Raw genomic sequence first — 103,044 nt, forward strand, 5'->3', positions numbered from 1 at the left:
AGTAATAAATATAAACTTTCTGGACCTCAGAGAGGTCTTCTTCTGCTCTACCAATCCAGTACCAATCATATACATTTCTTAGCAATAAATTGTAAAATCTCATAAAACAAAAACTGGAAAAAAACCCTGCCCTCCCCCAAAACGTGCCGTTAACCATAACCCTTAACCCTAAGTACCCCTGCAGCCTTTGGACATGTAAGTAAAAGACTTAGGGAGAGATTAATGTCGTAACAAAAAAAAATATTTATCAAAGAAAATCGCCCACCAACAATGATGAGAATTATAATAATTCTTCCAGAATAGAAAACATTTATATGATCGTACACAAAGGCTTCAGACACAAAGAACCAGAAAAACATAAAATGTCCATATTAAAAATGAAACAAAAATATAGAATCTTTTCACCTCCTCAGGTCACACTTTGTATTAAAACCAAATTACAAGCGAATGAAGGAGGACATTTTAACTGGGGGGGGGGTAGTGACGGCAATAAACAGAAACTGGAAATGAAGACGAAGAAGGAAAGGAAGAAAAAGAAAAGGCGGAATAGAAGCAGAACGGAAACGTCTAATTCGCCGGGTGAACCATCTCATCTTCTTCTCTGAGGACCGGCAAAGACCGGTGAGGTTTAGACTGGACTTGGCCAGAAAGAGTTTGAAGATTTTCAGAAGAGCCTGAGGAAAGAAAGCAAGAAGAGATAAGAAGAGACGGTTAAAAAAAGGCAGGAAAGAGGAGAAAGTAACAGAGCGATAGGGAGTTTTGCGTTGCAGTCGTAAAAAACATGGCGGAAGGAACAATTATCCTGGAGATATCTGCGGGGTCTACTGAGACGGACCACCTGCTGTAACGACTCGAACCTTAATCAGTCGTTGGTCTCGTCTTAGATTCAGGAGCCGGATGTCTATCCCATGCATGTTTAATCCCCTCACTGTATTACCCTCTACCACTTCTGCTGGGAGGCTGTTCCATTTATCTACAACCCTCTCGGTGGGGGACAGAGTTGGCTATCTTTCTGTCTTTCAGTTAGGGTGGTCTCATTAACCCCTTTTCCCCCAGAATTACTTACTGTGCAAGTGATTCCTCTCTGTAAAACAGGGGGCCCATTAACTCACAGACGGAATCTGTTGTACATCCCACATGCTGCAGGGGAAAATGGCTGATGTGGTCCCTTGAGGTGGGCCGGTCGACTCTGATTTAACTATACCTTATACAGGGCTGGCTGAGCCCTTCCTGCATTAGCAGCTCCCAGGGTCGGTCCTTCTTAATGCACAAACAAGTTCTCCTATCATATTTCTTAGTTTAATTATTTTTAAAGATTTAGTTAAAATATATATATATTTGTCCCTGCTTACATGTCTTACACTGGACAAGCAGCTATTAGCCCCCTACTACCTCAGCCTGAGAGCCGCTCCATGCACATACTGCCTTTTTGTGTACATTTTCATTTCCTAAATAATTACTGAGTGAAGCCAGATTTTCATTCAGTTATCTGATTGCGGGAGCGATGAGGTGCAGGAACTGATAAAAAAAAAAAAGTAATCTCGGTCACTAACCTTTGTAATTTTATGTCACATAGAGGCGATATAAAAATATGATGGGGGTTCAGTAAACCAGTGAGAGGTCTGTAGGGCGATCGCATTCAGCCATTTTCCAGGAAATACTCATATTACTGACTGACAGATTTTAAGTGCTGCCCCCTGCAGTATGTGGGGTGTATGAGCACAGAGAAGGGAATCAGTCTCTGTGTTATACCTCCTACACCCTGCGGGGGGCAGCACTTTACCGATGCCAGTCAGTAATGTGTGAAATCCACACGTGTCCTAGAGAAAATGGCTGAACGTGGTCATCCTAGGCCGCTATTGGCTCAAAGGGAAGGAAACAGGAAAGAGGGGTATATGCAGAGTAAAGAGGGAGCACAAGGTGGGAAAGAGGGACGTTGTCAAAGGAGAAAGGGGGGCAGGGGAGGAGAGAGGACCACGGAAATTCGGGGGCTAAGCTGAATAGGGCCACATGGGAGGTATGATAAGATATATTTTTTAGTCCATTATTATGTTATCCCTTCAGCTTGAACATGTAAAAAGGTTTATATTTTTTTCAACTTTTTTTCATCAAAATCCTTAAAAATGTTGCAGCAACCTCCCTCTATTTCCTCCCCAACATGCCCTTATCCTTATTAGTCTGCCTTTTACGAGATTCCATCTGTTTCTGACCATGCGACGTACGTAGGGCATGAACCTGTAATATAACTCATACAGGGACTTTGTGGTGATCTATGCATGCGCGGTAATTTTATTGAATACCAACAATTGAAATAACAAATGAGTAGAAAATCGTTCTTTTTTCTGAAAAACACTGAGATTTCTCTGTTAATTTGTCAGAATGAAACTGGCCCTGCGGTTAATCAGAAGCACACAAGGCCCTGAAGTATTAATGATAAAAAGTAAATTCTAGCAATTAAAATGAAATATTGACCTTGGAGCTTCTTGCCAGGAATATGACATCAAATTACGAATTAATTGAATATTGTCATAATTATTAATTTGTTGACATTCTATAAAGCTTTTTTTTTTCTATTTGATTACTTTTGGAATTTTTCGAGTGTATGCAAGCTTGTAGGCAACTCACAAAGTCATGAATCTATGAGTTATCTGCGGTATTCCAGAAAAAGGACCCAGTCAAGCCAATAAAGGCTGCAAAATACCCTTCTAACACTGGGGGGCGCTGCTGTGCAGGAGTATATTACCACGCGCCCATCCAGCCACGGGATATTTTGTATTATAGGGGCATGACGTTATGATGAAATACTTTAAATTTTTTGTTTATTTTTATTTTTGATGGCTCCTTGAGGGCCTTGAGGGCTTTGTGGATCATCATTGGATGGGCTCTTAAAAGGTAAGATATTCCCTACAGTTTGCACGCAAAGGGTGCTTGGATGGACCACATCTTGACTTAGAGGAAGAGGGAATGGTTTTTTCTTTACACTTAACCTCTCCCTTTCCACAGGGCACAAACTGGGGTCCATACCCCTCCAAATAGTTTTTTATGTATCTTACATGGTGTCACCACAATAAGCATGTGTGTAGGGGAGCACAATTGTCCCTCTTTTCTCATGAGTTTTTAAAATGTGTATTGTGAGGGGTGTTTTAATACTTTATGAGTTTCAGGAAAGGACATACAGTTTCCTATAAACCTTTCATGCCCTCTCCTGAAACAAGCAAAATTTAAAGTTGCAGGATCTCACAAAGATCTCACAAATGAGTTCATGTGTGAGTTGCTTTGCACATGGTGGTGTGTGGATGGAGTCCTGTCTAGTCAGTTGAGTTAACCCTTAACCCGACTGACCGCTCAAAGTCATAAAAGACTTCCCAAATAATAATCCTTTAATTACCCATCACACAGATTCTAATGTTCTAATAATGTGACTCTTCATTATGACAATACGTCAATATAATTACTTTAAATAAAAAAAATAAAAGCATTAATAGCGCCGGCAGGATTACCTCCGGGGATTTCCGTGAGCTCATTTAATGGTGGAACGCTCTCCAGTTTGTCGGCATACTGCTTCCCAGCCTGGCGCTGCGCGTAGCGAGCCTCGATTTCCTTCTTGGTTCTCGGAATCCGGCATTTGAAGATGCAGCAGAGAGTGATGACTTCATGAAAAAGTCAGAAAGCACAAGATCAGCTTTTACAATAAAGATATTCTATTACAAATGATTTTTATTTTAAGCTGCTACGTAAATTGTTGCCGCTATATAAATAAAAGATAATAATAAAAATGTAATATTTTTTTTATCTATTTGTCCCCCCTCCTAGTAAAGTAAAACATTCTTACGTTACATCTAAGCCTCCGACCCTCTAATTTTAGATTCTAAATTCAATTTAAATGAATTATGTTTTTCTGGATCCTGAATTAGGGAAATTATCAAGAAAAATGTCATTCAAGAATCAACCACCTTAGCCTATCATTAACCCTGCTGCAAGTATATTCCTTCCTCTAGACAAAAGCAATTTGTACAGTAAGGGGAGAAATAACTATGATATAGCCAGAGAACACATCAGCAGACCTCCAAAGTGTTCCTTTTTAAGCCAAAAAATCCCTGTGCCCCGGTAGATGACTGGTGATTTATGATAATAGAGGTGATGTACAAAATCTTTTCTACTTTTTTGATTGTCTTATTCAGCCTTAACTAATAAATACCCACATATATTAAGCTCGGCTCAGACGCTGTTCTACCTCCAGTACACCAGATGGCGCAGGTACCCGCAGTCCGGCAATGAGCAGGTTTGGCCCGAGTTATCTCCCGATACAGAATGAAACCCTAACTGTGTCCCGTCTGCTGTTATTTTATACGGACTGAAAACGGTTTAACTTAGTTATTATTAGTAAATAGATCGTACGCTGTTAGTGTGAGCTCAGTCACTGGAGAATAACTGAACAGAATAACCGCACGGAACACATTCCTTTTAAGCATCTTCTATTTCATTTGAAATGTTATTTCAATGGAGGAAAAATATTAAAGAGTCTGAAACTAGAGGGCCTGAGGTTTAGATGGAATGGAAGGAAGTTTTACTTTACAGAGAGGGTGGTAGATAAGTGGAGCATCCTCCCAGCAGAGGTGGTAGAGGGTAATACAGTGAGGGTATTAAACATGCGCGGGATAGACATACGGCTCCTGAATCTAAGACGAGACCAACGACTGATTAAGGTTTGAGTCGTTACAGCAGGAGAAACGGGCGACTAGACGGGGGCCGGATGGGGCCGATCTGCCGGCAGGTTCTGCTTTTTATCTAAAGTTTGCGGTTTACCAGTTGCCTTGGTAACGATTATATTAAATTAACAATTAAATAAATAATGTGTTTATCGCTAGCTAATGACTTCTCTATCTTAATAAACTTGAGTTCCAAGGAGATGGGTTTACCAGCCAGTCACAGCGTTACCCCCCCCCCCCCCGTCTCTGCCGTCGGGGGAATTCAACTAATGTATAAAGTAAATTTACGTCTTTAAATGCAGCAAAGTAATTCTTCCCGCTAACCATCCGCGGCCCGTTCTGTAAAATGAGCCGCATGTAACGTACGGCAACAGATTGCGAGCGGAGTAATAGATTTAGACGCCAATACGGTGATGGGGGAGAGGGACGTTGGAAACAGATGCCATTGTTTTTATTATCAATGTAAATGATTTCTAGATTGCATGCAGAGCGGCGCTTCTGAGAATGACCCCCCCTGCCCCCCCCGAAGAAACGGGCTCCTCGAGAGTAAAACTGGAAACATGACAACGCGAAGCGACTGGAAAGCGAAACGCGTCTGCACAATGAAATGCAGGGGAAGTAAATGCACTTAGAAATTCATTCATTCCAGTCTAGGCCATGGCACTGGGCTACGCTTTTCAAGGTCCTGTTCCACTTACTGCTGAATTTAACACTTTTATTAGTAAAAAGACGTTCACTTAAAAACTGCTGTTAAAGGGAAACGCCAGCCGTCATAGGATGTTTAATATATATGACAGCCGGGAGGTCCAATTAAATGCTTGTGTTGTCCCCCCAAGCAAAAGCATTTGGGGGGCATCTGTCCCTTTTCAGCCCTCCAGCTATTAATTACAAAGTACTTTAATATGCATTCTTTGTTCCGGAGGCTGTCTGTCCCTTTAATAATCATTATGCCCCCCCTTTACCAAAACTTGCATTTATTATGTTTTTATTGGAAATGATTTATTTGATCCAGAGTCTCGGGGCGAAGCTCTGCTTTCCTGGGTCTCCAGGTCGGTCTTCTCCTTCCCCCCTTTCAATGTTAACCCATTTAATGCTGTCTGGTGCTAGCCTCGCTCATCCGCGCTGCTTATACTACCGCTAACTATTCACCTTACGTGTAATGGCTATCCCTCCCCCACTCTTTGAAGCTGAAGATGTGGTTCCTGCCCCAAAGAGCTAGCAATCTAATTTGAGAATATAAAAAGAAGAAGTCAAACATAGGAAAGGCCTAAATTTGATAATAAAAAGTATCCAAATGTATAGCCCCCCCCTTTAGCAACTACTTTTGTGGGCTACAACTCCCATCTCTCCAATCAATGGGGGGGCACTCATGATGTCACAGTCAGGTATTTCTCCCAGCATGCTAGCCTGCGGGTCTCACATTAGATCCGCCAGCATCATACTGTTAGGTTACTAAAGTAGCAAGCCGCCGTATTGGCCGCCTCTGCGTCATGTGACACGCATCCCCCGTAAAAATATTAACAAGTCAAAATATGACATCATTCAAGAATTATTTCTGGGAGGCGTTTGGAAATTGTAACTGCTACAATCGGTTACGACGACATCATTAAATTCAGCAGAGTAAGTGGGACAGCAGCTTAAGTCAGATAATGAGATACATTTCTGCTTATCCTTCGTTTACATGAAACGAAATCATTTACTCCTGCGCCCCCTCCTTGTACTACGAAGGGTCAACTTTCTTAATTGCCTTATTTACTTCAGAAAAGAACCTGCGCAAGAGGCTATTAGCGGACTCTTGCAGAGCCGGTCCTGTCGCAATATTAATACAAAGCTCTGGATTAGACTAAACTGGGGAGAAAAAAAAAATCCCATTAAGAAAATGGCTTTGAGTCTCTGGGAATCGATCCGCTCTGTGTAAGTAAGACGGAAAAAAAAAAAACCCCGAGCGGATTCAGTCATTAGCGGGAAAGCTCGGCGTCCGCGGAATATATTTTATTTCACCGTCGTAATAATAATAACCCGAAAGGAAGCGTTCATTGATAAATTCTGTGGAGCGGGGCAGCAAGGAAACTGCATTAACGATCATTTTTGTTACACAAATATAAACAAATCCCAGTAATGCCCATGGACAGACGTATATTGGTCATGTGCATGCGCAGAAGCCCCTGCTTGTTAGAGGTGCTGTTCTCCATAGACGTTTTTTTTAAGATTTATTACGCACTAATACGGAATGCATGTTAAAAAGGCTTTTATCTTTTTTTTCAAAATAACATCATTTTCCTGACTTTAGGGCCTAGTGGTCCTATTATGATCTTAAGGCCCTAATGGGGCAGTCTTTAGGTTTGTAAAGAGCCGTAAGATTTCTGATGGGGTTCCTTCTGAAATCCAAGATTTTGGAGAGTTTCCGCGGGAATTTGTGGCCAATCAACCAGTGGAGTGTTTGTGAGGTCAGACGCTGATGTTGGACGAGACGCCAACATCAGGGTGAGGTCAGGGTTCTGTGCGGCCAATCAAGTTCTTCCCCCCCAAACTCATCCAACCATGTCTTCATTTCCTAACATCATGTGCTCTGTAGAACTTATGATGTAAGACTTCTCCACACCTGGAAACTTCCCAGGGTGCACTACCCGGAGCTCTCCCTCTTCTGGGGGAGTGGCTTCATAAGTGGGTGGCGCCCTTACAAAAAAAAATGCTGCCGTTTTTCTGAAGTAATACTGCAGTTTTTTGGACATGAAAAAACTGCAATACTGCACTTTTACTGCACTTTTACTGCATTTGTATTGCACTGTACTGCAGTTATTTTTGTAAGGAAGTACAAATGCAATAAAGCTACAGCACATTGAAGAGCAACTGTAGGTTTGCAATATAAAAAAAAGTGTGGTAAATGTGCAGTAACACTGCAGTACAGTGAAGTACAAATGCAGTAAAAGTGCAGTAAATGTGCAGTATTGCAGTTTTTTCATGTCCAAAAAATAGCAGTATTACTTCAGAAAAAACTGCAGTAATTTTTAGTAAGGGCGGGGCTAGACATTGGGCTCATGGGTTAGCCTTGGGTGAAGGCAGGGTGAAGTACTGGAATATCGTACCGTTGTGCTTCTCTTCACCATCCAAACTCCACCAAACAAGCCTTATACAAGTCTCAAGTTGAACGATCAAGAGCGAGACCTCTTAAAGAAAAGTGAGCGTGACTGTTGGTGTAGCTGTTTCTTAGCCACAGCTGTGCTATTGTATCCTGGCCAGAAATCCTCAGATTTTGATGCCGAAAATCCAAAAAGGCATTCGGAGACAAAAAAACAGATGATGTCCCAGGACACCAGGACTCTAAATCACAACTTTAGTTGACAGCTTGGTTTGCTCATTTGACCACAAGGCTCTTCAGTTGTCGTGTTGTTGTGAAGCTTTGTGTACTCAAATTATGTTGTGAAGGCACCTCATCCAAAGTCTGTGTTGTTATTTTGTTTTGGGGTCCAAAGAGCAGTTATAGGCATTCTTAAAAACTTTCTAAACGTGCTTAACTATTAAGCCAGTTGTAGAGATCGTATGTAGTGATTTGCGAAATGTGTTACCCAAGTGGCTCTAATACTGGCCCTCATGAATTGTCATTATTTAAAGATGTACTTAATTGAGTCACCTGCATTCAAGCAGGGATTTCAACCGTACCAGATTGGTACCAAAAACACCAGATGGTAATCTTATACTGTATATGATGACAGTTAGGTAAGTAGGAAGGAGTCAGTTCCAGACTGTGTGACACTTAGAATCTACCCCTTCACCCTGAGACTGGGGCAAAAACCCTGAGAGTTCCCTTGTATGGCTGTGGGGCTGAGTTTAGATGTCTTCATATAAGTAGCATCGTTCTACGTGAGAAGGATTCCCAAAACGTATGTGATGCGTACTTGAAAAATAAAACAGCCCAGTGGAATTTAAGATAAGATTGTCTTATTATGATTGAATTAGAAGATTCATACAAATGTTACCGTGTGAGCATGTTAATGACCTCATAATGCGGTAACATTTACAGAAGCCCATGATTGACTGAAGGCTGTGCCCCATATCATATGTAATCATCCCTGACAACAGTCAGAAATATACCAGGAGAGTCCTGACGGCCAGGCGTATAGGTGTTAGATGCTGACTGTTGATATCCAGTTTAGTGGGGCTGCCAGTAGGTTAGTATGCTGGGGGCCATACATGATGAAAAGGGGGAGGAGCTTCCTATGACTTCATAATGTCACCCATTGTGATCGAAAGTGCAACCGACATTGCGCAGCCTGACCAGCGGTGTCCAGACGTACGACCGCTTCCATGTCGCTGTCTCCTTTCTCGCAGCTCAGCTTCTTCTCCTGCCTTTTCTGTCTTCTTTCTTTACCCACTTCTCCCCGGTATCCGTGTCATTAACCTTGCCTCCCGGAGCACTTCCCCCAAAATGGCAGAGCCTCCGGCACACCCTCTCCCTCGACAGGAGGAACAGGGGAGAGGCTGTCCCCGTGGCTCTGCCCTTTTTGCAGAAGTACTCCGCGAGGCCAGAATAATGCAGTCAGCTTTGCGGGAAAAGATGGGTGCAACAACCAATAGGGGAGAAGAAGTGCCCAGTGGCTCCACCCACTTGAGGAAGTGCTCTGGGAGGCCTGGTTAATGGAGCAGATAGTGGGGAGAAGCAGCCGATGAAAGAAGAGGCAAGAGAAGAAGTGGAGGTGCGGGAAAGGAGAAAGGGACATGGAAGTGGTCAATGGAAAACGTAGGGAGACATTGACAGAGAGAATGAATGAGAATGTGAGAGAGCATGAACGAGAGTATGAAAGACTGTAAATGAGTGCGAGAGAGTGTGAGAGGATGAGAGAGCGTGAGGTGAGTGGCAATGAATTTCACATTCAAATAAAAAGGGACCTCTGAATTTCATTCCAACCGAAAGGGCCATTTTGGTCCATTAGCACAAGTCTACTAAGTATGTCTGTTATGAGTAAGTTTCTCAGGGCTTTTTTGTTGTCATAAAAAACTATTTTTTCGTTAAGATCTCTAGTTTGGAACCGTTTGGCTCCAGTAAGTACCCCCTGTGGCTCAACGATCTCATCTTTGGCGACTGGGGCAGCTTGATGCAAAAAAAACACTTCTGTGACATCATACCGCTGCTTGTACGCATACCAAGGAACTCTCTGGATCTCGCCAGAATGCTCCAGAAATGAGAGCCGATTACCAGCCCTCCCCGCCATCCTCAAATACTTTAGTGACCCAGCATTTTCATTCGAAAAATTACAAATAAAAGTTAAACACAAGGGCGATTTATTATTAGACATTTATTTTACATTTCTGTTATCTATAAAACTCTAACTAAAAACAAAGGAAGACATAAAACAATGATATCTCACAATATTTATATAAAAGAACAGCCAAAACATCCTGTTCTTCGGATTCGTAAAAGGTTTTAAAGGATGTGAATCCGGGCAAATGATGCAGCTTGTGAAACAATGAACTCTCTACATGCTTGTTCTAATTTAAACAAAAAGATGAAATAGGCATAGATTAAGCCCGGTCTTCAGAAAACATTTTTTTCTTTTAATTGAACCTATTCCATTGTTTTGCGCTAGCGAAATATTTTGTTACTGCGGGTATGATTTTACGATGTGTTTTTGTTGCCATCTACAGGCAAAGAGCTGTATTACACCAGCTGCTTTATGTGTTTTATCCTCATTGCTTTGGATTCTTTTTTATTTGTAATCTATGGCTCTCTTTTACATACCGATACATATGAATTTGCCTTTACATACCCCGCAAGGCAATACTTTTTGGGGGAAGTAACAGTCTTTATGTGTCACCGATCATTTTAAGTGGACCTTGCTTTGTGCGCCACTATATAGACAAAAGTATTGGGACGCACCTCTTAATTATTGGAATCAGGGTTTGGGTCCCTTACTTCCAGTGAAGGAAGATCTTAATGCTTCAGCATATAATAAACATCTTGGACAATGTCATGCTTCCAGCTTTGTGGGACCAGTTTGAGGAGGGCCCTTTTCTATTCCAGCATGACTGCGTTTCCCACAGAAACTCCCCAAAATCTTGTGGAAAGCCTTCCCAGGAGAGCGGAAGCCGTTATAGCTGAAAAAGGGGGACCAACTTCATATTAATGTCTGTGTATTTAGAATGTGATGTCATCAAAGTCCAAGTGTCCCAATACGTTTGCCCATATAGTGTATTTAGTGTCAGTGTATGTTGTTGGATAGTGTGATGATGTCAGCATGTGTGTGTCTGTTACTTTATGGAGTTTGAGTGTAGAGATGTTAGTGTATGGTGTAAGCATGAATGTGTGTCTGTTGGTATTTGGTTTTAGCATTTGTGTGAGTGTTAGTGTGTGGTGTTCGGTGAGTATGTAAACATGTACAGTATGTTATTATATGGTGTTAGTGAGAGTGTGTTAGTCTTTGGTGTTAGCGTGTGTGTGGATGTCAGTGTGTGGTGTTATCTTGGATGTGTGTGCATCAGTGTATTGTTTTACAGCATGTAAGTGTATGTTAGTGTATGGTGTTGGCATGAGTGTGTGTGTCTGTTAGTATTTGGTGCTCGCATGTCTTGCGCAGGTGTCAGCGCATGGTGTTATTATGGTTGTGTCACCTCATTGTGTTGGAGTGTCAGGGGTGAACTTAGTGTTATTGGTGCCAGGGAGGAGTAGGAGACACAATGTGTGTGTAAATGTATTGTGTAAGAGTGAGTGGGTGTCAGTATGTATGAATATTAGTTATGGAGGGTGTCCAAGAAATATCACTAACCTTAGGGTCACTCTTGCTCTCATATGTGTGCTGATTATAAGGTAGAGGTGGGGTGGGTAAATGGGGTGGGTAATGGGGTGGGTAAATGGGGTGGGTAATGGGGTGGGTAAATGGGGTGGGTAATGGGGTGGGCATCGGACGGGTTGATGTGAGGGACATCGGGCCCCAGACTTTAAGTCTGTAATGGGCCCCAAGAATTCTGATGGCAGCCCTGCTTCTCACATCCTTTTACACAAGCAATCACTTCCTATACTCCAATCAATCCTCCCTCTCCTCCCTCCCCAACTTCACTTCGGATTATGAATTTAACTATACATTATACAGGGCATCTCGCTGATTTATCTATACATTATACAGAGCATCCAGATGATTAAACTATGCATTATACAGGGGCCGGCTCACTGATTTATCTATACATTATACAGGGGCCGGTCACTGATTTATCTATACATTATACAGGGGCCGGTCACTGATGTATCTATACATTATACAGGGGCCGGTCACTGATTTATCTATACATTATACAGGGGGCCGGCTCGCTGATTTAACTATACATTATACAGGGCATCTCACTGATTTATCTATACATTATACAGAGCATCCAGATGATTAAACTATGCATTATACAGGGGCCGGCTCACTGATTTATCTATACATTATACAGGGGGCCGGTCACTGATTTATCTATACATTATACAGGGGCCGGTCACTGATGTATCTATACATTATACAGGGGGCCGGCTCGCTGATTTAACTATACATTATACAGAGCATCCAGATGATTTAACTATACATTATACAGGGGCCGGTCACTGATTTATCTATACATTATACAGGGGGCCGGCTCGCTGATTTAACTATACATTATACAGGGGGCCGGTCACTGATTTATCTATACATTATACAGGGGCCAGTCACTGATTTAACTATACATTATACAGGGGCCGGTCACTGATTTATCTATACATTATACAGGGGGCCGGTCACTGATTTATCTATACATTATACAGGGGCCGGTCGCTGATTTATCTATACATTATACAGGGGGCCGGTCGCTGATTTATCTATACATTATACAGGGGCCGGTCACTGATTTATCTATACATTATACAGGGGCCAGTCACTGATTTAACTATACATTATACAGGGGGCCGACTCACTGATTTATCTATACATTATACAGGGGGCCGGCTCGCTGATTTATCTATACATTATACAGGGGCCGGTCACTGATTTATCTATACATTATACAGGGCGGGCTCACTGATTTATCTATACATTATACAGGGGCCGGTCACTGATTTATCTGTACATTATACAGGGGGCTGGCTCACTGATTTATCTATACATTATACAGGGGGCGGTCACTGATTTATCTATACATTATACAGGGGGCCGGTCACTGATTTATCTATAAATTATACAGGGGGCCAGTCACTGATTTATCTATACATTATACAGGGGCCAGTCACTGATTTAACTATACATTATACAGGGCATCTCGCTGATTTAACCAGCGCTACATTTTCTGCAGCTTTGTGGGGTTGGCCCTTCATGGTTCGGATAAAATGTAAACATAGAACACAATATGCGCGCATGGCCAGGAAAAGGTCCTCAGGTTAAAGATAATCAGCAGGAGAGCAAAATATTACAACGATTATTACATTATTGCTATTTTATATGTTTTTTTCGCGAGTACAGATCCTCATTTCCGTGTTTTGTACATCCAGACTCCACGACCTGGCATTTCGCTATAAATCTGTGCAGCTGAAACATTGTATCTGGTTTTCTATGAAACCGGAATAATTAGAGTAACTGCAGGAAGTTCCGCGAGTATTCCCAGCAAATCGCAAATCAGGTCCACAAAATAATGACGTTAATATTCATAATCAGTATTCTTAATGAAATGTAACTTACTGACTCCCAGAACAAAGATGGCAAAGACTCCGATAACTTGCCAGAGACGAAGGCCCCAGAAAACCACCGTCTCGGACGTCACGGGATCCGGCTTCTTTTTGGGCGGCTCTGTGGGCGCCTGGAGCGAGAAGCAGATTTTTTAATTTAGAGCTTTTATTTTTAGCTGTTTTTCGACCCAACATTAGTATCCGCGTGAGAGCTGAACATGCGTGTACTCTGTATGGGCCAAAACCATGATGTCAGGTTCTCTGGCTTTACTTTAGAGGTTCTTTCAGCCCCTTCAAAAGTCCCGAGGTGGAGATCTGACCTCTCCTAATGCTTCCTCCTTTGAGTGCTGGGCCCACCAAGATTTAGCGAGTGCTGACTTATGATGTCATAGCCCAGCGCCCCGCAGTATATGACATGCGGAACACTAGGAAGTAACTGTTGGAGAGGGGCTACAACGACCTCCACTCGGATACACTCAGGGGAGGAAGGTTAAGAAACATGGGGGGCATCCTTATCCTTAATGGTCAAAACCCATAATAAAGAGAAAGATATACTTAATATTTCATTCTACAGAGCTGTGGAATATGATGGCGCTATATAAAAACAATAAATACATAATAATAATAATTCAAAGCCTGTGATGTAACTTGAGACCAGGTCTAAAATGAATACATGATGTAAGTGTGAATCGCTGTAATCTGAGTCTACATAAAATGATAATTGATGTATTATGAGAGGACATACAAGGTGAACCCAACGTTCCCTTAATGTTTCCTTAAGTATCAAAATTCAAATGAAAAAATACTCAAATAATTCATAACAAATAATACAATTAAAATAATGGCGGGGTTATGGTCTTATCCATTTATATTTTTTAAACCGGACTCGTGCGAAAGAATGCGATTGTACTTTGATAATTGGCCGTTCCAGACACTTCTTTAACCTCATTTTATGCTAAAAACCACTCTGTTAAATTGAAATAATTAAATATAATTAAAAATAATTAAATGGGTGAATTTGGGAAAGAAACCCAAATTTAGGGAACAATCTCAGGAACATACCCCTCCCCCCATCATTTGAAATGGTCAAAAGGGGGTAATTTTGTACTGGGGATGTGGTGAGAGGCAGGAAAGATTGCTACTCTTATGATATACACATAAGGTGAATTTTTAATATATATATATATAATTTTAATCTGTGAACATAATTTAGTTCAATTTGGCGTATTTAACTGTGAAATGTAATATTTTGGAATATTACTTATTTAATGGGAAAACTGGACACTTTTTTCCAGCAAATAAGACCAATATTGCAAAACAAAATGGTTACTATTGCCTCTCTGGAACTCAAATGTCTAACGTTATAGAAACATTTGCATTTGTATTTTATATTATTATTGTATAGCAATCAGCAGTCGTGTATAAACAGGTACAGAACGAGCTATAATTCCGCAAGCCGACCTTACGCATCGCAAACTGAAGAATCGGACATCGAACCTATAGATCCCGGTCTGTGCCGGAGACAATGTATAGATATACTTCAGTGACATGTGACTGCCATCTAGTGGCCAAACTAATTAATGCATCCATTGATGGCCATAAGGTGGCTACAGGTGGTTTTAAGGATATCATTATTATTATTATTATTTATTGATTTATATAGCGCCGTCATATTCCATGTCTCTGTACAGTAGTTAGACAGGATATCAAGTAGTGCATCACATAACAATTTACACAGAACTAAAAGGCGAGTAGGACCTGCTCGAAAGAGCCTACAATCTAGAATTAGCAGGAATGTTATAGAATCCTCGGGTGCCCCGGTCTGAATGTCATTAGTGTGCTATAAACACAGCTTTTGCAGTGTTACCATTTTTAGTGCAAAACGTCAAAACTTATCATATTACTACAGCAACTAATTAAAAACCTGGACTGTCTGTCAAAAAACAGGACTGTTGGGTGGTATGCAATCAGCAGGAACACTCTTTTGGCCCCTATGATTCAAAATAATTTTTTAAACTTTTAATATATATTTTCCCTATTTTAGGCAAACTAAATTAAAATTATTTTTCATTATTAATTATTATTTATTTTTTAATTAAATATATTCTTAATGGGAATTGCAAAGCTGATCTTCATGGGAAAATATTATCTTGACAATATAAGCCATTTCAGTAACATTTTTACAAATTATTGGGTTATTTTACAAATATTAAAATATTTCTTGTAGAAATATCGTGACGGGATGCAGATAATTATGAAATATAACATATAATATGATTTTTCCGTTCCAATTGGCCCGTTCCTCCGGGCTTTATCGTCATTTCTTAAATCCGGCCGCCAGTCGGGCTTCATGTTTTTAATCACAATTGTAAATTTGATATGAATAGGGCTTTTCTCTAGTGATTCCCTCGCACTCGGCCAAGTGGGTAACTCTGCGGAATGTCACATTTCACAATCTCGCTTTTTATACTTTCCCTCCCAACTAAACATTTCACAGAAGTTTGTAAACCCTGGAAACGCGACCTCTGCGCCGGAGCACAAAGATAAGTAGTGTTGTAACGAGAGATTTCACTTGGCTCCGAGTGCTGCCTGGCAAAGAAAATGTCTTCCAGGGAGACGAAACATAATGTAAATATTCAGAGAAACAGAAAACAAACAGAAAAAACCTGGCAGCCCCTCGTTTCATCGCGTTGTAAAAAATATATATATATAATCTTTGAAAATTCTCATTTTCTGTAATTTCATGCAATTATGGTGTCCTGGATTCTGTACGTCATTTTAAGCCTGTAAACAAAGTATTGAATCTGTCGGGAGCGATGTACAGACATAGTATTTGGCCAAAATCAATCAATTATTAGTTTTACAAACAGATTAGAAATAATTATCACCATAATAAAAGATGAAGGTAAACAGCTATTCAAAAAATAAGAAAAAAAAATAAAAAAATAAGCAAATTTTTAACACATTATTTGGAAATTTTAAATTTTTTTTTTAGATTTTACAATTCTAGACAATAACTACACCTAATATGGTATTTGTATCATATTATTTGTACACTATGTGGTTACCACGGGAACGGCCATCTTTACTTCCTGTTCTTAGGATCTACAGGGTTATCCCTCCGCATTAAGTTGTCTCAATCTCTGCTGATTGTTGCTGATTGGTTGAAGCGGCCTTTGTAAGGGAGAGAATTTAAGAACGTATTTCTAAATAAGGAGAGGTAGACTCCCTAATAAGTATTATAAGTAATATAAAGATAAGGCTTTTATATATATATATATATATATATATATGTGTCCTTTTAAGACAGTAACGTATCCTAGGCCTAGGGCAGTGGGTCCAGTGGGCTGCGTTTCCCCGCCACAAAACGGGGGACAGGCCTTCATAGACCCCGGCCGATGATAGCGATGGCGGAAATACGAGAAAACAGAACCTCCCCCTACCCTGCTTGAACCTTTCTGGTCACAACGGTCAGCCGGCTGAAAGTTCAAGTATCATGAGAACACGACGAGAAAAATGAGGAAGTTTTAGTTAGAATGCCAAAAATTGCCCCAAAAACAAAACCTGAACGCCCGAAAATGGATTTGTGTGGTGGACATGAGTGACGTTACTACTGAGCAGAAATGGTATTTCCATGAATGTTTTAGCGGGCAGAAAAAAAGGACATTTTCCACTCTGGCTTCCCGAATCAATAAATCACTGAAATACGAGGTAAAAGTGTGAGTTATACGCGGACTTGTCTTATATTAAAAAAAATAATAATAAGGCCGATCTCCTTTTTTTCATTTGGAAATTTCGATTTTCTTTGATATCCCTTCAACAAACAACAGGCTGCGCAGAACGGGGGGGGGAACATTTACCGAAAACAGAGAAAGACCCGGGTTTTCAAACCGTTTTGGAACGACGTTCTCTCCAAAAAGACGAGATACTTATAATGAATTAAAAAAAGAGAGCGTTCGTGGCGCCATCGGCGAAGCTCGATACCGAAGAACATGATTTTATTTACAGGAAAATCCGAATCTCTTACGGTTTGAAGAGCGTTGGGTTTTTTTTAAAGGTTTTTTAAGTTTTTTTTTTAGTCCTCCTCTAAGCAATTTTCCAATATAAAATTCATGAACTCTTTCGACAATATTGACTTTATTTCCCTTACAAATGTAAAGTTAATTTGGCTTGCGTTTGACCTTGACGTTTGGAAGCGGAAAGGTTTGCCCGTACCGGCGGCGGCGGCCGTTTTATGAGGACTCGACGGGCTGGAGTTGGTTCGTTATTTTTGTTGGCGGCCTGAAGTCGAAGTAAAGAGCCGGTGCTTTGTCCCGCATAGTCTTGGGCGTTGATACGACTCTTTGGCTTGGAATCCGAAGATAACTTCTGGAGAATTCTCCTCGCATGAAGTAACTGAGTTGTATCTGTTGTAGGTTTTCGGGAAATGTATTATTCCTGGTTTATTGGCCAGAACGACACACGTTTGCGATCAATTCTACATTTTTTTTTTTTTTTTTTTATAAATACCGGTATTTACTTAATATTATTAATAACCCCTTGCTCTGTATACAGTATTGTCAGTCGGGGACAAAACCTGGTTTTATCTCATTTTATCCCAATAAACTCCTTTATCTGCAGACCTGGAGCCGCCGGTGCTGTCGGTCATGTGATATTTTGGGTGCCTTTCTCAGCTCAAACACCACACTGAGCTGATGCTTTATGGCGAAGCTAATGAAGTCCATTCCTCCATAGGTTATTAGTCAGAGACTGTGGTTGGGTGATTAAGACTGAGCCGTTCTATTGTTTCCCACAGGCAGTATGATAAGGAGTCGGGGGGTTATTCTAGATTATATTTTTAGAAATATTAAATTTAATCAGATACTAGCATTTAAAAAAAAAAGAATTTCCCTTTTGCACAAAAGACGAGGTCTGAAATAAATAAACTGAACCGGGGCCCAAGATTCACGATGATAGCACTTCATGGACTGCAGTCTGCCCTTTTCTAGAGGATTGTAGCGGATTCACTCAGTAATAATCTCCCGGAACAGCCTGAAAAGATGATTCTTCTCCATGTCCGTTCCAGACCCCTGCCTGACCCTGACTCTCTGCCGCCCGCCCTGGCCATGTCCTGTTATTTGATTATACGCTGCCTGATCCTTGGATACTTCGGACGTTTATCATCTGGCCTCCTTCGATACATTGTAGCATTTCCCGATGTAAAGATTCCATTAACCCCCGACGCAACCCAGCGTGATGAGGCAGAGACGCCATTTAATGGAGTTTATCCGGGGAAAGCAGGCGGCGCCCGGCATTCACCACCTTCTAGCGCCTTCTATCTCCTAATTAATGGATCATCCAACAAAAGACAAAATGACTGGATATTTTTTCCATAGACGAAAAGCCATCTGCTGTCATCAAAAGGGACGTCGAAAGATTAGATACGTAAAGAGTTAAAGACGTTTACACTAATCCTTCACAATCCTACATTGCGTGATCTCATAACATACGGTAGACGGGATTGGCCAGCCTCTAATTATCAGCAATTATGGCGTCTCTGGAGTCTCCGTCTCAACTGATCCTACCATTTAACCCCGTAGAGTTAAACCAGGTCCACCTGCTGTGAAAATACCTAAACAGCTTCATTCTCCAGTGAAGGTTGTTGGAAACACCGGTCTCGTCTTAGATTCAGGAGCCGTATGTCTATCCCATGCATGTTTAAATCCCCTCACTGTATTACCCTCTACCACTTCTACTGGGAGGCTGTTCCATTTGTCCACCGCCCTTTCGGTAAAGTAAAACATCCTCACATTCCATCCCTAATTTTACAATCCTGAAGATCTCATCACACAGTGGGATCAGGGTAGAATTCGGTGTTCATTAAAGAACCCATTGTACATCGCCACGGAATATGACGTTGCTATATAAACAGATAAATAATAAGAAAATAATAGCTCCTATATTATGTGAAATTACCTTTTCTGTTCGATTAAAAAAGCAATATGAAATGTAAATGTTACTAAAATTAAAAGTAACGGATAATATATCGGCAGAAATGTAACTTCATTTATCTACTGTGACGCTCAGAGAAGCTTCGTAACTTCAGCCCCTACAGAGCGTTATCAACGTTCATTTCTGCTTTAAGTAAAATAATAAAAGAAAAGAATGGGTTAAAACGTCGCGTGTGTTCAGAACGCGGATTTTTAGACATCAGAGCTCATTTTCCGAGGCTTCAGTTCCATTAGATCTCGGAATTGTGTAACGATAGCGGAATAACGAAGGCTGAATAAATCAGTTATACGCAGCTAGAAAGCTTTGTCTGGAGTCCGGAGTTACTTGAAACCCTCAAAAAAGGGATTTTTACTCCATTAATGGCTGCTTAACCCATTACTGAGCGCAGGCACCGCCATGGTCCGCGTGAGTCGGGATATCGGTTTATAATATGCTTTCCCAAACAAAAACAACGGCGTTTACGTCTGGCGCCCTTTATAAATTGAATTTAGAGATCTATTACTGTATGTGGTGCCTGCAGCTCTTATGGCTGTATCCGTAACGGGTGAGCTCGGCACGGGGTCACCTACAGAACACCTGCCAATATATGTGTGTGTGTGCGTATGTATGTGTAGATATGTGTGTGTGTAGATGTGTGTGTGTGTGTGTATGTATGTGTAGATATGTGTGTGTGTGTATGTATGTGTAGATATGTGTGTGTGTGCGTATGTATGTGTAGATATGTGTGTGTGTGTGTGTATGTGTAGATATGTGTATGTATGTGTGTGTAGATATGTGTGTGTATGTATGTGTAGATGTGTGTGTGTGTGTGTGTGTATGCAGGGGCGGGCTGGGCCGGGGGGCAGGGGGGCAATTGCCCCCCAGGCCGCCCTAAATCCGGGCCGGTGGGCCGGACGGACGACCGGCAGACAGGCATTCAATGCGGCTGCGGCCGCAAAGTTAAAAACTAAGCGGCCGCGAGCAGGATTGAATGCGGCCGTCATGCGTACCTGGCGGGGGAGGGAGGGGGGACGGTCCGCCCCGGCTGCCGCTCATCTGAGGGGTGCCACCATGCCGGCACGCCTCCAGAAACGGTGCGCGCGGCAACAACACTGAAGCCACGCCCAACATTTTCCGCGCTCAGTGCACCGGAAGGAAAGGAAGAAGAAGAAGTAGAAGAAGAGGAGGAAGAGGAAACGTGAGAGTGAAAGAAGAAAAGGTAGGAGAGAGTGGATTAGTAAGTGTGTGAGAGTGATGGGTGTTATGCTGAATGTAAGTGTGTGAGAGTGATGGGTGTTATGCTAAATGTACGTGTGTGAGAGTGATGGGTGTTATGCTGAATGTAAGTGTGTGAGAGTGATGGGTGTTATGCTAAATGTAAGTGTGTGTGAGAGTGATGGGTGTTATGCTAAATGTAAGTGTGTGAGAGTGATGGGTGTTATGCTGAATGTAAGTGTGTGAGAGTGATGGGTGTTATGCTAAATGTAAGTGTGTGAGAGTGATGGGTGTTATGCTGAATGTAAGTGTGTGAGAGTGATGGGTATTATGCTAAATGTACGTGTGTGAGAGTGATGGGTGTTATGCTGAATGTACGTGTGTGAGAGTGATGGGTGTTATGCTGAATGTAAGTGTGTGAGAGTGATGGGTGTTATGCTAAATGTACGTGTGTGAGAGTGATGGGTGTTATGCTGAATGTAAGTGTGTGAGAGTGATGGGTGTTATGCTAAATGTAAGTGTGTGTGAGAGTGATGGGTGTTATGCTAAATGTAAGTGTGTGAGAGTGATGGGTGTTATGCTAAATGTAAGTGTGTGAGAGTGATGGGTGTTATGCTAAATGTACGTGTGTGAGAGTGATGGGTGTTATGCTGAATGTAAGTGTGTGAGAGTGATGGGTGTTATGCTAAATGTAAGTGTGTGAGAGTGATGGGTGTTATGCTGAATGTAAGTGTGTGAGAGTGATGGGTATTATGCTAAATGTACGTGTGTGAGAGTGATGGGTGTTATGCTGAATGTACGTGTGTGAGAGTGATGGGTGTTATGCTGAATGTACGTGTGTGAGAGTGATGGGTGTTATGCTGAATGTAAGTGTGTGAGAGTGATGGGTGTTATGCTGAATGTAAGTGTGTGAGAGTGATGGGTGTTATGCTGAATGTAAGTGTGTGAGAGTGATGGGTGTTATGCTGAATGTTTGTGAATGAGGGTTTCAGATGTGTAAGTGTTGGAGGATAGCTTGGCATAGGGAGTCCGTAATCACATTCCTTTCATGCCCAGATTCCAGCATGTAGTGGCTGCCTAGGCATGATAGGAGTGTGATTGCTGTTATAAATTATTTTTTGGTCCAACTTCGGTGTGTTAACACTTATTGGACAGAATAATTCAATGACAGTATTAATATATATATATATATATATATATATATATATAATTGCAAACAGCAATCACACTCCTATCATGCTAAGTCAGCCAGCACATGCTAGAACCTGGGCATGATAGAATTGTGATTGTTGTTACATATATATATGTGTATATATATATATATATATATATGTATATGTGTTAATATTATTGTTGATTTTTTTGTCTAATTTTGGTGTTACTTTTAATAAAGTATTTTAAAGTTTTTTTTTTTGGTTTTTTTTTTTCAGTTTTGGCCAAGTGAATGCTGAATTTTTAGTTTCAGTCCAGAATTTTCATTTCGGTGCATCACTACTATATACTATGCCAGTCACTAAAGTGGTAAGCCTACACCACATCAATGTTTGGCTTAGTATATAGTGATAGGGGTTGTCAGTGTCTGGCTCAATGTATAGGCACACATAATGATAACAGTTATGCTGTACCCCTGTCAATGTTTGCCTAACCATAGAAACTATGCAGTTTTAAAGTGTGTATGGGGGGGGGGTGCCACATACAGGGTCTGCCACAGGTGCCAAATACTCTAGGTACGCCCCTGCATCATGCGGCTGTCAGACCCAACGGCCATGCCTCAGCTCCTCTTCCCACGTCTTAAAAGGGGTGAGATGAAGAGCTGAGGCATGCGGTGTTTGCACGCCGGCCACTTTAATTTCATTAGGCACTGGTGGAGTGACTGCCGCACGACGCCACTTTCAATGTCGCTCGCAGCCGCTTTGATGGTGCAATGGGCCAGTTGACTAGACTTGCCCCCCAGGCCTTAGGCTGCCAGCCCTCCCCTGTGTGTATGTATGTGTAGATATATGTGTGTGTGTATGTATGTGTGTGTACATATGTGTGTGTGTGTGTATGTATGTGTAGATATGTGTGTGTGTGTGTATGTATGTGTAGATATGTGTGTGTGTATGTATGTATGTGTAGATATGTGTGTGTGTGTATGTATGTGTAGATATGTGTGTGTATGTATGTGTAGATATGTGTGTGTGTATGTATGTGTAGATGTGTGTGTGTGTGTATGTATGTGTACATATGTGTGTGTGTGTATGTGTACATATGTGTGTGTGTGTGTATGTATGTGTAGATATGTGTGTGTGTATGTATGTGTACATATGTGTGTGTGTGTGTATGTGTAGATATGTGTGTGTGTGTGTGTGCGCGCGCATGTATGTGTAGATATGTGTGTGTGTGTATGTATGTGTACATATGTGTGTGTGTGTGTGCGCGCATGTATGTGTACATGTGTGTGTGTGCGTATGATGTGTAGATATGTGTGTGTGCGTATGATGTGTAGATATGTGTGTGTGTGTGTGTGTATGTATGTGTAGATATGTGTGTGTATATGTATGTGTAGATATGTGTGTGTGTATGTATGTGTAGATATGTGTGTATGTGTAGATATGTGTGTGTGTGTAGATATGTGTGTGTGTGTGTATGTATGTGTAGATATGTGTGTGTGTGTATGTATGTGTAGATGTGTGTGTGTATGTATGTGTAGATATGTGTGTGTGTGTATGTATGTGTAGATATGTGTGTGTGTGTATGTGTGTGTGGATATGTGTGTGTGTGTATGTATGTGTAGATATGTGTGTGTGTGTGTATGTGTGTGTAGATATGTGTGTGTGTGTGTGTGTGTGTATATATGTGTGTGTGTGTGTATGTATGTGTAGATGTGTGTGTGTGTGTGTGTGTGAATGGGCCCAAGAGGATCTTAATCCAAGACTAAGGATGATAAAAGAGGTGACCTTGTAGGACCATCCAAAAAACATCTTTACTGCTAGGAGGAGAGTTGTCGGCTTTTTTGAAATATATATGAAATATAAAATATAAATAAATATATTTTTTCAAATATAAAAATATGAATAAATGAAGTCATTTTGCTTGAATTCCTGGTCGAGCGATTGGTTGGTCTTTAGGAAAAATCGGTAAGAACGTGTTTATCGTAAAAAGAAATTAAAAAAAAGAAAGAAATCAAATCAATGAATAGAATTTGAAGATATGTGGGGAAATGTCACTAAATTCGAAATCTTGACAGCGGCGAAGAAACAAAGCCCCCTCCGGACGCCCTGTGCGGTGACGCCGCGTGACGCCGCCTCGTTATTCCATTATATAAAAAAAAATCCTTTATAGATCGGAATCCGACCTTGAAACGCGCTCTCAAAAAGTAGCAGAATGTGCGTTTGGCTGTGAAAACGATCCGCGCGGAGGAGCTGGCGGTTAATCACCCGTGAAGTTGGAGCGCTGATCCGCCATTATCGCGTTAGGCGGGGGCCACGCAGATTTACACCTTCCTGCTGCCCGGACGGCTACGGTTATAGTCGGCCCATTAATAAATGTTACCGGCCATTAACTTCCACGCAGTGATTATTGGAGGATTTAATCGCGAAGGTCAGCGCCTGGACCTGCCGGAAATCCCTGAGTCTATAGAGAAATGAGAAACACAGAACCTGCTGGCAGATCGGCCCCATTCGGCCCCCGTCGCCCGTTTCTGCTGTAACGACTCGAACCTTAATCGGTCGTTGGTCTCGTCTTAGATTCAGGAGCCGTTTGTCTATCCCATCCAGTAAAGAGTTTTTATCTCTATTTAGAATGTTCTTCACGGTTGAGGCGCGGAGACGTCGAGGCTCCTCACCTGCGCATGGAATTGTGTCCCGTCTTGTAACAACATTGCAAGCATTTATATGTAACTTTTTTCAGACTTTCCACATTTTTGGGCTCTATACACTAAATATAGTGGTGTCTATAGATTAAAGGGACACCCCAGCCATCACGTACACTCTATTGCATGTGACAGTGTGGGTGTCTCCTTTATTTCCCTTGTAGATGCATGGAGAGGGTTCTACGGGGCAGGGGCGGAATAGGACCAAGGAGAGTTGTAGAGCGGCAGCGACTTGCACTAATGATGGGAGAGGGAGAAAGTGAGAGACAGCGCGTGTGTAAATATGGAAGTGTATTGTGTTATTTTAGGTGAGTGGGTTAGTGTACGGTGTTAGCATGTGTTAGTGTATGGTGTGTGTTGGGATTGTGTGTTTCTGTATGGCAGTAGAGTGCGTGTGTTGGTATTTGGTGTCAGTATGTGTGTTGGTGAGTGGGTTAGTGTATGGTGTTAGCATGTGTTACTGTATGGTGTGTGTGTTGGGATTGTGTGTTTCTGTATGGCAGTAGAGTGCGTATGTTGGTATTTGGTGTTAGTATGTGTGTTGGTGAGTGTAAGTGTATGGTGTCAGCGTGAGTGTGTGTAACCACGCATGGAGTGAACCTAGGTGGTGAGGAGAGACATAGTGTGTGATTGGTGTTTGAGTGAGTTTGTGTGTGAGTATGCGTGTGCTTTGGTTACAAGAGAAGGAGGCCACCAAAGGAAATCTCGCACCCAGACTCGTAGTCCAGGCACGATGGCTCACCAAAAATCTAAGGCCGCACTAACCGGAGGGACTGGTCTTCTTGGCCAAAGCCTGCAGTATTTCTAAGAGGGGGACCACTGAGGTCTCCAAAGAGAGATGAGATCCAAAAGGCGTCACCAACTCATCCACCAAAAATAGATCTTCTTGGATCCGACTAACTGACATTTTCATTGAAAAACCATCTATTCAGTGACCGCGTTGCCATGCGCTAAATATAATACAAAAAACATACAAATATTTTCAAAATGACCTCTCGTTGGCACAAAAAGATTGCGCAATACGTGTAAAAAATGCACAGGCTGGGCAAATGGCAAAGGGCTTTGGGTAACAAAGAGGGACTGGCCAGAATGAACAGTGACAATTGGGAGGTATTATACATGCTTCTTTCCTCTTTATAATGCATTTGAGATATAGCTGTAAGCAAACATAAGAGTAAAAATCATTTCACAAGCCTAAATTAACCCTTTGCTGGTATCCCTGGGTTAAACCAGAGAACTCGGGGTCACTGAAGTTTCTTATTCTTTTATTAAATTTATAATAAATCTTAAATTCCGGAGATCGCTCATAAAAGGGATCCTTTATTTCTTACATTTAATGATTCTATGGGACAGAGATATTTGAGTCAAATTAAAGCAGCGACTATTTTCTAAGTCAGGATTTAACCCTTTCAGGAGAGCAAAACCACAGCCGAAGGAATTCATGTAATCCGGCTGCTTTTTATCGCTTTTTAATGTATTTAAAAAATGGTATTTGACATATAAACCACATATAACAAAAACAAAGGAAAGGGAGCTTAGAGTTAATAAGTTACAATGTTGCAATCCTAAAAGTCTGTACTACAAAAAAAGAAAATATCCAAACCAAAAAAATAAAAAATCAATTTTTAAATAAAAATTTGATTTTAATTTTAATTAAAAATAAAATACAACTTTAAATGAAAAAAAATAAAAAACAATATAAAAAAATTAAAAAAAATAGAATAAAAGACAAGGAGAGTGAAATATGGAGTAATTGGCAGGTGCATTGTATTGGTTTCCATGGTGATTGCTTATTATTTTTTATTTTCTCCCTTGATTACCTTTTGTAAATATGATACTTTGTATCTTTTTTACATTTATACATCAAATATGAAAAGCAAGTCTGAAATAAACTAAAATCCAATTAAATTTTGGGCGTTTATTTCAACGAAGCCTCTCCTGGGTTAGTTTATTTTCTGAGTAGAAATCCAGAAATTCAGTTAAAAGTTATAAAAATGAAAAAGCGTGTAACCATTGCATGGCCAGAGGGAAGTGCAACAAATATAACACCAGTTAGTGATTTAACCTGATATTTACCAAAAACATAAAGAACCACCAGAAATGGGCCAAGTTTGGGAAACCCAATCCCTGTGCATGTTGCAAATTGTAGAGCATCAACAATCATTCCACCGGTTTCCATGGTGATTTCTCCACATTTACAACCTTTTCCCAGAGTCGCTGTTATAACACAGAATTTGCCGGCACATCGGCCCCATTCGGCCCCCCGTCTAGTCGCCCGTTTCTCCTGCTGTAACGACTCAAACCTTAATCAGTCGTTGGTCTCGTCTTAGATTCAGGAGCCGTATGTCTATCCCATGCATGTTTAAATCCCCTCGCTGTATTACCCTCTACCACTTCTGCTGGGAGGCTGTTCCACTTATCTACCAAGTTCTTGGTAAATAAATAAAACAACCTCCCATCAGAAGCATATAATTTACACGGATCCCGCAACCCCTAGGCATAATTTTCCCAAAAGGTCTCTTCTTACCTGAACTAGCTGGCAATGCGAAGATCCCAAGGACGTGAATATTAGAATCATCAGCGTCCTTAGAGGTAGAAATAATAGAGAGCGGCTCGACTCGCACGCCATCTTCCTCTTTCTCTGTTACAGCCTCTCCCTCTGTCTCTGACCACTGAAGAAGGACCAGGCAGGCCAGCTGATTGATAGCCAGCTAGCCACTGACTGCCTGTCCACGGCGTGTCTGTATATCATCGGGCGGCAGAGAGTTCTAGACCAACTGTGACAGCAGCGAGAGGCTTCCCATGGGGATAATTAATTAATGAGACCCGGTGTCATTTACACTCCGCGCAAGAGAGCAGGGGGTGGGGGCAGATCCACGGCGGGGCATACAATAATATAATATGTCCAGAAAAAAAAAAAAGAAATGCTCGTTAATTATTATAATAATTTTTTTAATATAATGTTATTAATGTTAATTTAAAACAATTTATTTAGGCTATCCTTTTTTTAACTCTTCTATATACATACAATTTTTAAAAAAAGCATTACAAAAATATATATATATATTTTTTTCCCCCTTTTTTCTGAGAGGGTGGTAGATAAGTGGAACAGCCTCCCAGCAGAAGTGGTAGAGGGTAGTACAGTGAGGGAATTTAAACATGCATGGGATGGGTGTATGGCTCCTGAATCTAAGACGAGACCTACGGTATCGCTCTCTCGCTATATATATATATGGGGATATTGCTGAATTAAAAAATATAACTTGACCCAGACAGACAGCAGTGAATTATTTCTATAAATAATAAATATTAGATATAAATTTTGCATTTAAATTGTTCGGTTGAATTAAAGAAATGTCAGGAAGAAGAGATACGGAGGAGAAAAGCTTCTCGTCGCTGAAAATGACTTCGTGTTAAATATTAAAAAAGTTTTGGCTGCATGAAAATAACGAGTATTACGAGGATCCGGGGATCTGCTGGGTGTTGATTTAGAATAATCGATCCGAGCAGATTTGAGATGTTTCCGGAATGCATTGTACAGCGCTACTGAACATGACGGCGCTATAGAAATCAATTAATAATAATAAATGATAATAAATAATACTTCTTAATGTGGCTTCGCTGCTGTGCTGAGAAAAATCACAGGATTTGGTTTTTGACATTAGTAAGTAACCCTTTGGTGGGTATAAAAAAAAGTTAATTTATAAAGCCGTTTCCTGCTGTTTCTATACACATTATCGGGGGTTTTAGGGCTGTAGAACCCTGCGATGCCCTCATACCCAGCAAACATTCCGACCTCCTAGAAAAGAGGGGTATCAGGGGAGGAAAGAGGGGCATCAGGGGAGGAAAAGGGGTATCAGGAGGAAAGAGGGGCACAGCGGAAGCGGAAGGGGCACATTGGAGGAAAGAAGGGAATTAGGGGAGGGAAGGCAGGCACAGCAGAAGAAAGAGGGGCATAACGAACTAAACCATAATTCCCAGGGACTGGGGATGACTAAGCGGCCCTGGCACTTTAAGGCCAGAGGCTACCAAATAAAGTATCTGCAGCACACATTATAGTCACCGAACTGCTGCTGGGTATGGGGCGCCGGGTACCAGCCCTGGGCTCTCTAATTGACTAATAAACATGGCAGAAAGAGGTAACATTCCAGAAAATATTTCCTTCCAATAGACCTGAAAACACCACAGGTTACCATGACAACAACACCCTAATCAATCTAGAAATCACTTAATCAATCAACCAGTCAACCAACCAACCAACCAACCAGTCAACCAATCAATCAACCAATCAACCAACCAACCAGTCACTCAACCAATGTATCTATGGTATAATTTCCTTCATTCAGGACAATGTGACCAAAGATTTTAACCCTTACATCTACAATCAAGAGTTCTTAGCGGGTTTCATTCAGAATGTATTGTACATGCGTGTGTGCGGATCAACAATGTATACCGGATCCCGACACCCAATAAATAAACACATACATGCATGAGTAACCCTTTCACTCCCAGGAGCGTCCCCTCCTCCAAATGTCCATGCAGACGTGTGTCCGAAACCCCGTTGTATTTACTTGTGTACATTGTGCTGTGTATACGTAACCTGTTATATATATAATGAAAAGGCCAGACACCTCGATAGAATTTTGGGGTATAGCGAAACCCCAACAGGGGCTTTGATGACATCATATTCCAAATACAGAGACATTAATATGAAGTCGGTCCCCCCTTTGCAGATATAACGGCTTCCACTCTCCTGGGAAGGATTTCCACCAGATTTTGGGGAGTTTCTGTGGGATTATTTTCCTGTTCATCCAGCAGAAGTGGTAGAGGCTAATACAGTGGGGGGTATTAAACATGCATGGGATAGGCATATGGATAGATAAGTGGAACAGCCTCCAGGCAGAAGTGGTAGAGGCTAATACAGTGAGGGGATTAAACATGCATGGGGTAGATATATGGATAGATAAGTGGAACAGCCTCCCAGCAGAGGTGGTAGATGGTAATACAGTGAGGGTATTAAACATGCATGGGATAGACATCCGGCTCCTGAATCTAAGACGAGACCAACGACTGATAAAGGTTTGAGTCTTTACAGCAGGAGAAACGGGCAACTAGACGGGGGCCGGATGGGGGCCGATCTGCCGGCAGGTTCTGGGTTTCTATAAATGAAGTTAGTTGATAAAAAAAAACATCAAGTATTGTGAAGTGAGTTTAATTATTGCCGAATTTACATGAAAAGTTCGGATCAGCCAAGTTAGAAAAAAAAAAAAGCACTTATCTCGGGAAGACACATTTGTAGCGACATTTCTGGTTCACAAGTCAATTATCTGACTAGCAGCGAAGACGTCTCGTTCGCGTCTCCCTTTTCTGCCGGAGATAATGGCTTCTGGCCAACGCGAAATTAGTTTTTCCGACCAGGAATGAGAAATGATCCGAGTCCCGGCCGGTTACGCAGCTCCAGATATCATCGCACGATGTTAATAAGGGTCAGCGTTCAATAATTTCACTGGAAGGGTCTCGGCCCTTTAAATTGGCAGAAGCCGCGTCCAAATCTCGTTAAAAGATAATTCCGCTGTAACTCTATATTCTATTAGAACTTTCGGTGTGCGTAAAAATAGGAAAAAATGCTGGTTTCCCTGGGAAATATTACGCTGCGGAAAACTGTTTATCTTAAACCCAAATCCTCCTGAATTATTGAAGGCGTCACACGCGGACATCATGGAAAGATTAAAAAAAAATATATATATTAAAAAATAAATATATACATATATACATATAGCCTTAAAAACAAACTACAAGAAAGATATCCGGTTTAATGATACAAATGGCATATATCTTATGATCAAAAAATGTTTATTTTAAGCCTAGAAATTATTACTATTTTCATTATTTCTGATTCCTTATATTTGATCTTTTCTGGATTTCCTTTTTGATTTTTTTTTTTTTTGATTAATAAATATTTAAATTACACATTTAATCATAACAACACCTTTCTAGTGCCTCTTTTTAACATGAACAGTCCATCTTTGGGCCCCATATCCCTGCTGCTCCTCTTTCCTCCCTTGATGCCCTTCTTCTCTCCTCTCTTCTTTCATGATGCCCCCCCACCCCCCCCTCTCTCCTCCCAATAATGTGTATAGAAACAGCAGGAAATGGCTTTATAAATTAAATTTGTGACCCTAGGAATCTTCCCATTCACCCCAAGGCTGGGGTTAAAAACCATGAGAATCTGCTAATTTACCCCCAAAACATTAGATGCAACTAAAAACCTGACCGTTTTCTTGCAGTTTTCTCACGATCCACAAGTGGTTTTATAGAAAAAAAAAACACCAGAAATTTCCTTCTCTCTCCACTAGGTGGCGCTGACGTCAATGGAAAGTTAATGAGACACAAGTGCACTAGCGCTGCATGCCAGGAAACGGTTAATCCATGATTTTTCCTTTAAGATCAGGAAAATACCCCAGGCTTTTATTTGTTGCCCCTGAATCTGTAAAATTCACTGGTTCAGGTTCATAGAAACAAACTCTTTTCAAGAGCATCAGAGGTTTCTGGTTAGCCCAGAATTTTCCTGCCCATCCTTAGCCCCTCTAAGACACATTCCGTCCCTTTTGGGAACCCAGTAAGTAAATGGGCATTTAGAGATGACGTTAGAATGATTTCCGAGATGGGCACAGGTAAAGTGCTGCCCCCTAGAGCATGTGTGATGTATTAACTCATAGAAGAGACCCCGGTATTCTGTTATACCTCCAATATCCTGCAGGGGGCAGCACTTTACATGTGCTGGTCAGCAATATGTAAAATGTATATGTGTCCTAGAAAACATGGCAGAGATGTCGTGACCCTAGGGCAAGGGTGTCCAACCTGCGGCCCTCCAGCTGCTGCAGGACTAAATCTCCCATAATGCTCTTTCAGCTAAGGTGCTGGCGGAGGAATTCTGGGAGATGTAGTCCTGCAGCAGCTGGAGGGCCGCAGGTTGGACACCCTTGCCCTAGGATCACAGTGCTTACATTTGCCCAGATTCCATCCAGGTTACCCCCCCCTTCCCACCTACACTATGTACAGGAGAGGGAGGGTTCTGGGGGCAACCCTATAAGGTTGCTAGGGCAACTGCACAAAATACCTCTTAAAAGTTCTAACCCATGCACATTCCGCCGCCCAGCAGCCGGGTACAGGGAGTGTTGGATTAATTACGCATCTTTAATCACTCTAAAATATTTCACAAAAGGACGGAGCTGAACATGTTTTATCCGGAACGCAGTGACTGCTCCGTGCCTCCGGGTTAGTTGGCGCGCGCTCAGCACATTTAAGACGTTTGAGTTTTGCGCTTTTATTCCCCCTCGGCTCCCGCGATGTTTGTCGGTCTCTCCGGCGTTTAGCGTTTAACGAAACAAAACTAAGAACTGATTCCCCCGACTCGAAAATCCTGACGATATCGCGTGCGGCTGCTGCTTAGCCTCGTGTGTGTTGCGTTGCATTGTGTGTAGTTTGTCGTTGTGTTTACCCCCCTGTCTAGTTTGACAACTTTCAATGTTCAGAATTACCAAATGTCCCTGTGTAATTTCTTCATTCCCTTCCGAAATGCCTCTGCCCCTCTCTCCTCCCCTGATCCCCCTTTTTCCTCCCCTAATGCCCCCCTCTCTCCTCCCCTGATGCCCCTCTCTGCTCCTCTTTCCTCCCTGTGCCCCTGTTACAGGGTCACCGTACCCAAGGCTGGGTCCCCCTGTTTGAGGGCTGAGGAATCACCAGTCAGTCCCTCATACGGAGCTCCTGCTATCCACGGATCAGCCAGACCGCCATTCACAGTAAAACAAGAACTTTATTTACAAACACACAGAACTTTATATACAATCTCAATGCAATGTGTACCGAACCCAACCCCCAATCCCATCACTCACATCCCATCACAAATCCCATCAGTATACAGGGGATGTATCAGGTGAAGGGATTACCGAATACAATGGGTTTCCCCACCTGTGTTATTCCCCCCTGTAGTGCGGGGGCCGGCGGGGCAGACAGGGCTGTGCTGGCTGATTAAGAGCCCCAGCCGGGTTACCTGATTGTTCCTTTGAAGGCCGGAGCTGCAGCCACATTCAGTCTCTGGGCCGGTTACACAATAAATACACACAATATAATATATTACCGGGTCATGTGATCAGAACCAGGACACAGACGCTCCCTGACCCGGCTAAACTTCACACGGACATAGGAGCCGGCTAGCCTGGCCCTGTCACACCCCTGCGGGCCAGGACCCTGAAGAGCCCGCTTTTTGTGTTGGGGTAGATGGGCTGACCTTTTGGCTCCAACCTCCCCTTGAGGCCATCCATGGGGGACCGAGGAAGATCCGCCTTCTCTTGGTCTTTTGGCCGGCGAGGGTAGTTTGGGGCCTCTGGGATTCTTCGGTGAAGCAAAGCAGCTAAAAAGAACCTCTACAGAAACATTGTAACGAGTGCAGTGTCGGGGGGGGGGTTTGGGGGAGGTCTTTTGGCATCAGAGACGAGGTCGCTTGAACCCCGAGGTGCTTCTGACCCCCCAAGATGGTCCAACCAGGCTGTGCCCCGCATTTGGATGCGCTCCATGTTTTGGATCTGCTCCGCGTTTTGGATCCGCTCCACGTTTTCCCCATTTAGTGAATAGGTCACCCTGTCTCACTAAACACTGGAGCTGCCGGTCGTCGCACAGAACTTTTTGACTCTTCAACTGCACTTTTTATGTTTTTTTTTCCCAGTTCTGGCTTTTACCAGAAATGGTACTTTTTAATTTTTTTGCTCTCACATTTATTGCACGTAGACCAATAGTTTTTGATTGAAATCTGATTTTCTTCACACCGTCGTCACCCTAACGAATCGGCTTTTTGGTAGGTGAGGCGGGGGCCGCCCTCACGGCTGCCATCTTCCCTTCCAAACTTAAGTGGTTTCCCTCTTTTGGGTGCAGGTGACCAGGAAGATCTGGTTTGCTGGCCTTCTGGCCGGGGAGGTAAGTGGGCTAAAAAAGTCTGGGGACTTGGTTGTCCCAATAACCCCCCTTTATCTGAACACCTGGAGCCGCCGTTGCTGTCAGTCATGTGATATTTTCCCGGCTCAAACACCACACTGAGCTGATGCTTTATGGCAATGCTAATGAAGTCCGTTCCTCCATAGACTTTCATTAGCCAGAGAGTCCATCTGGGTGATTAAGACTGAGCCATTCTATTGTCCCCCACAGGCAGTATGATAAGGAGTCGGGGTGTTTAGTAGATCAGGGATAAGATAACAGAGCGAGAATCATACAAACGGCTGATATGCAGCTGTCTGAAAACATTATATTATGGGACAAAAACTACAAACTGGGGTGAAAAAAGGAAATATTTTGGAAACTTTTTAAATCTCCTCTAGGGATAAGCGAATAAAGAGAGTTCCCCTTTAAGCGAGCCGTTTAGGTGAAAGTGCCCCAGCAGGACTGGCAGGGTCTGGCTAGCCGCCAGCTCTTGTTTTGAGCCCGTAAGGAATGCGTGCGGTGCAGCCTGGGAAAAGCTGTCAAAAGACACTTCCCTGTTTTCGCCGTTTACTTATTAAGTCGTTGCGATGCCGAGCGCTTGACTTTTACCCCTCTGAGGTCACGGCTACCCCTGAAGGGCTGCGAGGGAACCAGAGAGCGGGGTAAGTGAGGCACCTGGCAACCTCTGTCATTTCAGCTGTTGTGAACCACAACTCCCATCACTCCTGTCTACCTTTTAGCTGCTGCCAGCAGGAGAGTTCAGCGTCCCTCGGGGACGGCCGACCTCCACTCCTGTTGTTTCAGCTGTGGACTGCGGCTCACATCATGCTCAGCCACGTTTGTACTGGCTAAAGAAAAATCCACCTGCTGTTCGAGGCGGCACATGCCGCTGCTTTTGCTCAGGGTGATGGGAGTTGGAGTACTGACGATATTCTGTGATAAATCAAGAATGAGACATTTTCTATAGTTATTGTATATGAAATAAGTGAAAATCTATCATTTCTCTTTTTAAATGTATACATTATCTGTATATTATATTATATGATCGTCTAGCACTACAGCTCCCAGCATCCTCAGCCAGTCTCTGGCTGTTCTCGGGTCAAATTTCTGTTTAAATGTAATGTGTGAAGTAGCGTTTTTTGTTATAGTTTCCTTACGCATGCAAAAAAATAATTTTCATCTTATGGATATTCAGTGATCTTAAGAAAGTTTTACTTTACTGAGAGGGTGGTAGATAAGTGGAGCAGCCTCCCAGCAGAAGTGGTAGATGGTAAGTGGTAGTGGGTAATACAGTGAGGGGATTAAACATGCGTGGGATAGGCATACGGCTCTAAGACGAGACCAACGACTGATTAAGGTTTGAGTCTTTACAGCAGGAGAAACGGGCGACTAGACGGGGGCCGGATGGGGCCGATCTGGGTTTCTATGTTTAATTAAGTGAAACCCTGTATTTTACTGAAATATTTATTATCTGAGGCGCTGCGTCGTTCTACTCCCTGTCTTAACTTACTGAGGAATTTTCCTTCCAAAACACCTGCATTCAAGCAGGACGTCCACCTCTGGCTTCATAACAAGACAAGTCACAAGACTTACAGAAGCCATAATTAGATAGGGAGGTTCAGCAGCTCACTGGCCGACCTCTTGTGCCCCTATTCTCTTTGGGGGGGATCATGGGGGGTAAATGAGGCAGCCAACGGCAGGCCATCTGGCAAATGCCCAATGGGCCGGTGGCTGATAGAGCGGCAGCTTTACCCATACGGCCGGGTCCTGCGGCCGACAGCCGAATATCACAGCAACACGTATCTAGCCGGTGCTGAATGCGCGCCATTTAGTGGCCACTGCCCTAAAGTGCCTGCGCCGCTTAGTCCTCCCCAGTCCGGCCGCGGCCATGAAAAACACGTTATTTTTCTACTGCTTTAAACTCTCATTTTTCATGAAATCTTGAATTTTAATCGCATCCTCGCCCTAACACCAAGATCTCTGTGCTTCTAAAACTTGCGCAAATCCCGAATTTTTGTCATTTCCGCCGTTTTCCGTCGACGGCACAAAATCCTCATTTCCTTCGCTCATTTACTAGAATTTTCACGTACGATTGTATTTTGCAACTTTTCACCCAAACAGACCCCGCGTCGCTCCACGTGTCACCCGCGCCTTCGCACCGTTGCTTAATAAACTGGCAGAATGACAAAATTGACATTTTTTTTATGATTAACAAATTCATGTTACGAAGCATTATTTTGGGAAGCATGTTGGTTAATTTAGGAAAGAAAAAAGAAAAAAAAAAAAAAAAAAAAAAGCTATTTTTCCGCCAACTGCACAGCATGACGCGGCTCTAAGCGGGTTATTTGTGAACAAAAAAAGATAGAAAAAGATAAATGCTAAATTTTAATATATTTTTCAAAAAAATAGTATATTGTATCTAAAAATATATATTTATAAATGAATATATTTATTTATTTTATTTAAATATTAAATAATGTATTATTTTCTGAAAATGTTTAAAATATTTTTTAACAGCTTTTTGAGTAAAAAAAAGGATTCATTATTACATTTAAAATGGATAAAGCTGCCAGCGCTGAGAGATATTGGAGGTTTTTTTTTTCTTTAGGCAGAAAAAGTGATAAAAGCGATAAAACCAAAAGAAAAAACAATTCAGAATAATTGAAAAAAAAAATGTAAAAAAAATTCCAAATGGCCAAAAGGATGAGGTATACGTCAATTTAATATTTCTGGGGCACAAATAGCAAATTTGATATTTCAGATTTTTTTTTTGTTATTGGAATTTTTATTTTATTACATGGAATATTCTGTTTTACTGTAACGGGTATAAAATAAAGGAATTTAACAAAAGAGGAGGGAAGTTACAACAAGAGAGCGGAATCTAACACTAGAGAGTCAGAGACTGAGATGGAACGGAAGTTTACTTTACTGAGTGGGTAGTAGATAAGTGGAACAGGCTCCCAGCAGAAGTGGTAGAGGGTAATACAGTGGGGGTATTAAACATGCATGGGATAGACATACGGCTCCTGAATCTAAGACGAGACCAACGACTGATTAAGGTTTGAGTCTTTACAGCAGGAGAGACAGTGACCAGACGGTGCCCTTTGTACTGCGCTGCGGAATGTGATGGCGCTATATAAAACCATAAATAATAATAACGCCCGAAGGTCATATAATTACCGGCAGACGCATCAGCTGAGTTAATGAATCTCTCGTTGTTATCACTCGTTGGGCGAGAGATTTACTGCGTTGCTCGGGAACGGGATCGAGAGTTTATCGGCTGCCGAGATCTTTGAGATTTATTAACTCCTCGATTTCTCACACAGACAGACGCGTTGTAAGGGCGGTTAACCCTTTGCATGCCTGCGTGCGGCTGCTTCACCTCCCCCTGTGCAGGAACACGGAGGGTCTCGAGAGGTTTAACAGGAGTCTGTGGACGGGAATTTATTTCAAAGGAGGAGAGTCAGAGACTGAGATGGAACGGAAGGACGTTTTACTTTACTGAGAGGGTGGTAGATAAGTGGAACAGCCTCCCAGCAGAAGCAGTAGAGGGTAATACAGTGAGGGTATTAAACATGCATGGGGTAGGCATACGGCTCCTGAATCTAAGACGAGACCAACGACTGATTAAGGTTTGAGTCTTTACAGCAGGAGAAACGGGCGACTAGATGGGGGCCGGATGGGGCCGATCTTCAGATTCTCTGTTTCTTTTGCATAGTGCTCTGGCCCATGTAGAGTTAAAGCGTCCCGTTGCCCTCCCTGCGCTGCCAGCCGCTCCCCCCTCTCCGTTTCTGTAATAATTCCGTATTTATTATGATTGTGTTTCCGTGCGGTTAATGCGGGAATTCATTCAACAGAGACAGGCGCTGCGCGTTGGGCGTCAGGACAAGGGGGCTCTGTGAGGAGACGACCTGATACAGGGGAGAGAAACCCAGAACCCCCCTGGCAGATCGGCCCCCGGCGGCCCCTGTCTAGTTTGCACATTCCTCCTGCTGTAAAGACTCAAACCTTAATCAGTCGTTGGTCTCGTCTTAGATTCAGGAGCCGTATGTCTATCCCATGCATGTTTAATCCCCTCACTGTATTACCCTCTACCACTTCTGCCAGGAGGCTGTTCCACTTATCCACCACCCTCTCAGTAAAGTAAAACTCCCTTCCGTCCCATCTCAGTCTCTGACTCTCTAGTGTTAGATTCCGGTCTCTTGTTGTAATTTTTCTCCTCCTTTGAAATAAATTCCCTCCCGTCCTTTATCCCTTTATGGATTTAAATCCCTCTCTCCTCTCCCATCCCCCCCTCTCTCTTCTCTCCGCTGTCTCTTTATCCCCGTTTCTCTCTCTCTCTCTCTTCTCTCCCCGGAGCCGGAGATACTCGGACCCCTTTAGTGCGAATCATTCCCTTTTAGAGTAAAAATCCCCCCCGGCGGCCGCTTGTGTATTTTTCTGGCACAGAATTGAGTAATAATCGCGTTTATTTGGATATTTATATATTTATAGCGCGGCTGCTCCTGACTCACGCTGAGGGATTACTGGCTCTCTGGCACGGATGGGGTTAATGGAGTTAAAGCTGGAGGGGGGGGAGCGGTTGGGTGAGCGTCCCGGCTTGTCGTGATTTGTCATCGCGGTGCGAGGCATTCTGCGGCTGGAAGGTGAGCGCGGGCGGCTGGCCCCGGATGCACGCCGCGTATACACCGGTGTATATATATAATCGCCCTCCGCGCCGCGCACGTTCCGAGCCTCACCCGGCTGAGAACCCTCTGGGTTGTTTCCACCTCCGCGGGATCCCTGCTGTAACGACTCAAACCCTAACCGGTCCTTCGTCTTGTCTTATATACTTGTTTGAATCCCCTGTATTAGCCTCTACCACCTCTACTGGGAGGCTGCTCCACGTATCTACCACCCCCTACCTAAGTCCAACCTCCTTCCTTTCTCAGCCTCCGAGCCTCCGGTGTGAGATTGCGTCCTCTCGCCGTTTCGTTTGCCCCGCAAAGTTCGAGGGATTGAAGCGGTGTGACATCATCGCCCGCGAGGGACGGGTCAGCGGCTGTCACACAGCACCGCGGGGCGGCGGAGTCGCGCTTGGTCACCGAGGTACGTCCAGATAACGCGGCGTGTTTTAGATGGGAAGCTGCTGAGCCGGAGCTCTGTATGAAAGCGCCACGAGGATAGATTGCAAGCTCACTGGCACAGAGACCCCAACGCCTGCGCGCCTCTGTGTTTAAGCTTCTTGTTATAACGTGCTTCTTAACAGCCCTTATTTACTGTACTGCGCTGCGGCATATGTGGCTATTTAATGAAGAATAATAATAGTAATAGTAATATTTAATAATTAATAATAATGATAATTAATAATAATAGTAATAATAATAGTAATTGATAATAATAATAGTCATTAATAATAATAATATTTAATAATAATAATAGTAATAAAAATAATAGTAATTAATAATAAGAATAATTGAGTTCCTGGAAGTTATCCAGGAGTTTACAGGAAGGCGACTAAAATGTGTAAAGTTTGGAAAATATCAGGAAAGATGAAGGGATCTGAATGAGTCCGGAATCTCACACTAGAGAGTCCGAGACTGAGATGGGATGGAGTTTTACTTTACTGAGAGGGTGGTAGATAAGTGGCGTAGCCTCCCAGCAGAGGTGGTAGAGGGTAATACAGTGAGGGTATTAAACATGAATGGGATAGACATACGGCTCCTGAATCTAAGACGAGACCGACGACTGATTAAGGTTTGAGTCGTTACAGCAGGAGAAGCGGGCGACCGGATGGGGGCCGATCTGCCGGCGGGTTCTGGATTTTTCTGTGAGGAAGAATAATATAAATCAGCAGAGAAAGGCTGGCAATAATTGACGGATTTCGGGGCAGGGGACGGGGTCGGGAGGGGGCGTCGTGGGGCAGATTCGCTGAATGACTCTCCGCTGGCGTCGCCCGGGGGGAGGGGGCAGGAGGGGATGTTTTTATTATATTTATTCCTGTTACGTCTTTATATATCGCCCGCAGAGTCCGCGGCGTCGTTACAGTCCGGACAATATTATCATATTTTGATTTGATCTTGGGAGCTCACAATCTATTGGGGGGGTAACCGTCCCTGGTATCCAGTTACTTGCCGTTCCTCGCACGCCATGCACAGCAGTCTCTCACTCGGCTGCACCCTCTCCACACAATCATATCACGCACGGCTCCGCCTTCAGCACACGGAACACACCGACACGCCAGAACATACACATCACACGCTACATGCATGATTACACCGGAGACCGGAGTGGTTGCCCAGCAGAGGCCGTAATGTGTGATTAAACGGGAAACCACTCACTTCCTCCCTCACTTTCATTAACAGGAACGTGTTCACGCCACAGGAAGTGAGAGCGTCACCCTGAACATGTCATCTATAGCGCCGACATATACCGCGGCGCGGGTCGCCAAAAAAACCCCAAAATAACATAAAATTTTACATAAAATAAAACAATAAACAAAAAATATTATTATAATTATTATTAATATGATTTAATGCCATGTTATTCTGTCTGCAGTTTTCACTTTACAGAGAGGGTGGTAAATTGGTGGAACAGCCTCCCAGCAGAGGTGGTAGAGGCTGATTCTTTCTTCTATGAATGTCTGGCATTCATTTAATTACTTTTGGCAAAGTAGCGATTTGTTAGGACTTGCCTAAAAATGAGGGAGGAAAGCCTCTTTTTATCTGCATTCCATCTGTTTTTGTTGTTTCTTTTTATCTGTAAAAAAAACCCTCCAAAAAATTCATAAAATGTGTAAATGCGTGTTTTTAAAAATTGTAACTTTTTTTTGTAACGTAATTCTGTGTTAAAATCATCATTCCCAGCCCTAGAATAAATAATTGCTTTGTTTGATATATTTTTTAGGGAATGCTTAAATGTCATGTGAGATGAAAGCAGACTCTGATTGGTTGTTTTATAGAAATGACTAAATATTTAAAATTGTTTTATGGAAAAATAAAAATCGGCCTTGAAAAAGCCGCTGCATTACTCAAATGCGATTAAAATTCCAAGAAAAATCGCGTAATACGCTTGCCTCGGTCATCGTTTTTGCTGGAAATGCTTGCCACAAAAGCAGGCTGGTTGCCATAGAAACCAGTAACAACTTCTTGAAAGGTTTCACCGCTTACCTGGGATTAAACCTGCTTAACGCACTAAAAAGTGCATTTTTTTTTGTATAAGTGGAACAGTAGCTTTAAAAAGCTGCTCTCGCGGTTTCGTGTGATTTCTACAGCTTCCCTAGTTTTGGGGTCGTAATGAACGTTTATGGCACAAATACGGAGTGGAATTGTATATTTTTATTGTTTCTTTTTAACACATGGCTTATACATATATATATATGGTTTTTTAATTTATTTAAAAAAATTATAAAATTGAATTTTACGTTTCTTTTTTTTTTTGCATAAATGTCAGGGTTGTCTGTTTTTTTTTTGACATTTTTTTTAAATTATATATATTTTTAAATTATGTAGATATAAATAAATGTGTATATATATGTTTGTTTATGTGTTTATATATAATGGGAATGTATCCCCTTTGCGCTGGTTAACATTGGAGGAAAATTTTTAATTTTTTTTTTTTACCATATTTAGAAAAAACATTAACCACGTGAAGGCCAACATCCTATCAGCTCTTAGATCGTGTGCCTTGGGGTTGGCGCTCGCCATATATATTATATCACGGATTCAGGCAGTTCAACTTCTCACTCTGTTATCTGAGCCCAATCTACTAGAAAAACACCCCGACTCCTCCTCATACTGCCTGTGGGGAACGATAGAATGGCTCGGTCTTAATCACCCAGCCGGACTCTGCTACTAATGAAAGTGTATGGATGAACGGACTTCATTAGCATCGCCATAAAGCATCAGCTCAGTGCGGTGTTGGAGCCGGGAAAGTCACCCAAAATATCACATGACTGACAGCGACGGCGGCTCCAGGTCTGCACATAAAGGGGGTTTATTGGGGCAAAATTAGATAAAACCAGGTTTTTGTCACCGACTGACATTTTTATGATATATTTCCCATTCTAAGCTTCTGGACAGTAGATGATGCTGAGATGATGAGCAAATAAGTTAAATCACAATCATGGCTTTTTTTCTATAAAGAATGATTGATCTGGGTTGAATCGCTCCCATCTGATCTTCCAACGTGTTTTTCCTCCCCATCTGTAGAATATCAGATGGATGTTGAGATCGGGGCTCCGCCGTTCCTCCTGTGATGTCCAGACCTGAGAATAAACCGCTGTCACGGCGCCTCGGCCAGAAACGCATCACTTCTCCGAGGAGCTCCGCGATGCCCTTAGACAACGCGTCCCTCGCGGTAACGCCACGCATTTAATAACGCATTCCGTATCGTTACTGAGCGAGGCCAAAATACACTCCTGTGTTCCAACGGCCCTTTATCACTCCCATCACTCCTGTGTTCCAACGGCCCTTTATCACTCCCATCACTCCTGTGTTCCAACGGCCCTTTATCACTCCCATCACTCCTGTGTTCCAATGGCCCTTTATCACTCCCATCACTCCTGTGTTCCAACGGCCCTTTATCACTCCCATCACTCCTGTGTTCCAATGGCCCTTTATCACTCCCATCACTCCTGTGTTCCAATGGCCCTTTATCACTCCCATCACTCCTGTGTTCCAATGGCCCTTTATCACTCCCATCACTCCTGTGTTCCAATGGCCCTTTATCACTCCCATCACTCCTGTGTTCCAACGGCCCTTTATCACTCCTGTGTTCCAATGGCCCTTTATCACTCCCATCACTCCTGTGTCCCAACGGCCCTTTATCACTCCCATCACTCCTGTGTTCCAATGGCCCTTTATCACTCCCCTCACTCCTGTGTTCCAATGGCCCTTTATCACTCCCATCACTCCTGTGTTCCAATTTAAACAATACATTTTAAACAATAAATATTAATATTAATTTCTAGAAAAAATCCATAATAATTGTCCAGGTAAAAAAAATTAAAGGTCACAACTGTCAATGGAACACAGCCATTCTTTAGCTGAGTTTGGTAATGCTAAGATTCTTACATTCATTTACCCTTTGTACAGCGCTACGGAGTCTGATGGCGCTATATAAAACAATATTAAAATCATAACATTAGAATAGGTGATACATGAAGTTTACACAAGCTTTTGGAGACAATACAAATAATGTTCCCAGTTTTCACATTTTATTTATTTTTTAACAATTTTGGCAACAATGAATTTTTATGTATTTATACAACAAAAAATCCATAAAAATTCAGGTTAATAAAATCTGCTTTTTATGTTAAAAAACCCCTCTCAATATTAGGATTTTCCATGTCCTTGTAAGAACGTCTCCAAAATGTATATTTTTTTTTTAACGAATACATGTATTGGCTTCTGCATTTTTTGTTATTTGTGATTATTATTATTAATCGTTTACATCATAAATGTATTCAGCGTTGACTATAATATCTTGTTTATCGCACAGAGTGTAAGCCGCAGAGCAGCCGAATCGCTATTACATTCCGACGGGGACTTTTTAATCACCTTGTCTCGGATTGACTCGCTGGTACTTAGCTTGTTACTGCAAGCCGGTAAGTCTGACCACCCTCGTAAAATGATCCGTTCCTGGTGTTTCTGGAACAAAAATGCCTAATTCAGCCTAATTCAAAAATGCCACCAATCAGCCTTTTACACGTCCAGCTCATATTCCTTTACTTGTACCGTTTAGATGAAAACGATGCAGTCGGCCAAGACCACCTGAAGTCAATCAGGCTTGTCAAAAAGCATTTCCGTGCCCTGTGGGACCTAACGGCCGAGTGCCATCGGGTTCTTAAGGAGCTACACGAGAACTCATCAGCGGACGTCTCCGACCTCTACATCATCAAAGACCAAAGAGACTTTATACACGCGTACACTCAGTAAGTATCTGGGGCTCATATCTGTTTCCCCCAACGATATACCGCTGCTACCCTTCCCACCATACCCCATATGCCTTTCCCCAAAACGTTATACCGCTGCTACCCTTCCCACCATACCCCATATGCCTTTACCCCAAACGATATACCGCTGCTACCCTTCCCACCATACCCCATATGCCTTTACCCCAAACGATATACCGCTGCTACCCTTCCCACCATACCCCATATGCCTTTCCGCCAAACATTGTACCGCTGCTACCCTTCCCACCATACCCCATATGCCTTTCCCCCCAAACATTTCCTCGACCCTGCTTTTTTTTACCCCCCAGAGGATGCTGATCCCTATCTCTTTAATCTCTTTCATCATCCCGGATGCTGATGGATCAATATGCCTGAAAGGGTTAACTTTATGTAGATTTATGTTGATACGCGTGAAATAAAAAGTTACTAAAATTGTAACGTTTCAAAAACAAGGTTTCTAGAGATTTATGTTTGAACCGATAACTTTGTAACTATTTTTTGGAATAATTCACTTTTGGAGTTTATATGATTATTTTTGGTGTTTTATAATTTTTTTTTTTTTTTTTATGGATGTTTGGTTTTTGTAATTTCTATCGTTTTGCCGTTTGCCGGGGTTTGCGGTTTACACGTTGAGTTCACGCGTCGTCGGAATCCGGTACTGGAACGGTTTTCATGAGAAATCAGCAAATATTGTCAAAGCGAAATGGAAAATCAAACTTAGTGTTTTTGTCCCTCGGCGTCAAAGTAAATCCTGCGGGGCGCGGCCGACACGTATTCTGTGCTCATGCAAGAAAGTCTTACAGGGGGAGACGGGTTTACAGGAACGGGTCACATGACAATTTAGAGCTCCTGGCACAAAATCAGTGATAATTTGACGCGGTTAAATAATTCTTTTTATGGGAAGGAGACGAGGAACGTTTTTAATGCTGTTTTTTTCCTTACAAAAATGTTAAACTCAGCAAAGCAACAGCAGCTTTAATGGGATTGGAGAAATGAGATAAACATCTAATTTTCTCCAATTTTATTTTAAAAAAATCCCTTCAAAGGACATCAAAAATAAAAAACCTGTAACTAGCTGCCTGTGTTAAGGCAAATATTATTATTGTTATTATTCATTTATTATGTAATTATTATTATTTATTATTACTTTTATTACTGTTAATAATACTAATAATGTTATTATTTATTAATATTGTGATTATTGCCATTTAGCCAAAATTACAAATCAATCTCCTTTAAAAACGTTATTGCATTCACAGCAAATAGCGAAGAAATAAATTCCATTATCCTTCTTCTAAAAATAACTTGGTTACACAAATAGCCCCTCCCCGGACACGCCCCTAACCACACCCCTTTTAAATATTGCAATGTTTTAAGGAAAGCGCATTTTTATATTTTAATACATAATTTTACATATTTTATATCTTTGTCTTTTTTTTCTTTCTTTTTTTGCAGATATTTTCAATCCGTCACAAATCACCTGGTGACAAAAGGGTTCGACAAGATCTCTAAAGCAACGAGGTACAGTAACAGAGTGTATAACGCGGAGATAACGAGGCGGGGCCATGTGCGGCAAAACCAGCCAATCCCAACGCCCCATACTGATCCCCCCCACCGACAGGACGCCACGTCTACCACACTTACACCATTAGGTGGCCACTGACCTTAAAGTGCCAGCGTCACCATACACGGTGCTGGGGGGTTATATTACTGTATACAGCGCTGGGGGTTATATTACTGTATACAGTGCTGGGGGTTATTACTGTATACAGCGCTGGGGGGTTATATTACTGTATACAGCGCTGGGGGTTATATTACTCTATACAGCGCTGGGGGTTATATTACTGTATACAGTGCTGGGGGATATATTACTGTATACAGCGCTGGGGATTATATTACTGTATACAGCGCTGGGGGTTATATTACTGTATACAGCGCTGGGGGTTATATTACTGTATACAGCGCTGGGGTTATATTACTGTATACAGCGCTGGGGGTTATATTACTGTATACAGCGCTGGGGTTATATTACTGTATACAGCGCTGGGGGGTTATATTACTGTATACAGCGCTGGGGGTTATATTACTGTATACAGCGCTGGTGGGTTATATTACTGTATACAGCGCGGGGGGTTATATTACTGTATACAGCGCTGGGGGTTATATTACTGTATACAGCACTGGGGGTTATATTACTGTATACAGCGCTGGGGGGTTATATTACTGTATACAGCGCTGGGGGGGTTATATTACTGTATACAGCGCTGGGGTTATATTACTGTATACAGCGCTGGGGGGTTATATTACTGTATACAGCGCTGGGGGTTATATTACTGTATACAGCGCTGGGGTTATATTACTGTATACAGCGCTGGGGGGGTTATATTACTGTATACAGCGCTGGGGGTTATATTACTGTATACAGCGCTGGGGGTTATATTACTGTATACAGCGCTGGGGGTTATATTACTGTATACAGCACTGGGGGGTTATATTACTGTATACAGCACTGGGGGGTTATATTACTGTATACAGCGCTGGGGGGTTATATTACTGTATACAGCGCTGGGGGGTTATATTACTGTATACAGCGCTGGGGGTTATATTACTGTATACAGCGCTGGGGGTTATATTACTGTATACAGCGCTGGGGGTTATATTACTGTATACAGCACTGGGGGTTATATTACTGTATACAGCACTGGGGGGTTATATTACTGTATACAGTGCTGGTGGTTATATTACTGTATACAGCGCTGGGGGTTATATTACTGTATACAGCGCTGGGGTTATATTACTGTATACAGCGCTGGGGGGGTTATATTACTGTATACAGCGCTGGGGGTTATATTACTGTATACAGCGCTGGGGGGTTATATTACTGTATACAGCGCTGGGGGGTTATTACTATAAACAGCACTGGGGGGTTATATTACTGTATACAGCACTGGGGGGTTATATTACTGTATACAGTGCTGGTGGTTATATTACTTTATACAGCGCTGGGGGTTATATTACTGTATACAGCGCTGGGGGTTATATTACTGTATACAGCGCTGGGTGTTATATTACTGTATACAGCGCTGGGGGGGTTATATTACTGTATACAGTGCTGGGGGTTATATTACTGTATACAGCGCTGGGGGTTATATTACTGTATACAGCGCTGGGGGGTTATATTACTGTATACAGCGCTGGGGGTTATATTACTGTATACAGCGCTGGGGGGTTATATTACTGTATACAGCGCTAGGGGTTATATTACTGTATACAGCGCTGGGGGTTATATTACTGTATACAGCGCTGGGGGTTATATTACTGTATACAGTGCTGGGGGGTTATATTACTGTATACAGCGCTGGGGGTTATATTACTGTATACAGTGCTGGGGGTTATATTACTGTATACAGTGCTGGGGGGTTATATTACTGTATACAGAGCTGGGGGGTTATATTACTGTATACAGCGCTGGGGGTTATATTACTGTATACAGCGCTGGGGGTTATATTACTGTATACAGCGCTGGGGGTTATATTACTGTATACAGTGCTGGGGGTTATATTACTGTATACAGCACGGGGGGGTTATATTACTGTATACAGCGCCGGGGGGTTATATTACTGTATACAGCGCTGGGGGTTATATTACTGTATACAGCGCTGGGGGTTATATTACTGTATACAGCGCTGGGGGTTATATTACTGTATACAGCACTGGGGGTTATATTACTGTATACAGCGCTGGGGGGGTTATATTACTGTATACAGCGCTGGGGGGGTTATATTACTGTATACAGCGCTGGGGGTTATATTACTGTATACAGCGCTGGGGGGTTATATTACTGTATACAGTGCTGGAGGTTATATTACTGTATACAGCACGGGGGGGGGGTATATTACTGTATACAGCGCTGGGGGTTATATTACTGTATACAGCGCTGGGGGGGTTATATTACTGTATACAGCGCGGGGGGTTATATTACTGTATACAGCGCTGGGGGGGTTATATTACTGTATACAGCACGGGGGGGTTATATTACTGTATACAGCACTGGGGGGGGTGTATTACTGTATACAGCACTGGGGTGGTATATTACTGTGTATATAATTGTCACCGGGTCTCATCTCTCTCGCCCCACGCAGCGCTTACTGGAAAAGCAATAAAAATAATCTGAAGGTGCTGATCGGAGAGACTTCTGAGGTTTCCGTCTCCGTGTTCCTGCAGAGACTCTTCACCGAACCCTTGCGAGATCACGTGCAGACGTACTCCCTGCTACTCTCAAAGCTCAATGGAGAATTCTTTCAGGTAAGGCACATTTGGCACGTGGGCTAACAATCAAAGGTTCCAAACAAGGAGGTGTTGGCAGCAAGTTCTATATTTTTTTGTACAGCGCCGCAGCATATGATGGCGCTATTTAAATAAATAAATAATACTGTTTATAATAATGTGAAATCAGCAAATACAGCATCGCCCTGATCGCCAGTTCCCGATAGTTTCAAACATTATTTCCGTTTAATGAATAATGAATAATCTATCAGGAGGGAAGCGCGTTGGGGGCCGATTCACTAAACGCCTTCGTGGATCTGCAGACGTTTATCAGCCAAGCTTTGGACGAAGCCTCCCAGACGAAGCTGTTGTGGGCGTCGTTATCCAGCAAAATAACCGTAAGTCACCCAATCAGAAGCTTCTCTTTCTTATTATTCTGATGTCACTAAAACCCCAAAATGCAGTAAATTTCACGATTTATTTGAGCCTCGCTATAGCATAGAATTTAAGCTTTTATTTATTTTTTTACAATAAATATTTTGATTGGCTGACCTGGATTCTCCCCTGCCCCCCCCTGTAGGTGATCACATGATATTATCTTCCAATAGGATAAGGACCTGTTGATGTTATCGAGCGGAACGGGGTCATGTGACTTATTTACAAAAAAAAGCCCGGCTTAACATGCTTTTCCCTTAATTTACTTTACTGAGAGGGTGGTAGATAAGTGGAGCAGCTCCCCAGCAGAGGTGGTAGAGGGTAATACAGCGAGGGGATTAAACATGCGTGGGATAGACATACGGCTCCTGAATCTAAGACGAGACCAACGACTGATTAAGGTTTGAGTGTCTCTGGATTGGGGGGGTCTCGGGATCTCTTGAGGGGATTGAGATGATTGAGGACCCCCACGGCCCCCCTCGGATCTCTAATTAATTTGGTCCTGAGACTCCCCCATATTAACCCTTTAATAGCTGATCACACGGGTCCTGTTGCAGGGACTCGCTAATGTTGGCAACCAAATGATTGTAATAACGGTCGTTATGGAAACTGCGACTTGTCAGGAGGTGAATATTTTCTGGATAGTCACCTGTGCTCAAGCAGGGATTCCAGCTGTGATAAAGCAGGGAGAAAAGCACCAATCGGGGGGAATATGAAGGCTTCAAACTGTGTGACCCCAGAACCTGCCCATTTGCCCCAAGACCACGAGACTGGGGTAGAAACCCTGAGAATCTGCCCATCAGAGGCTCCTCGTGAGGTTGGAGGAAACCCTCATGGCTCTTTAGTAGAAATGAGAAGATTAAGTTCACCGAGTGAAGTTTAGAGGACTTTGTGGTCTCCTCCTCGCTAAATGATGAATGATATTCCTGTCTCCCCCCCGATGAGGGGGTCTCTGTGTTTTTGGGCCGTAATCAGCGCTTTGCTCTTCCAGGCCGCGCTGTGTACGGCGGAGCGGCGGCTCCAGGAGGACAGCAGACTCGTCCCGATCAGCGTCTCCCCGGGAAAACACGACCGGGTCCTGCTGTTTGACGACATCCTGGTGATTCTGCAGGTGGGCGGCCGGCGCGCAGCCATCGGTAGCGAGTATCACAGAGCGCGGCCATCGGTAGCGAGTATCACAGAGCGCGGCCAACGGCAGCGAGTATCACAGAGCGCGGCCATCGGTAGCGAGTATCACAGAGCGCGGCCATCGGCAGCGAGTATCGCAGAGCGCGGCCATCGGCAGCGAGTATCGCAGAGCGCGGCCATCGGCAGCGAGTATCGCAGAGCGCGGCCATCGGCAGCGAGTATCGCAGAGCGCGGCCATCGGCAGCGAGTATCGCAGAGCGCGGCCATCGGCAGCGAGTATCGCAGAGCGCGGCCATCGGCAGCGAGTATCGCAGAGCGCGGCCATCGGCAGCGAGTATCGCAGAGCGCGGCCATCGGCAGCGAGTATCGCAGAGCGCGGCCATCGGCAGCGAGTATCGCAGAGCGCGGCCATCGGTAGCGAGTATCGCAGAGCGCGGCCATCGGTAGCGAGTATCACAGAGCGCGGCCATCGGTAGCGAGTATCACAGAGCGCGGCCATCGGTAGCGAGTATCACAGAGCGCGGCGCGTTCCGCGTCATTAAACTCACGCCGCCCCTTACCTGTCTTTTATTGAAGGGGAACGAGATATTCCGGTGCGACTTAAAGACGGTTTGGGTGGATTCGTCGACGAGGCAGAAATCTCATCAAACCAGGTGAGCGTCACTTACACTTAGCTAGGAGAAGGGGGTAGATAAGTGGAGCAGCCTCCCAGCAGAAGTGGTAGAGGGTAATACAGCGAGGGTATTAAACATGCATGGGATAGACATACGGCTCCTGAATCTAAGACGAGACCAACGACTGATTAAGGTTTGAGTCTTTACAGCAGGAGAAACGGGCGACCAGACGGGGGCCGGATGGGGGCCGATCTGCCGGCGGGTTCTGGGTTTCTATTAAACATTTTTTTTTATTGCTTTGCAGCCTCTCCCTGCGCGTCGTCACCCCAGAGGAGGAATTCCTGCTTTCTGCCAAAGAACCTCAGCATCAGGTGATTGATCTATACATTGTACAGGGGGCCGGTCACTGATTTATCTATACATTATACAGGGGCTGGTCACTGATTTATCTATACATTATACAGGGGGCCGGTCACTGATTTATCTATACATTATACAGGGGGCCGGTCACTGATTTATCTATACATTATACAGGGACCGGTCACTGATTTATCTATACATTATACAGGGGGCCGGTCACTGATTTATCTATACATTATACAGGGGGCCGGTCACTGATTTATCTATACGTTGTACAGGGGGCCGGTCACTGATTTATCTATACATTGTACAGGGGGCCGGTCACTGATTTATCTATACATTATACAGAGGGCCGGCTCGCTGATTTATCTATACGTTATACAGGGGGCCGGTCACTGATTTATCTATACATTATACAGAGGGCCGGCTCGCTGATTTATCTATACGTTATACAGGGGGCCGGTCACTGATTTATCTATACATTATACAGGGGCCGGCTCACTGCATTAACTATACATTATACAGGGGGCCGTAAATATGTGTAAATTATACACATAATCTTTTGCCAATCCTGCCCCCAAACAGCTTCCTGGTGCCAACCTCATCCCTTAACCTGCTTACCAGTCCTAACATTGTCCCAAAAACAGCTTCCCAGTGCCACCCCGGCCCCCTAATATCTTCCCAGTGCCAACCTTGTTCTCACCTCCGTTTCCCAGCGCACCTGGCTGAGCTCTGATTGGTTCCTCCACGCAGCCGTTCATCTCTCATTCGTACAGATTTTATGTAATCTCGTTATGAAATCATTTATTGCGTTTTCTCTGATTTCGAAGACGTTAATGATGCGATGGGGGGGGTTAAAAAGTTCCTTTCAGATTTCTTGGAAAACCTATAAAAAAATATAAAAAATGGGAGGGACGTTACTGTGTGATCCATACACAGCTTTATAAAGGGAAGCCGGAACGTCTGCTCTGAACCGACAGCACCTGGAGAAACTACTTCTGTGTTCCCGAGACACCGAGGAGGAAGCCCAGACCCCGCCGGCACATCTGGCCCCATCCGGCCCCCGTCTAGTCGCCCGTTTCTCCTGCTGTAAAGACTCAAACCTTAATCAGTCGTTGGTCTTGTCTTAGATTCAGGAGCCGTATGTCTATCCCATGCATGTTTAATACCCTTACTGTATTACCCTCTACCACTTCTGCTGGGAGGCTGTTCCACCTTTAGACTACTCATCTCTCAGAAGGTTAAGGATTCCTAATCTGTGATTCCCCTGGAGACTGAAAACTGGTTTGTCAGGATTCGTTCTGCTTAAGAGTCTTTACAGCCGGAAAAAAATGGCGGACTAGACGGGCCGGGTGGGCCGGATCTCCTGGCAGGTTCTGGGTTCTTATAAATTAATTTGTGATTTAAGAAATAAAAAATGTTTTATAATCTGCGCTGAATTTGGAAATTCCATAGAAATGACATTTTCCGGATTATTTATTTATTTATTTATTTTAGACTTTGTGGTTCTGGAAACTCAACCAGCTCATTCGCCAGAATCTGACCGGGAGGAGAGACTTCCCGCCGTGGGGGAAAACGGGAGACGCCAACGGCCCCCCGACAAGCCGCTTCTGTACCTACACCTACAAAAACGACGGGCGCTTCAAAAACGCCGTATATGAGGGAGAGATGTCCTGGGGAAAGCCTCACGGCAAGTGAGTGACGCACGTTACTGCCCCTCATTCGGAGCGGACTACAACTCCCATTCGCAGCCAGGGAGGACAATGTTCCAGGACCCCCAAAATCCCCAAGTCTCACTAGGAGTTGGCCTTAAAAGCCCTTACGAGACACCAGGTCGGGAGAAAATCCTACAGTGTGGGGCCACATCCCATGCATGTTTAAATCCCCTCGCTAGATTAGCCTCTACCACTTCTGCTGGGAAGCTGTTCCATTTATCTACCACCCTCTCAGTAAAATATAGTGCGTATAGAGAAGTATTTCCACTTAAATACCAAGTATGAGAAGCTCACCACCCAAAGGTGCGTCCCCAGCTTGAGAGCGTCTCCATCTAAATATGAGTCTGATCCTGCCCCAAGGTGGGTCCTGAACCGGGGCAGAATGTGAGGCAAATTTCCACTTCGCGAGGGAACCAACAACCCCGGACCTACGTTTTCGGGGCCTTCATAAGTCTCATCAGTGGGGGACGGTTGGTCTCTCTCTAAGCACACGACAGTAAGGAGGTCCATGTCTGGACTCAACTCTTCACTTGGGATGAACCCCAAGAGATCCCCGAAGGGTGAAATACCCCACAAAACGAATTTCCCTCACGAATTGCCCCCTTGGGGCAGGTCCAGACTGCCATGTTGATCCGTAATTGCGAGGAGAGCGAAAACCTACCCTGTTCCCAATCGGGGGCTGCACCGTATGGCATTTAACCCTTCGGGGATCTCTTGGGGTTCACCCTGAGTGTAGAGGCCGGTCGTGGACCTCCTCGCTCTCTTGTGCCTAGAGAGACCATCTGGACCCCACTGATGAGGACAATGAAGGCCGAACACAGAGGTCTGGGGTCGTTGGTTCCCTCGTGAAGGGGGAATTCGCCTCGCGTTTCGGTTCTGGGCGGCCATTTGTGGTGAGAAATGCAGATGGAGATTTTTTTCTCTGTAATGGAGCTGAAGCCCTAAAGCCCGCGATGCTCCCAGGCGGGGGTCTCACCGTTATCCTATGAAGTAGCTGCCCGCTTTTGGCGAGCATCGGACATGTTTTGGATCCAATTTCTTTAGTTTGACGTTTATTTTTCAGCCTAAAAAAGGGGCGAGGACCATAACTTTTAAGTGTGTTTCTCAATAAATACCAGCTTTTTGGAGATCGTTTTTTTACTGCTAATGAGCTTCTTCCGTGTCGCTGGCGCAGGGGGACGTTAAAGTGGCCGGATGGATCCAATCATGTCGGGGACTTCGAATTTGGCCAGGAAAATGGGTAAGTGCCATAAATCTGAAACAATATATTCTATTATTAAAATATTTGGTGCTGAATCATTGTCGGCCCTTCGAAAAATATTCAACCCAAAGGACATAGAACACCAGGTTCTGACTGTTCTAGAACCTTCTCTCTCTCTAATGGAATGAAAGTTCCTGTCTGATAGAACATGGTTCCTCAATAATGGTCCAAGATGGAGCCACCAGTTCTTGTTGTTGGTCTCCATTGGTGGACAGAATGTCTTCAGACGCCAACGTTCCTCAAATTAAGGAAGCGCGTGGTAAATCTTTCCATTTTCGTGCTTTTAGGTTTGGGATCTGTCTGGTTCCGAGCGCTCTCCAGGACAGATACGACTGCTACAAATGCCACTGGGTGAACGGGGTCATGCAGGGATATGGCATCTGTGAGTAAGTAATGGAGCTCAGCAGGACAGGGCCTGGCGGGTGTTAATGGTCCTGGAACGCCACACAAAAGGCTACGGTTAATATTAACTGTCGTGGGACTCAGCAGACTCGGGTGTGTTGCCATTTGAATTATTAGGATAGGATAACCGGGTATATAAGACATTTATATAAAGATGGAGGCAAAACACACAGGTACTCCTTGCTTCTGTGTCTTTACTGAAACAAATATTAACTGCTTCTCTTCCTGTTCAGGAGGAAGGGGGAGATAACAACAAAAACTTTATTTATACTTATCTTAACCATACAATGTATCACATAGGCTATAGCACTGTGAGAGCACTTTCAGATTATATCTCAACAGGGTGATATTTATGACGTAGAACGCAACAGGACCAAGCGACTGGTATTAATGAGCACAGAACTCATGGGACTCAGCAGAACCTGACTTAGGTGATATTAATGACCATGGAACCCAGCAGGACAGGGTCTGACTGGTATTACTGGCCACGGAACTCAGCAGGACAGGGTCTGACTGGTATTAATTGGTATAGAACCCAGCAGGACAGGGTCTGACTGGTATTAATTGGTATGGAACTCAGCAGGACAGGGTCTGACTGGTATTAATTGGTATGGAACTCAGCAGGACAGGGTTTTACTGGTATTAATGGCCACGGAACTCAGCAGCACAGGGTTTTACTGGTATTAATTGGTATGGAACTCAGCAGGACAGGGTTTTACTGGTATTAATGGCCACGGAACTCAGCAGGACAGGATATTACACTCAGTTTCACCAAATCTTACTGTGTTTTTGCGCCAGCTACGCGGATGAATCCACCTACAAAGGATACTTTAAAGACAACATGCGCCACGGCTTCGGGGTCCTGGAAAATCTCAATTCTGCCACAAACCCCTTTAAATACACCGGGAACTGGTGGAGGGACAAGAAGTCGGGATACGGCGTATGGGAGAACACGGACAAGTACGTGGAGCATAAGGGGTTAAGGGAAAAAAAAAAAGGGAAATAAGGGGCGATGCACATTTTAAGCCGACCAATCAAATGATTAAAGCTGCTGTCCCGCCTACTCTGCTGAATTTAACCCCTTAGTTCCCCTATAGACGTACCGGGACGTCCAAAAAACGCCCACAAAGAAACCCCTATGGACGTCCCGGTACGTCCAGCCTTTCGTGCAGCGTCAGGGACACATCCCTGCCGCTGCACGGGAGACCAGGCTGTCGTTTGACAGCCTGGACTCCCCCCTGGCAGCAGAAGCCGGCATTGCCGGCTTTCTGCTGCCCGATCTCCCGTAACAGCTTCCGGCATGAAAGCCGGTAAGCTGTTACGGTTGAAAGTGCCCGATCGCGCGATCGCGCAGTTGAAACGCGCGATCGGGCATTCCCTTCCGGGTTACGTCACTGCTGACGTAACCCGGAAGGTCATCGGAGGACAGGATATCCCCTGCGGGGATAGCCTGCCCTCCGATGAGGCACAGAGACGCTGCGATCTCTATGCAGGTCTGTGAGGACCTGCATAGAGATCACAGTGTGATCGGTGCAGGGGGATCGCGGGGAGGGGAGTGAGAGACCATCTCTCTCACTCCCCCTCCCGTCCTGTAAGAAAAAGCAGAAAAAAAAAAACGGTTAGTCATTTAAAAAATAATATTAAAAAAATCATTAAAATATTAATATAAATAATACAAAAAAAAATTATAATGTGGGCTGTGATGTCATTGTGACATCACTGGCATGTTCAGGAGGTCCCTAGGAGGACCTCTAACCATTACTGTGTAAAAATAATATATAAAAAATAAAAAAAAATGTAAAAAAATTAAAATAAAAAAAAAATTAAAAAAAATATATAAAAAAAGATAATAAAAAAATTATTAAAAAACCTTACATCCCATTGCCCTAGCATAACATCTAGCCAGTATAACCCTCCTGCCCCCGTTCACAACCCCCAAACCCGTTAAGCCATAGGCATACAAATTTTACAAAATTGTACACCTAATAGAACGCTCCCTGGTGCTGGGAAAGTCTGGAAAATCTATATAAATTGGGTATTTCTGAAATCAGGACACCTGAATTAATAAACTTGGAGGGGATTTTCCATCACTTTACCTAATTTTGTGAGGATTCAGAGGGAAAATGTAAAAAAAAATTAGTTTAATTTTCTAATCTTCGCTAGTTTTTACTAAATTTCTCATTCTAAATTTCCAGCTAATCATCCAACTATGGTATCAAACGAAAGCTCTATCTCTCCTTGAAAAAACGATATATAGTTTACATGGGTACACTATTCACAGGAACAGAGAATAATCGCTAAACCGACATACCCCAAAAATGGCAAAATTGCTCTGGGCTTTGAGGTACCAAAAACCCCTGGGATTGAAGGGGTTAATACCGTTGTGATTAAACACAGCATTGGAAACAGACAGAAATAAGTCTTTGATCATGTCAAATTGTTCCCTTATTCATAATTTTGCAGGGGGCCACTTAATTGTCATGTGACACCAAGGCAAGCCCTGATAGGATGTTGCCATTATTGTTTCATAGGTTCTATTTCGCGCCATCATATTAAGCCTGCTAGGCGGTGTAATTGTGTTTTTGTCTAAGTGGAACAGCAGCATTAAAAGGCTGGATTGTGGGTAACGATTGCCGTCCTAACGATGTTTGTATCCGCAGAGGGGAGCGTTATATTGGAATGTGGCAGGATAATCTCAAGCATGGTCCCGGGATAGTCCTCACTGATTCAGGGAAATGTTTCCAAGGGTCGTTTATCCTAAACAAGTTGGTGGTAAGTCATCTTCCTTGGTTGGGGGATACTCTTTTGAGAGGGTGGTAGATCAGTGGAGCATCCTCCCAGCAGAGGTGGTAGAGGGTAATACAGTGAGGGTATTAAGCATGCATGGGATAGACATACGGCTCCTGAATCTAAGGCGAGACCAACGACTGATTAAGGTTTGAGTCTTTACAGCAGGAGAAACGGGCGACTAGACTGGGGCCGGATGGGGCCGATCTGCCGACAGGCTCTAAGTTTCTATGAGACGTTATGAATTTGGGTTATTTCAATAATTCTCAATTAACTAATTGCTAACGTTAATTTTACGAATAAGATTAAAGTTAAATAAATTAGTTAATTTAATAATTGTAATCAGTTTTTGAATTTTTTTTAAATTAAAAGTAGCACTGAAATTACCTTTTCTTTTGTTTTTCTATCAAATTAAGGTTTTCCTCACAGTTTTTATTGAAATGCTGTTTTTTTAAATTGAGAATTAACTGAAATGTTTCTTTTGTTTTTTGGTCAGGGCGCGGGCGTTCTGCTTTCAGAGGACGGCTCGGTGTACGAGGGGGAGTTCACGGAGGAATGTTTATTGGCCGGGAAGGTGAGGGCGATTTCTCGTATATTTCTTAAAAAAAGCATTTTAGACGCATTGGCAGAAAACCGTCCGGTTTCCTTTGTGACGTTTAATATATTATATTATTATTCTGGAAAAGATTGAGATTAAGCAATTCAATTATATCCCTGAAATATTAATTTCTATTTCAGTTCAAAAATATACATATTATCAGTGAAGTTTAGTATTATAGTACTTTTCCAGAGCATTCTATATCTGCCCCAAATTAGATAGATGAATAACCCCCCCCAAAAAAATGTCAACACAGTTTCTCTAAAAATTATTTTTTAATTATTATTATTATTATTATTATTATTATTATTATTGTTGTTTTCATTATTGTGATTATTTTTATTCTATTTCAATAGTAATAATAAGTTATTGTTTCTATTTTATTTCATTGTTATTACTATTTTATTTATTCTATTTAAATTTGTATTGTTTTTATTTTATTTAAATTATCATATTTATTTTGTAATTTATTATTATTTTGTATATTATTATTATAAACAATATTATTATATTTATTATTATTATTATTATAATAAATCATAGTTAATAATAAATGATCCTGGGCAGTTTTAGTAAATGTAATGTGTATTTCGGGACTGCCTTCTACTAGATAAAAGCAGAGGCGGAATAATAAGGTGGGCCGCAGGCTGGTCATAGATTTTATATAATTAAAATTCCCCGTATTTGTTTGTGTTTCTGCCCCCTTGGGGGGTTATTATTGGCATTCACTGAGGGATTTGTACTTTTTGTCTCTATAAGGGAAAGCTGACGTTTAATAACGGCTTCACGCTGGTCGGGACGTTCAATATAAACCCAAACTCCGGCCTCCTGACTCAGGGGGTCCTTAACACGTCGAGTGAGGACCAGAACGAGAGCGTGGAGCGGAAATTGTAAGTCAGCGGTCATAAAAGAGCGCCGTCCTGTATCTCATACGGCCCGAAGGAGGACTAATTATTATTTTTATTTCACCCCAAAGCCAGCTCGGTGTGGGATTATTCCCCGTGGAGGAGCGGTGGCCGGGGGTCTTCGAACACTTCCAGAAGTTCCTGGAAATGGGCTGCAAAAGAGACACGGAAGAGTCCTTCTTGGGGTTTCATGTCAAGCTAAGCAAAAAACTCCAGAAATCTCAAGAGTATCTCTATTGCCAGAGGTGAGGGGCTTTAAAGCTGCAGTTCCACCAAGACGAGATTCATTGCCCTCTTTAGTATGATCTTAGAAGATCCGTCGTTTTATTCATTTAATCACATAAAAGCAGCTCCGGTTCCCATGGCAGATCCTGATTTTGTGTCACATGACAATTAAGTGTTCCCGGCAAAAATGATGAAACATTTTTAATTCAGCGTAATTGGGAATGATGTTTCTGAAACTGCATTTATTATTAACAAAAGTGTCAAGCTGGGACAGAACCTTTAATCCTTTCATGTAAGACGGTGTTTAACCCCTTCCGGATGCAGGCGGATACGTCCTAAACATGCATCTGATTGGCCGGCTGTCAGAGGCTGGGTAATGGCGCCAAGAGATTTGTTTAATATTCCCAGTCGAGGCATTTAAAGAGAATCTGCCCAACATACGATAAAAGCGTAATAGGCGACAGGATCTGCCGACGCTCAGGATTCCTCACCCCCCCATACTGTATATTCACTAAAACGTTCATTCCAGAGACAATGAAGACGTATCCGGTCAGATAGAAGATATAATGAAAGAGATCAGCCTTCTCTCGGAGCAGGAATCCGTGCGGATCTACCTGGAAAAGGTACAAGTCCTCAACTTCAGCAAATTTACTATTTTTCACTAGTAACCTAGTAATATAGTAACCTATTAACATAATGATATAGTAAACTAGTAACATAGTGACCAAGCAATATTGTTACCTACTAACATATTAATATAATGATATAATAATATAGTAATATAGTATTCAGTAATACAGTAACATAATTACATAGTAAAATAATTATATAATAATATAGTATCATAGTCATATAATAAAATGATATAGTAACGTAGTAAAATAATGATATAGTAACTTAGTAATATAGTAACAAAGTAATAAAGTAACCTAGTAATATAATATAATAAAATGATATAGTAACTAGGGTGAAAAAAGATCTAAGTCCCTCATGTTCCCGTCTACTGATCCTTCCTGATTTTGATCCAAAAGAAGGCAAAAAAAAACTCCAACTAAAATATTTTTTCTATTTCTGCCACATAGGCGGGAAAATTCTTTCTTAACTCAGAAAGCCAATCAGATTCCTCCTCGCATTGAAAAGCTCTAACATATGACTGTTTTTTTCTACCATTTATTCCCCCTGTATGTTCTGCTTTTACCCCTTTTGGAGGCATCCAGTGTATCGGCAGTGGATTCCGTACCTTTACTGCCCTCACTTCCTGTGTTGTGGATTTTTTTACTGGTTCCTTTGTTGTATTTGGAATCATATTAAGAAGTTTCTGAGTTACCCCGAGACGATCCAAAATGTATCACCCTACAGAATTTTTAAAATTCTTACCCCCAAAAAAATGTATGGTATATTCGGGGGGGGGGCGAAATCCCGCTGTATTCCCACCAGCGGAGCTGATTTAGCTTAGACATTAGCCGGGAGCGTCGGTCGGTATTAACCCTTCCTAATCTGCGTCCTCATCACGCGGGGTGGAAATGGTTTCTGTTCCTTGACCCGTTTTTATATATTTTTTAATTTCCGTTCCAGGCTTTAAAGTCTCCGCTCCACCCTTTCAGAAAACTGGCGAAGACGCTGTCGGTGGTCTTCCAGGCTACGTACTCTGGGATAGGGGCCAACCTTCACCTTCTAGACATGGCGCAGGAGGAAATAAAACACTACGCCACGAAGGTCTGGGAATTTTACAGGTATGGACCTCGTCTCTGGATCTCGGGACCCCCGTTTATTTATTTATTTATATGTAAAGTCTTTTGCGGTTTGAATGAGATTTTTGGAGATGTCCCAAGGCTTCAGGGAGATGGGTAGGGGGTCTGTCAGCGAAGCCCCCAGAAAGCCCGAAAGGTTTCATAAATGTAATGCTGTCTGAAGATACAGTTGTGTCCAGATTGTGTGATTTATAACATGGGTGCTAAGTTTACACTTTACAAGGTGGTTACCAATATGTTTGGTTTTGCCTGATTATGCATATTTTTTCAAATTTGTTGATTAACAAAAGAACAATTTTCTTCGTTTCAAATTGTTGGAAATGCTTGTATTTTTTTGTCCAAATTAGACTTAAGCGTTCGGATTCATCTAAATTTACATTTTAATGCAGTTTGCTTTCTGAAGCAGAAAGCTCAGAATTTATTATTTGCATTTTGTTGCCTTTTCAGAGTGAGAGAGAGCGAGGCAGCATGAGTGAGTAAGAGAGAGTGAGAGCATGAGACAGCATAAGTGAGTGAGAGCATGAGTGAGTGAGAGAGAGTGTGTGTAAGAGAGGGCATGAGACAGTGTGCATCAGGGATATTCTTGCTTGTGTCGGGCTGGCAGGAGAATCGACCTCCATTTCCATGAGACTCCCAGAGACTTTGGACCTCTGCGTTTGATCCATACATCAGATCCGATACATCGTTTTATTCCTTCGTTCCCATTTAGTTACATGTAAGATGGGCGAAGACTCAATAAATCCCCCCCACCCCAAGGAAATATTGTTGATGATTCTTGGCTGATTCCATGGCGACTTCCATGGGCGCTCTGAGAATGAATCAGGTGACAACTACCATTTTTGGTCGGTTGATGTCACGAGTGATTGCGTGATGTCAGCATCATGATGCTCTAGTGCTACTTTCCCCCATAGCTTCTCCTGGGCTCCTGAGACTTCTCCCAAACCGCGTACCGAGAGCCTCCAGCCAGAGGGCCGACATCAAAGGGCATCTTACTGAAAAAAAGCTTTTTCTCTGTTTTAAGGGCCTTGATGGTTATGGCAGCGGAGAAAAATAATAAGATTCCTCCGGCGCTGGGCAACGAGGAAGAGATCAGGTAACCAAAGTAACTCATGGACCATTTATTATCCCACAACCATGCTTTCCGTCTGTAAACTAATCGTGTTCTGCTTTGTGTAGCGACCGACATGTGCGGGCCCAGACCCGCACATTTACCCGACGTGGGCATCTCTTACCTTTTACACCCCCAGGCAGACTCCATCGCGGGCATCCCAAAACGATGCCTATGCCAAATGCCTATCCCATACATGTTTAAATCCCCTCATTGTATTACCCTCTACCACTTCTGCTGGGAGGCTGCTCTACTTTTCTACCAAGAAAAAAAGTGATGCTTATAACGCGGCCTTCATTTTTTTCCCAGTGATGACTTGAATCCGACCACTACAGTTCTCCCTCTTCTTCTACCTCAGTTCCACCCAGACCTGTTCATGTTGTACATGCTGTATCACCAGCAGGAGGATGCCTATTACTGGCAGGGCATAATCCGCCTGGGGATCCTCACCGACACCAAGCTGCTGGAATTCCTGGACGTACAGAAGTGAGTCCGTGTCTATAATACAGGAGTTTGAAGAAGAGCTAAACGTTGCCTCTCCTTGACTTCTCTGTGTTGTATTAAGGGTTCATTCTGGGGTTCCTCATCACAGCAAACGGGGTCCCCAGGAGAAAAAAAAAGTACAATTATTAACCCCTTAATGACAAAGCCCAATGGGTTTAGGGACCGCCCATTGTCCTTAAGGGGTTAATTGTGCAAATGGACCAAAAACGATTTTGTTATCTTTTTGGTCCATTTGTTTCGGACCAATGTAGGGAGGGCTTTTTTACTTTCGCTGTCATTCGCCCTCATTCATGCACTCTCTCACCCTCTCATTCACGCACTCTCTCACTATCATTCACGCTTTATCGGAATGTCTCCCTACCTTTTCCGCTTTCGTGTCCCTGTCTTCATTCCTTATCTTGCATCTTCTTGTTCTGTCTTCGTCAGCTGCTCCAACAAGTCTTCTGTCTTTGTCCGCTTCTCCTTGGACAACGGGACAGAGTCATGACCTCTGTGATCTTCTGCAAAATGGCAGAGCTTCCGGTCGGAGGGACAGAATGTGCCCAGAAGCTCCGCCATTTTGTGGAAGTTCACTGGAGGCCATGTGCTTTTCCCTTTGTCCAATGAGAAGCGGACACAGAACGAAGACTTTATGAGCAGCGGAAGAAGGCAAAATAACCAAGACAGAAGAACAACGAGATGCAAGATCAGAAGCGGCGCTGCGCAGTACAGAGCCAGGGACACAGAAGTGATCGGCAGAGAAGGTAGGGAGACATTCAGAAAGAGATTGAATGAGAGTGTGAGAGTGTGAATGAAATAATGAGTGAGAGTATTTAATAAAATGTAAATGAAAATTCTGAGCTTTTCGCTTTAGTTTGTTTCGTTGGGGGAGGGTCCCTCCTAATTTTCAGTGATTCCTACAAATTGTCCAAATATGCAAATTTCATTAAAATTGCAATTCGTGCAAATCGAAATGTACAAGTCTAATAATTAATACCTAATAATAATAAAAAAAACATGATATATGTAAAATTATTTTGTATAATTTTCTTTTTTTTTAACATTGTTTTATTTTATTTTATTAGGCAACTATGGCCCCTGAAGGAGATTAAACTAACAGCCAATCAGGTGAGAGTTTCTCTCCCCAGCATTTATAATAAACTAAACCTCTATCATCGGACATAAGCCTTAGAAGCCCTGCTGACCCCACTGATGGTGCAACACATCACAAATAACACTATCTGTGACATCACAGATTCCTCTTAAACGTGCATCATAAACGTGTCATAAATGCTGTGTTTTTTGGTTTTTTTTGTTAACGTCTAATCCTTCTTTTTATCACTCGCGTTACAGACGAGCCTCCCCAGCTTTCATTTTCCTTCCCTTATTTTTTCAGAGATACTCAATCGTCCGACACAAATGTTTCCATTCCGCCATCGAATCACTTCAGAAGATCATGTACGTCACTCCCGCTTTAGCCAGCGTCTCATTTTAGCTTAAAAAACATTGGTTCATAGAATTATTAGAATATTTCCCGGCTCTTATCGCACATCATTTATAAAAATGTATAAAAATGTATATTTTTTTTTTTTTTTTTTTTTTTAGCACGACGGTAGATCCCAAAGAGAAGCTGGAGATCATACTGAAGACGTACACGGAAATCGAGACGACTGTGTCCAGAGTGGTGGATAAGGATTATAAGCTTCCCATGGACGACTTGTTACCGTTACTGATATACGTCGCGTCTCGAGCCGGGTAATAAGAAATGTTGGTTAAAAACATTAAAAAATATAAACCAACATCACCATATCTAACACCTACTGGTTGGTGGATGGTTCTTGGCGTGTCTTAAAGATAACTAGTTTCGATTCTGTTAACGACTTTTTTTCCCCGCTACATTTTATAGAGTAATTATTGCTACTCCAGTTGAATATAAAAATATTAATTTTTTTCTATTATTATTTGTTTTTAATCCATTGCATAATTTTATTTTATACTAAATGTTGGTGGTATTTGAGAGCAACGTAGAGGGCAAAACATGAGTGCTCAATAAAAAATATTCAAACTTCTTGATATTTAACTTCTACACATAATCCGCTGACTCTCTAACCACGAGCCACGTACTAGAGAAGGGCAAAAAAAACTTAAAAAAATTAATTTTGGATCGTTAAAACCCTTCAATGCTCCTTAAGGCTTGGGGACTTATGGACAGGTGAAACATTTTCTTTTCTCTTGCTGGACACAAAGTTTCCATTAGCCTAAAAACACTGGTGAGAAAGTTGAGTTTGGTTAAAATAGAAAGTTTTTTTTTTTTTTTTTTGTTTTTTTTTTTTTGCGGAAATGTCCACGACGTGGCGATTGTCCACTTGTCAAAGTTCCATTTGAAGATATTCTTTGTGAGCCAATAACTGTATTTTGTCGTGCAGGATCCAGCGTCTGGGAGCAGAAATCCACTTTATCCGTGATTTCATGGATCCCAGCAACAGGGGAGGAATCTATGATTTCCTTCTAACGGCTCTTGAGGTCAGTATGAAAAATTAAACCACCTATAAGTCCCACGATACCCGACCTACGATACCCTACTGCTCCAGTGGCTATACAATGTATGTTATCTGTAAATAAAAAAAAAACAAAAAACATTATATTTAAAAAAAAAAACCAAAAAAAAAAACTACCAAAAGACTGTGGAATGATGCATAATAATCACATGGGGTCAGGGGTACCCTGTTAACAGCATATTTAATATATTTTCTTCCATAATGCTGACCCGTGCTCTGATGGGGGTATAATTATTGAAGCGGCCAATTATTTATCCTTACTTCTGTTTTTTATCTCTCCAGTCTTGTTATGAACACATTCAGAAAGAAGAGATCCGACACTGCAAATACTAGCTTCTTACTCGGGCTGTGAATGGCGCATGTTCGAAGGTGAATCCGACGGAAATCGGGATCTGAAGCACTAAACAGTTTCATATTTTTATACTAAAAACAAGTCTATTCCGGGAAATCCTACTGACTGCTAAATACTGGCAGTAAATATACCAAGATGGACGCCGTACACAAAAAGTCATGGATAAAGACCACGGTCAAGGACTTTAATGATTGTATAAAGGGAAATGAGAGCGACCATGTGTATTATGTTTAGCTGTCGTCCCACTATGTTCATATACGTAGGCATCACTGGGAGATGGTGCTAGAGCTCATTTTCAGTTGAAACGGTTCTGCGGGGGTGGGAACATCCCAATGTCCCGCCCCGTTTGAAGGTTCTTTAAATACTAAATACAGGCAGAGCTGGATTTCCTATAAGGCAGGTTAGGCACATTCATCTGAACGTTCCTCCCAGCTTCCATCTATAAACTGTCTACACAGCATTTTATTTATTTTTATATTAAGCGGAAAGGGGTCCAGAAAGGAAACTAATCCAGTTTGCCCACATCTATACTGCCCTAGGGTATTACGTGTAAAAAGAACACTTAGCATTCATAACATTGTGTTATAATAATCAAAAGGCTGACTATAAGGGCCATTGTTAAGAGGTCCGTGTACAAGATAATAAGAGACGCCGGTGATTCCTTATCGCGATCACCTGTGGTGCAGTTTAGAATTCAGGAATGAGAATTATTCTATGTTAGAATTTAAGTAAAGGGAATTTATTATAGGAGAAATGGATTTGCCCTAAACATTTGACAAGGATACATATCGAGAAGCACTGATGTTAGAAAATGGGTCATACGCTAATATTTAGATCAATTTAGGCACTAGAGACACATAGCTCGTAACATTACGCTGTAACATTATATTAGTCTACCTGCAAGTAGATTAAGAAGCTCTTTACAGAGTGAGGACTCTGCGGCTAAGAAGCCCTTAACAGTTTGTTTGTGGATATATTTAAATTGGCGAGCCAGCCGTCGGATGACACAACCAAGCCAGATTCGCTGGAAGGACATAAAGGTGAAAAGAGGAGGAGGAGTTTAACCATCTCAGATGTTGTCACCGCCCCTGAAGAGCTGAGTGGAGAGCTGAGCTCAGTAAATTCAGCAATTGCTTGTTAAATTTATCTCAAAGACGACCCAGACTTTCTCCTGGAACCATTAAGGACTCGGCCAAGACTCCAACAGGGTCAGCTGAACTCATCAGAATCCTAGAGACTTTAAATTGAATTCTGCAGCTATCCAGCAACCAAACGGAATGTGGACAGTTTAGGCTGAATTCGCCCAGTTTAGGGTGAACGCCCAACTTCAAGATACTCAGGTTATAATGAAATAATTATTGGTTTTTAAATTAACTTGGTGCAACCCTGGGTTAGGGAATGATGGGATATTATAACATTTGCTACGAGAAAACATTATTTTTTTGTGAGGTTGTGCTGGGTTCCTTTAAGGCTTTGTGTAAAATACTAGAATTGAGCTCTTTTTGAAAGCCACATTTGTATAGCCTGTAAATATTTATTAATTTATAGTAATCTATTTATTAGTAGAGACACAAAAAACAGAAGAAATATATTTTTTAAAACACAAAAAAAAACAAACACTAAATAAAATCTGGGCAAAACACTTGTATCTTTAGAAGAGACTTTTCATAAAACCTCTTTTTTGGTTAGAATTTCATAATCTTTAACAAATGGTTTTGTTTTCTATGTCAATAAAATGGGAGATTTTGGAAATATTAAGATTCAACTTTTTCTTTTTTTGTAAACCACACAAAAAAATGGAATTTCGGGATGTACCAAATTAAAAACTAAAGATAGAAATAATTGTCTAAATATAATTGCTTCCCAATGTACCATCTTACCCAAGGTTGATATCAAATGCTATCATTACGCCCCAAAATTTCAAATAGCTTAAGGGGGCATTTTTGTTGTAAGGGGTGTAGTTAGAGGCGTGGCTGGGGTTTATTTTAGAAGCATAATGGGGTTTATTTATCCCGTTTAATTTATAAAGCCGTTTCCTGCTGTTTCTATACACATTATCGGGGCTTTTAGGGCTGTAGAACCCTGCGATCCCCTCATACCCAGCAAACATTCTGACCTCCTAGAAAAGAGGGGCATCAGGGGAGGAGAGAGAGGAATCAGGAAAAGAGGGAGACCAGAAAGGAAATGAATATATATATCCCTGGTGGTCTAGTGGTTAGGATTCGGCGCTCTCACCGCCGTGGCCTGGGTTTGATTCCTGGTCAGTGAAACCAATCCTTATGTTTTTCAGCCATCAGTGAAACCCTTAAAAAAATTGTATTTTGTAATGAAAAAGCATTTTATGAAAATCTTACATTTGATTACGTTAAATTAATGGAAACCAGGATAAAAGAAAGATTCTGAAAGGGACAGTTTACGGCCCCTGCTGTTTCTATACACATTACGGGGCTTTTAGGGCTGTAGAACCCTGCGATCCCCTCATACCCAGCAAACATTCTGACCTCCTAGAAAAGAGGGGCGTCAGGAGAGGAAAGAGAGAGATAAAGAGGGGACCCGGGGCATGTGGATTTTTGTATCCGTAGTTATAATCCCGTACGATTCAGACACTTTACTGCCAGATTGTGAGTTTTTGGGTAGTTTTATTTTTAATGCAATATCTTTGCACGATGAAGAACCAACTCTGGCAAAACTTCTTCCGCACAAAGAGCCGAGTCGCCCCCGCTCCGTTATTTTCTCCGATTAAGAGGAAAGGAAAGCGGTTTCGGATTTGTTTCATGGCTAATTACAATTTAAAATCAAATCGCAGAAAAATCTAAAGTACAGAAACCGACGTTAATTGCGATCTCAGAAGGCAGTAATTAATTGACTCTGTTAGCGGCTGCCGGCGCGGCTAAGGTCACGGCTCCAATTTACTTGAGGGATTATGCGTGAACGGGATCCGGCGGCTAAACCTCGAGTGACACGGATAACGATCGGTCCCGGAGACCGCATCCTCCGCTATCCGAGGAAAAGATTAAAGCAGATCTGCGACTTAACCGAGTTCTACATGTTCCGGCTCTGTACAGTAAGCAACCCAATGTAATGGCGTTTACCGACTGAAAAAGGAAACCTACATACATGAGAAACCTCCCTTATGTGTATATCAGCATCTGCGTGATTATTCCTCCCCGTTACGTTACCTCTTCCTTGTATATATATATATATATATATATATATATATATATATATATATATATATATATATATATAAATTATATATATATACACTGCGTTGCCCTGTCGTTGGCTAGCTTCCCTGGCCGTGGAAACGGCATCTGATGGTCTTCTGCATCTGCCGGTGTGTCTTCGGAAGTAGGGCGTCCCCGCAGCGCACGTCCACTACCTCGCCCCATCAAGCAGCCTGTCGGTAGGTCACGTCTGATTGCGACCACACGATCGTGCACTCACTCGCGGTCACATGACTCCACGACCCCTGGCAGACCTCTTGTAACCTGCGATGAACCCCATTTCAGCCTTGTGCCTCCGGTATCTCGTTGCGCTTCGTTGGCGTCCCGGTCCTGCGCTGCTTCTTGACTTGGATTTAGTGACTCCAGTTCTGACTCGGCTACGCTTTGTGACATCACCCCTCTCTGCATTAGGTTGGAATGGGGACAGTGCACCCCCCCTTAAGAGAGCGCCGTGTCCCATTAACTCTGTGACGTTTTAATTCGCAGCACGGAACGCCCACGGTGTTTTACATCGTAGCGCTGTTATTATCGAACGCGGGGAGGACTAAGCGTAGGTTTTCAGCCGCTGCATTAATTCGTCGGGGCGCGGGGACAGAGGCTCTTTGTCCAGTTTTTGAAAGTCGTCATCGGCCAACATTAGCGTTAAAATTTCCGCGGCCTTCTTCAGATCGAACGCGGCGTGTGGGGGTCCCGGGAGCGTCGGATCGCAGCCGGCCGAGCTTTCTTCAGAGAGAGCTTTCTTTCTTTCTTCGCTAGAATTCTGCAAAACTCCAATACGATTTTCTGCAATTATCTTAATGAAACTGTAGAATTCTTTATAGTCAATTCCGGTGCAGGATTTCATGATTACCTGAAAATTACAAAAAAAAAAAAAAAAAGACTGAACATTAAAAACAAACACAGAACCCACCGGCAGATCGGCCCCATCCGGCCCCCTCTAGTCGCCCGTTTCTCCTGCTGTAAAGACTCAACCCTTAATCAGTCGTTGGTCTCGTCTTAGATTCAGGAGCCGTATGTCTATCCCATGCGTGTTTAATGCCCTCACTCTATTACCCTTTACCACCTCTGCTGGGAGGCTGTTCCATTTAACTACCACCCTCTCAGTAAAATCTATTATACTGGTGTATAGTTCTCAATGGACACTCAGGGGCATGAGCGTGAAGACCCCAGGGAGAGGAGCGGGGTATTATCTACCTGGCAGTGCCCATGCCAGTCCTCCATGGTGTCTTCCCACTCTCCGATCTCCGCATGAACCGCTTCCAGCTCTCCTTGGAGGAATTTCCACATGAGCAGCACATTGCAGCCGTTCACCCAGTTGTGGTTGATGGAAATCGTGTCTTCCTAGAAATAAAGAAACCGGTATTATTATTATTTATTGATTTCATTGGGTTTCTCGTAGGATATAACGTGTCTCCTTCTAGCTGCTGGAAGAGAACTCCGCATGGCCAACGAGTTATTATTGTCAGTGTTTCTCTTTAAGGAGAATAAAAACAAAAGTTAAAAGCAGTCTTTTTTACTCCATTTGTAGTTTTTGCCCCATAATATAAAGTTTTCAGGCAGCTGCATATCAGACATTTGCATGATTCTCGCTCTGTTATCTGACCCCCGATCTACTAAACACCCCGACTCCTTATCATACTGCCTGTGGGGAACAATAGAACGGCTCAGTCTTAATCACCCAGCTGACTAACGAAAGTCTATGGAGGAACGGACTTCATTAGCATCGCCATAAAGCATCGGCTCAGTGTGGTGCCTGAGCCTGGAAAGTCACCCAAAATATCACATGACTGACAGCAACGGCGGCCCCGGGTCTGCAGAGTTTATTGGAACAAAATTAGATAAAAACAGGTTTTTGTCACTGACCGTCATTACCGTATACAGTGCGCCGGGGGGGGGGGGTTATTATTACTGTATACAGCGCTGGGGGGGTTATATTACTGTATACAGCGCTGGGGGGTTATATTACTGTATACAGAGCTGGGGGGTTATATTACTGTATACAGCGCTGGGGGGTATATTACTGTATACAGAGCTGGGGGGGGTATATTACTGTATACAGCACTGGGGGTTATCTACGTGGAGGAAAGATATTTTTTTACTGGGACCCCGCGTTCTCCTCACCAAGTTGTAGACCTGGTGGTGCCAGCCGCTCGGAACGAAGATCATCTGCCCTGGTTCCTGTATGACGCTGAGGGGCGAGCAGCACTTGTGTGCGTTTGGGTACAAGCTGAGATCGTGAAGCGGAGCCGATGTCACGTCGTACGGCAGGTTTCCGTGGCGGTCCCGGAGATGCTCCTCCTGCCCCGGGGGGAACAGCAGCCATTTCTTACGACCGCAGACGTTGGCCGACCAACTGAACGAGCGAAAGACATCGGCGTGGAACGGAGTCCTGGACCCAAAGAAAGAAAAAAAAACACGACTTTCAATAATGGTTACTTTATATATTAACCCCTTCGCGACCTTTGCCGGTTCAGGACCGTCATAACAAGAAGGTCACTAAATGACCTTTGACGGTCCTGAACCGTCAAAAAATTAAATAAGCTTAGAAAGTGATCAAGGATCACTTTCTTCGCTTAAACGGCCTTGCTGCAATGCCTCGATGTCGAGGCATTCAGCAAGGCCGAGATCGGCATCGGGGGCCATGTCTGTCCCCTCCCCGGGCCGTCAACAGCCGCCATACGGCAGACGCCCGTTTTAAAAGCGTTTAGGAGGCGATCAACGATCGCCTCCTAAACTTAAATGGTGTCGCTGGAATGCCTCGATCAGGAGGCATCCAGCGACACCAAACACTTACCTCTGGGTGGGCTGTGACCGCTCCGGAGAGCGGTCACAGCCGCAGCTGCCGGTGATCTTCGCCATCCGCAAGATGGCGGCGGCCCGGGAAATAAAACAATAAAGGTGAAAAAGTTCGCTAGATGGTCTCCAGACCCTCTAGAGAACTGGCTCCACTTGCTGGTTGAATACAGGTACTGCATTCAACCATGCAAGTCAATGGAGCCCAGCTTTCTAATCACTATGTGATTAGTAAAATATTAGTAAAATATAAAAAAAAAAATGTGCTAACATTTAAAAATAATTATACAGTGATGTCACTAGATGAACCATCCAGTACCAGCAAAATGTGTAAAAAAATATAAAAAAAAGTATTAAAAAAATAAAATTAAATTAAAAAATAAAGTTTATTATTTTGAGCAAGTGCTAAAATTTCTCAAAAATCTCAACAAAGAGTTAAAATAAAAGCACTTCAAATACCCAAGGGGTGTCTAATATAAAAAAAAATGGCTGATGGGGTAAATTGGAGTGGCCTAGCTCAAAGATTGGGCATAGGTACAGACTGACCAAAATGGAGAAAAAAGCGCACTTCCCAAATCTGGCATTTTAAATCTGAAACAACCCGACAAACCCATGCATGTCGGGTATCACTGCACTCAGGAGATGTTCCTGAACACACATTGGGGTGTTGTTTGATAGTGGCATATACCAGGACCTGTATATCTATAACTAAAGTACAATTTGTGTGAAAAAAAAATAAAAAAAATTACTATTACAAAGTTTGACAAAGTGTAGTTCTATAATTGGTGCATGGAAAGGGTTAAAATAACAGCATTTGGAACACCCTGGGGTGTCTAGTTTTCAAAAATATATGGTTTGAATGGGTTAAATTGAGTTAACCGGCTTCAAAGATGTTCCAAAGTGGAGATGGAGGCAGACTGACCAGATTTGTTAAAAAAGATTTGGAAATCATAAAACGCTGCTTGTACTTATTGCCCTATAACTTACAAAAAACAGCAAAAAAACATAAAAACATTGGGTATTTCTAAACTCAGGACAAGTAGTAGAATCTATTTAGCTAGTTTTTTTACTTGCTTTTTTAGGTGAGTAAAAGATTTTTCAAATAAAAGTCATAAAATGTGTTTTTTTTCAATTTTTCACCATGTTTTTTTTTTTTTTTTTTTTAGTAAATAAGATGATACGATCAAAATAATGGTATCTGAAGAAAGGCCATCTTGTCCCGAAAAAAACAATATATAACTTATGTGGGTACACTAAATGGGTGAGGAGAAAATTACAGCTGAACACAAGCACCACAAAAGTGTCAAAACAGCCTCGGTCCCACAGGGTACAAAACGAAAAATGAGCCCGGTCCTTAAGGGGTTAAAGAGACTCCGCGTCACCGCCGTTTCAGCCGTTTATTGACGCACCATTTAGTAGAACTACATTTATTTATCAAAACCTAACTATAGGCCGGACATCGTTAATGCCTTTCCGGGGCGTCGCTCGTCTGTATCTGAAGCGCTACGGTATTTGATGGCGCTATATAAAACAATAAATAATAATAATAATACCGGTAATTGGAGAAGAATGTGATGACTGCCATCTACTGGTCAGAATGGAGAATAACACCAAAAGCTGGAAAGAGTCCTGAGTTTATAGAAGATATCGTGATCCTTCAGTGTCCAAAACATTAACAGAAAAAAAAAGCAGCTCTTTGAGGTCTAAGCGACTCTACATCCTGCTCAATCAATTAAGAAACATAGAATGTGATCGGCCCCATGCGGCCCACCTAGACTGCCCGTTATCCCTGCTGTAAAGACTCAAACCTTAATCAGTCATTGGTCTCGTCTTAGATTCAGGAGCCGTATGTCTATCCCATGCATGTTTAATACCCTCACTGTATTACCCTCTACCACTTCTGCTGGGAGGCTGTTCCACTTATCTGCCACCCTCTCAGTAAAGATAAAAAAAACACATTGTTTAGACCTTGTGAAGAGTTTATCTCTTTTGGAAGCAATACAGAATTATTCATTCGTATTGTAAAGGAGCAGGAAATCGGACGTACCAAGAACCTTTGGGTCCCATGTAGACAAAGCGATAGTCGTCTCCATCAATGAAGTCCCAATATTCGTTCAGCCAATCCGAAGAGAAATACTCGGGAGTGCTGTACACGGCGCGGTCTGGGAACTCTCTACAGAGGAAAGGAAGGGCCATCAATGAAAATGCGGGGTTATTTCATTAAAGGGGAATCTCTCTCCCCTACACAGCAGCGTCGTTGAAGAATAGGGAGCCGTGATGTCACCCAAGTGAAAAGATGAAGAAAGTCAGAAAGCGCCATCAGGGAAATAGAATTCTTTTAGTGCGCTCTGCCTCGCCAGTGATGTGCGAAAGGGGCCCTTTATCACTCCCATCACTCCTGGGTTCCAATGGCCCTTTATCACTCCCATCACTCCTGTGTTCCAATGGCCCTTTATCACTCTCATCACTCCTGTGTTCCAATGGCCCTTTATCACTCCCATCACTCCTGTGTCCCAATGGCCTTTTATCACTCCCATCACTCCTGTGTTCCAATGACCCTTTATCACTCCCATCACTCCTGTGTTCCTATGGCCCTTTATCACTCCCATCACGCCTGTGTTCCAATGGCCCTTTATCACTCCCATCACTCCAACGGCACGTTGTGTTCGCTGATCCAAGTTTAAGTTTAAAAGGCTAATCGATGGTTAGAAACCCTTTTGCAAATTATGTTACAGCCAGAAATGTCCCTGTTTTCCACGAAAACAGCTGAGTGACCCCAAACTTTTAAACGGCTATGTGCCCCGTTTATGATAATACCCCTTTAAACAATTATTGGCTATGATTGGCTGTTGCCATAGAAGCAAGTAAATGAGTTGTCACATGAAACAGAAGCTGGTATTGACTGTGAAGCCCTTGGGGGGGAGGTGTCACTTGTTCGTGTACCTGCGCATGTGCCAGTCTTTCAGATACAGGCACCCCCTGGGAGAGCGGCAGCCGTTCTCCGAGTAATCCCTCCAGTATCTGATGTACTCCCGCAGCGGGATCCGTTCCTTGGGATTGGAATTATACTCCTTAATGCCACAGTTTGCCACGGGAACAACTGCGTCTCCTGCGAGAAATATAGAAAAATACACTAAACTGCGCAATTTAGTGATCCGAACCCAAACGCTCTAATTTATGATAATTAGATGTTTTTGGATTTTTGGGTTTTAAAAAAGGGGGAAAAATCTACAAATTAATTTGGGAAATATCTGAAAATAATTTGCATACAGGGGGCTGCGCATGCTAAAGAGACAACATCTAGTTTTCACTTTATCTGCATTTTTTATATACACATAAATATATATTTTTACACTAAGGACCGAGTGCTGTTACCAAAGTTCTGCAGCAGGTGGTCCCAGTCCGGTCGGCCCCCAGAGGTGACCCAATCTCCGCGGCAGCCCCAGCTTTCGGTGAACTTGGCAGAGAAGAGGCACGGAGTGTTGGTGAGCAAATACTGGTGGAAGAAGTCGCTGTAGGCGAAGGATTCCGGATCTTCGATGAAGTCGATCTGACGGCTGCCTCTGGGGCAGATCTGGGGCTTTTCTGGCAACTTTGTATCCATGAGCCGCCCCTCCAATTTACCCCGAGATCCTTCACCGCCTGCAATATATATGTAAGCTAATTCCATTGGTCAATTTGTCAACATCAGTTACAGAGAGATAGAACAGGCTGCCATTGAACTAAGCTCACTTAGATTAACTCTTTCAAGGTTGTCTGTTTTGTACCCCCAAAAGAGAAGGCTGTTCCACCATGGTGACGACGGGCTATTATTTCCAAGAGGCCACTGATAACCTCTTTTTCAGGGTGCCTTTTTAGTCAAGGGGCATTTTGTGTTTTAGGGGGTGTGGTTAAGGGCGGGGCTTTGCTGACACTTTTTACGTGACAGTTTGTACCCTGTTGCTGGGTGTTTTAGTGGGGCATTTAGAGGAATAATGGGTTTAATTTAATAACCCATTTCCTGCTGTTTCTATACACATTATCGGGGCTTTTAGGGCTGTAGAACCCTGCGATCCCCTCATACCCAGCAAACATTCTGACCTCCTAGAAAAGAGGGGCATCAGGGGAGGAGAGAGGGACTGGCTAAACTGAACAGGGACACTTGGCAGGTATACACACATATCACTAGCCAAAGCAGCACCTCTGGGACAGACTTCTGCAGTAATATCAGTATGTCTCTCAGCTAGGGGGGGGGTTCAATGACCAGAAACAGAGTTTTGTTTTAATCTTATCTTTTTTGGGGTGGTTTCTTGTATATTAATTAACTTCATGAACTTAAAATTATTAGAAATATAAAAATAAAAGTAAAATCCACAAGCAAACCGGTACACACCGAACAGCCGGGGTAGATACCGGACCGTTATATCAAAATATTACCTGATCTCCTGCTCCAGTTACTGGTTTCTGCCCGAGACCAATTTCCGGCGCACACATCCCGTCACGTGATCGCAGAGAGCCTGTGCGCTTCGCGCTTTCACTTCCTTTGCTTCTCACTGTAGAGCTATAATGCTAGAGTCACAAGCGAAACTGCCTAGTGTGTCTTTATCTCGGAGCCATTTTGTTGGAGCCAATTGCTGTGACGAGGAGGAATCAATGGACACCGAAGATATGGCCGCTGTTCGGGGGACACTGTACACTGACTGCAACCAACCTCTGCTCTAGTGATTATAACATCATTCCAGGAACCAGGGTATTGTTTTTGTGTAAAGCTCTGCTGCAGTAATACCCGGAGCCACGAAAAGACAGGGGCAGTTATACGAAGGGCCAGTAATATTAAGGGCCAGTATCCCAGGGGCAGTAATATTAAGGGGCAATATCCCAGTGGTAGCAGCATAAGGGGGCAGTTATATGAAGGACCGGTATCCCTGGTGCAGTAAAATCAAGGGCTAGAATCCCAAGATTATTGTATTAGGGCCACTATCCCGGGGGCAGTATATCAGGGCCCACCGTGCACAGGGGTATTAATATCAGGGGCCGGTACGTTTTAGCACCTGGAATCTCATTATTAACATATAACGGAGCAGGTGAGTGCCCCTCTGTGTCATGTCTCGTTGGGCTGTTGGGTAAAAGCATCTTTTGCAAGGTTGTTTCCCCGGTGTTGGGGTGATCGGGCGGATTCCCAGGGTTCTTACCCAAATGTAGGGGTCGCACGGTCTGTAGACACCTCCTCTGTATTCTCCTATTTAATGATATCTGAGCATCCTGATTGCTCCTTTTCTCCCTGCTATATCACAGCTGGAATCCCTGCTTGAATACAGGTGACTTCCTTTAGAATATCTTTCCATAAGGGCCTTAGTGGGCCTTTATCTGAGTTTCTATGTATTCGGTTTGAGTTTCCTTGACGATCTGACCATCATTTTTTTTCTCTTTTTTTTTTTTCTTTTAGAATACGGAGATCTGGTCGGAACATCGCGACAGAGGAACCGATGAACAAGGAGGTCTGTGTCCAGAGCTGGCCATGTTCCTATTTCCTGACCGGCGAAAGGCGATGGATTCCCGGAAGGCTGTCACTGACTCCTTTGCGGCTGCGCTTCAGAGCTGACAACACCGACGAATACCTGGTGAGCTTCCACCTGTCCGGCATCTGCGAGGTTAAGAAGGAGTCCTCGAGCTACATCTTCAGCTCCATCACCGTGCTGGAGAAGGACCAAGCCAAGCATTGGTTCAGCTCCATCCAACCCAACAGGAACGTTGTCTTCAATGTCCTCGAGCATTTCTGGAGGGAGCAGTTGCTGTCGTCCGAAGGATCGCGGGACGCGGCTTCCAAAACTTCTAAAGGGCGCGAGCTCATTAACATTGTTTCCGGGTCCCAGAAGCGGATGGAGGACACCACTCAGGTCCTTCACCACCAGGGAAAGCAGTTCGAGGACATTGTGAAAGGCTTGAATAAGATCGAAGGGGACATGGATACTGCTGGCAGGTGACGTCACCAACTCCTATTTATAAGGTTCTCAGGTCTCATACGTGCGCCCTACCGTTCAAAAGTTTGGGGTCACTTAAAAATATCCTTGTTTTTAAAAGAAAAGCAGATTTGTTCCATTAAAATAACATGAAATCCAGCGCAGACGGGGTTAATGTTGTAAATGTCTATGGTAGCTGGAAATGGCTGATTTTTAATGGAATCTCTTCATAGGTGTACGGAGGCCCTTTATCACTCCCATCACTCCTGTGTTCCAATGGTCCTTTATCACTCCCATCACTCCTGGGTTCCAATGGCCCTTTATCACTCCCATCACTCCTGTGTTCCAATGGCCCTTTATCACTCCCATCACTCCTGTGTCCCAATGGCCCTTTATCACTCCCATCACTCCTGTGTTCCAATGGCCCTTTATCACTCCCATCACTCCTGTGTTCCAATGGCCCTTTATCACTCCCATCACTCCTGTGTTCCAATGGCCCTTTATCACTCCCATCACTCCTGTGTTCCAATGGCCCTTTATCACTCCCATCACTCCTGTGTTCCAATGGCCCTTTATCACTCCCATCACTCCTGTGCTCCAATGGCACGTTGTGTTCGCTTATCCAAGTTTAAAAGGCTAATTGATGGTTAGAAAACCCTTTTGCGATTATTTTACAGACAGAAATGTCCTTGTTTTCCATGAAAAAAGCTGAGTGACCCCAAACCTTTGAACGGTAGTATATATATATATTTCTTTCTTTCTTTCGAATGGTTCATTTTCCAAACCCGTTTTTTCTCTATTGGAAACGAGGCAAATAATGTGCTATTGCTGGGAAGGTGTTCGCCCGTATTGGGAATTATGTTTCTGTTGCTGCGTTACGTTCAGCAGGGTTGGTAGAAGCACCCTTGAGATCCTCTGATCTCCCATGACTGGCCCAAAAGTTAAATCCATAAAGGGATAAAGGACGGGAGGAAATTTATTTCAAAGGAGGAGAAAAATTACAACAAGAGACCGGAATCTAACACTAGAGAGTCAGAGACTGAGATGGAACGGAAGGATGTTTTACTTTACTGAGAAGGTGGCAGATAAGTGGAACAGCCTCCCAGCAGAGGTGGTAGATGGTAATACAGTGAGGGGTTAGACATATGGCTCCTGAGTACAGCAGGAGAAACGGGCAGTCTAGACGGGAGCCGAATGGGGCCGATCTACTGGTAAACTAGAGGGCAGGTGTCTGTTCTTCTGGCTCTGCCCCATCAGCATACCGGTGTCTGGATTAGAATTGTCGGGGGTGTATATGGGTGTCGGTGTCATGGCCGCCCCGACCCCCAGCAGAACTTTGATTATTTAGAATGTTCCGGCTTTTCCTGAGCTTTCGGGAGATGCTTCGGGAGAGTTTCCCTCAACGCGACTTCATTATCCTACCAACCCTTCCAAAGAAAATATTGACCTGAATTTAAAAGGCTTCCTCCCTATTAAAATCTGTAAAGCGTAGCAGCTGCCTCTTGTTTAATAAGGGTTTGTGATGTTTAAGGCCCCCCCCCGATAAATTAACCCCTTGGCACCCGGGGAACATGCAGCATTTTATAGGCTTACGTCGGAAGCGCTGGAACTGGGCCGAGAAACGTTAAATCGAAATAATGAATCATCTGTTTTATGATGTCATTTCTTTGGCTGTTTAAAAGGAACAACCTCATTATTCAAGTCTCAAGACTTGTTGTTTTTTTCCCTCTTGATCCTGTTTATGACTGTTTTTAGTGTCTTGGAGGATTTGGTGGTGGACGGGGGTTTCCTTGAGCCGTAAACGAAACACTTCACTATATCACTGGAGATGCTGACTTTATTAGAAGCATCAAAATGGCCAAATTTCCATGCAAAATGTTCAACTTAATAAACAGAACCCCCCCCACCTCATGCATTTATAAAAGGGACACAATGTGTTTAAAGGGACCTCTCACATATTATATGCGTGAACCCTTATTGACAACATGGACGTACCAATACGTCCTGACTTTGTTGCGCTTGCAGAAACAACTCCCCGCAGCTACACTGAGATAAGGCTGTCTGTTAACATTGCTTGCTTCCTGCTGACCAATCGCATGTAATGGCACGAGCGCCGCTACGCTGTTACCGGAAGGTCACTGGAGGACAGGAGAGACTCCCCCTGCTGGCTGATCGCACGCATTGCAATCGGCAATGAAAGTTTATGGAGCCCTGCTTGCTGATCACAGTGTGATCAGTGCAGGTGAAATCAGAGGGAAGAACAATGTTTCTCCCTCGACCCTCAAAGGGAAAAAGTAATAAATAAATAAATAAATTAGAAAAAAAAGCCCTGACATTAATTTTAATATAGATTTTTTTTTTTTTTTTTTTTTACACACTAGCGCTCAGGACTATTTTTTGAACGTTTCTATAACTTCAAATGAAATCAGGATGTAAAAATTAGCACATCACTTAACATTTGGGATTTACAGAAAAAACAATGACGTGAGGAGCGCCCCGAACAAAATATTATGTTTTATTTTTTTATTGAACTATTTTTTATAATTGATATGAAATGAAGGAATAATTTTGCAAAAATTCAAGTAAGTTAATTAGGAATAATGTTTGTATGAAGTCTGTGCCACCAGGGGGCGCTCTTGTTATTTTATTATTATCTTAAAAATATCTGTTTTGGTTAACAGCAGTGTTTTGATTTTTTAAATACTTATTAATTTTGATTTCCGGAAAACAGTCACAGGTTAAAGGCTAAAGTGGGGGAGGGGTATAAGAATGTTAATCCAGACCCTACATTCCAACATATAACGCATTTTTGTAAATATAGGTGAATACCTTTATTATAATTCTAATCTTTATTTTATTTTTATATAGTATATTAATATATATTTTTTATTTAATAGATTTTATTTGTATACATTAATATCTTTTTTATTATTTTATATATTATATTAATATACATTTTATTGTATGTTTTTATATATTTTTTATTATATTATATTAATATATATTTTTTATTTTCGTGATTGCCTGTTTTTGTTATATTTTCCCTTGTAAATACCATGAATATCACTTATATATGCATCAAGATGTACTCGGTGCTTTACGGATTACAGTTTCATAGAGGGAAGGAGCCGTAAGTGAAGTTGGGTACGGTGGTGTACGGACATGATGATCGGGGTGTAATAGGTATGATTACGTAGGTATGATAGGTGGTCCCTTGGTCATACCGCTTACACACTAAGTAGTAGTAGAGAGAATGTGAGCGCACAGCTACAGGGGGAGGAGGTAGGTGCAATAAACCAGGGTTTGGTTGCTGAGTCTTGTTAACTCTTTTCCTGTTCACAGGATGTTGTCTATTCTGGAGACTCCATCTTGGTGGCCGTTTGGCTTCAGGAAGGGTCCCAGTCGCGAGCGGGGTAAAGATGCGACCCCCAGCTGTGCTTCTCAGAACCGCGGGAAGGAAGGCATCATCGCGACAATCCCCATAATCTTCTCCCGCAGACCAGACTACAACTTCAAGCCGGGGAAGCTGACCGTATTGGTGTCGGCCCTGGAGATCTCGGACTGTGACTCCCAACTGCTGCATCGCTACGAGAGGGAAGAGGTCGACGACGTCAAGGTCTCCACTGGATACGATATCTGCGTAAGGCAAAGGTTTATCGGAAAACCCGACATCGCCTACCGGATCCTGTCGGCCAAGCTGCCGGACGTCATCCCCGTCTTGGAACTGCAGTACAAAAAGAAAATCGAGTTCTTGGAAGAAGCCTTGATGTTTAGCGAGGCGAGGAAACCCTCTCCGGCTAACGGCTCCAGCCCTGTCTACCAAACAGGTATGAAAAGAGCAAGTAAATTTATTAAAGTGACGCTAAACTTTATTCTTAACCCTTAGGGAAATGAGCGCTTTATACATAAAGTATAAAATTATATATATAAAGAAGAAACGGGCTCAATATAAGATGACCCTATGAGGGGGCATTTCTGTACAGTGGGGGGGGATGTTAGTAATATGGGGTAATTTAATCCATATTTAACGTGTACAGAATCTTGTATACTTGCCTGCCTGTCAGTCATGTCCCATGATGCCCAGGCAAATTTAAGCCCGGGGATCATGGAATTTGAAGTCCTCAAATATTCCCCCTCCCCCATATTTGAACCAGAACTCCTCTCCACTACTTTTGAAGAAGAGCACAGACCGCGGGAGATTGCGCTGAAGGGTACAATTTGTGAACATCTCTCCTTAGTAACGTTACCGGAGACTCGTTAGGATTGGGAGTGAAAGGAACCCCAGGAATCTGGCAGCTCGGCCCCATCCGGCCCCCGTCTAGTCGCCCGTTTCTCCTGCTGTAAAGACTCAAACCTTAATCAGTCGTTGGTCTCGTCTTAGATTCAGGAGCCGTATGTCTATCCCATGCATGTTTAATACCCTCACTGTATTACCCTCTGCCACTTCTGCTGGGGGGCATCCTCTGATTGCTCTAATCATCCTCAGTTACTCTCCAGCCACACAATCTCCCCTCTGCCGCTGGTTGGTGGACTACTCGTCCTATCATCTCCTGGCTGCCTGGAGGCGTTACAGAAGTTCTGTTCTCTTTGGCCATCTGGACAATGTGCCTGAATGACCCATCGCTCCGGCTAATTGCTCTCACCCCATGCTTCCTCTCTCTCCGCTTTGTTCCCGTGAGTCATTTTGTTGATTTTGCCGACACCCGGTGCCCCCACCTGCATTTTTATTGTTATAATTGGAAGCTTCAGGCTGTGGAAATCCTGACGCTTCACAGACCCACCTTTCTGCCGAAAACCCCCTCCAGCTGTGGCTCAGGGGATGCGATATTCTATCTGGCCACTAGATGGCAGCAGAGCACCTCAGCAAACCCAATGCACGTTACCATTCACAGCTGATAAAACAGTTAAAGGGACAGATTCCTGCCCCCCCCCGACACCCCCCACTATAGGATACTAAAGCCCCCCGTGAGCAATCCTATTTCTCTGAGTGCTTTAATTTGGTTTTAGCAAAAAAAAAACACAGAAGACGCAGAAGATGTAGCCGTTCTGCAGCACCTGCGCTCCTCCTCCGCTAGGGTCTGACTATTCTGGCCGCTGATTGGCTGTTTGAAGTAGCGAAGTAGTAGCGGGAGAACTTTCTTGCTGTTGATCTATGTTTCTGCTGCATAATAACATGAATTGCATTAATTAAATAGTCTGAGCCCTGCAACTAATGTGATAGAAACATAGAACCTGCTGGCAGATCGGCCCCTTTCAGTCGTTGGTCTCGTCTTAGATTCTGGAGCCGTATGTCTATCCCATGCAAGTTAAAATTCCTTCACTGGATTAGTCTTTACCACTTCTGCTGGGAGGCTGCTCCATTCATCTATCTTTCAGTTTAAAAAAATATGAACAACGAGCCATGTTTACAAAGGAATTCAGAGACGCACATCGCAATTCTTTATGAATACATGTGAATCTGTTAAATAACCCCCCCGCCCAGCGCCTCAGGGGTTACGCGGTGGCCGAGCATGGCTTCTTCTCGTTTGTAGAAACAAGACCCGAAAGGGTTTCAGTCCATCTGTTTTGCGAGCGGCTGAGGTTGCCCCCCCTGTCTTCCTCCCGTAACACAGAATGTACCGATGGTCTCCGTTAATGCGAAGCAGAAGGCGGCAGGAACCGCAGCCGGGGAGAATTCCGCACGGAGTGGGCCGCCCCTCGGTCCCAAGCCTCAGGGCGGAGGCGCAGCCTGACAGGAAAGGGTCATCCACCAGGATCCCGCAGTGATGTCAAAAAACAAGCTCGGCACGCATCACGGCCAGCTGTAACCCTTACGCTGCCTTCCTGCCCCGCACCCCAAAGGGTTAAAGAGACACCATCCAGCATACGCAGGAACAGTATAAACTGGCATAAAAAAGTGAAATGCCTGGAAGTTTGTTTTTTATACGCAGATTACATCACTGGGGAAACACAGAATCACCGATTCAGCCCAACTGAACAACGCTAGAGAGAAGCTGAGATTGAGAGGGTGGTAGATAAGTGGAACAGCCTCCCAGCAGAAGTGGTAGAGGGTAATACAGTGAGGGAGTGGAAACATGCATGGGATAGGCATACGGCTCCTGACTCTAAGACGAGACCAACGACTGATTAAGGGCAGACTAGACGGGCCGAATGGGGCCGATCACAACCCCCCCCATCACCCGACGCCCAGAAGTGTTCGTGATCCACGTTTGCACCTATGCTGGCCGTGGCTTAATCCTTCATGTGCTCACATCACCCGCAGCCGTTAGGGCAGTCACACGATGCCGTGGCCCCCCCTCCGTTATTAATTAGCCAGGGGGAATTTCCCGCAATAAGTATCGGGTTTTTAATTAGACGGCAGCTGACAGCTCCTTTACAAACATTAACCAGCGCCGCGCCTGCCACTGCCGCTGGCCTTTGAATAGCGCGCCGTTTAGGCGACTTGTCCTGTTAATGAATGACTCGTCCTTGTGGTCACAAAAGTCTCCCTGCGGCAAAAAACTGATTGATACAATTCCTGCATTTAACCCGCTTCGGCTTCTTGGTTTAAAGGGACAGCAGCCGCCGGGTCCTTTATTATAACATCGCTAGCATTGTTGCTAACAGTTGCATTGGAAGCCTTTAAAAACAAAACCCCCCGGAATGCTTGCCAATCAGCTTCCACCTATGGGCACCTATGGGGAGGAATAATCATGCAGATCCTGAGAAAAGGAAGTTAAGACGGCTGCACGTGGCCCAAAAAACGATTTTTAGTTTAGTTTCTTGTCCGTTGGTCTTCACACAACGAATTTCAGATGACTTTTTCCGTTTGGAAACGAAATTCTTTGTCACTCACCCTCACTCACACACTTTGTACCTTTTGTGGCAGCTGTTTGCCGTGCATTACCGCGATTGTGCAGCAGGGGGCACCGTGTAACCATGCGCTGTTTTCCTGCAGACTCCTGGTATATCGATGCCATCGTGAGATCCGGGCCCGGGGAAGGCGGTCATTCCGACGCGGCGGCTCAAAGACAGGAAGTCTCCGAATCCGAGGTGCAGGAGCTTCGGAAGGTAACGTAACTGCCCCTAAAATGCAAGTGTAATTTAAGTCACAATTGTATGAAAAGCTGATGAATACAAACTGGAATCCATTTTCCGTGGATACAGCGCATTTTACTGCATGGAGATCGGTGCCGGCGTTCTTTAGTTATTGGAGTTAAAACCTCTGTCACGTTTAGCCCCTCCCCCGGCTGCCTCTTCTGGAAGCAGGAAGCGTACATCGGTACACTTCCTGCATATACTCGGCAGAACTCCAACCGATCTCCCTTTGAAATCATCAGCAACCAGTCACATGTATGCTGTGTTATAGAATACATAGGATTGGCTGCTGCTACTTCCTAACCAATGGGGGTAATGCCAATGATTCATGGTTTCAGTAGCGGAGCCAGGGGAGGAAGAAAGACTATTACCCCTCAGCCAGGCCGCACCCTGGTGGCTGTTACCCCCTCAGCCAGGCCGCACCCTGGTGGCTGTTACCCCCTCAGCCAGGCCGCACCCTGGTGGCTGTTACCCCCTCAGCCAGGCCGCACCCTGGTGGCTGTTACCCCCTCAGCCAGGCCGCACCCTGGTGGCTGTTACCCCCTCAGCCAGGCCGCACCCTGGTGGCTGTTACCCCCTCAGCCAGGCCGCACCCTGGTGGCTGTTACCCCCTCAGCCAGGCCGGTCCCCCGTGCCTGTTACCCCCCTCAGGCAGGCCGGTCCCCAGTGCCTGTTACCCCCTCAGGCAGGCCGGTCCCCAGTGCCTGTTACCCCCTCAGGCAGGCCGGTCCCCAGTGCCTGTTACCCCCTCAGGCAGGCTGCACCCCGGTGGCTGTTACCCCCTCAGGCAGGCCCGTCCCCAGTGCCTGTTACCCCCTCAGCCACACCTGGGTCTCTGCAGAACCCAAAGCTGACGGACAGCTCTGTTCATTTTGCTAGAGATACCCCCCCCTCGGTGTATTTTTTGTGCATGCTGCGTACAGAGATTCTGTATAAATAAATTATTACCCGTATGCGTGAAGGAGGAGGCGCCATGGCCCGCGGCCCGATGTAAACACGTGGAAATAATTCGCAGAATACGTCCTTCCCGGATTCTTCATCTAAACCAAACTTCCTGATTTTCACAATGGCTTCTGTCCCACGCCAGCCGTTTGTATTCACTTCATATATAACCCGCTTCTGGCTGAAATAAACCCATATTTAATGAATAAAGTGGGATATCAGATGAAAAAATAATAAATAGCAGTTTCAGCCGAAGAACTGAAAATCTTTTATTTTTTTTTTTATCATTGTGCCTGCCCGTCACATGCGCAGCAACACATTTATCTCATTGAAATATCCAAGCGCTTGTGGTCGCGTGGGCTGCTCTCCATGAAGCTTATTGATGTTTGGGAAGTCGGCTCAGTTTCTGAGGTCTGCGGGCTGACCCAACGCTAGTAGGTGTAGGAGAGGGTCTGACAATATTCGGAAGGGAGCGCGGTAAATCAATACAGCTTAAAGGGGACCCGTCACAACCCCAAATGCTACCTTTTTTACATTTCCGTCCACGACATAACCCAATATAATGCTGTTTACAGATATCGTGCGAAAAAGAAAGGACATCAGGACATAACAATCATCTGTTGCTTAGCAGGTCTAAAAATCTGATAAATACAACCTTAGATAAACACACGGTGTCATAATTTATTCAACAAAAATAAAGCCAAAATGGAGAAGCCATGTGTCAAAAAACTAAATACACTTTATGACTCAATTGCTTGTAGAACCACCTTTAGCAGCGATAATGGTTTTCTGTATAACTTTTATCCGTCGCTCACATCACTGTGGAGGATTTTTGGGCCGATCTCCGGTTCATTGAGGTTTGCGGGCTTTTGTTTATGCGCAGCTCTCTTAAGGTCCCGCCACAGCATTTCAGTCGAGTTGAGGTCTGGACGATTTCATCTATTGTCTAGGATTACCATAAACAAAACTTCTATTAAATAAGATCTGTCAAATTACCATAATTTTAAATGCTTTTTTTTTCTTTTTAATCCCTGATTATTATCTTTTATCAGGATTAAAAAATAACAGATTTTTTTTTTCTGCCTACTAAATATGACTCGTAAATAAGAAAAACTGTATAAAAAATGATATAACTAAAAAAAAAACAGAGGGGGGAAAAAGGCAATCAACAGGAGGGTGGATTATAATGTTGAATATAATTTAAAATAAATAATTAACATTTTTTTAAAAAAATTATTTCATTTTCAGGTTATTTTTATTTTATTTAAAAAAAAAAAAAAAAGTATTGGACTTTACACATTGTGACATTTTATGCAGAGAGTGCCTTCCTAGAAGCAAAAACTTACATTTTATATTTTTTTATTATTCTAGATAAACCTTTGTAGAAAACCATTAAAGATTTATGATTTTGACAGCATTTTTTGTCACCTAAACAAATTTTAATTTCTAAATGTGACATTTTAATATTTAAATTTTTTTTGCTCACATCTGGAATAAAATAAAGAAAACGTAGTGATGAGTAGGCTTTGTGCATCCTCGACTAGACAGCATGTCATCATTCAGAAATAGCCTTTTTTTTTTTTTTTTTTTTGGTTTTTAATGGTTTGGCCAGACTTCAGACCCCGGGCGTCCTTTCTGGCCATCTGCATGTGGCGTTTGTTTGCGTTCGTTTCAGCCAAAAAATATGACCCGAGGATTGCAGCAAATGGCCTGCAGTGTCACCCAGAACCGGCAAACCTCGCTAGAATTCCTAGCAAACCACAAGGTAATCGAATAATGACACTTTCACCCACTCCGTAACGTAAACGCGGATCTTTAGCGGTGGTTTAGAACGTAGGCGGGTAAACAACTAACCACTGATTCTGTCTCCAGCTGCGGCCGCTTGCATCATACTTTCATTTAGCGGGTATTGCCCATTCCCGATATGTTTACGCTCCAGATGGACGCCTGATTGCTGAGCAACAGAAACCAGTAATCGCCTTAAAGTGTATGGGGTATGAAGTATTTGCACGTGTTGTGAGCTACGTATGGCCCATAATTGCTCCATACGTTGGGAAAGCTTTCTCTCGGTGGGGGGGGGTATTGGTAGACCATAGTCAGTGCCAGGGGGCACCATGTTGAATCGGTATTACTGCCTCCGGGTTTCTGTGGTTATTTGTATATTTTTGTATGGAAACACCTGTTCCCAGCTGCAGAAGATTGGAATTTCTGGAAAAAGAGAGATTTTTTTTGGTGCCCTTGTCTCATATTCTGAATACTTCAAAGTACTTAATGAGTTGGAAGCCTCACATTTTCCCCCAAAAATATAGTCTTTTATTTTTTCCACTGGAAGAATTTTTGTTTGTGGGATACTGTTGCCGGTTCCTATGGAACGTCCACCGTGAAGACTGCTGTTTGTCCGACCATCACCAACCGGGTCGTGCAGGGTAGAACGCACACACGTGTGCCCACCAGGACAGGCTGAGGCACTAACTGAACAGAAATGCCTTGGCTTTAATACTGGCGTTCACAGGTCAGTCCAAGGTGCCCACCTGAATTCAAGAAACTCAAATGCTATAACTAAGGCAAACATGCAGCCGCAAAGGTCTCGTGCCAAGAACCATGGAGGCCGAGTCTCCTCTCCAGCTTTTCTTGAATTTTTCTGTGAACTGAATGCGACCTTCTGAATGTAGGGCACTAATCACATCATCCAATAGTCCTCCATATCGAAAAAAAAGCACCAGAAGCAAGAAATCCCCCCTTTTAATAAAATAACCCACTTTCATATAACTCCAAGTGTGGTTATCTGCCTGTCAATGTCTGTGATAAGCGCAGTTGCACTTCTTCACCACCAGGAGCCGCCTGTTTGTCGCGGATAGTCTGCTGAAAAGAAAGAGGACATTTCCATAGAGAGATCACATCATTATCATAAAACAAGCTGAGCTTTATCTGGCATTCAAACACTTAAAATCGTACTAATCTTACTATAGAATAAAATATATAGAATATAGAATATAATCGACATTTTATCTGACATGAGTCACATCAAGTAATGAATATTAAATTTACTTTTTAAGCTTAAAAAATATAATGAAGTACCTTACAGAGAAGCTGCAGCTCCGTTTCTTCTCCCTGGTCTGATGTTTCCTTCCACTAATTGGCTGCTTGAAGCGGTTTGGGGGAAACGGCTCGGAGGGGGGGGACCACACACAAATTTAAAGGGACCACTCAGCTGTAGTACGCATTAAAGTATGATGTCAGGAGTGTCCCTTTAAGAAACTGAATTTCCCACAAATAACTAAACCGAGAACTGGGTTTTTTTAAATAAAGTTACAGGCGCAGAGACGAGGCGAATGAATAATGTCCACGATTAAATTCTTGCTTTTAAGTTTCAAACATCAAACGGCGGCCCAATTGTACGGTAACTAATCACCGAGAAGGTTACGTCCAAGAACGCAGAGCGAAGCGATGTCACCTTTAAAGTGTTTGAGGGGGGTAACCGTTTCCCACCCCCAGCCTTCCCCTTTATCTGATTAATATATGTAATAAAGCCATTACGTTTGGGTCGCTGGCCGACGGCGGCACTTGAGTCGCTCCGATATCTCGGCTGTTTCTTTGTAGTAGGAGTTTGGCCTTGATTTAGGGACCGGCGTAGGTAGCTTTACTGGGGAACAATGCTCGTCTATCTGAATTTATGTAATAACCAGTGCCAAAAAACTGTAACTTCTGTTCGGGATTCAGAATTAAGTTCATCGTGTTATATATAAATATGATTTATAACCGGCACTGATTAAACATGAAATGATATCCGTATTAATCCTATGTTAGTATTAAAGGGATATTTTACTTAACTGAGAGGGTGGTAGATAGGAGGAGCAGCCTCCCGGCAGAAATGGTAGAGGCGAACCGCTGAAATAATCACAGCTTCTCTTTAAAAGAAAATAAATGTTCTTCTCTTGCAGATGCTTACGAAGCTGAAATGTATCGCTCTGGAAGCAGAAGAAGAGTTGGAGAGACAGGACGAGACTTTGGAGGAGATCAGCTCGTCCACGGACAAGGCCATCACCACTATCGACAAACAGAACCGTCGGATGAGGAAGCTGTTGTAGGAACCCCGCGCGGCTCTTTAATGATGTTAATAAAAGTTATTTAAAGGGAGAGCAGCAGGACGCGCAGAAATCAAGGGATTTAAAGGGAAAAGTGCATGAATCACTTTAACCCTAAAGAGCAAGCTACGTAGGACGTACGTAACCGGCAATACGCGCTCAGACAGCACTGTGACCGCTGAGCGATCGCGCAAACCAATAGGTGACATTTCTCACGAGCCAATGGGCAGCCGTTTTTCTTCCCCCTCCCCCGAGGAACTCTCGTGTGTTGAAGAGCACAAATGTGACTTCCGTTAATGCTTAGGAAAATCTATTAGGCGATCGGCCGGCTAGCATGCTGGGGATAGACCTGATCTCCGCTACTAAGCAGCGATCGGTGATTGTGACATCACAGGTGCCCTACTGTTCTCCACCCCCCTCCCCTCCAAAAAAAACAAACAATAAATTAAGAGACAAGGACCCACTTAGTTATTTCCCCCCCCACAATTATTATATTTAACCCCTTCTTTTGTGTTCCCGCAGAGCACTGTAACGTGACCTTTCACCTCAATGGGCTATATGTAAAGTTTAAAATATTTACATATTGATTTCTTTATGAATATTAACAGGCAGGGGCCAGTCTCAATTTTTTTTTTTTGCTCGGCATGATGGTTTTCCATGTAGCACGTTATTATATAAAAAGCCGAGAAAAAATAAATATATATATAGATTATCTTTTTAAGACTTTTTTCCAATTTTTTTTTATTCCCTAAAAGTATATTGTTATAGCTGCTATGGGAATCAAGGGATTTGCACATAGATGGACCTATGGAACACGTAGCATGATTAGAAGGCATGTTTCTAAAATATCGACTGCCCGTACCGGCAAACATTTCATGTGTACAAACATAGGGACTGTCCTGCAAAAAATGAATAGTTCGCAGGTATGTATGTGTATCAAATCAGCTGTAAGCAGAGGTTTCCGCCATCTTGTTTGTGTAAGTAGTTTTACTATTTGAAGTTAATATGTTGTATTTTTTTTAATAAATTCTAGATTTTCTAATCTGGTTTAAAATATATAATTTATTATTATTATTATTTTTTTTTTTTTGGTATTTTAGAGGCTAATTCGTGTTCTAATACTTGGGGTAAGACCATCTTGCCTATTATTTATCATCATAATTCCAAATATGCGGATGAATAGATGCACAGATATTGATGGGATTCCGTGTCTTAAAACATCAGGACCTTAACAAAAATAATGTATTTTTTGATTATTATTATTATAATTTTTTTTAATAATTTACCGGTTTGTCATTTTCTGTTGGATTCTCTCTGAGAGCTGTGAGAGAGATTGGTTAATATTATTCTCCATGGAAACGTGCACGTTTTGCTCAGCCTGTCGTTATACTGTATGGTTAAAAAGCTATCAATTCAGATTGCCGCGTTGGGCATGGCTATCTCTACGATGCGGACGTAATTGTTTTATCCGTACCAATAAAATATCAACCTCTACAAGCTTCCCACTGTCTTGACCCATTCTTTACATGTGTGTTTTTCACCCTCAGTTCATACATGTGATCTGTGATGTCATTGATAGCGATTGATATTAATGTTTGTGGTACGCGGTGGCCGGCGGAGTCCCGGAATCCCTTAAAGTGACTTCGTTCAGCACTTCTCCAGAAGAAACCGCTTAAAAGATTCTTTTAGCGGATGGTCCTTCCTCTGACCCCCAACCTTTCCACCTCCTGCCTAAGCCCTCCAAACATTCGGCCAAAAAAGAAACAATGTCCCCAAAATAAATAGTTGGTATATCTACAAAAAAAACCAAAAAAAAACATGCATAATAAAACAAAAATATTAAATTAGAAACTTGATGGTAGATCTGCCAAAGTAGTCCAAATGGGGTGGAATAATACCTTTGAGATCTTGCAAGGATGGTGGCTGCAGACGGTTTGTGGCGTTACAGGAAAGCTGCAAGAGGGGAAAGAAAGCGTCGATTATATGTTTATTATGAATATTATGTGATTAGCAAAAATATCAAATGGTTTTATTAAAATAATCGTTTTATGTATCGCTCTTCACCCGTTGGAGTATTTCTAAGTGCTGTTAATGAGTAACCCTTCCGTTTGGTTAATCGTATACTCGATAAAGATTCGCCGCTGCTGATACGGGTTAGAGATGTTGAAATATTTCATTTTTTTTTGTACGATTTACTGTAATTCTGCATACAATAACCAATTGTACGCGTTTAAGAGCACGCGCCTATCAATCACAAAGACCGGCGAAGGAAAACATGCGCGCACAATGCCCCCCATTATTCCAAAATCATTTCAATATTTTTGTAGTGAGCCAGCCAAGAACATGTGTCACCCACCCAGTGTTTAACAGATGGCCGATTGTGGCCCTTCCGCACTGACCCCAAATCCCAGGGGAAGAGGGTGGCTTCCCAGATTAAAACATTTTGGATAAAAAATATAAAAAAATAAACTCAAAAAAAGTTTAACCATTAAAGGTTCCGCTTAGACAAAATGAATTGCACTCTCTAAAGAAAACGAAACCTGAGCAGATCGATCGTTTTATTCTTTCCTCTGAAGGTTAAATCCCATAACGACGCAGGGACATTTTAGGAAGCATTTTCTGTTTCTATGGCAACCACCCATGAGTGCCTGTTCTTGTGTCACGTGTCTCGGTGAGAAAAAAATATGAATGAGGCAAAATTTTACGTGATTAAAGAATTAAATATGGGAAAAGTGCTTTTGTGCTAGGAATGATTTTTGTGATGCGTAAGAGCCGAGTAACAGCAGGTTTAACATATTGAGCTTTGGTACCTAAATCTTCAAAATATATCAAAATTAAATAAGTAAATTAATTAAAAATACTTAAAGAACAGATATTGAGTCCTCCAACTGCCCTGCGGAGCTCCAATGTTCTTTTAAGAAGGCGAGTGATGAATCGATTTAGAAAACAAATGCGAACTTTATGGAGCGTTGGAAGAGCGATTTCTAGTAGTGTGTTTTCAGAATTTGTATTATATTTAAGACGTTAGTATTTTTGTTTATATATTAGTTTTTTTTAAGGAATTTAAGACAGGAGTAACCCGAGAACCTAAGAGACTCCCGGAGCTCTCCCTCGTTTCAGCGTTAGATAGCATTAAATGGAGTGGGAGGTGAATCGGATGGGCTAAGCACTGCTCCTCGGCCCTGGAGAACGACGAGACTGACCCAGAGACCCTGGAGGCAGATCTTTACTCGGAGACTCCAGGTCATCCCAGGTATCACTGAGCCTTTGGCACCTGAGTTGGACCTGAACATAAAAAAGTATTGTTTCTGCTCATTTTGCCAGTAACATTAGTTCAAATTATAATCCCATCACAAGGCGTTTGTCTTGTTGTACAGGTTACAATATTTTGAATTAGCACCGATCTTTCTTTCTAACCTGTCTTCAGTCTAATGATTCCTTCTTTAACCCTTTTCCTTTAATTTACTAATATATTCTGTTGCTTTTAGTGAAACACCTTTCATATAATTGCATTTATCCAGGACTCCATCTACCTGTGACCAGGCCATCAAGTTCTTGGTGCCAGTTTTAAGTGATATCTGGAAGCGGAGTCTGTAAAGTCAGTGAATGAGAACAGAAAGCAGGTTGTGGATACCAGAATTTACAGTCTGATATCTCAAAAGATTTTCTTTGGCATCCGCAATAGATAAAGCCGGTACGCACGTGTATCCGAACACAGCAAGCAGATGTTTTGTCAGCGTGCCCTATCGCTTAGACAAAAATAGATTTTACGTTAGAAGAAGAGCTCAAGTTCACCAAAATTATGCAAATATGATGAAAGAAATCCAACAGGCAAAATTTCAATAAACAGGGAAAAAAGGCACAAAAAAACAAACAAATAGCACTGAGAATTTCAACAAAACTTACAAATTACAGATTCGGCCCTAGAAGAATATGTCTCCAGGAGAGTAAATCGGAAATCTGGATGCAAGTTTCAGTGAATCGTTTTCCCACGCATGACAAAGGCAGCAGGTCAACCAACAAGGCAGGCCAAATCTATAATTTACGTTTTAAATAAATCTGTAGATTATCGTGTTAAACAAAACATGCACCATATAATAATCTCATTCATTTTTGGTGTATCTTGTTTCATTGTTGTGCACATGAGTTTATATATTATGAGTTGAGTGACAAATCGCATGCCCTCACCAGCAACTTACAAAAGTAAGCAAGTAAAACCAGCTTCAATTAAAGAGAAAATAAATGAAATATCGTCCTAGAAGTAAAGAAAAGGAAAAAAATGGGATATTCCTGGTCCCCCTCTTAAATAGCCTGCCTATACCATACTACTGTCACTCAAATCCTGCTTCCAGTGGGATAAGGTGAGTTAATACTAAAAAAAATAAAAAACATACAGCTTATCCCATCCCTGCCCCCATCATGTGCCCAGTGGGATAGGGATGGTTTATAGGTAAAGAAAAAAATGAAAAACCATTCAGGGACAGAGACACTTACACCCCCATCCCTTGCTTGTTGGCTTAGGTAAAATTAAAGAATAAACCATTTAGAGAGGCCCAGAGCAAAATGTAAAATTACCTCTTCCCTTCCCTCTATCCCTGTCCCGTGGGATGGAGGGGGTTAAGTCCAGCAAAATACATATTCATATCAATTAACCCCTTAATGACAAAGCCCGTACATGTACGGGCTCAAAATGCATTGTTTTCAATGGGTTTAGGGACCGCCCATTGTCCTTAAGGGGTTAAAAGTTACCCTAACTACTTTGTTCTCAGAATATTATATCAATAACTCCAACAACATTTTAACAGGCTTTTTAATAAGAACAAAATCTGGAATGGTATCTTTACAATTATTTGTTACATCTATACACATACAGTACATTACTTTAAGAATCAGCATGCATTATTTTCATTCATTCTTTTGCTTTTCTGACAAGTAGATCACTGAGCCCATTTTCTTTCCTCTGAGTTTTTGCTTGAACCTTTCTAATCTGGTTTGGCCCCTCAACACTGAGACAACCGTGGCCATAATGACTAAAGTTCTCCTCACTGCTAAAACGAAAGGTGACTTCTCCATACTTATCCTCTTGGACCTCTCTGAAGACTTTGACACTGCTGATCTCCACCTTCTCCCGATCTCATGGCATCTGTGACACATTGCTCTCCAAGGCTTAAATCCTACCTCTCTGACCATACCTTTAAAGCCTTCTCTGGCACTTTTTCCTCCATTTTTACCGCTCTCCGCCGAACTCTTTGTTTTTTCCCTGTCTCCCTGATCCTCAATTTCCATTATCTCCATCCCTGTTGAGAATTCCACAATCTACCCAGCTTGCCTTAATGTTACACCACTCACTTAGCTACCCCTTACATCCATTCACTCACCAAAACCCACCTGTTCAGACAAGCTTACGGCCTATCATACTAATACTTTCGACCTACATCCTAAACAAACCATCCATCCTCCGCCATCGAGACCTCTGGCCCCTGACTTCCCCACATCCCCCGCGCTACAACCAAACCCTCCTCACCCAAGCATCCCCTCTCCTTCTGTCTCATTCCCTCCTAAAAGATTGTAAGCTCCCAGGACCAAGGCCTTCTTCTCGTTCTGTACCAGCTTGTGTTAATGTTAGCGTCAATTTTGTATATTGTCAATTTTAATCTTATTGGTAATTTTCACTCTCCCCTATTATAATATCGCCAAGGAATCTGCTTTAGCCATATAAACCATGTTTATTGTAATGTAGATTACTAGTCAGGCGTATTCGGTGGACAATATCTTAATAGGAGTGTAGAATTGTAAAAGTAAAGTCATATATTAGCTAATAAGGTGCTAAGTCCTTAACACAATATTTTCTCGGGTTTATTATGTAACATATAAACATTTAGTGCCGGTTTAAGCGTCAAACATTCAATTCCAATTTTTAACTATGTAGTTAAGAGGTGCAAACATTCGGGCCACGCTGCGATTTCTTTATAAGGAACACAGTTGCCTAGTTTTCGAATACATAATAAAAGTAATAAAAAGTTTTGGGTTCTGGCTGGCGGTAAGGCTGAGCCTGTTGGAGCTTTGACTGGTTGCACAGGAAATTAAAGTGTTCCACAGATCTTTGTAGTATCATGTAGCAGTAACACGGACCTTGCCAGTCCTGTGACCTTCCCAAAGTCCCACCTACCTCTTTGGCACCAGAAAAGGTTTCAAAATATTCCACACATGCACAAACCCCCTCGGTGACTTGCAATAATTTATAGTATCCGCAGAATGAAAGGTCAGAGCCTTGCCAGCGAAGACCTGCCCGAAACAGGTGGAAATAATTTGTATTAAAATGCTAAAACCAGATGGGACTGGTGAAGGTTGCAGTTCTCGCTGAGGGACTCTGACATAACATGATCCTACTTCTACAAAGGTTATGACCCAAAAAAAAAATCGGTGGCTGACGGGTAAATGCCTGGTGGGCTGCCGCCCCAACGTTGCTCCATAGGCACCCAATCTGCAGTGGTCATCTACGCCCTTGATATGCCCAACTGCATACTACGTCGGCCATACTTACATCATTAGGAGGCCACTGGCCTTAAAGTGACAAGGCCTCCTCATCATCCCTAGTCCAGCCTTGGTCAGCTCTAACTTATTTTAGGAGAGATTCAGAATTGTTTGGCATACAACAAAAAAAAGACAGGTTTTCAGTGCCCAGGCAACATGGTGGAACCACCTCGATTTCCCATTGTCACCGGTCAAAGGAAGGAAAGAGAACTTGAAAAAAAGCAAACCTTTTACATCTGTTTTTGACGTCAGTTAATATGGATGTTATTTTAAGTGGACTCAGGGCAAAGGTATATATATACCAGGCCACTTTATCATGAAAAAAAGTTTAGGAAATTTTAGACAAATCAACTCGAAATATTGCACAGAATACACGATAGGTCCATTGAAGACACCAAAGTTGTTGTCTTGTTTTACATCGAAGGCTTACATAGAATAAACCACATTTAAATTCAAATTCAGCTGGAATAATATAACCAAGACAGTATCCAATCTGCGTACTCGTTCTTTTTGTTGGAACAGAGCATCTGTAGTTTTGAGGTTGAGTTACAAGAATTATTCCAGTCGCTTCGGTAAATCCGAAAGTGTTTTTGACATAGCCTTGACTTTTTTGCTTCAAACTACAGTTCATATTTGGGACCTCCCGGAAAATTCGGATGCTTCTAATATACTACGGTACGACCTAATAACACAGACAAGTATTAAAATTAAAATCTCATGTGTCAGATGCTCAATACCCCCTCCCCCTCCGGTATTTACGGAGCAGAAAAGTTTATTAAAAAAAAATCTGTTTCTGCCAATATTTACAGCCAAGACCCCTCTGAATCTCAAAGATGCATTTCCACGTTTAAATATTTTATTTTCCTCCAAAATACAGATTCTGATTTATGAAACTGTGAGGGATAGGCTGTCAGAAAAAAAAAGAAAATAAAAAAACATAACTTTTACAAATTTGCAAAGATGTGGTTATATTTATTTTTCAATTGACAGCGTGGATTGGAGCTACCATGGATGAAATACTTTCAGAGAAAATCCAGACCTTAATCTCAATGTTAAAATGTCTGGGCATACCCTAAATAACCTTTCTAACCTAAGGCGAGAAAACCAACATGGGCGCCACATCTCAGACCAAGAACAGACAGTGCTGAAATAGCCTGCCCTATTGGAATATACCAACTCTGGATGGGCATCACATTTTCTTTGTTCGCTTGCACAATTACAGGAAAAAAAATCTCTGGATTCGCATATCAGACTAGTCCCACCCATCAGGGCAGTCTAGATGCAAAATTCACCACAAACCATCCCAACTTGAAGAACATAGCTACCATAGACAAACATTTCAGCCTTTCATAGGCCTTGTTGGTATGATATGGCTGATATCTGTTTAGATACAGTGAGCCAGGAACTGTTAATCTGGCCATACGCTAAATTAAGGAGACAAAAAATCATGCAAGCCTAGTATGAAGACACTTTCTCTAGAGTGATATCACAATCACAGAGAAGACTCCTCCATTAGCATGGCAAGCCCCCCTTGCGCAAGGCAGACAGCAATCACAGATATAAATTTCAGCCTCACGGCGGCTTTGTCGGTATGATACAGCTAATAACCTTCTTGCTGCAGTGGGCCACGGACTGTTAATCTCCGACCAAGAGTGGACAGTGCTGAAATAGCCTGCCCTGTAGGAATATACCTACTCGGGAGGGACATCAGAGAGGAGACCTCAGCATTAGCATATCAGACTGATCCCAACCCATCGGGGCCACCCTAACCTAAAATGCATAGCAACCCTCGTAAAGAATACAGCAACCACAGACGTACATTTGAGCCTCTCCTAGGCCTTATCAGTGTGATATGGTTGATATCCCTCTAGCTGCAGTGCGCCAGGGATTCATGTCTGAGTATATCATAATTAACCTAATGCTATATAATACTAATACTATATAATGAGTATATCATAATTAACCTAAGAAAAACAACAGTGCTGAAATAGACTGTCCTATAGGAAGATACCCAGCCAAGAGGAGCATCACCATTTTATGCTCACTTATAGAGAAAATTAGCATTAAGGACAGCCCCATTAGTTCAGTCCCAACACAAAGCACACAGCAACCATTCTTCACACCAGCCATAGACATACATTTCAGCCTTTTATAAAACTCGTTATAGAGCTGATACCCTTTTAAATGTAATGAGCCAGGGACTCACAGGTGGGCATACCCTGAATAACCTAAGGTGAGAAAAAAAAACCCCAACAAGGGAGCCTCATCTCAGACAGAGAACAGACAATGCTGAAATAGCCTGCCCTATTGCAATATACCTACTCTGGATGGGCTTCACCTTTTCTTTGTTTGCTTGCACAGTTACAGAAGCAATCTCTGAATTAGCGATCACACTACTCCCACCCACCAGGGCAGTCTAGATGCAAAACTTACCACAAACCACCCCAACTTGGACAAACATTTCAGCCCCTGATGGGCACTGCCCACACAGTACAGCTGATGATCCTCTGGGTGTAGTGTGCTAGGGACTGTTGATCGGGCCATATCCTAATTAACCTAAGGTGAGAGAAGCGACATGGGAGCCTAACCATTTTTTGTTCACTAGCACTGTTACAGAGGAGATGTCACATTAGCATATCAGCCTGGTCCACCCATCAGGGCAGTCCAAGGCAAAACTCTCCCCTGCAGTAACCCAGGGGCCAACTCCTGGGTATTTCCTGAACAACCTAAGGCAAAAACAACAACATGGGAGCTTCCTCTCAAGCCAAGGACAGACGGCATGAAAAATGTCCTATAATAAGACATCTAACCAAGAGGTGCATCTCCAATTGCACGTAAGACTAGGTCCACCCGTCAGGGCATCACAGTAGCTAACCTGCATGAGGAAACAGCAACCACAAACATATATTTCACACTCCCATAAGCCTTGTCAGCACATTATAATTTACAACAACCTGTATGCCGTGAGCCAGGGACCCACATCTGGGCATACCCTTAATAACCTAAGGTGAGAAAAACAACATGGGAGCCTCAGATCAAGAACGGACAGTGCTGAAAAAAATACCTGCTCAGGAGACAAATCACCCTTTTTTTTTTGCTCACTTGTCCCATTACTGAGGAACCTCTTCATTAGCATCAGACTGGTCCCACCCACCAGGGCAGTCAAAATTTGAATTTCATGGCAAGCCTCCCCCACACTATGAACACAGCAACCACAGACATATGTTTCAACCTCTTATAGACCTCATCAGTGTGATACAGTTGATATACCTCTAGGTGCAGTGAGCCAGGGACCTACGTATGAGCATTTCCTAAACAACCTAAGGCCAGAATAACAACACAGGAGATACATTGCAAACCAAGAACAGACAGCACTGATATAGAGAGATTCATACTCTGGAGACCATCCCCATTTACTTGCCAAAATGTATCCAATAGCATTTACCAATCACAAGAGAAAAGCAACAGGCACAAACATGCATTACAGGATATCATAAGCCTTATCAATACATCCTGACTAACGATCTTCTAGTTGCAGTGAGCCAGGGACCTATGTTTGGGCATTCCCTTATAACCTAAGGCGAGAAAAACAACATGAGAGCCACATCTCAGGCAGTGCTGAAATAGCATTTTCTATAAGAATATACCTACTTGGGGGGCATCATGATTTTCTCGCTTGCACAATTACAGAAGCTACCTTTTAATTTGCATGTCAGACTGATCCCACCCATTAGAGCAGCCCAGACATAAAACGCATGGGAATATACCAATCACAGGCATATATTTCAGCCTCTTATAGCCCTTATGGGTACGCTATAGCGGATAACCCTCTAAGTACAGTGGGACAGGACAGGGACTATTAATCTGGGCATAACCTAGTGCTGAAATAGATTGCTTCATACGAAGAGGCCTACTTGGGAGGAGCACCACCCTTTCATTTTTTTGGGTTACTTACACCATTACAGGGGAGATCTCTCTATTAGCATGATAGACTGGTCCACCCATCAGGATAACACAGACCCCTAACGAAAACCTTTCATGCACGAAGAATACAGAAACCGCAAACATACATTTCAGCCTCTCAAAGCCCTCTTCAGCGTGGCACGGCTGATATCCCCCTACATGCGGTGAGCCAGGGACCCGTGTCTGGGCATAACCTGAATAAACTAATGTGAAAAAAACAATATGAGAGCCTCATCTCAGATCGAGAACAGACAATGCTGAAATAGCCTGCCCTATGGGAAGACACCTACTTGGGAGAGGCATCATCAATTTTTTTTGTTCACTTGGACAATTACAGAGAAGGTAACTTCATTAGCATATCAGACCAGTCCCACCCATGAGGGCAGTCCAGTCACAAAACACATGACAAGCCTTCCCTGCTTAAGGAACACAACAACCACAGCCATACATTTCAGCACCTCATAGATCTCATGGGTATGATATGGCTGATATCCCTCTAAGTGCAGTGAGCTATGGATCCACGTCTGTGCATACCATAAATAACCTAATGCGAGATGGATACATAGTCAAGATAAGCATGTTCACTTGCACCTTTACAGAGAAGATTAGCATACCAGACTGGTTCCATCAGTGCAGTACAGACACAAAATGCATCATAAGCATCCACTATACCAAAAGCACAGAAGCTATTTTCTTTTTTAGAAGGCCAATGTGTTGTGCTTCTTGTGAGGTGCTTCTGTGTGCTCCGTGAGGAAGCCGCAGCAGAGGCCTGATCCTTCATAAATTCTTTAACTGGGTGCTCCCCGAAGGGATATGCCAAGTCTTCCTTCCCTCCTCGACCAGAAGGACTGCAGGAGGGCTGGATCTTCTTGGCCCCTTGCTAAAGAGGAGGACCACTGTAAGGAAGAGGTAGGAAGCCATAAGGCATCCACTACCTCTCCCAACAAAGAACTGGAGTCCAGCTTCAGTGCGGTGCAGTGCTCAAGCATCCAAACAAATCCGTGTCCAAAAAAAAAATCAGTGCCAGTGAATTAATTGTCACACATTTAAAACAGTGCAAATCGTAAGTATAATAAATAAAAAAGTGTCCAGCCGTATCCCTGTGGCCGGATTGAAAAAAAATATTTAACATGAAAAACATCAAAAAAAGGTGCTCTGTAGCAGGCCATTGGTGCTCTTCGTGCATGCACTTCAACAACAATAGCGAAAGGTTGCGAAGGCGAATGGGGGCTCAAATAAGACACATAGCGATCCAGGCTACCTTAGCCCTAAGGCCAGAAGATCAAGTTGTCCCCACCCCCTGTTATTAGGGTACTACACCTGATCTCAGCCAAAACACCAACAAACCATAAACATATATCTCAGCCTTTATAAACCTCATTATTATGCCACAGCTTCTACACTTACAAGGGTAATAAGCCAGGGACCTATATCTGGGCATACCCTGAATAACCTAAGGCGAGAAAAACAACATGGGAGCCTCATCTCCCTCTAAGAACGGACAGCGCTGATATAGCCTGCACTATAAGAATATACTTACTTGTAAGGGACATTGGTAATATTTTTGCCTTTTTTGCACCTTCAGAAAGGAGACCTCATCATTAGCATACCAGCCTAGTCCCACCCACCAGGGCAGCCCAGACCTAAAATACACAACCAGCCTCCCCTACACAAGGAATACAGCAACCGCAGATGTACATGTGAACCTTTCATAGCACTTGTTGGTATGTCATGGCTGGTAGCCAAGGTGCGGTGGGTCAATCTGGGCATAACCTAATTAACCTAAGGCAAGAAAAATAAGATGAGAGCCTCACCTCTGGCAGAGAACAGCCAGTGCTGAAACAGCCTGCCCTGTAGGAAGATATCTACTCAGAAGACACATCACCCTTTTTTTCACTCACTTGCACCATTACAGAGAAGACCTCTACATTAGCATTTCAGACTGGTTCCACCCATTAAGGAAGCCCAGACACAAACGAAACGGCCAACTTCTTCTGCATGAGGAATATAGCAACCACAAAAACACATTTCAGAGGCTCATAGGCCTTGTCAATGGGGTACAGCTGCTATCGCTCTAGGTGCAGTGAACCAGGGACCCATGACTAGGCATACCCTAAATAACCTAAGGCAAGAAAAGTAACATGGGAGCCTCATCTCAGACCGAGAAGAGACAGTGCTGATACAGCCTGCCCTATAGGAAGATGGGAAGGACACCACCATTTTTTTCTCTCGCTTGCATCCTTACAGAGGAGATCTTACCATTAGCATATCAGACTGGTCGTTCCCATCAGGGTGGTCCAGACCTAAAATGCGTGGCAAGCCTCCTCTACACAAGGAATACAGCGACCCCAGATGTACGTCTGACCCTCTCATATCCCTCTTAATAAAATAATAATAATAATAATAATAAAATCAACCTTTCTTCATCGCTACATTTCACTTTTACATTTTTCCAAGTTTTCCCCAAAAGAGTTCTCTGCTAACACGAAAAAAAAAAACCACGTTCAAAGCCTTCAACAACAGCGTTGACAACATCATCAACACGAGATCGTGGGCTTTTATAAGTAGTAGAGATGATAAGATCGGTTGCGTCTATCCATCCTGAAAAGAATTCGCGCATGAGAGGGAAAACATCGTGTTTAGTCTGTGTTTAGAAGAGTCGTCAGGGACACGAGCTCATAGTCGTGTATAAAGAAACCTTTACACCACTCCTGGCCTCTTGCATTCCTTGTGAGTATATAGCCAGAAGGAAATGACATCATTTCATAGATTTGTAACACGAATCTAATTACAATATTTGCTAAACTGATTTTATTTGGAGTGTAGAAACGTGGCATCGGATCTCAGGGTGAGGTCACACTTATTCCACCTTTCTTAGGCATGTTATCAAGATGAAGCCACGATAACGTCAAGATGAATCCGAGATAACGATATCAGATATTTACTATGTTTTGACAGGCGAAAAACATGTTCTCTAAAATGGTTTCATTTCATTTTCCATAACGCTTCTAAGCTTTTGGCAATATAACAATAAGAAGAATGTTAATGTAGCATTGACCCAAAAGTTCTTCAGGGAATCCAAACGTTTTGAAGTTCTTCCTAGCCTACCTTGATTCCCAAACTTTCTTCTTAACCAAACTGGTATCAAAATAAAGAGAAAATGACAAATTAAACCCCTTGATGGAATGTTCCTTCACTTAAACGACCCGAAGGAAGCTTTGCTTGGAACCAAGAAGGAAACGTCAAGTCAAAGAAATGGGCTTATGGACTTTCCACTAGATGTTGGCCATTCTTGGTGGGAGATGTGGTCTACAAAGTCCTTTTTAAAACTGAGAACCCATCCTAGACTCCAGGGCCTTTCATTGTCATTCCTTGGGATCCTACAAAGTGTCTGATGGCGTGGTATCATTTTGTAAGCAAATACAAAGTCGGACGAGGGGGCACACAATATAATCGTCATTTTAGATTGTTTGGACAGAATGGTTTAAGGCTTTTTATGTGTTTTACATATAAAATAATTATCTGGAATGTCTAGTGGGACAAAACATGAGGTTAGTTTCACACAAGTTTTCTACCAAAATCTATGATGCTTATATAGAGCTGTAAAATTTCCATTTTTTAATCAGAATCCCCTCTCCGTACAGACACGGTGTTTATAATGTTTCATTTAGTTATAAAATGTGTTTTGCGTTGTGTAAAATCTATTTTGCTTATTTTTTTTGCGTTTGGAATGTAGGTAAAACATGTGTAACACATTTTAAGTTGGACCTGACATCCTGGCTGGCACCTATTATTATTATTATTATTATTATTATCTTTTATTTATTAAGTGCCCACAAACTACACAGCGCTGTACAATTTAAGTGGGGCAGTTTAACGCGCATAACAAATATACATTAATACATACAGACACATCAGGAGATGAGGACCCTGCCCGTGAGCTGCCATCTAGAACGGTGGGTTTTTGAGGGACCGGCTCGAGAGCTTGCAATCTAAACGAAGCCCACAGGAGATCCTGGCTTCTGACTGCTTCATCTGGTGTAGTCTGGCTTTAGATCTCACAGACCGACTTTATCACTCTGCAGAATGCAGGCTCTTTCTTATCACTGGATTCTAAAAAGCAATCCAACTGGAATCGCACGGCCATCTCATTGCGGCAAATTCAGCTTCAGCCACATGGCCGTCTGGCACGGGAATCAGTCCCGCTAAACAGTCTC

General features: G+C 42.9%; 4 protein-coding genes across 5 annotated transcripts; 2 read left to right on the forward strand and 2 right to left on the reverse strand.

Annotated features, from left to right (window-relative positions):
- Positions 1-226: 226 nt before the first annotated feature.
- On the reverse strand, positions 227-27,130 carry TMIE (transmembrane inner ear). The gene is made up of 4 exons (XM_053467151.1): positions 26,940-27,130; positions 13,388-13,505; positions 3,501-3,650; positions 227-674 (listed from the first exon to the last, which is right to left on the reverse strand). The coding sequence occupies exons 1-4, from the start codon at positions 27,039-27,041 to the stop codon at positions 568-570; spliced, it is 477 nt and encodes a 158-aa protein (XP_053323126.1). The 5' UTR covers positions 27,042-27,130; the 3' UTR covers positions 227-567.
- Positions 27,131-41,584: 14,454 nt separating this feature from the next.
- ALS2CL (ALS2 C-terminal like) lies at positions 41,585-66,025 on the forward strand. Its single transcript, XM_053468338.1, has 26 exons — positions 41,585-41,722; positions 42,866-42,971; positions 43,109-43,298; positions 44,775-44,840; positions 47,462-47,624; positions 47,858-47,983; positions 49,012-49,131; positions 49,725-49,801; positions 50,067-50,133; positions 51,620-51,816; positions 53,012-53,077; positions 53,386-53,484; positions 54,299-54,460; positions 56,161-56,272; positions 56,784-56,861; positions 57,645-57,775; positions 57,862-58,035; positions 58,545-58,638; positions 59,591-59,748; positions 60,788-60,859; positions 61,184-61,360; positions 62,443-62,485; positions 62,754-62,815; positions 62,963-63,112; positions 63,784-63,880; positions 64,198-66,025. The coding sequence occupies exons 1-26, from the start codon at positions 41,621-41,623 to the stop codon at positions 64,246-64,248; spliced, it is 2,940 nt and encodes a 979-aa protein (XP_053324313.1). The 5' UTR covers positions 41,585-41,620; the 3' UTR covers positions 64,249-66,025.
- A 1,971-nt stretch (positions 66,026-67,996) lies between these two features.
- JMJD4 (jumonji domain containing 4) lies at positions 67,997-74,742 on the reverse strand. 2 transcript variants are annotated; one of them, XM_053468341.1, is made up of 7 exons: positions 74,704-74,742; positions 73,663-73,920; positions 73,231-73,396; positions 72,335-72,460; positions 69,616-69,883; positions 68,689-68,835; positions 67,997-68,344 (listed from the first exon to the last, which is right to left on the reverse strand). In XM_053468341.1, exons 2-7 carry the CDS (start codon positions 73,889-73,891, stop codon positions 68,039-68,041), a joined length of 1,242 nt encoding a protein of 413 aa, XP_053324316.1. In that variant the 5' UTR covers positions 73,892-73,920; positions 74,704-74,742; the 3' UTR covers positions 67,997-68,038. The 2 variants fall into 2 exon arrangements, with proteins under 2 accessions (XP_053324316.1, XP_053324315.1); XM_053468340.1 differs by lacking the exon at positions 74,704-74,742 and having other exon boundaries at positions 73,663-73,926.
- A 380-nt stretch (positions 74,743-75,122) lies between these two features.
- SNAP47 (synaptosome associated protein 47) lies at positions 75,123-88,437 on the forward strand. The gene is made up of 5 exons (XM_053468342.1): positions 75,123-75,350; positions 75,713-76,246; positions 79,569-80,053; positions 83,164-83,276; positions 88,187-88,437. The coding sequence occupies exons 2-5, from the start codon at positions 75,753-75,755 to the stop codon at positions 88,331-88,333; spliced, it is 1,239 nt and encodes a 412-aa protein (XP_053324317.1). The 5' UTR covers positions 75,123-75,350; positions 75,713-75,752; the 3' UTR covers positions 88,334-88,437.
- Positions 88,438-103,044: the final 14,607 nt, after the last annotated feature.

The sequence above is a fragment of the Spea bombifrons genome, chromosome 5, assembly GCF_027358695.1.
Source record: "Spea bombifrons isolate aSpeBom1 chromosome 5, aSpeBom1.2.pri, whole genome shotgun sequence".
Lineage (NCBI taxonomy): Eukaryota > Metazoa > Chordata > Amphibia > Anura > Pelobatidae > Spea > Spea bombifrons.

Coding starts and splice junctions, on each gene's coding strand:
- TMIE (XM_053467151.1), bottom strand. CDS start 27,041: ATGGCGTGCGAGTCGAGCCGCTCTCTATTATTTCTACCTCTAAGGACG. Junction 13,506..26,939: donor CGCATTGCCAGCTAGTTCAG/GTAAGAAGAGAC, acceptor TTCTCGCTCCAG/GCGCCCACAGAGCCGCCCAA. Junction 3,651..13,387: donor CATCTTTGTTCTGGGAGTCA/GTAAGTTACATT, acceptor TTTTTCATGAAG/TCATCACTCTCTGCTGCATC.
- ALS2CL (XM_053468338.1), top strand. CDS start 41,621: ATGTCCAGACCTGAGAATAAACCGCTGTCACGGCGCCTCGGCCAGAAA. Junction 59,749..60,787: donor AAGGTCTGGGAATTTTACAG/GTATGGACCTCG, acceptor CTCTGTTTTAAG/GGCCTTGATGGTTATGGCAG. Junction 62,816..62,962: donor GAATCACTTCAGAAGATCAT/GTACGTCACTCC, acceptor TTTTTTTTTTAG/CACGACGGTAGATCCCAAAG.
- JMJD4 (XM_053468341.1), bottom strand. CDS start 73,891: ATGGATACAAAGTTGCCAGAAAAGCCCCAGATCTGCCCCAGAGGCAGC. Junction 73,397..73,662: donor CCACCTGCTGCAGAACTTTG/GTAACAGCACTC, acceptor TATTTCTCGCAG/GAGACGCAGTTGTTCCCGTG. Junction 68,345..68,688: donor ACTGGCATGGGCACTGCCAG/GTAGATAATACC, acceptor TGTAATTTTCAG/GTAATCATGAAATCCTGCAC.
- SNAP47 (XM_053468342.1), top strand. CDS start 75,753: ATGAACAAGGAGGTCTGTGTCCAGAGCTGGCCATGTTCCTATTTCCTG. Junction 80,054..83,163: donor CAGCCCTGTCTACCAAACAG/GTATGAAAAGAG, acceptor GTTTTCCTGCAG/ACTCCTGGTATATCGATGCC. Junction 83,277..88,186: donor AGGTGCAGGAGCTTCGGAAG/GTAACGTAACTG, acceptor CTTCTCTTGCAG/ATGCTTACGAAGCTGAAATG.